Raw genomic sequence first — 144,179 nt, 5'->3', positions numbered from 1 at the left:
CTAAAATATACTAGTCTATGTAGAAGGGGTTTAGATTTTGTAAACATCATTGAAAAGTCACCTTAAATTATCATTTTCGATGATATCTAATCTAATTCAAGCGGGTATGTCAACAAAAAACAATAAATGCTCTATTAATGTTAATTCTATGTTTTTATCTGTTGTACATTTCCAAGGTTAAGTCAGCAGGTTTCAGTCAAACTTCGTGACAACAATCAAAACATTGCTGAGCTTAGTGACCCCTACAGACCCACGAAGCTGGCCGAGATGTTCAGTGAGCTATACGACAACGAGTGGACAGCCGCATTCATGGAACTTGAAATGGAGAATTTTGAGGACAGGCACATTATTGAAATTCTACTGAACGTTTTAATGGTTAGTCCTTTGCTATTAAGTGTGATTATCAATTATCTCTTTTTAAAACAATTGCTTTATTGTATTCATTTGCTTCTTTTCAGGTGAGCTATTCATTTTGTGCCAAAACTCTTGAAGACAACTGCGAAACTGTGTCACAATGGTATTTTGATAAGGTAAGCAAAAACTGTGTGTTGTATTGTATATGTCACACCTTATTATGTTATGACTCTCTGCAAAATGTAATGCACGTGTGTTCAAGTCGTACATATATATTGCTTTTTTAATTGCTTTAGAACTCTGAAACTGTCAAGAAAACGGCGAAGGCATTAAAAGATGAAAGGAAAGTGTTCATGCCTAATCACATTGCCAAGATACAAAAGGTAGGATGGATACATACTTTTGCCATAGCTGAGGTTACCTGTCAGTATCACTTTATAATTACAACAAGATCTTACTTCTTAAGAGAATGAAACTTTTAAATGCTAAACTGATGCATCAAAAAATATTTGCAATAATCCACATATATTTCAGGAATTTTGTGAGCATCTTATCAACATTTGCAACAGTGAAAAACTCAAGAAGCTTCTGCAGGGGGACTCTGTAAAGAGTTACATTGCCAAATGTGTTAAACTGAGTCTCCTTATGAACGCCACTGACCCGCCACTTGTCATGAAATGTGAGAGCGACACTGAAAAACGCACAGCAGGGCGCGATCTGTACAATAAAGACATGTTTAAAGAATATACAACGCGTGGGAAATATTTTGACTTCTGTACTTGGCCGGTATTATTCCTTCATGAAAACGGGCCAATTTTATCAAAAGGTGTAGCACAAGGTGTTAACGATCCAGATGTAAAGGATATGGGCAAAGCCGAAACCTGGTTCCGATTGAAATTTTAAGAAAACAACATGTAAAACATTTCAAATATATTGGTGTCAAACTTATGAAAAAGATCTGAGTGCATTTTGTAAATGTTATTTCATATTTCTGTGTGTTATAAAAAGGAATTAAAATTACCTTAGAGTGGTTTTAGTGAATGTAATTAGACATTTAAGGGACTAATATGTAATGATTCATTGTTATAATCATTTAACCCATTTAAAATCAATCATCAAACGTGTTAAGATCTGTTGCTGTCTTTGATTACAAAAGTGTGATTTTTTTTGGCAGGGCCTTTTTGGATTGGAACTTTCTGGTAACTGGGCCTCACGCATTGAGTTAATCACAATTGTGCATTCGTTTAAAGCTGTTAATGCAGTCACTTCTTATCATCAGAGATAGTTCTATGTTATGATATGATCGAATGTATCTAAATTACATAAGGAGCTACTTCTTTTAACATGTCAACTACTTAGAATTCAACTCATCTCTCTATATATATATATAAAAAGGAGTTGAATTCTAAGTAGTTGACATATTAAAATATATATATTAAAAATAACTTTTCACTTCGACACATACTTCCTGTCTGTATTGTTACTAGACTGAATATTTACACAAAGTTTTCATGTACAATGATTGTCTGTAGTATGCTACTTTAACAGCTTTAAACTAATCTTACCTGATTCAAATAAGACTATTACAAAAATGTAGTTTAAGTGATTTCCCAAAGGCTCGCTATAGTTTCGTTTTGTATAAGTTGTCCGATATAGGGAGTTACAGATATTTGCAAACATAACTCTCATCATAGAAAAAACTGTTGTATGTAATTATGTATATGTATACCCATTATTTCGACTTATCTGTGATTATACATATAAGGTTATTTACTTGTTAGTTTAATTAATAGATTATAAAATGTTTTGATTTACTGAACTTTTGAAGTTGATGTATTTACTAATTTGATATTTATTTTTGTTTTTGGTTGTTTAGTTTTGTAATTTGTATGCATGGAATCACCTGAAAACTCTATATTGTATATTTCTTTGTCCACATGGCCTTCTTTATAGTCTGTGAATAAATCTTGAATCTATATAATTTCGGTTTATTCAAAATGGTTTGAAAGTTTTAGAACTATATGAAAAAGCCGCGTAAATTTTGGCCGCCAGATAGGGTAAAAATCTTGATTCTAGAAAGGCCGGCCTTTATGTGGGGAACACTTGTATCCGGAATAGCATACTATTAGCAATATATTGCGCAGCTAAGCATCATATGAATATTAATGTTCTCAGAAAGCCTTAATATAAAACTGAAGACAAAAGAACGCAGGAAATACCCCAGAACTGCACCCAAATAACAGGAAGGCTCATCAGCCTAAGCGATACAAATATTAAAAGCTAAAGGATCAAATGTCAACATACATACAGAAAACCACCCAGAGTTATGGTACCGTTACACATCGTTAACCAAGAAATGTTAGACTTGTTAGACTTAATTACCCTTGTAAGAATTACATGTGTAACAAAATATGTGTTTTCAAAGACAAAAGTATGCAGGAAGTGATAACGAACATTATGCTGAGGTTTTCTATTGCAATTTTGAAAGTACTACAGATGTAATAAAAGTTATTTACTAAACTTTCGCTTTACTTTTAGATATTTTACTGTGAGAAATTTGTTTATATGGTGGCATCTTAATGGGAGTATCAGTATTTTCAGGTTTTGAGATATTAAATGTTTGATGAGTATTCAGTGAGACTGAAGGTGCTTAAGAACCTATACCAGTATACAAGTTAACACTTGAGTGACCCAATCTAGTATGTAAGTAACCTTAAAAAATGTTCGACATGTTGGAATTCTCTAGAACGTTTTGTCCACCCTATAAAAATTTATTGGGGGGGGGGGGGTCCGTCGAGTCAATAATGAAATGGCAGGTTTTGTCCATGGGTTGTTTTGTCCTTCGTTCGCCGTATTGTCACCTATTGCAGAGGGAGAAAATGGAGACATTTTCAGGTGGAAGTACTAAGATATTTTCCCTCGAGCTTTTATTCAGTGAAATACCAATGAAAATCTGATATTTAACACTTCAAAATCAAGAGTGAAAATGTCAATTTTAAGAACGACTTCTTAAATCCATTGTAGCAACTTCCTCTTGATCAAATTTAACAGGTCACTTTTATATCAGAAAATGTTGCCAAAAAAATAATATGAAATTTAAAAAGGTTGAGAAAGTCTATCAATAAATATATTTGGAAATAAACACCTTACCGTTTATTAAAAAAATGTTAATCCTGGTCTTCAAACGTTTTATTGAACATAAAGCTGAATGTTTGAACATTTGCTTTCATACCAAACATATAACATATGAAAGAAAACTGCTCGAACATAAACAGGATGTTAAGTCATCGTTTGAATATATTTTTGAACTGTTTGTCGTTATAATACGTAATTCGAACATCCGGAAAATCCACACAACACTAAACAAATTGCGTTTGTTCCAGTGTGTATTTAAAGGTCGTCAGAAAGATAACGAGATACTTTCCAGCGAAGTACAGAACTTTCCAGAACTACATTGACCCGTGTGTACAGATATGTCTGTTAATGATAACGTCCGACCCATCTGTCGTGATTGAGAGTATTAAAAGAGGAAACTGAAGTAATACACACATATATTGTTTACTTCGTTTAGCCTGTAATTAATCTGTACAAGGACGGTACGGTGTATTATACCTCCTGATTATTTTTAAAATACTATGAAAACTAAGGGGACAAACCTAATGACTGACGATTTAATTATGATCTTGCTTTAAGCCACACTGTCAAGGTTTAGCAAACAGTGAAGGAAACAAAAACAACGTTACAAGACCAGCTAAACATTTATAAACAAAAACATAACTTTATCAATAAATGTTGGGCAATCCGCATGAGAAATCATTGACTCAGCTTTCTTTTGTTTATCTTTATATATCTATCAAACGTGAATCTAGATAGTGTATTATTAAGCATATATTTTTTAGTCTTAGTTTTATTATATTTAAGATGTAATTCATTAAAATAGATCTGTTTGGGCGTCCTAACATATTTTTTATTTCCGTCTTTATGTTCATACAGTAAAATCTAGGGTGCGATCTTGCAAATCTATGAAACTTTCTAGGTGTATTCGTGAATTTCTAGTTTGATCTTGAAACAAGCAATAAACAGCAAAAGTGTTCCAAGCTCAGAGTTTAAAACAAACAGACTTTGACGATGGCATTAGAAAACTTTGTAAAAAAAGCTATACAAAAAAATAAACATGAAGTGCACTTCTACAAAGTACATGCGAACCCAATGCTGAATGCAATTTTCTTCCGAATGTAAATTATATATATATATATATATATATATATATATATATATATATATATATATATATATATATATATACACCGCTCCCCCTACCCCCTCAACCATTGAGTTTTCTTTTTCTTTTAATATAGGAGAGATAAAAATAGTAATCAAATAAGCCTAAATTGCACCATCTTGGACTATAAATTGTAAAATATTTCAAGGGAGAGGGGTTGTAAAGGTGCTACCATACTTCCCTGCAGCACTTTCAAAGAAATAAATTTCAGTTTTGAGAGAGCGCAAGTTACGCCCCTTCGTTACGTTCCCTTTCTGTGCAAAACCTGTATGCGCCATTGGTAAGTGCTTTCATAATATGTAAAACCAATAACAACAATGACATATATAATTATTTTGAATGTATAATCGTAGAGTATTCTTTTCTGCTTATAGAATTATATTTGTTTTTCACCATTTGATTGATTTTACCGTAAAATTTGTTTCAAAGCTATGATTATCAAAAAGTGGTGTCCTAATTATAATGCACCCATACCATTCCGTTGTTTCATAATTGTTCGACATATATTTTAAATAACCAACATTGATAATATAAAGTGGACATATCAAAATTCCATAGATGCTTGATTTGAAAAAAAACGCCCAGCGGCTTTCTTATCCGATTACATTTAAAGTCCCATATTTAGGCTCGCTCCACAGAGCTAGCCTTTTTTAGTGATTGGTTTATGAGATCGTACTGGAGACGGAAATGATTTATTTGAATCCTTTCGATTTTTAAGTTTATGCACAGAAAAGTGTTATTAAAAATTAAGAATTAGAGAATGATTCTGTTTTGACTACTGTAAGAGTGATTTCGATTTAAATTTTGCAAAAATATTTTTCTTTTACCTTATTGGCAAAAGTTGTAAAGAAATAATATAATTTGTCGATTTCAAGGCGTAATATTAAAGGCCCGGAGGTCAATTACTCCTTTCAATTTTTGAGCATGCGCAAAGAACGGTTGGGTATAAAAGACTGGCCTGACCGGTCCAAATCCAGACCAATGGAAATCTCAGAACTGTTACGGAAATCGTTCGGAATTTTCCTAATTTTGTGTTGGTATAAAAAGACTGGCCGGACCGGACCATATTAAAATACACATTGCTATGTTTTAAAGATATTATATCTATTATAAAATATATTTTATTATGTCTGTTTGTGCGTCTGTTTGTGGGTCATGTGTGTGTCTACATGTGCGTCTGTACGTACATCTGTCTGTGCGGCTGTCTGTATGTGCTTCCGTATGTATGTATGTCGTATGTTTGATTGTCTGTGAAACTGTCTGTGCGTCTGAATGAATGTCTGTCTGTATGTATGTACGTATGTCTGTCTGTTTGTGCGTCTCTCTGTTTGTATTATAATTATTATTATTATTATTATTATTATTATTATTATAATTATTATTATTATTATTATTATTATTATTATTATTATTATTATTATTATCATTGCTATTATTATTATTATTATTATTATTATTATTATTATTATTATTATTATTATTATAATTATTATCATAATTATTATTATTATAACCTAACACAATAAAATATATTAATCAATAAATAAAAAATAAAAAATTTGGTCAGGAAATCAGGTAAACTTCCAAACGATTTTCATAACAGTTCGGATATTTCAGTTGGTTCCGATTTTACATTCTGATTGGAAAAGCTGAAACAAAGACGGGTCAGGGCTCGACATTAACCACTGCCCGATTGCCCGGGGCAGTAGTTTTTAGAATCTATCTGCCCGATCGGACAGTAACAAAAAAAACTCGTCATATTGGCGACTTTTCTGGTAAAAGTATAGTAGTCCGTACTCTCCTTCTTGGAGAGTATTTATCAAACCGAAACTAATGCACTCATTGGTTGTTGACTCGAAAAATCGGGTCAAACGGAGCTCCTCTGACATTTTCATTCGAAACTACGATGGCGAAAACTGCCGAATATTTTCTGATAGAGCTCGAGTAATTCCGTCTAGATCCGTTGGCCAATCGCGAGAGCTGCACTAAATCCATAGCTAGCATTCCAGTTAATGCCCTCACAATGTACACAAATGGCGTTTTGACAGTCGACACTGTCAAGTTTTTTTACTGTTTCAAACGATAAAAGGCTAAATCATCCGAAAAAAGACCAGCTATGAAAAGAAACGAAAACGACACAGGGTCGAATCTTGGGGAAACAAATTTCCTGGACTCAAACACAGCGAGAATGGTAATTTTGTCTATTTTTCGGACTGCTCGAATTTTCGGATGCTCGGTTTTTGGAACTTTACGATTTCACTTTATTAAACCGGGGTATGCAATTAATGCTTTCTTTTACGGATTGAGTTATTGCGTTGTTTCGTCTATTTGCTGTAAACTGACGGCATGTGAGTTCTAAACGTTCACCAGGTCTATTTAAGACTGATAAGTTTGCTTTTTTCTCAGTTTTTTTTATACGTACCTGTATACGTTATAAAACTGTGTATAACATATGTTGCATATTTGAAGCCGTTGAAGGACACATCTGTGTTTCAATATCTTATATTGTTGATTGCATTCTGAATATCATGCCACACTCATTTCTTGCACTTCTTTTTTAACTTGCATTTATATTGTTGCAATTTCAAATTTTGAATAAAACTGCCACCTTTTTTTTATTTCGCCCAATTTCACATTGTGTCCTGACTAACATGACTAGAACAAATTAGCCTTATAGTCATTTACAGTGCCTATTCGTTCTAATTTCAGGACTTTTTTAAACAAAGTTCTCATTACAAAACGTTTCAATGTATATTACTCAAGATCTGTCTTAAAGTAAAATAAACTTGAAAGATGTTCTGCATTATTTGAATACTCTTCCATGTTTGCATTATATATATATATGTAATAAAACAAACCAAGGCCGATTAAAATTTCCATGTGTCAGTACTGAAACTGCCCATTTTGCCCCCTCACAAAACACTAACTGTTCATTGCTATGGATCGATTTAGAGCGAGCCTTTTTTGCTGTCTCTGACAGCAATTTGTTACTTGTATGATTTATTAGCGTAAACTTACTTTTCGAATGCATAACCATAATGACTTTTCTTAATCTTTTTTTATCCTTTTCAACACCTAACTTCTCTTTATCTTTTTGACCCCTTTCCAACACCCAAAATGATGAAAACTGCATTTATCGCAATCAAAACTGCAAGAAACCCGAAACCATAATCGAAAGTAAGCCCGCCAAACGTCATTACGAAATTTGCTTATTCCATGACATTCTGAATACGTAAAGATCTGTGTTGCTTTATATATTAATGATTTTCATTTTTTAACTTACAATATTAAGTTTAAATAGTTTTCCCAGCTGTGCATTTGAAAACATTTATTTTAACATTATTTCACTCCATAACATCGAAATTGCAGATTAAAATACAGCTGTGGTAAAAACAAATAATTATAAGGTTTTAGTGGGGTGCCGTTAAGTCAAGAAAAAAGAGAAAAAAAACACCCGAACCAAAAGACAACGAAGACGGTCATAAAACAGGATTTCTATTTTGACATATTCATAATACTTTGATAACATCACGTAATAATGTCAATCAACCAACCAACCACGCAACAACAAAGTTGTTGACGCTAATATTAAAAGTGTTGTCTTCGAAACGATATTTCGGCAAATATAAACATAACTTGAAGGTTTCCAGCTTTCAATATCTTAGTAAACCCCCTAAGGTTTGCCACACTTCTTTTCATCATACACAAAAAGGACCATTAAACAAAAAAAATGAGAGAGTACCTATCTGCAATTTTTCAATTTTATTCTTTTGCAGAAAGAGCATGGACTTTTGTGGATGTTTTCGGCCTTTTCTGTAACATATTGCTCTTCTGGAGAATTTGGACGTTTTGTCAAGACTCGTACGTACATGTTTACATAGTTTTGCTCAAAACACGTTTTCTTTATTTACATTCAGGCGTGTTCATATGTTTGGAGCGTCTCATGCCTGAGTATGTCAAGAATATTAATACAACTTTTAAAAGGACTAGACACCAGATGATATAAATTCAAGAAAAAAAAGAAAATTAATATCGTTGTAGACAACGCATTGAATCTTACTTACTGATATATCACATCGCATACGACACATGTTAATTACACAGCTATTGCGTATTGTTTTCTATTTCGAAATTTACTGAGTCTTTCTACCACGTAAATCCAAGTTAATTTAAATATGGCGTCGGTATATATGTACATGACTTTCACATGCTAAATATACACACAATACACTGGGAAACCATTATACTCTATTTTCAAACGGATAAAACTCAGCTGAGACAGCTACATAATATTATTTTCATCATGTAAAATGATGTATTGTCAGCCTCATACCAGCTCGTATTGACAGTTCTATGTTTGTTTTGTGGAAATTATGTATTTGCCGATTTTGGGACCATCTGGTGTATAGCCCCTTTAAAACCTGTGATTACTCCTATCGTGCCAGGATGAGTTGTCTTACCTCAGCCAGTCAATAAAGAAATTTGGACAGTATCAATAAGGAATAAACCGCAAATAGTTGCTCATAGAAAGTAAGCTTAATATATTTGCTGATAATTATATATACATGTACATGAATAGGTCATTTGACCAAGCTTACGGACACATTTGCACGTGTATTTAACTATTCATACGAACCATTTCAGACGAGATGGTTGCAGATACAAACGACCAGGACAGGAATATGAACAGGTCAACGGCGAACCTGATAGCGAAACGAAGTTAAGGGAAAAAATCAACGAACAATTACGGATACAGATAGATGAAAATACTCTGCTCAATAACAGGATAGATGAGTATGAAAACACCACCATTTATTTATGTTTGGACTATTACAGGACAATGCCATTATTTTCTCAGTTAGAAGGATATCATATTCACTCCTTTCTGAAATCCTTACCTCATAAGGGCTACCTAGTACCCTTATCGCTTATGTCCTACAACCATCCCATTCACGGCGGGATCCTCGCCTTATTAGGGCTACCTAATACCCTTACCGCATATGTCCTACAACCTTTCCATTCACAGCGAAATCCTTACCTAGTTGGGGCTACCTAGTACCCTTTTCGCATATGTCCTACAACCATTACATTTACAGCGAAATCCTTACCTCATAAGGGATACTTAATACCTTTATCGCTTATGTCATACAACCATTTCATTCACAGCGAAATCCTTACCTCATAAGAGCTACCTAATACCCGTATCGCATATGTCATACAACCATTACATTCACAGCAACACTTTAATTTCAATTTCTTTTACATACTTTATTGCGTTAAAAATACAATATCTATAGCAAAATAACTCAATACATACAGCCAAATTGATACGGCATTGTATATATACGGTCATACGATGGATTAATGGCTGTTAAATGGGTTTTTGGAAGTTTATAAAATTGCTTAATATATAAATATTTAAACGTTATAAAAAAAACAATTCTTTGAAAATGAACTCATAAAAGTGTTTATTGATGGACAATGGTAAATCACGGTTGAAAACTATTGTTTCTCAAATCTTTAATACGTCGTCCAAATATTTGCCATTGTTTATGAGATAAACAACTTCAAAATTAGATTACTTTTTTATAACTCTATTAGTGCATAAGAGTTCTGTCGATAAAGGCTTGAGCAATATGTTTAAAAAGATGTTTCGAGTCAAAAAGCGAAGTTTAACATTTTGATAGCATAAGTTTAACTTGCATACGGAGTTTCACAAAATTCACAAAGTTCAGGCCAATTCTTCTTTTAATTGCGAAACTAGTGTTCATATGTTTCAGACTTTCGGCGGCAAAAATCGGAGAAAAAGATAACGAAATTAGCAATGTATGTTGATTTGTGCTTTATAGGAGTTTTGCGACCATATTACGGCGAAATGCAGTGTTGAGCAACTACAGCCATATGCTTCATGATGGCTGTGAACGACCCTCCGGTTATCATTGAATGCCCAGAGGGCAACGTGGCATAAAGTTTAACAGAGAAGAATTCAAGGAATATACTAAACACGGAATCTTCCTGGCTTACTATGTATGGCCCCTTATAAGATTACACGCCGATGGCCCTCTTTTGGGCAAGGGGATTGCACAAGGGGCAGACGAGCCAGACAGTCCAGCTGTGTGGAAATGTAGAAAATAAACACATAACACCAGGATGATAATAACCATACAGTGTTGGAATGATTAATTTGTTAATTCATCCTAATCGATTTATTCATTATATATATGCAGTACTGTTTGATGGCTAGTTTTAATTGTAAAATATAGAACATGCCTTTATTGTTCTGTCAATTGAACATAATAAATGTATTACTAAAATTCGATCACTACTTAGATCACGTATATATTAAAAAATGAACGGTGAAAGGAATTTAGTTCTTGCTCATTCATATTTTAATGTAATTGTAAAATAATTAAACTAAACTTTATGTGTACGATCTTTAGGATAATAAGTTTTCGAGAAACTGCTTAAGCAAAAATAATTCATATTAATTCGTTTTACCAGCAATCTATATAATTTTATACGAGATAATATTATAAACAAGGGTACAGTGTACCGGTTTATACTATTTTTAAACCCGTGAAGCATTGTTTTAAGAAGGAAATTAAGCCCTGTTCATTTCCATGAAATGTTTCTATTTCTAACTCTTATTGAATAATTTACAATGTGTTTTTACTTATATCGTTGCATTTAAATAGATCAGTTAAACAAATATGTATCCATCTGTTTTCTTCCCTCTCAGAACGCGTTGCACTCCTCTGTATTTCAATTTTATTCTTTTTTCAAATTTTGATTTATAAAAAATCGTCACATAGTTACAAACGTTTCCGGTTTGACAAGTTGAAACAATGGCAAAAATCATATTGCCTGTGACATTAAAGCAGGGCGTTCAATTGGCCGAGCTACCGGGTTTTGAGGCACACGAAATTGACAACTCATAAATTTAAATGTACACAGAATAAATCATATAATATGATGTTAATAAATGAACTGTTTAATAGGCGAAACGTGCAATTACCTGTGTTTTCTATTCAATATACATTGGGAGGTATAACTTAACCCAGTATTTTACAATTAAGAGAAAAATAAAATATATTCGCCAGTTATTAATCAGCGCAGCTTTTTATTGTCCTTGCAGTTACCGGTGAACAAAACTATTATCCATCGATGCCAATTATCAGCTTTGTCATTGGTCATTTTGAGGGGTTTGAACGAACTGAACCAATGTACTGGTCTTAGAAGAAATATGTAAGTATAGATTTATATCAAACATATCGATCCTGTCTAATTTCATAGTTAACGTTGTATTACCCTAAAAGAAAGAAATTAATCTTAGGACAAACGACTGCGGTGACACAGAGGTGACATCCGCAACACTTAACTTATAGTGTGGCCATTTTAAAGTGGAAGTTCCTTGTATCATCATCGAAAATATCTTCAGTTTTATCACTGCTTGAAACGTCATTGCATTCATTCGTCAGTATAGTTGGCGTTTCTTGCCCAAAGCATGCGCAAAAAACATGTTCCCAATAATTTAACACGGTTTCTTGTAAGTCAGCTGACAACAGCAAAATCTAAAAAGATTGTCATCATTAGCAGTTTAATAGTAAATCAGATGTCTTTAGTCTGGCAATACATTAGCTTTCTCATCAGGGTGTACTTTTATATGATGCACAGTGGTTCAGGTATTATACCTTACCATGTATTTGCGAAGAATATCATGTAAAAGTGTGCAGAAGGGATGTTATTTAATACCGGTAATGCAAACCAACCCATTCCCAGAGTAAACTACAAAATACCAAACTTAGAATTTCCTCATAATTCATATTTCGGATGATTTGAGTGAAAAGGCTTTTAGAAATAGATGTATTTGTTCCCAACTTTCTTTGTAAGATGAATAGGCTCTATTTGGGTTTTTTTAAAGAGATATGAAAAATATATAGTTAATATGATTGACACAGAAATAAAATCAACATTAACAATTTAACTTTCAAATTGATGAAGAGACACTTCTTATATTGACATTTTGACCTGAACAAACTGCTAACCCTGTAAGCGTTTTCTCAGTAATAACTAGCTTTGTATGACTCTTATTATTTCTCAGTTCATCGTGCTTCCAAGAGAACTTTTATGTCAATGAGACAAAGAGCTGTAATCGAAACATTTGCATAATGTAGCATGTTTAAATACCGTGCCATGTAATGATAGCAGACTTCCAGATACTGTCTGAATGGTGGTAATGAAACAACAATATCGTACATTGATTGTAGAAGAGAATGTTGAAAACACGTTATCTGACTGTATATTAACTGATTCTGTTTAAGTTGTTATTATTTTCGGTTGCATGCTTTCCTGTGGAACAACAACAAAAAACACACTCTCAGTTTTACTGTTGGAATATGTAAAATCATTTTTTTTGTATTTTGAAATAAGTGGTTACTTTTGCGATTGTCTTGTTCTAAAAATTCTTAGACAATGGAACTAAAGAGAAAACACCAATTGCATAATCAATTGTATTAAAGTGTTTAGATGTATAGATTACATTGTAATTGATGCATACTGGGTGCATAACTTATAGATTGATGCTTGAAATCGCTCATTGTGCAAAGCCCTTACTAATACAAAATTATATTGTGTATCAAGGTGGCACATATTAAACGGAGCAGCCCGAATTCGTGCTGACCATTAATGGGAAAATGATGGTAATATTGTACAATTAAGAACAAAAATAACGCGTTCAAAACTCGGATCATATAAATTAGAAGTGCGAACCGGTTGCTGTCGTCAAACTTATTCTATACCAGTTAATTAAGGAAAATGTCAGACATGCCATTTTTTTTTAAGATAAATTCCATTTCTTGTTAGAATGTGTATAATATAGTTATATAAGAAAACAAACCATACAGCAATACTTATCAAATGTACCAAATGCACCGATGTTAGTACAACAACAAAACTCTTTGTAGGAAATACTCAACGAATGCTTAAATGGCTCTTGAATTCAGAACCACAGTACTTTCTTTGCTTTAATATTACAAAGACGTGTAAAACAATCACAATTAGTTGTTGTTGTTTTTAAATTACTTAATCTTATTTTTGTCCATAATATGACGAAATCCCTCTATTAAACTCACAAGGAATATTCTAGTGCCTTAGTATGAAGACACGGATAGATTCACTGGTTTTGGAATCCAGGTGTTTTAATTTAATTGGTGCAATTGGAATCTTTGTTAATTGATGTAAAATAATCATGAATAAAGAGCAAAAAAACTGTATTCTGCCTAGCACAGACTACATTGAAAGACTAATACATAATACTGCGGTCAGGTTTGCTGTTTAAGTACAAATAAAGCATTGACATCTGATGTCAATCACATTCTTGTAGATGGAAAGTCGATAAAAAGTCATTCATGAGTTATTAATGCCTGCAGCATTTGATGGGATTTCTTTTACAATTAATGGTGAGCATAACAACTTGCGGTCGCAAATGAGTTAAGAAGACATTTTATTGATAATCTTTTAGGAAAGGGACCAACTGAACCGAATATGTAGAGCAAAAAAAGATGAATAATGAATTTTCGAATGGAACATAGGGATGTTTACTACAGTCTTACCTCGCGTTCTATTGGTCTCGTATCAATTAGGAAAAGTGTATTACGACCATTTATAGCATCAAGTGTGGATGCTTAAGCAATTTGAACGTCATGTACAAACCTTTCCCAAAAGATTTCACCCGGACCGGACCATAGAATATGTATAGGTGAAATCAGTACGAGATCATCACCAGATATAAAACTTATCGAATATAGAGCAGAACCGAACAGAATATTTATTTCCAAGAAGGTCATAGACCCAACTGTAAAAACATGTAAATATACAATGGCGACAAAAAGCAGCAACAACACAATAAACACAGTTTATGCAAAAAATCAAATAAAAATGTATATGATAATAAATACATAATGATGCAGACAAAGAGAGGAGCACAACTAGTTTATATGTATACACGTTTTCGTAAGAGTGCTTGATTCATATAAAGATGTCGTGTAATTGTTAACAAACAAATAAATGACAATTACAGCAAACCTATACAAATTGCATGGAGCATAACGTAGTGTTTCTTAATTCAAATGCTTAAAAAATATCCACACTTACATTTTTAAATATATGGCTTCATTTTCGATGTTAAAGAGTTCCACTTACTTATGCGAATTGGATGTTTTCTAAAATACTTAATAAAAGTAAATAATTAACTTTTTTTAGTTCATTATACAATGCACTCTAACACAGAGATATTTTTGTTTTCTAATAAATGAAAACTGGTACATATACGTCCGTTTAAGGGTTTTTATAGCGGTCTAATCCATCTACTTGTTTCAATATTTTATCTGTGTGAGGATAGCTGCAATTGAGCATAGACTTACGAAACTTGGTAACATTCAATATATAGAGGTATGGATTAAGTCCAAATCTTGCCACATTCATATAAATCTATGTGAACAATAGAAATTGTGTTAAACCTGTGCTCAGTGTTGGCGTGCCAAGACATATGGCAATAAAGATTATTTTTTACTGAATTAGTCGCCGCTTGGTCACTTGCAGACCCTTTTTCTTAGACTTACCAGACTACATTTGCAAGGAACAAGCATGTATCCGTTTACAGAGAACATATTTGGATCTCATATTCACCTAAATAAAATTATGGGTCACTCAATGGAATGTTCAAGACACATGATGGTAGACATATTACGCATACAATCTCTAGATGGAAATACTGAAGCAATTTCGAGCGTCTTTTGCATAATTTGACAAATGCCATCACAGTCCACTAGCGGCAGACGCGGCCCTAAGACTACCATTATGAGTTTTTCCTGAAAGAGAATTAATATGCCTGTGTGATATTTGTTCCGTTGGAGAGAAGTTCAAACACACGTCACAAGTATGAAATCACCAGCCTCGATTTAATTCAGAATATAAATTGCCAGTAACAAAACCTGAAACATTGTAACCGTACCTTGTTGCGGCTTCAACGGTTTTCTATTGTATATTGAAATATCATGACAAAACGGGTGATCCCAATTGACCATAATATAAAGTCAAAACATTGTGAACGAAATACGGGGTGATCCTGTACAGCCGCCCATAACACTTCAGGAATTCGACCAACAAACGATCTATTTCTCTGATAGCACCATTAACGGTAATTTTAGCTTTTGATGTGTTGTGACCCCATGTAATTTTGTTATCATTTAAATGCGTATTGCTTGCTGTTCCCTTATTTTTCAAATAAGTACCAAAACTTAAATTTAGTGCAGTTATTGTATTGTGACTTGTGATTTCAACTGAAATCGGGCGTGAAATGCCCTTGTTTACACACAAACCCCTTTCAAATGATATCAAACTAGTCAGCAGGCATTCAAAATGTACATGTTATCGCACGCGATTGTCAACAGGAGCAGCAGCCAATCTGGAAGAGGGGTCCTTCGGCAACAGAACGTGCATGTTTATATTTTGTGCCTTTATTATCCATGTATATTAAGCTTTTAAGTATATATCCATCAAATAGACGATGTATTAATACAGGGGAGTTAATCATTTTATACTATCTTTTCGAAGCGTCAATGAATTGCTTCCCGTTGCCGTAGACTGTAAAACATAAACAAAGTACCCAAATATGCCGAAGACAATCAAAGCATATTTATAAACATATAGTTTCTTTGTTATTCAGGGTCTATTCTTTATTAGTTTAATGTATGTATCGAGTAGTTTTCTGGTACATTGATTGCTATATTTTAGGATTTTATTTAGTAATTAAAAGTGAGCCCATGTCATTCATATCGAAAAGGAAAATAAACCAAATCATAAAAGAGTACAGCAGCCCATTTATGTATCGACGGTATGTTTGCACTCGTAAGTTTATTGAGTACGTCAACTGCACTAGCGGCTCCGTGGGAGGGCCCACCCGGCGCCTCCCACCCCATAAAATCGTCTAAGTTTACATTTTATTTCAATGTGGGATAAAGGAATATTAGAATACGCCCAATTTTTGTTTAAAATGTTCTTGAGAGAGTACCCCTAAAACCCCACTGACAACCCTTCAAAAAAAGACAAAAGGGTACGTCCCCTGAGTTACGCCCCCTCTAACGTCAAATCCTTGTACCGCCCTGAACAGACTAAGTAATAATTGGACTAATATAGACCAAATCAAGTAGTTTACCAACTTTAGACAATTGGTTTTGGTATATTGCATATGTTATTCAATAAAATGCAAATGCCAAGATTCTCAGCTAGTACAATAAGGGGCTATGGACGGGCTGTTCCTACTTGGGTTGCACGACGTTACTTGCAGAGATTGTTCGGTTCGTAACGCATACGATTTCTCACGAAAGTTGTTATTTATAAACCAGCTCAACGACATGTTTATGTAAAAGTAATTGTTGAGCATTGTTTTTATAAACATTTTACAGATATTTGAAATCGAAAAACAATCATTTAATATATATATATATAAATGACTTTTTATATTGCGTATTTCTAAAATGGTGTTATTTCGCCAGACCATTTAGCGTCGATTATTCAATCGAAAATTAAGTACAATTTTCCCTTTTTGTCGACAAAGTCGCCATATGATATGATTTAATACATATAAAATTTTACAAAATGATTACTTTAGAGAACTTGTTTTACAGAGCCGGTCCTCTATTGTTAGGCGGTGATGAATTCTAAAATGAATAAAATCTGTGCGAACCGAGGAAAATAGATTTCATGCTCTAATAACATATATGAACCGCGCTTATAAAATACGAGTCAACCTGAGCAGACGGCTTCAGTGTTATACCCTACCGGTTAATTAACTTCCTCTTTCGATTTTGTTCTTGGTAGATAAGGACGTTCCTTCAAGGAAATAGGAGTTTATACTTCATGAATAGCTTTTGTACCGTTTAATTTACTTCCTCTTCCACTCCTGAGTCGACATGGGCGCTCGTTTGAGAACTCAATCACAAATTAACGAACAGACACAACAACACACTATGCTGATCCAGAACGATGATCATAGTATTAGAAATGGTAAGTACGTCTAGAAATTCTAGCAATAATTAAATATTTACTTTAAACTATAAACCTCGATTTTTTTTCTTTTTCATAAACGTGTAACAAGGTTAAGTATCATATTTCAGTCAGCCAATAACTAGCCTAAGCTTGTTTTTATAAGCCAAAACATATTTTTCATCTCGAAAATAATTTAATTTCGAAGTCTTACAACTATTGAAAAGGAGAAAATTACAAAAAAATCCGAAACAAAAGTCGTGAGTATACCTTTAACCATTGTTTAAGGGACATAGGAAATTTTGAAATTGTGGCCTATTAGTACTCACACTGTAATTGAACGCATCTATGTATAATTGTAGACAAAGGATGGTGGAAGTACATCCGATATTTGAATCCAATTAAATGGGCGCGTTGTATATGCAGGTAAGAACATGTTAAGAATTGGGAATTTGCAAAACTACGTGTAGGACTGCGTGTACGCGTTGCTATACTTACATACGTACACCTAGCAGTGTTACGCAATCACTGTTTAATACTCGCTTGTATTGTATACACGGTGGAGAACCCACGTGACTCATTTGGTAAAGTGCACGGCGACAAATGTCAACAAGTCTCGATTCAGGTAAGGTTTTTAAAGATAACTTTCTTAATATTTGGAGAATTTTTGTGAAATAAAGACCATAAACCCCGCATTTAAGAGCTCTATCCACGGTAATAAAGAACTTTCTCTAATATTCTAAAGTTTTCCTGAAAATCTTGACCAACTGATTTCTCAGAGTTGAAATCTAAGGCAAAGTACACGGCTTTTGACAAATCTATCGCTTTACTTCATGTTAGCCGTAAATAATTCATAAACAAATCTTATTTTAAGCAAATTTTATGCATTTTATAGTTTTCAGCGTGTATTGTTTAACTTCTAGTTATTTCAAAGGTAAAAATGAACTAAAACCAAATTGATAAAGTACACGGACATTTTAGGATGATAAAGTACACGGTCATTTTAGTTTATGTTTGAAAGTAGAGTGCGGTTTACAAACTAATCGTTATATAAGCATTTTCTATTCGTGAAGTCAGAGTGTATAGTGTTTAGTTTTTATTTAAGTTCTATCAATAAATTTTGCATTATATAACGCACACCTAAATAACTAAATATTTAGCAATCATATTTAATGAGGAGTTGAAAGATAGTCTATGTGATAATTTAAGAGAAATTCTGCCATTATAAGTTCGATTACTTTATTCAAATATGCAGATCAATACAGAATCATACATACATTTCTTCAAAAATCAGATAGTTTTACTTATAAATTATAAGCTGGACAGACGGCGAATAAAACATCTCTGTAGTTAGCGGCCCGTTTGTGGTGATTATAAATTTCATGAATGTTCCTATTTTGCTGTGATATAAAACAATAATATAGGCACATCACAATTAGTTTATACATATTTCCACATTTAAAGCATATTGTTCATACCTTTCAGGTAACGCTGAATCTTTTATTTGGTTTAGTCTGAACACATATTATCTGATCTACATCAGTAAAACTGCGGTCGTTCGAACAATACAGACAGGAACTCATTGTAAAGATGGCGGCTCGGAGTTAGATGTGAAACAGCAAGGAGGAATGAGAGCACACTATATACCAACTTACAGGCTAGGACTAAGACTTGAACATCTAGATAAGAGCTGAGCATGGAACATTAGAATGTTCTAGACTAAAGGTTGAAATGTGATTACAAAATAATTGTGTTTCAAAGCTTGCTGAATTATATAAGATACGTGCAGTTAAGAGTTTATAGGACATCAATGGGAAAATGACAACAATGCATCTCTAAACCTTGTGAAAATGTTTTATGCTCAATCCGTTTTCATACTAATTTTACACAGCAATTTTTTCAGTACTGTAAGACAAACGAACATTTTGAAAGAGCACCATTTCGTAACAGTACGTTTTGCTATTTATCTTAATAAAATGTTAAACTCATAAAAACGTTATTTTAACTCGGCAACATACTGGAATGCACTTCTAACTAGACCATTGTGATCTTTCAATGTGTCCTGATTTGTGTTTCGCCTTAACGTGCCTGCTGAGTCCAGATTTGAACTTGAATGCTGAGCGACACTGTAGACATTTGTGACGTGTCATTCCCCTGTGTCTAGTAGAAATCTGGTCACTGAGATTGGTCGTGTCACCCAATTTGAACCCAGACACATCACAGGTTAGCTTCAATTGGCCGCTTTCGCGTCTTTCGTGTATCTTCAAGTCTTGCAAGAGCAGTTTTGCCACAATATTTGCAAACGTGCAACTTTGTCTCGCCGTGATTGCTGCACCTATAAAAAAGACATGTACTGTCACAAGTTAGCGAGAAATGATGGCAATGTCAGTAATTGAATATAATTTATAAAAAAAAACCACTATATTACTGCCACGCAATGAGTGTTTGATCGTGTAGTCAGCATCATAAAACTAAACGACCCTGTCCACTGAAACACGGACCACAATATTATGTGAATAACGCAACTCCTAAAAAACGTTGAAAACACAGTCAGACGACGGCAAATTTTAAGCTCTACACGAGGGGAGTCATAATTAAAGTATAGCATTAGTATATTCTTATTTCTCTGCGAAAAAATAATGCCAAAAACTAACCTGTGTCTTTGTAAACACTTTCCCACAAAAACGATGGCAATTGACCAGAATGCCTTCTATCGTGGTCTACTATGTGTTTTTTTTATTTTATTTTGAAATGCCATTCCGCATTCTTTGCATAAAGTCGGAGTCTTCATATTCTGAAATGAAACAAATGTCACAAAATCCTAAGTCTATCAAATCAGCTAGCAATCGAAGACATTAAAAGTACAAGAACACTTTTCTTTCTCAAAATTGACAAAAATGAAAAGTTATTAAGCAGTAAATGTGTTACTGTTTACCATGTATAATGAATACAAACACGTTTTACATATACGATAAAAAAAGAAGTGGAACACCCTTTACAAAAACTTCAAGCCTTTTATATGTCAATTGCGAATATATTGTTAAAATACGGGACTGAATTTTAGTGTGAAAACACATGTTTCCATGATTCATGAAAATGAGCCCATCATTTAGACGACTCCGTCGGTCTAACTGTTAAAACGCGTTCATTCTTCCATTGTCACTCCATTACAATGCGTCTTTTCAAACATGGAGCAATGTTCAATAATGAATTTGAAGAATAGAAATAATAAATAAATATATAATAACTCGTTTTAGCACCAGTCAGTGAAATAATGAGTATATACACTGAAGGTTGTAAATGACCGTGTACTTTTATCAAACCTAAAATGTCCGTGTACTTTATCAATTTGGTTTTAGTTCATTTTCGCCTTTGAAATAACTATAAGAAGTTCAACAATACACGCTGAAAACTTTAAAATACATAAAATTGCTTAAGATAAGATTTGTGTATGAATTATTTACGGATAACATGAAGTAAAGCCATAGATTTGTCAAAAGCCGTGTACTTTGCCTTAGATTTCAACTCTGAGAAATCAGTTGGTCAAGATGTTCAGGAAAACTTTAGGATATTAGAGAAAGTTCTTTATTACCGTGGATAGAGCTCTTAAATGCGGGGTTTATGGTCTTTATTTCACAAAAATTCTCCAAATATTAAGAAAGTTATCTTTAAAAACCTTACCTGAATCGAGACTTGTTGACATTTGTCGCCGTGCACTTTACCAAATAAGTCACGTGGGTTCTCCACCGTGGTATAACTGTTTTGACTATTTGACATGACTGTATAATGGTAACACTATTAAAATCCAATGATATGAATGGAATTTATTTATATTAAAGAATCATCTATTATTTTCAAGGAACTTACAGCATACAAATTATGTTACAATAAGTAAAGATACCGGGCTGACAAGAAGAACGTCAAGAAGCCCTTTTTGCTCATAACTTGCAAATAAATCAGCATTATAAGTTACTTATTACTTATTTATTTATCAGTTATTCATATCTAATAGGGTTTTCTCTGGCCTCTGGAGAAGACTCACAATCAAAGAAAAGGAAAACGAAGAACTGCCCTTCCTCTTGAATGTCTATGGGACACGAAGAAGACTCCAAATCAAAGAGAAGGAAAACGAAGAACTGAGGGCAGAAAATATTAAATTAAGATACGAGAAAAATGAAGCAATCACACGGTATGTTGTAAGGCAAGATGGTATCATAAACGCATTTACACTGTTCCTAGTAACATAACGAAAAGTCCAATCGGCCATAAGAGTTCATTGTGTAAACCCCTATATGAGGTCATGTCTAAATTAATTACAACAACAAAAACTCTAATCTTATACACAATATGTTAGCAATAAATATTAGGGTAAGGGTTAGGGTAAGGGTTACATCTACAAGGTAGGTTTCAAGGCATCATTGTATCATATAGGTATGCACACTGCAACTTGTATCTTAACGAAACATCCAATCATCTTTGAGAGTACAATGTGAAAACCTCCTTGAGGTCTTGTCGAACACAATAATACCAACAACAAGTCTTATTTTGGAAACTTATAGTTTAGCATTTAAATTTGAGTGATTAAACTTATTTATATTTTTGTACACAAAGTAAGTTTTTCATCTCAAAGCAATATTTTACCACAATATGTCTTATCTCGGAATAAATAGGTACATGTATTTACATTTAAGTGATTAAACTTAAGTGCAAAACGCAAGAATATTCTAAATTAAGTATTTGAGACGAGAAAAGAGTAAATCTAAACATAGTATAATCATCTTAGAGGTTAAAGGGTTCTTAGATGTTTTACGCTGCATCCTTAAAAAGTAAGGGAAATACGTTATAACCTTTGCATATTACTTTAGGACATCTAAATTACTTGAATACAACTTCTTTGGTTGAAACGTTGTCAAGACCTTAATATTCACCGATTGACAATCTGCAATTTCATTGATTGAAAATATTGGTTAAATTCTAAAAAATACAATACTTGTCTATGTAGAAGGGATTGAGATTTTGTAAACATCAGTGAAAAGACATCTCAAATATCCAATTTCGATTACATTTAATCATATTCAAGAGGATATATCAAATAAAAGAAATACAGCGCTACTAATGTTCATTCTATGCTTTATCTGTTGTACATTTCGCAGGTTAAGTCAGCTGGTTTCAGTCCAACTTCGTGACAACAACCCGAACGTAGTTGACCTGGGTGACCCCTACAGACCCACGAAGCTGGCCGAGATGTTCAGTGAGCTATACGACAACGAGTGGACAGCCGCATTCATGGAACTTGAAAAGGAGGCATTTGAAGACAGGCACATCATTGAAATTCTACTGAACGTTTTAATGGTAAGTCTTTCGTTATTAAGTGTAATAAACAATAATCTCGTTTAAAACCACTTGTTTAATTGGATGCATTTGCTTCTTTTCAGGTGAGCTATGCCTTTTGTGCCAAAACGCTTGAAGACAACTGGGAAACTGTGTCACAGTGGTATTTTGATAAGGTATTTAAGCATGAAATGTGTGTTGTATTTAATATGTCACACCTTAAAGTGTTATGACTTTCTAAAACATATACATTAATATTGCTTTTTTGTTTGTTTTAGAACGCTATAACTGCCAAGCAAACGGCGAAGGCATTAAAAGATGGCAGGAAAGTGCTCATTCCAAATCACTTTGCCAAAGTACAAAAGGTAGGATGGATACATACTTTTGCCATAGCTGAAATTGACTGTCAGTATAACTTAATACTTACAGCATGATCTTATTTCGTCCAAGAATAGAACAGTTAAATGCTAAACCGATGGATTAAAAAATAATTGTAATAAAATAATCATGTGTTTCAGGAATTTTGTGAACATCTTTTCAACATTTGCCGCAATGAAAAACTCAAGCAACTTCTGCAAAGGGACGCTGTAAAGAGTTACATCGCCAAATGTGTTCAACTGAGTCTCCTTATGAACGCCACTGACCCTCCACTTGTCATGAAATGTGAGAGCGACACTGAAAAACGCACAGGGCGCGATCTGTACAATAAAGACATGTTTAAAGAATATACAAAGCGTGGTAAATATTTTGACTTCTGTACTTGGCCGGTATTATTCCTTCATGAAGACGGGCCAATTTTATCAAAAGGTGTAGCACAAGGTGTAAGCGATCCAGATGGAAAGGATATGGGCAAGGCCAAGACGTGGTTCAGATTGAAGTTTTAAAAAAAAACATGTAAATTCTTTCAAATATATTGGTGTCAAATTTATGAAAATGATCTGAGTGTATTTTGTAAATGTTATTTCATATTTCTGTATGTGTCCGTGTGAAAGTCCAAAAGGAATTAAAATGTATCTTAAAGTGGTTTTAGTGAATGTAATTACTAATTAGACATTTAAGGGATTACTATGTAATGATTCATTATTATCTCAATTAAACCAACTAAAGTCAACCATCAAACGTGTTAAGAACTGTCACTGTCTTTGATTACGAAAGAGTGATTGTTTTGGCAGGGCCTTTTTGGATTGGAACTTTCTGGTAACTGGGCCTCACGCATACAGTTAATCACTACTATTTTATGATATGATTGAATGTATCTGAATAACATAAGGAACTACTTAAAATTCAACTCATCTTTATATATATGTATGTATGTATGTATGTATGTATGTATGTATGTATGTATGTATGTATGTGTGTGTGTGTGTGTGCGTGTGTGCGTGTGTGCGTGTGTGTGTGTATATGTATGTATGTATGTATGTATGTATGTATGTATGCATGTTTTCATTAAAAATAACTTTTCATTTCGACACAAACAACTTTCTGTCTGTATTGCTACTAGACTGTATTTACACAAAGTTTTCATGTACAAAGAATGCCTGTAGTATGTTACCTTAACAGCTTTAAACTAATCTTATCTGATTCAGATAAGACTATTACAAAAAAATAAGTTGAAGTGATTTCCCTAAGGCTCCCTATAGTTTCGTTTTGTATAGGTTGTCCGATATAGGGAGTTATAGATATTTACAAACATAACCCTCATCTAAAGAAAACTATTGTGAATACTTATGAATATGTATACCCATTATCACCACTTATCTGTGATTATACATATAAGGTTATTCACATGTTAGTTTAATTAATAGATTGCATATAAAATGTTTTGATTTACTAAACTTATGAAGTTGATGTATTTGCTTATTAGATATTTATTGTTGGTTGTTTAGTTTTGTAATTTGTAAGCATGGAACCACCTGAAAACAATATAGTATATATTTCTTTTTCCACATGGCCTTCTGGATAGTCTGTCAATAAATCTTGAATCTATATAACTGCGATTTAGTCAAAATGGATTGAAAGCTTTAGAACTATAGGAAAGTGCCGCGTAAATTTTGGCCGCCAGGTAGGGTAAAAATCTTGATTCAGGAAAGGCCGGCCTTTAGGTGGGGAACACTTGTATCCGGAATAGCATACTTTTTGCAATATATTGCGCAGCTAAGCATCATATGAATATTAATGTTCTCAGAAAGCCTTAATTTGAAACTGAAGACAAAAGAACGATGGAAAAATCCCAATACTGTACCCCAAATAACAAGAAGGCTCATCGGCCTAAGGCATACAAATATTAAAGGCTAAACGGTAAAATGTCAACATACATACAGAAAACCAACCAGAGTTAAATATGATAGCACACCGTTACACACCGTTAACCAAGAAATGTTAGGCTTACCCTGGTAAGAAATACATGTGTAACAAAATATGTGTATGCAGAAAGTGATAACGAACATTATGCTGATGTTTTTTCTATGGCAATTTTGAAAGTACTACACATGTAATAAAAGTTATTTACTAAACTTTAACTTTACTTATAGATATTTTACTGTGAGAAATTTGCCCATGTGGTGTCATTTTAATGGGAGTATCAGTGTTTTCAGGTTTGAGTTATTAAATGTTTGATGAGTATTCAGTGAGACTGAAGGTGCTCAAGAACCCGTACCAGTAATGCAGTATACAAGTTAACACTCCTAAAATGTTTTGTCCGACATGTTGAAATGATCTAGAACGTTTTGCCCACCTTGTAAAAATTTAGGGGGGGGGGGGGGGGAGGGTCCACCGAGTCAATAATGAAATGGCAGGTTTTGTCCATCGGTTGTTTTGTCCTTCGTTCGCCGTATTGTCACCTATTGCAGAGGGAGAAAATGGAGATATTTTCAGGTGGAAGTACTAAGATATTTTCCCTCGCATTTTCGTTCATGCTTTTCGATGATAATATGGAGTTTTTATTCAGTGAAATAACAACAGTGAAAATCTGATATTTAACACTGCAAAATCAAGAGTGAAAATATCAACTTTAAGAACGACTTTTTAAATCCATTGTAGCAACTTCCTCTTGATCAAAACCAACAGGTCACTTTTAAATCAGAAAATGTTGCCAAAAAAATAATATGAAATTTAAAAAGGTTGATGAAGTTAATAAAAAAGATATATTTGGAAATAAACAACTTACCTTTTATTAGAAAAATGCAAATCTCGTTATTTAAACGTTTGCTTGAACTTGAAGCTGAATGTTCGAACATATGCTTGCATACAAAACCAATAACTGATAAAAAAAAATTGCTCGAACATAAATGGGATGTTAAATCATCGTTTGAATATCTTTTTTAACTGTTTGTCGTTTTAATACGTTATGTGAACTTCCGGAAAATCCACACAACACTAAACAAATTGCGTTTGTTCCAGTGTGTATTTAAAGGTCGTCAGAAAGATAACGATATACTTTCCAGCGAAGTACAGAACTTTGACATTGACCCGTGTGTACAGATATGTCTATTAATGATAACGTCCGACCCTTCTGTCGTGATCGAGGGTATTAACAGAGGAAAACAGAAATTATTTTTGATAAATATACTGAAGTAATACACACATATTTTGATTACTTCGTTTGGCCTATAGTTGAACTGCACAAGGACGGTACCGGTGCTTGCAAGAGGCATTGCCCAGGAAGAAACAGTCCAAGACATCTGGCGAAATACGTGTTTAAGAGCAGATGTATGTTTGAACAGTATTTTTTCTGTTGTTGTTGTATAATACCTCCTGATTTTTTTTTAAAATACTATGAAAAATACGGGGACAAACCCAATGACTGACGATTTAACTATGATCTTGCTTTAAGCTACACGATCAAGGTTTAACAGACAGTGAAGGAGACACACACAACGTTACAAGACCAGCTAAACGATAATAAACAAAAACATAACTTTATCAATAAATGTTGGGCAATCCGCCTGAGAAATCATTCACTCAGTTTTGTTTTGTTTATCTTTATATGTCTTTCAAACGTGAAGAGTACTTTTATTAATCTTATTTTTATTATATTAAAGATGTGATCGATGCTATAAAAGTCAGTTTAATAATCTAATCTAATTCATTGAAATATATCTGTTTGGGCGTCCTTATATGTTGTTTTTTTGTATTTCCGTCTTCCTGTGTTCATGCAGTAAAATACAGGGTGCGATCTTGCAAATCTATGAAACTTTCTAGCTGTATTCGTGAATTTCATGTTTGATCTTTAAACTAGCAATACATAGCATAAGTGTTCCAGGCTCAGGGTTTAAAACAAACAAACTTTGTCGATGGCATTAGAAAATATCGAGCAAAAACACTTACTTTGTGAATAAGCTATCAAAGCTATATAACAGTGCGAGCCCCCCCCCCCCCCCCCCCTCCCCCTCAACCATTGAGTTTTCTATTTCTTTTGATATAGGAGAGAAAAAAGTAATCAAATAAGCCTTAATTGCACAATCTTGGACTATAAATTGTAAAATATTTCAAGGGAGGGTGGGGGTAAAGGTACAACCATACCTCCCTGCAGCACTTTCAAGGAAATAAATTTCAGTTTTGAGAGAGCGCAAGTTACGTTCCCTTAACGTGGAAATCCTGGATCCGCGATTGGTAAGTGCTTTCATGATATGTTAAACCAATAGCAACAATGCCTTAGGTAATTAGTTTGAATGAATAATCGTTGAATGATTATTTTCTGCTTATAGTATTGGAATTGGTTTTGACCATTCGATTGCTTTTACCATAAAATTTGTCTCAAAGCTATAATTATCAAAAAGTGTTGTCTTACTTATAATGCACCTATACCATTGCGTTATTTCATAATTGTTCGACATTTATGTTTAATAGCCAACAAGGAATTTCCATAGATGCTTAAATTGAAAAATAAACACGCTCAGTGTCTTCTTATCCGATTACATATCCCGCGACTTTCTGAAAACCAAAATTCTGTGTTGCTTTATATACAAATGATTTGCATTTTTTAACTTACAATTTTAGGTTTAAATAATGTTCCCAGTTGTTCATTTGAAAACATTTATTTTAACATTATTTTACTCCATAACATCGAAATTGCAGAATAAAATACAGCTGTGGTCAAAAAAATAATAAGGTTTTAGTGGGGTGCGGTTAAGTCAAGAAAAAATAGAAGAAAAAAACCCTGAACCAAAAGACAATGAGGACTTCCATAAATCAGAATTACTATTTTGGCATATTCATTATACTTTGATAACATCACGTGATAATGTCAACCAACCAACCAACCAACCACGCAACAGGAAGTTGTTGACGCTAATATTAAAAGTGTGGTCTTCGAAACGATATTTCAGCAAATATAAACAAAGGATTCCAGCTTGCAATATCTTAGTAATCCCCCTAAGGTTTGACAAACGTTATTTCATCAAACACAAACAGGACCATTTAACAAAAACATAAGAGAGTACCTATCTTCATTTTTTCAATGAACGCCTAATCCGGTACTGTTTGCAATGCGCTATGCTCCGCCCACTTATCTACCTCATTAGCATATACTGATCCTGGAGTTCGCTGGTATTTCCAATTCATATCTTTTTGATAAAGCATCGTGTAGATCTCGGGATTTTATCAGACATATGCGGCTCTATCAAAGTTATATATACTCACTTTTTTCTCTTATTATTTAATCCAAAGTGGCACTGGGACTTTAACATCAATATAGCGTGTGTAAAACTGTGTAAAACCAACCAGTTGGAGGAGTTTTAACATAATTCAGGTATATAATACTGGGTGACAACAAAAGACCTGACGGTAATTTATCGGATAAGTAACATTTAATAAGTGATACATACAATATAAATCATGTGGTGTAGTATTGTGATAGTTGTATAGGGATGATATCTACATTATTCAACTATTAATGCATATACCTGATCTTGTTTCATGTTTTTCATCGATTTAAGCCTTCGCATCCGGAAGTGATTTACAGACGGCAATATACTTCCTGGTCTGGTAGGCAAAACACTGCAGGAATGAGGGAAGATCAAAGTATCCTTAATCGTGATGAAGAAAGCCACAGAACAAACACAAGTACGGTTGATTCTGATTTAATTAGTTGATAAGTTTCTTTATAGAAAAACTACCTCTGTATACCTTAATAATACGTCAAAAATGCTGAAAACGTAGTTTGCATTTTTTGTTCTTTTGCAGAACGAGCATGGACTTTTGTGGAAGTTTTAGGCCTTTTATGTCCCATATTGCTCTTCTGGAGAATTTGGACGTTTTGTCAAAACTCGTACGTACGCTATGTTCCATATACTATACATTTGTTATTTGTCAAAATTTCTGTGAGTTTTTTGTATGTATATAGCACCAACATAGTATTATTGTGAAACAGTGTTTTTCTGTTTTTCTTTCAAAAGATTTGTTTGAAAATACCGACGTCCACGAACTTTACGGATGACCCTCGTACATGTTTACATGTTTACAAACATGTATTTTGCACAAAACACGTTTTATTTATTTCCATTAATGAGTGTTCATATGTTTGGAATGCCTCATGCCTGAGTAAGCCAAGAACATTAATATAACTTTTAAAGGGACTAGACACCAGATGATACAAATCCAAGAAAAACAGAAAATTGTCAAAAACTAACATAAAATTGATATCGTTGTGTACAACGCATTGAATGTTTCTTACTGGTGTATCACATCGCTTACGACACATGTATCTTACGCAGTTTATGCGTAACTTTTTTATTTTAAAATTAACTGCGTTTGTCTACCACGTAAATCCAAGTTGATTGAAATATGGCGTCGGTATATGTATCTGTATTCATAACATGACTTTCACATGCTAAATATACACACTATAAACTGAGAACCCGTCATGCGCTAGTTTTAAACGGGTAAACTCAGCTGAGATAGCGACAAAATATTCTTTTAATCATGTAAAATGTATTGTCGACCTCATACTAGCTCGTATTGACATCTCTATGGTTGTTTTGTAGAAATAATGTTTTTGCCGATTTTGTAACCATCTGGTGTACAGTCCCTTTAAACCCTATGATAACACCTGGGGTACTATCGTACCAGGATGAGCTGACTTAACTCAGCCATTCAATGGAGAAATTTGGACAGTACCATTAATGAATAAACCGCAAATAATTGCATATAAAAAGTAAAGTTAATATATTTGCTGATAATTATATATATACATGAATAGGTCATTTTACCAAGCTTACGGACACATTTTGACATGTATTTAGCTATATATACGAAACATTTCAGAAGAAAGGGTTGCAGATACAAACGACCAGGACAGGAATATGAACCGGTCAACGACGACCTTGATACTCAAACCAAGCTACAGGAGGCAAACAAACGGTTAAACACACAGACAGATGAAAATGCTGTGCTCCAAAACAGGATAGATGAGTATGAAAACAAGAGAAATAACCAGACTGGTTGAACAAATATTAATGAATTGTATATACTAGATAAGTACTGAATAGCATTCAATGGATGTACATAACATGTTTTATTTGTCAATCAGTTTAACCCTTTAACCGTTTTAGAGTATTCGTGCGAGGGTCCTTCAAAGCATAGTTATATGGTATATGGTAAATATCATGCAAACCAAAACAGATACACAAACTGGCTTTGTTGTAGCTCAACGGTATATGTTCCCAGTGCACAGAAGTATACAAAACAATCTTGTTCTAGTGGGAAGCAAACCTACAAAGTTGCATTCAAGAAAAAAAAAACATTTATCAACATGTGTTGAAGGGTTCCAACAAACAGTATCTCAGTTTTTACAATATAAATAATTTGCCACACTTTATTTCGTAATAACAAGTGCATTTTACAAACCATGAACGAGTGTCTTTCAATGTAATTTCTAGCAAAAAATTCCTGCCCACCAAAACACAATTTTGAGACTATGACCTTTGAAAGAGATTGTACAAACTAATTCTAGTGACAATACTTGACGTTTTAGCACAATTTCAGTTGATTTTTAACAAGAAATAACACCACCAATTTATTTATGTTTGGACTAAAACAGGACAATGCCATTTCCCAGTTACATTTCTTAGAAAGAATTACATATTCACTCATTTCAGAAATTCTAATCTCAAAGGGCTACCTAATACCCCTTATCGCGTATGCTTTTCCATTCACTGAGAAATCCCTACCTCATAAGGGATACCTGATACCCCTATCGCTTATGTCCTACAGCCATTCCATTCACTGAGAAATCCCTTATAGGTATAAGGGATACCTAATACCCCTATCGCTTATGTCCTACAGCCATTCCATTCACTGAGAAATCCCTACCTATAAGGGATACCTGATACCCCTATCGCTTATGTCCTACAGCCATTCCATTTACTGAGAAATCCCTACCTATAAGGGATACCTGATACCCCTACCGCGTATCTCCTACAGCCATTCCATTCACTAAGAAATCCCTACCTCATAAGGGATACCGAATACCCTTATCGCTTATGTCCTACAGCCATTCCATTTACTGAGAAATCCTTACCTATAAGGGATACCTGATACCCCTACCGCGTATCTCCTACAGCCATTCCATTCACTAAGAAATCCCTACCTCATAAGGGATACCTGATACCCCTATCGCTTATGTCCTACAGCCATTCCATTCACTGAGAAATCCCTACCTATAAGGGATACCTGATACCCCTATCGCTTATGTCCTACAGCCATTCCCTTTACTGAGAAATCCCTACCTATAAGGGATATCTGATACCCCTACCGCGTATCTCCTACAGCCATTCCATTCACTAAGAAATCCCTACCTCATAAGGGATACCCAATACCCTTATCGCTTATGTCCTACAGTCATTCCATTCACTGAGAAATCTCTACATCATAAGGGCTACCTACTACCCTTATCGCTTAACCACTACAACTTTTCCATTCACTGAGAAATCCCTACCTCATAAGGGATACCTAATACCCGTATCGGATATGTCCTACAACCATTCCATTCACGGCGGGATCCTCACCTCATAAGGGCTACCTACTACCCTTATCGGATATGTCCTACAACCATTCCATTCACGGCGGGATCCTCACCTCTTAAGGGCTACCTAATACCCTAATCGGATATGTCCTGCAACCATTACATTCATAGAGAAATCCTTACCTCATAAGGGCTACCTAATACCCTTATCGGATATGTCCTCCAACCATTCCATTCATAGAGAAATCCTTACCTCCTTAGGGCTACCTAATACCCTTATCGCTTATGTCCTACAACCACTCCATTCACAGCGAAATCCTTACCTCATAAACGCTACCTAATCCCCTTATCGCTTATGTCCTACAACCATTCCATTCATAGAGAAATCCTTACCTCATAAGGGCTACCTAATACCCTTATCGCGTATGTCCTACAACCACTCCATTCATAGAGAAATCCCTACCTCATAAGGGCTATCTAATACCCTTATCGCGTATGTCCTACAACCATTCCATTCATAGAGAAATCCCTACCTCATAAGGGCTACCTAATACCCTTATCGGATATGTCCTGCAACCATTCCATTGATAGAGAAATCCCTACCTCCTTAGAGCTTCCTAATACCCTTATCGCGTATGTCCTACAACCATTCCATTCATAGAGAAATCCCTACCTCATAAGGGCTACCTAATACCCTTATCGCTTATGTCCTACACCCATTCCATTCATAGAGAAATCCCTACCTCATAAGGGCTACCTAATACCCTTATCGCGTATGTCCTACAACCATTCAATTCATAGAGAAATCCCTTTCCATAAGGGCTACCTAATACCCTTATCGCGTATGTCCTACAACCACTCCATTCATAGAGAAATCCCTACCTCATAAGGGCTACCTAATACCCTTATCGCTTATGTCCTACACCCATTCCATTCATAGAGAAATCCCTACCTCATAAGGGCTACCTAATACCCTTATCGCTTATGTCCTACACCCATTCCATTCATAGAGAAATCCCTACCTCATAAGGGCTACCTAATACCCTTATCGCGTATGTCCTACAACCACTCCATTAATAGAGAAATCCCTACCTCATCAGGGCTACCTAATACCCTTATCGCGTATGTCCTACAACCACTCCATTCATAGAGAAATCCTTACCTCATAAGGGCTACCTAATACCCTTATCGCGTTCACCGCAACACTATAATATTTATTTTAATTCCATACTTTTTAAACAACGCTATACCAAAACACACAACAATATATACAATCAAATCGATAAGACATTGACTAAACATGGGCATACGATAGATAAATGGCTTTTAGAATCGGTTTTTAGGAATTAATGTTTATGAGATTGCTTAATATATAAAACATTTAAACGTTTTGAATATATTTCTTTGAAGTTGAACTTCATGAAAATCTCAACATTGTGTATTGACTGTCAATGATAAACTGGTTTAAAAATATTGATTCTTAGTTCTTTGTACAGTTAGATGTGTTTTTGCCGTTCATAAATTTCCTTTATATTTTTTTATCATCTTTGTATATCCTACTTATTACTTTTTTAACATCGTCATGAATTAAGCTCGATTTATATCTATGAAACAATACTTCGTAGACGTGGTTTGATTGAATTGACGATGACAATTGATTTCTTCATAAAATATCATCAGTTTCAAAATGATATGTAGATACTAGCTTGAGCAATATGTTTTAATAGAGGTTTCGTGTCAAATAGCGAAGTTTAACATTTTGATGTCATTAATTTATAACTAACATATTGAGTTTTACAAATTTCACAAAGTTAAACTACATTTTCAATTTCAAAATTCTACTAAACATGTTTCAGACTTCAGTCGGAAAATCGTGAAATGAAGCATGCACTAGAAGAAAGGGACAACAAAATCGTCAAACTAGAGCAAGAAAAAGAAATACTCGAAAAGGAGAAGGAAGATGCTTTGAATAGGTATGTGCGTGTAATTTACTTAGATGTACACCTGGACCTGCACATCATTTTCAGAAAATATATATTATGTTGTTTTTTTTGATATGGCAGAAAACATTTACAATGACACTAAAAACATGTACCTGTACCCATATTTACCGAGCATAAAGGGACTGCATTATGTCTGTTATCGCCTGTTGACAGAACTATAAAGAATAAGCAGTATTAAAGCTTTTAAACAAATTTTCGAAGGAAGTAACAGCTGTTGCATTACATTAAATGGTGGATTGGTGGCCACTGGCAAAAATATGGTTATTTTTTGTTTCTTAGTTCTTTGTACAGTCAGATGTATTTTTGCCGATCATTACGTTCCTTTATACTTTATTGGTCACCTTTAAATATCTGAATTGTTAATTCATTTTTATCATCGTCATGAACAAAGCACGATTTATGTCGATTATATCTATGAGACAATACTTTGTAGACGTATTTTGATTAATTGACGATGACATTTGATTTCGTTATAAAATATTTTATAAAATATAAGTACTTTCTTTATTACGCCGTCCAAAATTTGGCCATTGTTTATGCGATAAACAACTTCAAAGTTTCTTTGTAATTACTCCATCAGTTTCCAAACCTTCTGTAGATAAAGGCTTGAGCAATATGTTTCAATTGAGGTTTCGGGTCAAATAGCGAAGTATAACATTTTGATATCATACGTTTATAACTTATATATGGAGTTTCACAAAGCTCGCAAAGTTCAGGCAAACGTTTTTGTTTTTTTTTTTTCAAAACAACTATTGTACATATGTTTCAGACTTGTGGAAGAAAAAGACAACGAAATTGGCAAACTACAGAATGAAAAAGCAATACTCGAAAAGGAGAAGGAAGATGCTTTGAATAGGTATGTAAGTGTTATTAACTCAGCTGTACACCCGGATCGGCACATATTTTTTAGAAAATATGTCATGTTGTTTAGCTATATGGCAGAAAAACATTTCCAAGGGCACTATAAATATGTGCCTGTGGGGCATGCACATGACTACCGCATATGCACCGAGAATGATCGAACTGCACTCGTCTTAATTTCGTCTAGCTTTACCTCTATAAAAACGTACACGTCTAAAGTCATTGCAGTTGAGTTTGAAATTTGCGTGTGCAACATTCCTTTGGGGTGTTCTATTAGACCCTCGAAAGAAACGCTTTCAGTGTCTGTTTTGCAATCATGTTAGTAGTATTACTTTGTAACATAACATAGTACGTTGTATATTTTACAAATTCCCTGATGACATTGCAATTAAAATTTCGGTTTTATCGTCGTTCATTTACACGTACAATGAATACCACTGATTCACAGTAGCAATGACTGTGCATATGTCATTGAATACATCAATATGCGGACTAAATACTTCTGTTATAATGTAAGACAAAATGTATAGCTGTGTTATATGAATGGAAGAAGGATATTATAATATTTCAATATACCAATATTCTGAAGTTTTTGTTGTTCTTATTGAATCAATATAAATTAAGTATTATAACAGTTGTATGTTTGTTAAACTATGGTGGCATATTAATGCCGGAAGATAACCTGTTAACGTTTAAGAATTGTTTCGTGTTAACCACTTAATTTTCGCGATAATTATCTAGCTCACTAGTTAATATTCGCGAAACTTTTTCGGTAAGATAAATATCATGAGACTTAAAAAAGGCTTGAAAGTGCCCAAAACTGCCACCTGTGACCTTTTTTAGCTGAACAACATTAACAGTTTAACTAGTATTGATTTGTGAATTCCACTAAGTAAGTAACATACTAACTGGTTAACTAGATAAGATTCGTGTTTATATTGCTTATAATGTTTATACATTTAATTTGTTGTAGAGTAAGTCAACTGGTGTCCGTCAAACTTCGAGACAACAACCCAAACATTGTTGACCTGAGTGACCACTACAGACCCACGAAGCTGGCCGAGATATTCAGTGAGTTGTACGACAACGAGTGGACTGCTGCTTACACATTTTTGGAGGACAAATTTGAACCAGAACAAATCGATTCCTTCCTTCTAGACATTGTAATGGTAATGTAATCAATGTTAGCATGTAGTGATGAAACGATTATCGAGTACTATCGATAAATTGTCGCTGACAATGCTATGTCGGCGACAATCGATAATGGTTGTCCAAAATCGATGTCGCTAATGTAACTTCCGGTAACTACGTATTTTTGTTATGCGGAAAAAGAAGAGTGCGGTGAATGTAAATACTTTTGCCTAAAAACTGACAAACTCCCTATATTACAAATTGTTTTTAATTTAATTGTTTGTATATTTCATAAAACCTCAATAATCTATCGCTATGGTGTAGTGGGTTCGGTCTTACCTGCAAATACCGGGGATCCCGTTTCGATGCATTCTGTTTTTGAAACCTTTTTTGTATCGTTTGTTATTAACAAATTTACTTTTTTTGTAAAAGTTTTATGAAATTAGAATATTTTGATAAAACCTTCAATATTACCGGTTATTGGATGATAAGCTGGTTAACAAATAATTAATATGCTTTTACATGGATAAAATACTTAGATAACGTACAAGATGCGGTGTGCATCATTTTGCAATTGATGTACAATTATAAAGTACACGTAAGTGTTTTGTTGTTATGTTTTTTCGTTACGTTATTAAAGACAGAAAAAGGTTATGTATATTTGCTTACTGTTGCAAAAAGCATGATTATAGCATCACACGTGCTGATTTCAGGTTAAACCATTCAAATGATCATGATTATACTATAAAGAATGTATTCCTTAATGATATTATAAGTTTTCGATTATTTTCCGATAGTAAATCAAAATACTTGGTCCGATTCGATTCGATTATCGATAGCAAATTGAGTCCGATTTTCAAACACTATTAGCATGTAATCAATGTTAGCATTACACATTATTTTATTCCTCCAATAATGGAAAGTAAAACCTATAATTACAACGTATAATACAATATTATACAAGTAATATATAATCATCAAACAAAAAGAAATAAGAAGGTCATATGCAAGACATCAACTTCATGGAACTCAACAATACAAAGCAAGAGTGGTAAATTTATATACATCTGGACAAGAAAAAAATGCATAGCATCAAGTCGGCGCGTTTAAAATAAAAGACGAAACATGCATGTAGACCACTTAAAAATGATATTTACATCAATAATTATGTACACGTATGTTAGAAATACATTATTGTTGATAATACTGTAACAATTGTATTTGTTGTTTTTTAACATACTATATAATGGTATGAATAAAATGAACTGGGATTGAACTATGCTTTATTAGAGAATAATCTGGAATGTATTCTATTAGAAAGACATTTGCAAAACATAAAAAATAAGCTTATAGTTTAGTTTTCTAAAACTCCCTTGTTGCTCTTCGCCAAGGGAGATAACTGCGTAGGAGATTGAGAAACATATAGTAAACTGTTAAAGTACCGTGTAACCTTCATCTATTGGGGGAAAGTTAGTAGCAATAGCATAAACACCAAGCAGTCAAACATGTGCCGGGATATAATAATCATCATTTCGATTTTGCAGGAATCCTACACCTTCTGCAATGAAAAGGCAGAGTCGTCTTGGTCCTATGTAACACAATGGTTTTTGCCTAAGGTAAGTACCAAAAACTCATTTTAATATATAGGGGTATGCATTCTGTATGAATTACACAACGAATGGACTATCTGTGTTTTAATGCGAGCTAATTTTACTGTTTCTGTCATTTTCTGCAGGGTGCACATAACGCACAAACAGTAAGAAAGTCTCTGAAAGAAGGCCAAAAACTGCAAGCACCGACTCTGGTTTCTCAGTTAGGAGAGGTTGGTTATGTTTGTCAATTGACTTATTTTCGTATTTGCACCGCTTGCGGCATAAAGGTCAGTTCAATTTATTAATGTGTATGTTTATTTGTGCTTTATAGGAGTTTTGCGACCATATTAAGACGAAATGTAGTGTTGAGCAACTACGCAGTGTCTTGGATAACAAAGAACTGGCAGAGTACGTACACCTCTGCGTCAAAGTATGCTTCTTGATGGCTGTGAACGACCCTCCAGTTATCATTGAATGTCCAAACAGAGGGAAACCTGACATAAAGTTTAACAGAGAAGAATTCAAGGAGTATACAACACGAGGACCCTTCCTTGCTTTCTATGTATGGCCCCTAATCAGACTACACGCTGGTGGCCCTCTTTTGAGCAAGGGGGTTGCACAAGGGGCAAATGATCCAGCCACTCGAGTTGCCTGGACATGGAGCACATAAATACATACCATCTTTCTTGTCCTGTATTTCTCGAACAATCTCAATTTCTTACGGAGTTCTTAAACCTTAAATTATGTGTATATTGCAAAAGAAAACAAAACTACTATTTAAATATTTCTTTTTTTATTTCTATTTGGATTTACTTTGGTTTTCAATATGTATTACGAATCTGTATGTGTACTGTCTTATTGTCAATTTCATACCAAAAAAACTTGTCTACAACTTAACGTCTTCAAGTAATTACTTAAGCAAAAATAATAAATGTTCAGTTCTTTTACCAACAATCTATTTCAACATAATATCTGAGATAATACGATCATAACAGCATTAAAATACTTTAATCAAACCAAGTAACGTTAGAAAGGTGAACTGAGTTAGTAAATGGGTAGGCACTAAAGTAGTTGAGGAGAAACTAAGGGCTGAAAATGCCTGTATAGAATTGGAATTACTCTCTGTCCTTAAAGTATTTACAGTGTGTCTTTGATTACATTTTCACAATCTATAGATCAACTATATAAATATATTTTATTTATTTATTATGCCCCCCTTTGAAGAAGAGGGGTATATTGCTTTGCACATGTCGGTCGATCGGTCGGTCCGTCGGTAGACCAAAGCTTGTCCAAGTGATAACTCAACAATTCCTTGACCTATGGTCATCAAACTTGATATGGAAGTTGGGAATTAGATGGGGGTCAAAGGTCAAGGTCACAGTGACCTTTAATGGTAAAATAATTTTAAAGCTTGTCTAAGTGATAACTCAACAATGCCTAGACCTATGGTCATCAAACTTGATATGGAAGTTGGGCCTGACCAGTAGATATACTGTAGTACCCATATTGTTTTGGGGTTAGCTTTGGGTTGTCCGGGTGATAACTCGACAATGCATGCAACTATGGCCCTCATACTTGACTTGTAGGTTGGGCCTGACCAGTAGATGACCCCTATTGGAGGTTATCGGGCCAAAGGTCAAGATCACAGTGACCTGGAATGGTGAGAGGTTGTCCGAGTGATAACGCGAAAATGCCTGCACTCATGGCCCTCAAACTTGACTTTGATGTTGGGCCTGGCCAGTAGATGGCCCCTATTGATTTAAGGAGTCATTGGACCAAAAGTCAAGGTCACAGTGACCTTAAATGATAAAAGATTGTCCTGGTGATAACTCAACAATGCCCGCACCCATGGCCCTCAAACTTGACTTGGAGGTTGGGCCTGACCAGTAGATGACACCTATTGATTTTAGGGGTCAAGAGTCAGAGTCACAGTGACCTTGAAAACAAACTCGACTATTCATCGACCTTTGGTCATCAAACTTGACATGAAGGTTGGGCCTGACCAGTAGATGACCCCTATTGACTTTGGGGATCATCGGGCCAAGGTCAAGATCACAGTAACCTTTAACACAAAATAGTTAACAAATCTTCTCCCATTGATATATCAACAAAGCCTGAACCTATGATCATCAAACTTGACAAGGATGTTGGGCCTGACCAGTAGATGACCCCTATTGATTTTAGGGCTCATCGGGTCAAAGGCCAAGGTCACATTGACCTTTAATGGTAAAATAATTTTAAAGGTTGTCCGAGTGATAACTCGACAATTCCTGCACCCATTGCCCTCAAACTTGATTTTGGAGTTGCATCTGACCTGTAGATGACCCCTTATGATTTTAGGGGTCATCGGGTCAAAGGTCAAGGTCACAGTGACCTTGAACGAAAAAGGTTTGTCTGTGTGATAACTAGACAATGCCAGCACCCATGGCCCTCAAACTTGACATTTAGGTTATTTGTGACCAGCTGATGACTCCTATGGATTTTGAGGTCTGAGGTCATGGTCATTACACACTATCCTCACACTTGAATGGTCATTCTCTTAAAACTGCATTAACGGCACCCAATGTCAGTGACAAATCAGCTGTCATTTCGGTCTATGCATATTTCATTCAATTGTCCGTATAATCCTGACAACATGGCGCTCAGGGGGGCATAATGTTTGACCACGATCTCTTGTTTATTTTTTAATTACTTTAACAATACGATTTTTAGTTTCATCAGTGATTAAGCATGTGGAAGTTTAATAGAATATTTTCTGTTTACTATAACAGCCAGGGTAGCATTAAATTTTGACCCCGTTGAATATTGACCCTAGTGGTCATTTTTAATGGATTACTGTCAATTTTCAAGTTGAATACTGACTCGTCCGTTAAATACTGACCCTTCGTCTAGTGAAAAGGTGACTCTCGTTGTAAACTGAATAAGGATAGAATTCACTATCAAACTTTGTCCATCCTATGGCCATCCTTCATTGAATGTATTGATACTGTATGTTGGCTATTTATATCACGCAATCCGATTAGCTGCATCCAATTAAGACCAGTATTGAATATCACCAAAACTACAGAAGGGTCGTTGTTCAACGTTGAAAACTGGGCCATATAGCCCCATGCAAGTAATGCAGTTGTTGGAAAATGTTTTTGCATAATTCAAAGGCCATATCACTGCTAGTGCTAGTCAGAAAAAAATGTTGATACTGCTTAACTAATTATAACATGTTGATTTCTGTATAGTTTAATTAAATATAGTGATAGCGCTGTTGTTGTTGTTGTTGTTGTTGTTGTTGTTGTTGTTGTTTACTGAAGCTTATTGTGAAAAGGAAAATGCAACGTAAACGTTACTCTGTTAAAGGACTCGCTCATGGTTTGGAACCATTTTACCCGTTGATACCGAAAATGAAGAAAAAAATACATTTAAAATATATAGTGAATATTTTGCATTAAGGAGGGTGCGGACACGAGCCGAGACAGTCAAGGGTTTCAGCTTTTAAGTTGCCTTATGATTTGCCACACTTTATTTCGTCATACAAAAAGGTGCATTTCACAAAAAAACATGGGCTAGTCCCTTTAAATTGAACAATCACTATACATGTATTTCCATTGTTTGATTGCTCGAATACATGGAAAATAACTTGTACACAGAAGTAAGCATACCCGGTGACTCAATGTTTTCGGATAAAATAACAAAGATACATAACGAAGCAGAAATGGAAGGGGGAATCTAGTACAATCTATAAGGCTCAAGACCACAGTTATCTGTCCCCCGTTGACCAAGATCTGGATGTGAATACAGAAAAAAGAGTGCTTGTGTTCAAGTATCAATATTTTATTAAAATTGAATGAAAATTGAAGCAAAAAAATGTTCTTTTTGCAGAGAACTTCACTGAATTTGACACTCCATTGCAGAAATTGATAGTTTTCAGTGTTAATATTGGAAAAATCATAGCTTGTGGAAGTCTGAAAATTAGTTGTTTGTAGCCGATTGACTCCCTGGCGGAAGGGTTCTGTATTTGAACTCAATTTTGACAGTCAGGTCAATGGTCAACATGGTGTTTTCTTCTGATTATATTTTGTGTCTTGAATTGTTCTAGAGATGCCATGTCCTTGTTTTTCAATTGGGATGCGTATAAAGTCAAAAGCCAGGTTAGTTTCTATATGAAACATATAGTAAAAATAACTGTGGCCATGCCATAAAACAAGCCAATTAAGACTAAGTGTCCCTGTTTATCATAATTACGTGCAAGATATTTTCGGAAAGATGAATTTCGAACTCTTATTAAAATACTCATGGCCTATTACAGGCATACAGATTTAATAAACAAAATGCAATAATAAAATGGAATGGCGAACAATGGATACACATCACATACAAAGAATGAAAAATTTCTCTCTACAAAATTACAACAAGATATATGTACAATGAACAATGACAAAATAGTTTACATGAGAAGAAAAAAAGAAAAGAAAAAAGGAAGGTGGAGTTGGAAATAAATAAACTTTATCTTTTAAATTTGAACAAAATATTTTTTATGAATAGTTTTGGAACACACACGCACTACTCTCCCCACATAGGTGTACAGAGCCAATCTCCTACGCATTTTGGGAACACCCCTCACAGGTGTGAACAGAGCGACTAAACACCACGCTTTCGTCAATGTAGAAAAAGAGGGTTTTTTTAATTCTTTATATAATCGTATTTGCAAGAAAGCATATGTCGTGAATAGCTAGCGTTTCTTTGCAAGGATATCTTTAAAGACAGACCGTGGTGGCTTGGTAACGCGCAAGAATCATGAGAATTGTAATTCATACCATGCTGGTCCATAACCCTCGCTCTACAAATAGCATACAAATGGTCTCAAACCAAGGTCACATTGCAATTACACGTAAAAAAAAACAATGATGTCTATGAAACCTGGCCCCAATTTCTATTTAAGTCCCTTATAACAGGATTAAGTACAGCTCACAATTTCAGTTTTTCAATATTTGCGTTATGTTAACACCACTAAGAGTTTCTATACTTAAGATCTTAATTATCATTATGATAATCACAATAAACCATTTTCGTGGATCAAAATTCGACTTAAGCAGGTATTTTGGCATATTGAAATAAGCTACTTAAGCCTGTTAAGCTTAAGAAGTTTCGAGAAACTGGGGCCTGGATACATTCTGTAAATCCTAGGTCAGTGGATTTCTACGTATCTAAAATCAGTGATTGGTTGTAGGTAGTATAGGTTCAAGCTCGGGCTTGACATTGTGTCTACACAAGCTATATATAGCCAATAATTTAGAATGCGGAAGTCGCTTGTTGTTTTTAGTGACACTTATTTTATTCTTCTTCAACGGAAGGTAGATCTCTGTCAAAATCTGTTTTTATCAAAATTTAATGTTAAAATGTTGCAAGGATAAATTTTTCAGCGTTGAAATTAAACGTATGGGTCAATAAAGGCCTAGCGTCAATTTTCAACTGGGTTAACATTTAATGTTACACCGGCCTGGTCAATGGTAAACCAGCATGTTTTGTTTTGTCCAGTATAATGTAATTTACGTAAACACGCAACACACCTGAGGAATCACTATTTCCAAGAATAAAGCTGATCTTTTTCTGAAATGTTGTACGTGTAACAGGATTGCTTGACTGTATTCAGTAAATTAATTCACATTTAAGTGACATATAAGGTGAATTGAGATTCGAAATATGAAATGCACTAATTACCAAGTCGTTGATATGCTGTCATACTTCATATACCTGAAAGCCGCGTCTAAAGGGACACATGCTTACAATTTCCAATGGACAAGTGTCTAACTTCTTAGATTATAAGAAAAGTGCATATTCATCAATAACACATTTCTTTCAAGTTTTCTTAAACTATATTGTAAGGAACTATTTTTATGTCCTTGAAGAGATAAAACACTGATATAAAATATGTTGTATTTAGGAACGTTTGGCAGACGGCTATAACGAAAACCAACAAGAGTATTCGCTTCTTTGTTATGTACCAGTCAATTGTAACCCCCCCCCCCCCCCAGGTCCGGGGGTATACCGGGGATAGCCGGGGAAATGGGCCGTGTTTTTACCTTCCAGGTGACCCTGCAGTGCCGGGTGAATACGGTGGTTTTGTCTTCCCGCAAAACATAGCGGGGAATGGGCCTTACCTAGAGTCCCTTGGGTGCGGGGGAATTTGGCGGGGGTTTTACGAGCAGTTCGTTCTCGCAGGGCGGGGACTTTGCCCGAGCTTGGCTGGACCGAAAGTCAAAGTCGCCGCTATTCCCCGGACCTAGGGGGGGGGGGGGGGGGGGGGGTGTTACAAATGACTGGTGCATTACTGTGACTGGTCGCCGGCCATACGCATTAGTAATTTCCTTTTGTCTAATTAAAAATCGCGACATAGTCACGCGCATAACTGTCGTAAGTTTTAACGATAAGAACCATGGTGTACAAGTAGTGTAATGCTCAGATTACTGATTTAGGTAGACATTAGGCGAGTACGCACCTGTTATCAACCTTATGTGCATGGAAAACTTTCCACATATCTCTTTAAGTGTCGCTTATTTCGATCACATTGAAGCACGTTTAAACTTCTTCTTGTTTACATTCATTTGAGTGACGATAAGAAAATATGTTCATATTTAAACATATTCAGCAGCGTTAAATATTGATGTATTGCATCGAAATTCGTCACGTTTGAGGTGTAATCTGTTTAAAGGGACCCGCGCATGTTTTTGTAAAATGCACTTTTTTGTATGACGAAGTAAATTGTGGTAAACCGTTGGGATACTAAATGCTGGAACCCGTCAGCAAATGTTGATATTGACTCAAATATCGTTTTTAGGGATCACAATTTTCATAAGCGTTAATATCGCTAATAATCACTTATTACAGCTTAGGTGTTGTATGGTTGCATGATTGGTTGATTGAAATTACTTTACCGGTCATCAAATGCGCTTAAAATGTACCATTTCCGACTTGAATTGTTAAAAATGAGTTGGGGTAGAACCAAATAACCCATCTGCTTACGTTTTAAACCATATAAATTTCGGTTTTGAGGAAGAGGCGAATGTGAAAAGTTTGCGCCCCTAAATTACGCGCCCTCTAAAGTCAATTCCTGGATCCGCAACTGAGGAGTGTAATATCAAAACACTCGTTTGAAAATGCTATAATTTGCATTTACCAGCAGAATCAGTTATACGTTATTTATATTTGACTTTATTTTTCCTGAGGAGTTATAACAAAATCAAATACGATTTTTGAAAAATGCGGTCGTATCGATACGTAAATACAGGCGCATATTGACCAGGAAGTAGAATTACTGGGAAGACCGCTGGAAGTAGGAAGTAAATTAACAACGGCAATCTTTTCACTGGCTTTTATAAAGGTAGATATATAGATTTCAATTAAAATTCTTAGTGTCCTATTGACCATTTAATAGTTAGAACACGTTATGTAAATGGTGTATTCATTTCTAAACTCAAAGTATGTTTTATTTAATAATCTATTTTCGAAAATTTCGGTTTCTACTTTCTGTTTAGACAAAGTGTAATTGTATCATTAGTTTGCATATTTTCAATGTACTAATAAACGATGTATCCCATAATGAATCGTACATCATTCTTTACGGTAAAGCCCATTTATCTAGTGGTATTGGTGTGCGCTTCTTACTTAAGCAGTCGTTGGTTTGGGTCCCGACCACGGACACTTTCTCATGACCTCTCAAGGTCACTTATCATTTATCGTAAAATTGTTTAACCATAGCAATAAAGAGCCATAACAAAGACACCAACAAGATGTCACAATCGCGGATCCCTGTGTTGGCGGCGGTGGTTAGGGAGCGCCTCCAGGTGGCGGCCATCGACTTCGGGACGACATACAGCGGCTACGCGTTCTCCTTTCGGTCAGATTTCCTGGATGATCCCCTCAAGGTCAATACCAACCAGTGGCAGGCTGGCGGGGGAAGGGCCACGTCGCTTAAGGTTTGTGTGGAAACAGGGCGATTTGTCTAAATTTCGAAAAAGGACAAATATGTTACTGTGTATAATACATACATATATATTTATAGATTGGATAAAAAATTGTTAGTTCAGTTATAAATGAAGTTCTGAAGAGTCATGACTCCTTATTTTGACAAGTTGTAAGATAATTATGTATTTTCATAGTTAAATGAATTTATAAAGACCTTAATAAAGACCATAAGAGTACATCAATGATAAACATGTAAATATATACACACAAACCACAATCAATCAATTAATCAATCAATCAATAAATCAATCGTACGTCATATATTTATATACATAAATACAAGACTTATAGTTAATAATAAATACATAGATAATATATTGAGAACAAACTCAACATAAATTAAAGATGCACTCTAACTCCCAAATTAATAAGATTTACCATGATTAACACAATTGTTTTAATAAACCAAAATAAATGTAAAAAACTATGGTTCTCATGAAGGTTGAAAGAAAAGTGCAGAAAACCCTGTATTTCTACCTTATGAGGCGATAGTAGATTGCACTAAATCTTTTAGCACCCACCAATTATTTGATAGTTTTGTGTTTTCAGCTATTAAATACACAGTTTCAATTTTGTTATCAGTCATTCATATTTTCCATAAATTCATTATTTAGTAAGAAGTTTTATCACTCAAAATTTATGATTGTAATAAAAGTGTATGTATTGATTTTAAATAAGAGTGTCGCTTTAATAGTATACCGCGATGAGAAAAGATATGGGGCCTGTTTAAGAGTTGTTTTAATCGAATTTTCTTTTCATCGAACTCATGTGTCATAAACCCATTTCTGTTTGTATCAACTCATACATTGGCACTCAGACTTCTTCATGCATCCTGTTCAACCCGCGGGGCGAGTTTGACAGTTTTGGTTTCGAGGCAGAGGACCGGTACGCAGAACTCGCCCTAGAAGATGACCACAAGGACTGGTTCTACTTCAAACGATTCAAAATGCTCCTCTATGAAAACAAGGTACAGCCCCTCCCTGAACATTTCAGGAATTTTAGGATTCTGCCTCTCACCCTAAGGGTTGTGGGTTCGGTCTTCTAAAGTGATAGTTTCTGGTTTCTACCAAGGAATGGCCTCGAGATCAGCTTTCAGTTGTCTCACATATTTCACTGAAATAAATTACCGGTACTATAAACGAAATAATTTTATATCTTCTGCATTAAAGCTGCACTCTCATAGATTTACCATTTTGACAACTTTTTTTTTCTTTTTTTGTCTTTGAATGAGCCAATGTTTGCCTAAATATCTGCAAACTAGCGATATGAGTGCTGACAAAGATCAGATCGCAGATTTTCATCCATCTGTTCGAAAATTAATTTTAATGGCCTTACTAACGGTTTAAGAAAAATGCATAAAACATCAATTTTTGAACTTAAATATGAAGATCTGCGATCTGATTTTTGTCAGCAGTCTTGTATAACTGGTTTCCATGCATTTTCGCATAAATTGGCTCGTTCCAAGACAAAAAAAGAAGAAAAAAAGTTGTCAAAACGTTCAATCAGTGAGAGTGAAGCTTAAAAAGATGAGTCAATAATTAGTGTAAAAGGTTTGTTTGACGAGCGTCTCCATATCGACGCCATAGGTACACTTAAAGTGACGTCATATATACACTTTGTAGAATCACAAGGCTTCAAATGTATTTTGAAAAAAAATATCCCTAACTGGCGGATGTTGTATGGTGGGTCCACCGCACTTCAAACATTAATTCGAAAAGAAGGTTTCTTAAAGATTCAGTCTTTTAAATACAAATCCACAAACTCTCATTTTCAAGGACCTGAGCCGACATACCGAACTGACGGACGACAAGGGGAAGCGAATGCCGGCAATGAAGGTGTTCGCAGAGGGCATCCGGTATCTGAAGGAGCACCTGCTGACGGCATGCGGAGAGCGAACGCACGGACTGGACGAGCGAGAGATGCACTGGGTGCTCACCGTCCCCGCCATCTGGGACGACAGTGCAAAGGCGTTCATGCGGGAGGCCGCCACCAATGTATGTATCTCTGGCTTTAGAAATTGTGATTTTGATCAAGCTTTCACCAGCGGATCTGGGAGGGGGGGGGGCACCCCCTTAAACCGTCCAACATCGTTAACATTTTATTTCAATATAGGAGAAAAAGGTTAAAATAATAATAGACCATTTGTTACTATAAATTGTTAAAATTGTCATGAGGGAGTACCCCCTCCCCCCCCCAACCCCTGCCAACACTTTAAAACAAATTTATAAATTTCGGGAGGGGCTCAAGTCAAACGGTTACGCCCCTAAGTTATGCCCTCCTAGCGTCGAATCCTGAATACGCCCATGGCCTTTATATACGACTTACATCTTGGTATGAGCATAGCAATTTAAATTCAAAAGGCTATGCCTTCATGGAAAAGTCGTCATCTATGTATAAAATGATTCATACATGTAAATCATACCTGTTCTTGATATAGCCTAGGTGTTGAAATACTCCCATGTAAACATTCATCACTCATCCAGAAGTTTGCTCAAAGTTTCAATGCTTTGACATTTGTTTCGCCATTAACTCATGAATAACATAACCTAACGCTCCAACAAATTGATGTATTGTTCGATGGATTTAATGTACATTATGTTTCACGAAGTTCGAAAGGAAATCAGTCCAAATTAAATATATATTTAAACATAATTAGCTATAAAGAATTATGTTGTATCAAATCACTTTAAAATGATTTTGGACGAGTACATGTATGTGTTAGTAAACTTTAATCAACCATTCTTAATGTGGAAATTGCACTCAGAGTGGACAATTGTTGAACATTTCTGAGTCTTGAAATTATACGGGGAAAAGTCAATCGCAGCGACGCGGCCATCTCCGGCAAGCTTCGAGATAGTCATTTCCGGCAATCGGAACACCTCGGCCAGTATCCAACAGGAATTGACTATCTCGAAGTTTGCCGGAGATGGCCGAGTTGTTACGAATGAGTCAATTCTTGTTGGATTCTGGCCGAGGTGTTCCGATTGAGGAAAATTATGTTTGCTTTCGCATAGTCCTTTTTTAAAACTAGATTAGACAATTGTATTTTTAGTTTTACTTCGCCCGCTCGCACCAATTTCCTTCGGTCAAAATCCAGCGTACAGTAAAACACTAGTTGGTGTGGCCTAAGCGGTCAATAGCTAATATCCTATTTTCACTCTCGTATTTCTGTGGCCCTTTATACGAAAATCTATAATTATTGCTTAAAGGCCGGTATCGCAACCGATCAGCTGTCTCTGGCGCTGGAACCGGAAGCAGCTTCGCTGTTTTGCAAGTACCTGCCCGTTGAGAAGATAGAGGGGGCCACCGGAAAAGGAATCTCTGCCTTCGCCCCCGGAAGGAAGTACTTGGTCCTTGACGCCGGCGGTTAGTTTGACGTGATTGTAAAAAACATAAACTCGAAATTAGGCAAAGTATTATATCATACAGTTGCATGTCATGATATTTTGTGGATGAATTACGTTCATAACGTGTATGTAAAATTAGAATTACGAAATGTTTTCTCCTTATTAAGAGATACTATCTCATAATTACAAGATGTTTAAGTCCTAATACGGAGCTACAAATTGCCAGTTGTGTAGCTGTTTCTTATTCATTCTAGTTTTTCACTACAACAGCTAAAGGTGAAAATACAAAGAGTATAATCCTTTTAATCCTAAAAATTCGGTTTAGGAAAGTTAAGTTGCCGTCTTAGTCTTAAAGACGAGTAATTATGCCCTAATTAGAATATGCTAATTTGATTAAACTCCTAATTAGGAAATACTATTCCGTAGTAAATATGCGCCCTATACAAGCATCTCGTAAATACGCCTTACTTAAAATCTAGGGCTTAGGTTCTCCAAAAAATGACTAAGTATCTCGTAATTACGACTTTGTATCTTCTAATCGGGAGATAATTCATTAAAAAACATTATAGATGGTGACTGGCAAAAGGACCCTCTCATAATTTATTGATAATCCTAAGTTCGTTCGTTTTTCCCTAAGGCGGGACCATTGACATCACTGTACACGAGACACAGCGGGATCACACGGTGCGTGAGCTGTACAAGGCGAATGGTGGACCCTGGGGTGGTACGCGTATCGATGAGGCTTTCATCACCTTCCTTACCGACATCACCGGTACTGAGGTCATGGAGAAGTTCAAGAGGTTAGCCAAGTAGTTTGTAGGGATTCGTTGATCTCTGATCTTTGAAATTGTATCGTTATTAACATTTATGAGGGCACAAGTACATTTACCAACGTGAACTTATGTCATAAATTCTTAATTCTTTTATTGATTTGTAAGTATGAGGAAGGCCATCGAAATTCCAATAGTCAAAATTCGAAAAACAAAATCTGTGCGATATTTCACATTTCTTTACCACACTTGCCTGATGTCCAGTTAGCGAATTGGTTTCGATTGTCCGCCTGGGCGTATATGAGTTTGGTGGGTTGTCTCCGTGGAATCTGCCGCTAATGAGCCAGTCAATTGTAACCACTCCCCCCCCCCGGTTCCGGGGAATACCGGGGGCTTTGACTTTCGGTCCAGGCAACCCCGACTAAAATCCCCATCCTGCGGGGACGAGATTATGGTAAAATCTCCGCCAGATGTCCCCGCACTCCTGGGACCCTAGGTAAGGCCCATTCCCCGCTATATTTTGCGCGAAGACAAAACCACCGCATTCACCCGGCACTGCGGGGCCTCCTGGAAGGTAAAGATACGGCCCATTTCCACGGCTATCTACGGTATATCCCGGACCTGGGGGAGGAAGCGTTGTTACAATTGACTGGTACATAAACACGAGACCAAACATCCATGTAACCGACAAACGAAAGTGATTGCCATAGCGGTGTTAATACTTGTTTCACAATCGCTTCAGCGATCACCGAGACGATTACCTGGACCTGTTACGGGACTTCGAGGTGAAGAAGACGGGCTTCGTGCCAGACATGGACCAGAAGGTCACGTTCAAAATGCCCATCTCCATCCACGAGACGTTTAGTTCTGTTCGAGGCGAAGACTTCCGGTGGGTGTCATGTATCTGTTCGAATAAGTATTAAAATGTGTACTGGTTCTAAGGTGCATGCACAAAATTAGCTCGGAAGATTTCCGGAAAGTGGCCGAGCGTTACCCGATTACGAATTTTGTCCTTGTATATACATGATCTTGGCAACATACATGTATATAAAGAGTACTTTACAGTCGCTGCCGCATTACATTTTTGATACTGCACCTCTATATTTTAACTTTCCATGGTCTACTGTTAAAAGTGTCGTTAGATCGCTGTACATGTATAAACTAAAGTGTCAAGAGGTGTATCTGATATATGACAAGCGTTGTTACAGCATTTCACTTTAATTTTTCTTTCCAGTCGAAGTCTCATAATGAAACATGATCTGAAGGACCAGGTGACGTTCGCCGGCGACAAGCTACGCATCCAGGCCGCGCAGGTTAAGAACTTCTTCACGGAGACATGCGACACCATCATAGGTCACCTCCGGAATGTCCTCGGGCAGCCTACAGTCCGCGGCACCGACACAATCCTAATGGTTGGTGGCTTCTCGGAGTCGCCAATGCTGCAACGGGCCGTCAAGGAGGCTTTCTCTGAGATGAAGATCATTATCCCTGCGGAAGCTGGGCTTGCAGTGCTGAAAGGAGCAGTCATCTTTGGCCACAACCCCACGGCCATTGCCTCTCGGGTGTCTAGGTTCACGTATGGGATATCGGTAAACAAAACATTCATACCAGGGGTACATCCGGAATCAAAGAAGGTCATAAATGACGGTAGAGCTGATTGTCAGGATTGCTTTGACAAGCACGTACAAATTGACCAAGAAGTTGAAGTCGGACAAAGCTTCGATGAGAAAGGCTATATTCCCTCAAGAAGAAACCAGAGGACTGTGGCAGTCAGAGTCTTTACATCTACCGAAAGAAACCCGAAATATGTTGACGATCCTGGATGCACTGAGCTTGGAAATATCAATGTTGATATGTCCAACATCGATTCATACGAGGAAAGGAACTTCGTTGTAAAGATGATTTACGGAGACACGGAACTTCACGTTGAGGCTAAGGTGTTGAAAACAGGTGAAGTCCTTAACGCATCATTCGACTTTCTTGCTTGATCAAGAATCAACTTTTGACTAGTTTTATGTTTGCCTATTTATAAAGTGTTCCCAAGAAACTGCACAGCGATGTTTTATGAACATGATTTACTTCGTAATCGTCTAAAAATAGCTTATAAACTACGTGACATGCTCCTGGATCATCGTATTAATCCACATTACCTATTCATTTAGTATCAATTTTGTCGTGGGAGTGTTATTGCTTTATGTTTTTTGTAATTGTTCTCATTGCACCGAAAATAATGTTCTGTGATTTGTACAGCTGTGATCAATTTTTGTTTCAAAATGTTTCGTCTTATCAACGTATAATTATCGTACAACCGCTTTTGTCATTAAATCATTTTAAAGCAGTTACATGTACGGAAGACTATATGACTGCATGGTCATTAGCCGGATTTTTCATCGAAAAATTACGGGTTATAGAATGGCGAAAACCGGGCGGGCGGGCGGTCTGGTGGGCTTTAACAATTTTGCGTTAAAGTTTGCATTTTATGTAATAAAATCAAGAGTTTTTATCCAATGGTAATCAAACTTCATACGATGGTAAAGTATAATGAGAGGAAGTGCGGTGTACAATAACCATAACTCTATTTTTGCTAATTATTGAGCTATTGCCCCTTGTTACTTTTTTTGTCCGGAGTATAACTTGAAAAGTACTGGATGGAATTCATTGGAACTTCATACAATGTCAAAGCACAGTGAGAGGAAGTGCAGTGTACAATAACCATAACTCTATTCTTGCTTATTACTGAGTTATTGCCCCTTTTTACTTTTTTGTCCGGAGTATAATTTGTTTAAAAGTACTGGATGGAATTCATTGGAACTTCATACAATGGTAAAGCACAGTGAGAGAAAGTGCAATGATCAAGAACCATAACTCTACCTAAACTAATTACTGAGTTATTGCCCTTTATTTGTTTTTTTTTGCTGTCAATTTTTTTCAAGACATTAACTTGCAAACTACGAGATGGAATTTATTAAAACTTCATTTAATGGTAAAGCACAATGAGAGGAAGTGAAGTGCACAAGAACCATATCTCTATTTCAGCTTATTACAGAGTTACTGCCCTTTGTTACCTTTTTCTTGTCTGGAGCATAACTTAAAAACTGTTGGATGGGATTTAATAAAACTTCATACAGTTATAGATCATAATGAGAGGGAGTGTAGTGTACAAGAACTGCAATTCTATTCCAGCTTATTACATAGTTAGTGCCCTTTGTTGCTTTTTCTTATCCGGAGCATAACTTGAAAACTATTGGGTGGAATTTAATAAAAATTCATACAGTGATAGATCATAATGAGAGGAAGTGAAGTGCACAAGAACCATAACTCTATTTCAGCTTATTACAGAGTTACTGCCCTTTATTACATTTTTCTTGTCCGTAGCATAACTTAAAAACTATTGGATGGAATTTAATAAAACTTCATACAGGGATAGATCATAATGAGAGGGAGTGCAGTGTACAGGAACAGCAATTCTTTTTCAGCTTTTAATAGAGTTACTGCCCTTTGTTTCTTTTTTCTTGTCCGGAGCATAACTTGAAAACTATTGGATGGAATTTAATAAAACTTCATACAGTGATAGATCATAACGAGAAGTAGTGTAATGTACAGGGACCGCAATTCTTTTTCAGCCAATTACAGAGTTATTGCCCTTTGTTACCTTTTTCTTGTCCGGAGCATAACTTGAAAACTATTGGATGGAATCTAATAAAACTTCATACAGTGATAGATCATAATGAAAGGGAGTGTAATGTACAGGAACCGCAATTCTTTTTCAGCCAATTACAGAGTTATTGCCCTTTGTTACTTTTTTCTTGTCCGGAGCATAACTTGAAAACTATTGGATGGAATCTAATAAAACTTCATACAGTGATAGATCATAATGAGATGGAGTGCAGTGTACAGGAATTGCAATTCTATTTCAGCTAATTACAGAGTTACTGCCTTAGGAGAAAGAATTCCATGGCCATAAAAATTCATTAATTTTAGTCAAATCTTTATGAAACTTGCTCAGAATCTTTGTCTACTTGTTGTCTTAAACATTTGTGAATATGGGTCACCTCAGATCAAAAACTAGGTCAAATCTTAGGAAATATTTTCCTGATGTCATAAAAAAAAATTAAAAATCATAAAACTTTTCATGAAACTTTTACATTTTTTTTCTTCAGGATATCTTAGTCACGTTTAAGTATAATAGATTTTCAAGAAACTTTTGCATTTTTTTCTCCAGGATATCATAGTCACATTAAAGTATAATAGAATTTAAGCATAAATTACAGTTTTTTACTGCAGGATATTGATTTTTTTTCAATTTTCATTTTAAGTGTTTGAATTTGTAAATAGCACTTTTTTGTCTCACTTTTTAGAAACACATTGTTTTTTGCCCATGTATTTGTTGCTTTAAGTTATACAAAATTATGTTTATTCTTAAATTGGAAATTGGAGTTCAAATTAAGAAAACAATAAAAACAGAAGTTAATGTAATTAAAGAACACGGTCGATCGTGGTTTTAAACCAACTCCTTGCATGTTTTCATTCTATTTGTTGTTAATGGTATGTCGAACTGCCATTCTTATTATTATCAAAATGAATAAAGGTTATTCAATGTATATATGTGTTCAATGTTATAATTGCATTGTGTCAAACGATTGTGAGAGCTCCGACCATTTTGATGCCTTTGGGTTTAATTTGGGGTGTTACAAAATGACTTAAGCAAAGGTGATGGCTAAGCTAGCTCGTTCTTTGACTGAAATTGAATTACATGGGTGCACTTATATTGAGAGGAGTGTAGTTTTATTTGACGACGCCACCGGACTATCAATGGGCGTCTGACCCGGGGATAGATTAAGACTTAATCGTGTTAGATTGTTTGGTATAGTGCATAGACAGAATGTAGCCCTGGACGGAGCTACCAAGTGTTAACGTCCGCCAGCGTATAACGCTGTTTATCGGAACTCCCGGAAAACGGTTTGCAAATGCAATGATGCGGCGGAGGATCGAACCTGTGACTCCTTGATTTATAGTCAAGTTTCGAACCACTAAACCACGAATCAGCCATTTAATTCCAATATTTCAATGTACATACGAATACATATCACATGTAATCATAATCATATTTGCGAATTAATATGCAGACTTGGCTATTGTATAAATTGCTAAGACGAGTGTTTAGGTGTGGAATTCATGAAATTGTGTTGTGCTATGTACCGAAAATTTCTCAACATTTGAGATTTCAAACTCGATTCAATGGAACTCGACAAACTATCTTGCTCATTGGGTGGAATTTAGACAAACTCGATTCAATGGAACTCGACAAACTATCTTGCTCATTGGGTGGAATTTAGATAAACTCGACCCAATGGAATTCGACAAACTATCTTGCTCATTGGGTGGAATTTAGACAAACACGATTTAATGGAATTCGACAAACTATCTTGCTCATTGGGTGGAATTTAGACAAACTCGATTCAATGGAATTCGACAAACTATCTTGCTCATTGGGTGGAATTTAGACAAACACGATTCAATGGAATTTGACAAACTATCTTGCTCATTGGGTGGAATTTGGACAAACTCGATTCAATGGAATTCGACAAACTATCTTGCTCATTGGGTGGAATTTAGACAAACTCGATTCAATGGAATTTGACAAACTATCTTGCTCATTGGGTGGTATTTAGATAAACTCGACCCAATTGAATTCGACAAACTATCTTGCTCATTGGGTGGTATTTAGACAAACTCGACCCAATGGAATTCGACAAACTATCTTGCTCATTGGGTCGAATTTAGACAAACTCGACCCAATGGAATTCGACAAACTATCTTGCTTATTGGGTGTAATTTAAACAAAAGTGCACAACATGTATCAGGGGATGTGTAGTTAATAGAAGTCCTCAACGTGCTGATCCTGGATTCCCGGGACCCTCTTTAATTGCATTTAGAAAATGTTGATAAACATCTGTGCATTAAGATATTCTTGCAATTACTTTTGATAACCGTTGAATGCCTTATTAAGTTGAAAATAAGACAGTATTGTTTTTTCTTGAGCGACGCTTTCTTGTCGAAGTCAGACCACGCGCTGCACGATTCGCCGCCAATAACGAAAATTACTGTTGACTGCCCCTTACAATAATTCCTTTAGATTTTACTTCGGTTCAATAATTTGTATACACGCGAAAACGTTTGCATAAAATTCCTCAAAGAAAACAATGTCTGAGGTTTGTATTTATTTTCATTTAACTTGTTAATAAGTTTAAGTTACATGCCACCATCTACTTATTCAAAAATATAATAAAAGTATGTTGATGGTTACATATTTTCCGGTAGTGTTACTGTTCGTAAAGTTCGGACACACTTTCGGACAGTCATGTTCATTTCTTTATATTTTACATTGTACTGGACCTCTGTAATGATAAAACCTGACGTTTTTATTGGATAAGCACGCTGTATGGAATTTGCATGAGTGCCAGGTACTGCGTTTATACAGCCTTGACGTAAGAAAATGTGTAGTCAATCCTTAATCAAAAGACATGTTCAGTGTTCTGCCAAGGATTGAAAAAAATGGGGCCGAATGGCCCAGCAGTCATGAAAATTAGGGGCCATTTCCAAAAGTAAAGGGCCATGACCTTTGCCAGGGGGAAAATGAAAACTTGTAAATGAAAGTGTTTTATTTACCCATTATATACATGGTGTAACATCCACATGCATGTCTTGTTAATGTACTGTTTTTAAAGTTTTTAGCTTCAGAAGTAGTGAGTGCATTACTTTTCTTATGTTTTAAACAAATAGTGCATTTCATAGATTGAGTTTGTTCATCAAACAACAACCAGGAAAAGTCGGAGAGCCATCTTCTCTGGAATGACCTTGTTTCACTTTTTTTCTTGTCAGATGGACTTGCAGACGTTTTAGCATCACAGTTATCTACCGGCAATGTATTAGAATTTTCTGCTAATATGCAGTCACTTTCGCTTATTGAACTGTTTGGGGGAGTAATGTCTTTCGCGGTATTATTATTGCCGTCCAATATATTTGCTTTGTGTTTCTTTGCTTCAGGAACCGTGAAGAAATCAAACATAGTTCGAGTTGTTTTCTTTTTCTCAGCCATGATGATGACATTGAATTTAGTTAAAAAAATATACTACCGCTCGCGATTGGATATTTACACGTATCCGGATCAATGAAAATCGTTGTTTTATCGAATGAATGCTGTGCTGTAAAACTTCTGAAAAAGAAATCGATTAAGTCAAAACGGCTCTTCGAAAATTTGATGAAGTCAAAACGACTTTTCGAAAAACGGGCGCGCTGAACGGCCCGTCTACAGGTATTTCATTGCGCCATCCTGATTTTTTCTGCGCCGGATGGCGCAAGGGCGCGTCCTTGGCAGAACACTGCATGTTTATCAATTAATAAGACTTGAATGTATGGAAATGGTGTAAAAATAATTTGGATTGTATCAGTTTAAGAGAATAACTATTCTTATACAATTAAAAACAACAACAATTTTAACTCCATTAACTTCTAGTCAAAATAATGCGCGTTAAGGGAACTTTTTAACATTTGGATATTCATTTTGTTCCATTAACGCCACAAGTCAACTGATTCATACCAATATTCTTCACCTGAAACTTCACCATAAACTCTGCATTGTTAAATAAGAACACAACAGTTACACATGAATTATTTTCAGCCAATCCATTTCTCTTATTACACTAGTGTTTCATGAAACACTTATTCCGATTTTCCTTTGTCAACAAAGCACTGCCATTATTGAACTATCTAGCTTGTGGGCGTTATCTTGCCGCTTAATATACTTAGCCCTTGGTTCTGTCATTTTTGGTTTGGAAAACAACAAGTGGGATATGGACGCGTTATGTCGCCAAAACAAAAGACTCTGAAGCGGCTGTTAATATGGACTACATGAACTTTTCAGACACATAACTATAAAGAAACTAGCTTTCTGTCAAAAAGGCAACACTTCAGAAGCTACTTGAATAATACGTAACTATTTCTTATAGCCTAAGGCTGTGGGCTAATACTCAACACTTGCTAATTATATATGTCACGGTATCGTTACCTATTTAGGTAATGAAAAGGTGTGGAAACGGTCCGTTAGCTCAGTCCGCGAAGGGTTCCGGTTCGAGCCCCAGTCTGGCTGTATATTTTTCTCACCCGGTGGCATATATAATTTACAGTGTAATTTACGTAAAACTGTTAACACTATACAATTTCATCTTTTCAGGATGTGCAAAAACATTCTGTTCACACTCTTGTGTTTCGATCGTTGAAGAGGACACATGACATGTTTTTGTCAGACCAAGGCACCATGCCTGTAAGAGATGAGAGAAGGTAATGAGATATGTTTTGCAATATGTTTGAGTTTGCCAACAATGTTGACTGACATTTTTATTTTTTTGCCCTCTAATAAAGATAAGATAATTAATGAAAATATTGATTCTGAGTCGGCAAGATAGCAACAAGTACAACATAAGCTCATGTGAGCTTTTTAACTGACTAGTGAGCTTTTTAACTAACTTACAGATTATTATGTCTCCCTTCGAAGAAGAGGGATATATTGCTTTGCACATGTCGGTCGGTAGGTCGGTCGGTCTGTCGGTAGACCAAAGCTTGTCCGAGAGATAACTCATCAATTCCTTGACGTATGGTCATCAAACTTGACATGAAGGTTGGGCCTGACTAGTAGATGACCCCTATTGATTTTAGGGCTCATCGGGTCAAGGTCACAGTGACTTTTAATGGTAACATAATTTTAAAGCTTGTCCGAGTGATAACTCAACAATGCCCAGACCTATGGTCATAAAACTTGATATGGAAGTTGGGCCGGATCAATTAATGACCCCTATTGTTTTTGGGGATCATCGGGCCAAAGGTCAAGGTCACAGTGACCTTGAATGGTAAAAGGTTGTCCGAGTGATAACTGAGAATGCCTGCACCCATGGCCCTCATACTTGACTTGGAGGTTGGGCTGGACCTGTAGATGACCCCTATTGTTTTTGTGGGTCATCCGGCCAAAGGTCAAGGTCACAGTGACCTTAAATGGTAAAATGTTGTCCGAGTGATAACTCAACAACACCTGCACCCATGGCCCTCAATCTTGACTTGGAGGTTGGGCCTGACCAGTAGATGACCCCTATTGATTTTAGGGGGCAAAGGTCAAGGTCACAGTGATCTTGAAAGCAAACTCGACAATTCCTGGACATGTGGTCATCAAACTTGACATGAAGGTAGGGCCTGACCATTAGATGACCCCTCTTGACTTTGGGGTCATCAGGCCAAGGTCAAGGTCACAGTAACCTTGAACGCTAAAAAGTTAACAAATCTTCTCCCAGTGATATCTCAACAATGCCTGAACCTATGATCATCAAACTTGACATGGAAGTTGGGCCTGACCTGTAGATGACCCTTATTGATTTAAGGAGTAATCGGGTCAAAGGTCAAGGTCACAGTGACCTTGAATGCGAAAATGTTTCGAGTGATAACTTGACAATGCCTGCTCCCATGGCCCTTAAAAAAATTTTGGAGTTGCGTCTGACCTGTAGATGAGATGACCCCTTATGATTTTAAGGGTCATCAAGTCAAAGGTCAAGGTCATATTTCCATTCATTTCAAGTCTCTATACTATTAAGAAAAAGGAAATAATACTTCAGATATTAATAGACATGTACACTAATTGGCTGCAGAATGTAAGAATGTCAAAAGGCAAAGAATGACGATAGCGTCACATTAAATATCATGTCTGTGTTCACAAAAATTTGCGGAGTATGATGAAAAGTTAGAGTTAGTCATTGACTGGTATTGAATGATGTTGTATATCTGGTATGTATATTTCTGTAAACGTTTTTCTAACTTCTTTTGTATTTCAGTGAATGGTTTCGTCGTCAATGCAAGCTGAATGATGAGTATGGCCTGGTGAAGAACCTTCCTAAGGAGCCGACCAGGAAACCACAGCCACACAACGATCCAAACAACCCTTACAATCAGTGGCAAGGTAAACATAGTCACTTAGCTAAGGAATTTTTCTTTCAATTAGTATATGAATTCTAATAAGATTGGTCCCTTATCAGAATTGTTTTCATGACAGTACACAATGATTGTATGAATGAAGACTGACGATTTATCCTGTATTATAAGACCACTGTATTTCCAAAAGTATTACAAAATATATTTTTAGTATGGTAATTATTAATAAAATCAATAGATTGTTAACCAAAATCTTCTTTTTTTACATATTTTACTGAAATATTACCATAATGCTTGCGCAAATGCAGCCTATGAAAAAACTACATACTCTTATTTTGACTGTAGATGCAAGAGGATCAGCAGACAACCCGGCTGGCAGCCAAGCAATGGACATGATTGGTTATGACAAGAACAGGTAAGGGTGATATTTTTTGTTTTTATTTTATAACGCCACTGGGCCATCTAGTGAGAGTATGAGTCTTGTTAGGTGACTGGCATGGTGCACAGATAGAACAGTCATTGAAATTAGACTTTTTGATGAACAAGCCCGAATTCTTATACTATTGCTTGGCATCAAATTTTTTAACTAGCCCTGCTATATAAAATTCAGAATTTGAGCAAGCCCAAAAGATGTTTTACCAGTGCATGGCTTGCAGGCTTGTGTTAATTTCGACCACTGATATAATATAAGTTAAACCTTTTTTAGAGCTACATGTACCCTAATTCTTTAAAGTGTGCTATTGACAGCCCGCTAGTGTATGGCACTGTCGCATGACACTCCTAGTGGTGAGGCAAAGGTTTAAACCTGTGCTCCCAGACTGAAGTGTCCTATAACTAGATCAGGTATCCACCACTAACAGCTAGATTTTGCGACTGCAAATTAACTGCTAGATTTTCATCCCCGCACGCCCCCTCAATTTTCCGCTGCCCGTTAAATTTTATTGACTCGAAACAAAATGTTCAACAATCGTTCATTCATACTTACAGTGTTAATATATAACATTCACATAAGAAAAAGGAGAATTGTAACGATCGTGTTCATGGTTCATCTAGAAACACGCGTATATTGTTTACTTATGCAATAAGAAAAAGCAATGAACACATAGAATTATTCAAAGGTGAAACAGTGAGAATGATAGTTATACATTATTTCAGGGTTGAGACTTGAATATATTGTACATATCATATGGATTACAATATGTCTCTTAATCATTATCAGTGATATTATATTTTCTAGCGTTGAACAAGGTACATGTTATGTAAGTAGATGTTAATAGTCAAATTTATCATTTCACCAAGTTACCATTGAAAAACACAGTCTAAAAGTTGAAAATTAGTGATTTTCAAAGTCGATCTTTTTTAAACCTCATTATTAGTAATAAAAAATTAAGTTTGTAGTACTTATATCATAATTTGGTTTTGAAATATATGTCAATGTTACATTACATGTATACACTACAATACAACAATGTTAAGTTGGAAATGTCTTTCAAATGTATTAATTATATGCATTTTTTTCTTTTTTACAGACCTGACCAGCTTGCAGCCGACTCAAATAAGGTAATTACATTTGTACTCAATTAAGTTTTACAATATTAACATAATAATTATCCAAATTATCATAATAAAATATTTGACCAGAAGTATGCACATAAAAATAGTTGAAAAATATGTTAGAGTTATTTATATGAAAACACACATGTTCTTTAAAAAGTATACTAAAAAAACCATGAATGAGAAAAAATGAATGATAATCTTTTCATATATCATTTTTTAGGAAAGAGAAGATGTAATTATCAATGCTACAGTGTATGTCTAATTACAGTTATTAAAGTTAAAATCACATTGAAATATTAGGCTTACTCTTGTAAGCCTTGGCATACAAATCAATTTTTGTATCCCGGATATGTCAAGTGGTTAAATTTCAAAATTAGGGATAAAACTTTAGGTATTAGCAACAATTTACTGGTTAAAGATTGTTGTAATTAAAATGAAAATTGGCGTTCAGAATGGTTCAAAATGGTTCATAGCTTTACAACGCATATATATATGTTGGGGAAAGAAAACATTCTCAGGCACAAAATGTAACTATAAGAATTCTTAAGTATATACTATGTTTGGATACAAACAGAGACTTTTGGGGCCTTGCCTTGTGCCCCTTAATAGGGTTTATTTTTATGCCCCCCAAGGTGGGCATATTAAAATCGCACCATCCGTCCGGCCGGTTCTGTAACTTCCCTTGTATGGACAGATTTTAAAATAACTTGCCACATGTGTTCCACATACCAAGACGACGTGTGGCGTGCAAGACTCGTGTCCCTACCTCAAAGGTCAAGGTCACACTTAGTGTTTATTCACAATGGAGTGCTGCATATAAGGACATAGAGTATAGGTTGTCGTGTCCGGGCTGTAACTTTCTCTTGTATGGACAGATTTTAAAATAACTTGCCACATGTGTTCCACATACCTAGACGACGTGTCGCTTGCAAGACCCGTGTCCCTGCCTCAAAGGTCAAGGTCACACGTAGTGTTTATTCACAATGGAGTGCTGCATATAAGGACATAGAGTATAGGTTGTCGTGTCCGGGCTGTAACTTTCCCTTGTATGGACAGATTTTAAAATAACTTGCCAAATGTGTTCCACATACCAAGACGACGTGTCGAGTGCAAGACCCGTGTCCCTACCTCAAAGGTCAAGGTCACACTTAGAGTTTATTCACAATGGAGTGCTGCATATAAGGACATAGAGTATAGGTTGTCGTGTCCAGGCTGTAACTTTCTCTTGTATGGACAGATTTTAAAATAACTTGCCACATGTGTTCCACATACCAAGACAACGTGTCGCTTGCAAGGCCCGTGTCCCTGCCTCAAAGGTCAAGGTCACACATAGTGTTTATTGACAATGGAGTGCTGCATATAAGGACATAGAGTATAGGTTGTTGTGTCCGGGCTGTAACTTTCCCTTGTATGGACAGATTTTATAATAACTTGCCAAATGTGTTCCACATTCAAGATGACGTGTCGAGTGCAAGACCCGTGTCCCTACCTCAAAGGTCAAGGTCACACTTAGTGTTTATTTATAATGGAGTGCTGCATATAAGGACATAGAGTATAGGTTGTCGCGTCCAGGCTGTAACTTTCCCTTGTATGGACAGATTTTAAAATAACTTGCCACATGTGTTCCACATACTAAGACGACATGTCGCGTGCAAGACCCGTGTCCCTGCCTCAAAGGTCAAGGTCACACATAGTGTTTATTCACAATGGAGTGCTGCATATAAGGACATAAAGTATAGGTTGTCGTGTCCGGGCTGTAACTTTCCCTTGTATGGACAGATTTCCACATGTGTTCCACATACCAAGACGACGTGTTGCATGCAAGACCCGTGTCCCTACCTCAAAGGTCAAGGTCACACATAGTGTTTATTCACAATGGAGTGCTGCATATAAGGACATAAAGTATAGGTTGTCGTGTCCGGGCTGTAACTTTCCCTTGTATGGACAGATTTCCACATGTGTTCCACATACCAAGACGATGTGTTGCATGCAAGACCCGTGTCCCTACCTCAAAGGTCAAGGTCACACTTAGTGTTTATTTACAATGGAGTGCTGCATATAAGGACATAGAGTATAGGTTGTCGTGTCCGGGCTGTAACTTTCCCTTGTATGGACAGATTTTAAAATAACTTGCCACATGTGTTCCACATACCAAGCCGACGTGTCGCGTGCAAGACCCGTGTCCCTACCTCAAAGGTCAAGGTCACTCTTAGTGTTTATTCACAATGGAGTGCTGCATATAAGGACATAGAGTATAGGTTGTCGTGTCCGGGCTGTAACTTTCTCTTGTATGGACAGATTTTAAAAGAACTTGCCACATGTGTTCCACATACCAAGACGACAAGTCGCGTGCAAGACTTGTGTCCCTGCCTCAAAGGTCAAGGTCACACTTAGTGTTTATTCACAATGGAGTGCAGCATATAAGGACATAGATTATAGGTTGTCGTGTCAGAGCTGTTACTTTCCCTTGTATGGATATATTTTAAAATCACTTGCTACATGTAGCATACGAAGACGACGTGTCATGTACAAGACCCGTGTCCCTACCTCAAAGGTCAAGGTCACACTTAGTGTTTATTCACAATGGAGTGCTGCATATAAGGACATAGAGTATAGGTTGTCGTGTCCAGACTGTAACTTTCTCTTGTATGGACAGATTTTAAAATAACTTGCCACATGTGTTCCACATACCAAGACGACGTGTCGCTTGCAAGACCCGTGTCCCTACCTCAAAGGTCAAGGTCACACATAGTGTTTATTCACAATGGAGTGCTGCATATAAGGACATAGAGTATAGGTTGTCGTGTCCAGGCTGTAACTTTCCCTTGTATGGACAGATTTTAAAATCACTTGCTACATGTAGCATACGAAGACGACGTGTCATGTACAAGACCCGTGTCCCTACCTCAAAGGTCAAGGTCACACTTAGTGTTTATTCACAATGGAGTGCTGCATATAAGGACATAGAGTATAGGTTGTCGTGTCCAGACTGTAACTTTCTCTTGTATGGACAGATTTTAAAATAACTTGCCAAATGTGTTCCACATACCAAGACGACGTGTCGCTTGCAAGACCCGTGTCCCTGCCTCAAAGGTCAAGGTCACACATAGTGTTTATTCACAATGGAGTGCTGCATATAAGGACATAGAGTATAGGTTGTCGTGTCCGGGCTGTAACTTTCCCTTGTATGGACAGATTTTAAAATAACTTGCCACATGTGTTCCACATACCAAGACGACGTGTCGCGTGCAAGACCTGTGTCCCTGCCTCAAAGGTCAAGGTCACACTTAGTGTTTATTCACAATGGAGTGCAGCATATAAGGACATAGAGTATAGGTTGTCGTGTCAGAGCTGTTACTTTCCCTTGTATGGACAGATTTTAAAATCACTTGCTACATGTAGCATAGGAAGACGACGTGTCGTGTGCAAGACCCATGTCCCTACCTCTAAGGTGAAAGATACACTAAGTGTTTATTCACAAGGGAATTCTGAATATAAGGACATAACAGTGTAGGTTGTCAAGTATGGGTGGTATTTTTTTATGTTCAGAGGCAATTTAAAATAACTTGCCATATGTATTTGACACGTAAAGGCAAGATCAACTTTTCATGTACTGACCTTGTTCGTAAGTCAATGTCATATTCGGGGGCATTCGTCATATACTGTGACAGCTCTTGTTTATTTTTTGACTACTGGGCCTGTCTTTGTAGTTATCTTTGTTTTATTGACTGATTTGTTACTATAATAATATGTTGGTATGTTATTTTCTCCAGGCCCTGGTTGCAGTGGGAGCCCAGCAGGCACTGGTCCCTAAGAAAGCCCCAACAATGCCCAAACCAGAGTGGCATCCTCCATGGAAACTCTACAGGGTATACAGATTAAACTTTTTTATAGCATTGTTCTTATTCTGGTGCTGAAAGCTTTATTTGTATGTTGGCAAATCAGATGATAACCCGTCATTAAAGTTCACATAGTATGTGCATGTTTGCAGGACGTACCATATCTGTATTCCTTTAATATTACTTACACAGACTTTAATAAATGGTCATATTTAATTTCATAAAAAAAACATTATATTTTGATACTTTTTTATTGCATATCATTCTGTAGCATAACTAGATGAAAAGATCACACTCATGAATCTTACTTATTCTGTTTAAGAAGTGCACAGTTTGGTTAAGGGTTTTAGCTGTCCTTTGTTAGTAGCACCTTTCTGTCTTAATGGAGACCATCATGACCAGTCTTCTGACTTCAAAGAATTAATTGCTTAACACTGTCAAATATTACTTTTGATTTAATTAAATCTTCTTATACGATTATAAATACATGCAAACATATTGGGCAGTTGAAACCATATATTACTTTAATTATACACAATTCCTAGCATTTTCTGTCAAAATTCATGATGTGTTTCACAGGCATTTACAATGTGCTATATTCTCCCTAAGCACCCTGTCCCTATTTTGCAGCACCCTGTCCTTTTTAAAGCTTGGATTAAACCCTGGGGTTATTACTATATTTTCTTATTCCATGTAATATGTGTATTCAGGTAATCAGTGGTCATCTGGGCTGGGTGCGGTGTGTGGCGGTTGAGCCGGGGAATGAGTGGTTTGTAACTGGAGCTGCTGACAGAGTCATCAAGGTAAGTGGACAGTTGTGACCCATAGTAGTAAATGTTATCATATGTCACAGGTTCAGTGCTTTTATGTGAATTTCATGTGGAAAAAACATGAATGTTTCCTGTCTGCATATGAGGCCATGTACTGGGCTGAAATATTTTACCTCAACATAGGTTAAAAGTTTGAAATACATGTACTTTGTCATTGCCATTCTTTTGATTATAAACCTTACTAGATTTCTAATTCTTATGTATATGATATTCATGACCTGTATACTGCTTGATTTAGAAGAGTTTAACATTCACATTTTTTGCAAAATAAATAGGGGCAAGAATTTAAAACATTAAAATATAAATTTGCAGATGTTTTTTATTCATTCAATAATGGCATCATAAATATTAAATCTTTCCAAATGTGTCCATACCTTACAATGGCGAACAATGGATGATCAAAATTTTAGCAATCTTTTGTTTAGTTAATTGTATCTTATCCCTCTCTCCTTCCTCTAGATCTGGGACCTTGCCACGGGCACATTAAAGCTTTCTCTGACGGGCCATATCAGCGCTGTGCGGGGAGTGTGTGTCAGTCCCAGGCAGCCATATTTGTTCTCATGTGGGGAGGATAAGAAAGTCATGTGCTGGGACCTTGAACAAAATAAGGTGATTTAGACCTAAATCACTGGCACTTTGTTTCTGTGGCTTTTTGAAAGTTTGGTGTTTTGACATTCATTGTATTTAGAAGTTTATTTAGAAACAAATGTCTTTAACAGACTATGCTAGAAATTAGACTTTTGAATGAATAAGCCAGAATTCTAATGCTAGTGTTTTCAAATAAAAGCAATGCTATTTAAATTTTTGAAATCCTGGAAAGCATTTTACCGGTGCAGGGCTTGGGTTAACTCAAACCACTAGAGATTTACCCAATGGAAATTATTAAAGTATCATATACAATTGCCAGGTGATACATATGCAAAATTGAACTATTGCCTAATCCCTTGCAAATATGATATTTCTTGCCTCGATCATAATTTTTTCAGTTACATAAATTTATTATGCTAAAGAAAACCACTATTCCCTAGCTAATTTTAGGTTCTGGTAAATGCTGATGTTAATCATTGAATTTGTCTGTGTTTGTGCTCAAACATACTATATACTATAGAATATTGTATGCTCCACACCACAATGTTCATGTTGATTGTTTCCAGGTTATCCGTAGCTACCATGGTCACCTGAGCGCAGTATATTCCATAGACGTTCATCCCACAATAGACATCATTGCCACCTGCGGTCGAGACAGCACTTGTAGGGTAAGATCATCTTCTTTCAACCACAATGGATAAAGAAGTTATTCATGGTTTTTTCCTACCAACATTTTCAGATGTGGGTTTGAAATTAGTTTTTTCTGGACTTCTTACCCATTTGATAACTTAAAATGAAATAATCATTCTTGAGGCTCAAAAACTTTTTTTTGTGAGTCCAGTGTTTTTTTTCCACTAATTAAGTAATGGTGGCGGTGCCCTTTGCTGGGGAAAATTAGTGTTGTTTTGGCAAAAAGTTTAATTCATATAATGTCCCTCTTGTTTCCAAATATTTTTATAACAAATCTATCGACATATAATTGGCAATGACTATAATTATAATGCTACATTTTCTAAATCTTTAGAGGTCAATGCTCCTCTAGAAAAATAATATTTTTATTAAAAGAAAAAATAAAGTGAATTTTTTTATCTCTGTAGGGGAGAAATAAGGGGGTAATGGGGCCATATTTCGGCCACAGAAAAGGCCGAAAAAAATCCCACTACAGTCAGTAAAGAAACACCAAGCAATCTATAAATTCATTCTAGCTTTGTTATGGAATTTTTTATATATTCATTGTATATATGCATTTTTCCATACTTCAATTTAATGAAGATACTGCGTTCATGCTTGAGAACAAAGTGGTGCTTTTACAGCACAGAATTGCAGTCTTGAGGAGAAGTTTTAACTTATATGTCAAAAGTGAATTTATTAAAAGTTCTTCCACAGTTTACAGTGTGTTGCTCTATGTTTGCTAAATGCATTGAATAACAGTGGTAACATACTGAATGTAGTGTTTATTTGGTCACAGATCTGGGACATGAGGACGAAGGCGTGTGTACATACATTGGCAGGTCATACAAACACCGTGGCTGAGGTCAGGTGCCAGGCAGCAGAACCACAGGTAATGTACAGTGCTGTTAGAATGGCTTTATGATGTATTTAAAGATACACTCTTACTCCCAAACGTATCATTACCACAATTAAAACAATTGATTTTATATACATGTATCAAAAGAGCAGAATAAATGTCGAAAACAATGGTTCTTATGAAGAGTACCGAGTTTAATTTGAAAGAAAAGTGTAGAAAACACAGTATTTCTACCTTATGAAACGATAGGTGATCACAGTAAATCTTTTAGCATTCACCAATCATTTAATATTTTTTCGCTTTCATCTATTGAATACACGGTTACAATCTTGTTAACAGTAATTGATATTTTCCATAAATGCATTATTTAGTGAGTTGTTAAAGGTTTGTCACTCAAAATTGATGTTTGTTATACATGTGTAAGTATTCATTTTGAATAAGAGTGTCACTTTAGTTATGAATGATTGTTTTCAAATGTCAAAGAATACTTGTTTTCATTTTCATTGTGCATTAAACAATATTTGGCAAATTGAAAGAAATTTCATTGCTTTTATCACTTTTGACATACATATGTTTATTATATTCTTGAATTTAATCAATAACTTTATCTTCTATTAATAATTTGTATGATTTAACTAATGAAATAAACATAAAAAGAAGCATGAAAATCACTCCAATTTTGTTTTATTTTGTTATTTACTGTCTGTTCCATAGTCTTTTATCGTCCTGACTTTTCCAGATCATCACAGGAAGCCATGACTGCACGATAAGGCTGTGGGACCTGGCTGCGGGCAAATCTCGGGCCACCCTCACCAATCACAAGAAGAGTGTTCGTGCTCTTGCCATTCATCCTACACAGTAAGAACATTTTAATATACGATTCTAGGCCCCCAGTACTTTTAAGGACCTTAGTATTACTTGAAGAAATTGAATTTGTAGGAATGTCATATCACTACCGGTAGTTGATTTTTTTTTCAATTGATTTTTTTCATTGACCAAACTTTGATTATATTTTAACTATACTCCTAAGTTCCTAACTGAAGCGCAATTCACATAGATGTAATAGAAAAAAAAATGAATTATGACCCTAAGATACATCAATTATTTGCGACCAATATCTTGAATGGCCCAAGTTTCTGTATGATATGTACTGGTACATTGCAAGGGAATGAACTCTTGTTTCATTATTATGTAGATTTGAAGGAGTTGTTTCAATCTGTGAATCTTTAATCTGTAGTCATGATGCAGATGCTAGTAACTTTTATATCTTTGGGGAAAGGATATAAGACCTTCGAAGGGGAAATTTCAAACAAATGGGGAACTTTAAACTTTATCAATGGGAGACTGACCCCACGTTGAACCTAAAAAGAGTTTATTGATGGCACTGATGTACATGTATATCCCCATGATGTGTCTGTTTCAGGTACACATTTGCCTCAGGCTCTCCGGACAACATCAAGCAGTGGAAATTCCCTGATGGCAACTTCCTCCAGAACATGTCAGGCCATAATGCCATCATTAACTCACTGGCTCTCAATTTAGACAATGTCCTGGTGTCTGCAGGTTTGTGATAGCTAAGACAATCAGACTTACTGTTGTCAATTTGCTCTGTTAAACATCTAACGTTTGTTTCACGATGCAGAAGTCCTTTTTTGACTGCCTGGAACGAGAAAATATTTTGTCCTTATGGGGTTGCAGGTTTGAACTGAATTCCAGGTTCTTTTATTAGAATGAGTTTTTCAGTATATTTTTTCTCAAAAAAGAAATGAAAGAAACTTCTTGTAAATTTGTACAGTACACATAAGGGAAACTATTATTACACTGAAGAGACCAAATACGCAGTTATCTAAATAAAGATTTCTTATTGCAATTGATTGTCTCCTTTTGTAGCTGACAATGGTTCCATGCATTTCTGGGACTGGAAGACGGGGTACAACTTCCAGCGGATGCAGGTGGCCGCCCAGCCTGGATCCATCGACTCTGAGGCCGGGATCTTCGCAATGACCTTCGACCACAGCAGCACCAGACTCATCACAGCCGAGGCCGACAAGACCATCAAAATATACAAGGAGGATGACACTGCTGTAAGGATCTTTATTTCTAGTCTTCTTGTTCATAAAAACATGTGTAGTGAGGTTTTAGTTAAAGAGTTGGATTATATTACAGTTGAAACTCGTGGCTCGATAAAGCTTGGCTCAATTTCCTTGTTGCCTCAAACTTGATTAAGGACCGATTTTAGCTCGAAAGCTGATATGAATCACTTTCTAGTCCATTTTCTGGGCTGAAAATAAAGGTCGTATTCCAAAAAGTGTTATCTTAAATGATTTTGTAACATGTTCTTTTACAGACTGAGGAATCCCATCCACTGAACTGGCGCCCCGACATTATCAGGAAAAAGCGGTACTAGGACAACTGAATCGACGGAAGTGGTTCTAAAACAAGAGAATCGACCAGATTGGTACAAGGATAACTGAATCGACCTGAGTGGTCAATTGGAAGTGAAATGTGTTGTCTTGTGAACTGATATAACATATATTATCATCATTTGCCAGTCATTCATCAAATAAATGACGTACTGTGTCCTTAGTGGAAGATATGATTGCCTATTGTTTTATATGTAAATCATAGAATAAATTCTTAAATATGATTTCAAACCTCATACATTTTTTTGTCCCTAACAGTCAACTTTACCTGAAATTTAAAGTAAAACTTCTCTGTGATTGGGTTTTTTACCGTAAGAGACACAAGTTCAATTTTCATAAATACGGCACACTCTTACACCAGAGCGACGACACTGTGAACAACAGATTTATTATTAATGAACCTCCGATGAAAAAGAATGGCTCGTGAGGCCCTGTTAAAATCTATTTGTTTATTAATTTGCTTTTAATAAGCTGTGACTTTTGAGTAATAAAAAAACATCTGGATAAATCAACTACAAGGGCCACAAGCAGTTATTTGAATCAGTGATGCATGGAATATAGCTCAACCATGAGACTGTCCTCGTTCCTTGTTACAGCAGGGATCTTTGCCATGAAGTCATAGGGTCTCTACTTTAAAGGCAACTTTGCTAAAGTGAATGAATCTGTGTTTTCAAATGTTGTGGTCCATTTAAAAGTGTAATTACATGAGTTCCTTCTGTGCAGAAAGCCGAGTATGCAACACCGAAATTGTTGTGGGTTTTTATTTTCTGTACAATAATACAACATTAAGCATATACAAATTAAGGATACATGTCGTAATAACTTTCGATGCACAATATTAAAAATGGTGCAGTTGCAAAAACGCAAATCATCAAAAATATTTAGCGTCGAAATGGCGATAAATATTACTTTTTTTCATTTCAATATCAACTGAGGACGGGGTTACGATATATTTTTCCATCCGTGTGTAAATGCCCTCGTCTGTGGGTATTTATCACATTTAGAATTTAAATTAGTACTATCATGTGTATCTTAATAAAACAATGACGCATTTATGACGCATTGAGCTTTGATATGTAACGTTTTAACAAATTTTAAAATATAAGTCTGAAAACGTCCAATGGAAAATGGCAGACACCGTTATGAAACAAACCGTGACTGACTGTATTCCATCTTTGCAATGTATGAGTAACAGGGGACAGAGTTTCCGCAAAAAAATGCATTCCAAATATAAGCGCAGGGAGCATGAAGACGTTATTGAAAATAACAATACACTAGCGGATTAAGAGGCGGCGCATCCGGCGTGCACCCATCTAAAATCATCCAAGTATACTTGTTATGTCAAAATCGGAAAATAAAAGTAATGAAATACGCTAAAAATGCCTCATTTTAGACTCGTCACTGGAAAATTGTTAACGTTTTCTTTTGGGAGTAACCACAAACTTTTATGCAAACATTTTATGCCATTTACATTTCGGTGCTGAGGGAGGGGTGTATGTTTAAAGGTTGTTCCCCTAAGGTACGCCCCTCCTAACATCAATCCCTTGAGCCGTACCTGCAATACATTGTATGTTATTATTCCAACCCCCACTAAATAACCATCCGTGTGTCCATGCTGCGTCTATTTGTCTTCCTCGCATTTAGTGATAGCTGAAGTGTTCACATTTTTAAGTTTTAAGTAAAAAGTATTCACTTTGTATGTAAAACGGTTCAACAAATTTAACGACAAAATGTTTCCTGCACAAATTGTTCACATCGCAGTTGAAAGACCTTTACAAGTGTCAAAGTGGAGCTATTTAATCTTTTCCGGTTGCCGTATGTGCTGTTTTTGTGGGCGGAGCTCCCGCACAAAGTAAAGCGTAAACACCCATGACGGGCCTCCGATCAGCAGCACTAGCCCTATGAACATAAGCACGTAGTTGGACGGGCCCCACTGATGAGGAGTCACAAGGAACACCGCTGGGAAACAAACATGCTAGGTAAAATTCACCATTTTGAGTAATTTCAGACAATTATGTACTGCACTTAAAAAAAATATATATCGCGTATATACAGTGAAAACTCGCTATGTCGAACTATTTTATCACGATTTTTCTGCTTATGTCGAAACAAATAGAATGAGTAAATGTTTGTATTTCGGTTATATCGAATGTTCGTTATCTCGAAGAAGTCGTAGCGACTCCGACATAGCGAGTTTTGACTGTAACACAATTTTAATGTTACTTAAAATATATTTCGATAGTTGTTATCTAGATCAAGGTTTCCATCAGTTTTGCAGGCGCATAATAGTACTCTTAGCTTTGAAATAAAAAACAAAACATTTACGTTTCTTGACAACCCAGTACGCTAGGATGAATCCCGCGTAGTTGTTCTTTACGTAATTGGTGGAGAAAGAGACAAAGGCGCTGTCGCCTGTCGTCGTGATGGTAGCCTTTGGCCACGTGGTACCACACCATGTGCTCAGAGGGCGATGGAAGTCCTGATTGCCTGGAATAAGGCGACAATATAGCGGATTAAGGCGCACACATTTTTTCATAAACATATACAGTCGAACCCCGTTGGCTCGTACTCGTTTGGCTCGAATTCCTCGTTCGCTCGAACTGGATGTTAAGGACCCCTTTTTTATACTAAAGGTAAAAATTCCAGAATGGCTCGAATTTTCCGAGGCTCGAGGTACTTTCGCCGGTCCCTAGGCCGAGTTCGAGCCAACGCGGTTCGACTGTAAGCGATGTTTGTCTAGAATAAACCAGAAGCGTTATTTCCGACTTACGACTAAAGCTTACAAATGGTTTCGATGGAGATCCAACCTTTGAAACGCATATATCAAATAATATATGAAGTCACTTTTAAAAGGTGACTGATAGAAACCCATCTGTAAAACCGCGAACCTATAGGCTTATAAGAACATTAAAACGTCCGAATTCAAGCAGAGCCGTTTTGTTCACAATTTTTAAATGTATTCTCTCAAATCCCACTTTGATCATACGTTCTGCATTTTTGACGCAAGAAAACCGCCCTCTATATACGTACCATCGAGGACGCTAACGCAATCCCGAACACATGCGTATGAGTACTCCAGCGATGAGTTGAGTACCTGCAACTCGATCACAACATCCGTGTACTCTGTGGAAGCCTGCAGCACCCACGAACACGCCAGGCGCCTAGAACGGAGGAAACATGTATGTACGTTAACGAGGAAACGAGTACCTTCAGTTGGATAACAATATTAGTTCTGAAACTAGTACCTTCACTTAGATAGCAAGATCTGAGTACTCTGTCAGGCCTGAAGCACCCATATACACGCCAGTCGCCTGCAAGAAGGGACCCATTGCGATTGTAGATCTAAAGTACATATATACGGTCCATTAACGCATGTATTTAAACATCAATTCACATGATAAGCCATGGCATGTCAGCGTCAAGTGTGTTTTTTGTAATATAAACTGTACATGTTACATGCCACTATACATACAGATGTGATGACGCTCACAGCCGTCATAAACTACCCGTACATGTACATACACGTACAGTCGAACGTACCTCTGCAGAAGGCCATAGTGGGCGGGGTAGTTCGGGGATGTGAGGTATTGGGGCGTCCGGAGGGCCGTCAACACCAGCTTGGTCGGACAGGCCGCCGCCTCACTTCCGCTTTTCGACTGGACTGAGATTGGAAAGAACCCATTATATATTTATGTTTTTCATCGAATTTTATCGGGCTGTGGTTACAATAAATGTTAGCTTGTTACGATGCAGACACAAATGAGGCGTTACATTTTATTCTGTGATTATTTCAACTTGCGAAGAATATACCCATTCTCCTTCGTGGAAAGATTAAAATTTAATTTCAATCTAAAACTATAGAATTCATTCGTTTTACATACAACATGTAAATACATTGACTCGGATTTTAAAAAGAGTAAAATCAACATTGTAACTGTATCATACTATAATAATAGTTTTATTATGTTTGAGCGCTGTTTCTATATTAATTATATCGTATCACTTACCTTTACCGAATTCTTTTATGAAATATATCAACATCCAGCATAGCAACATTATTTCTGATTCTTCATTTTGTTTGTATTTACAGTCATATAAAATATGTCATAGTTATTATTATTTATAAAACAATGTTTTGTAATACTTGACGCTAACGGCTAACAACTATACTGATCACTCTCACTGTAATGGAGTAAATCTAAATAATGTTGCGACGCGAATAAAAGAACACATCAGAGCACAATTTCGTGACGCTCCCGTGGCTGACAAAGCTGTTTTCACTCTGTAAACGATTCTAGACCCACTTCAGATCACTTTCATCTTCAAGACACGATTTACTTTATTTCTTAGCCGAGAAAACAATAGTAATTTGTAACCACATGCGTGAACAATTTCCATTGATTTTCAATGATCTATCCAAATACAAGAGTATCATGATTTGTGCTACACACGCATTAGAATTTTATTAAAGTGACTCTCTTATTCAAAACCAATACAAACACATGTATGACAAACACAATTTTTGAAAGATAAACATCTAACTACTTACTAAATAATTCATTTATGGAAAATACTATAATTACTGATTACAAGATTGTAGCCGTGTTTTAATAACTGAAGACGTAAAAATGTTAAATGATTGGTGAGTGCTAAAAGATTTACTGTGATTTGGTATCGTATAAGAAGGAAATACCGTGTTTTCTGCACCTTTCTTTCAAATTAAACTCGCCGGTATCCTTCATAAGATCTATTGGTTTTGAAAATTGTTCATCCTTTTTGGTATATTTTAACAATTGTATTAATTGTGATAAATCTTATTTGGGAGTACATGTAAAAGTGCATCTTTAAATAAATCGTTTCAACCGTATATTCTAAAAAAGGTACTCTTATCAAAGAACAAATGTCGTACTAAATAAAAAACAGTAATCTCTCCATGAAAATAAACATGAGTACCCTTGGTAAATGCAAACGCTGGTCCGTTTTTTCCCTCAGTCACATTATTCGGAACACTTTTGGTGGTGTGAAAGCTTATTCATACTCGCACAAACAAAGCCCATTCGGCGAGTGCTCCAATAAGATTGTTAGTCATATAAGGTTTTTGCAGCATAGTACACAGACAGAATGTTACCGAGAGTAGAGCTACCCTGGTTTTTTAATGTATACCAGCGTATAGCACTGTCACACGGGATCCCCAATAAACGTCCCTCCCGTTGGTGGTGGTGTTAGTAGTTTATACTCCGGGTCCCGGCGTGAGCACATTGAAGGGTCCCAGAGTGACAGTTCAACCACCGCATACCTATCCTGGACGGTGAACCAGTACTAGGTGCCTTCACTTCTGCAAGGAACTGACAACTTCTGTACATGCCAGGGGCAGTGGTACAGTGCGAATGGTCGTAGAAAGAATTTCATAACCAATCACAACAGAAGTAACCTGGTCCGCCCGGGAATCGAACCCGGGTTGTCCGATTAACAGTCCAACGCTCTACCGACTGAGCTAACCGGGCGGACCGTTGTTGTTGTTGTTGAGTTTATAAAGGTCTGCCCGCGCCCTATAATGGCTGCATTATGGCTTGACCCCGTCACATCCCCAAGTGTGACTAAAACAGATGGGATATTCGCCAAAGGAGTCATTTTGTATCCAAAGTGCCGCGAAACCGGCGATGAATAACATCTAGAGTGGTCCCACAGCTCTACACTACTGAATGTTGTTATTGTTGGGGTTATAAAGGTTTGCCTGCGCACTATGGCTGCATTATGGCTTGAGCCCGTTACATCCCCTAGTGTGACTGAAACATATTTTTGAGGCCAAAGGAGGAGTTTTATTCCAACCAGTTTGTGGGGTATTCGCCAAACGAGTAATTTTTATCCCAAAATACCGCGGGCCCTTCAATGAATGACACCTAACGTCCCTCCCGTAAGACGATAAGTATTTTTATAGTGGTGCGGCGGGGAATTGAAATCGAATCTGCGACTCCTGGACTGACAGTCAAGGGTGTTACCACTAGATCACGGATCCACTACTTTTAGCAAGAACTTGATCACATTTATATGAATGTGAAACTATGGTCATTGTCATTCCTTACAACCCGATGATGTGTATCAAGTTATGTGAACTAGACATCAACGTTATGGCAAATATTTACCTGTTCCCATGACGCCAACGACGACAACACCAAGGCGTCTTGTCACGTGAAGCAATACATGCGACTTCTTCGAAATTTAGAAGAGAGCTAAATACCTTAAATTTAAGTTGGTTCTGGTGAATTTTTGTATGTTGTCATGTATGAAAGCTGGTTACTAATTCATGCTTTTATGAATATCTAGAGATGTTGTTTGAATTATTATAATGATAATTAAAAAAATGTTCGATGCAAAATAAACACTTTTCAAAACAGCACATAAATAATTACACAAGGCTGTGGGTAATGGCTTAATAATTAACCTGATACAAATCGCAATTACCCGAAGTACCAATAATGACGCTGAGGCTTGCAGACTCCGGATCAAAGTGAATTTAAATCATGATGGGAATGTGCTAATGTGAACAGGTATCGGCACGAACTCGATTTATGTGCGGATCGATACTATACCTACTGAAGTTTCAACGTTGTCAATGTTTCTCGGTATTTTATTCAAGAAACTTTATTGTGACAATGAAACTCTTGGAAGGTCTGATTTTGCCCGCTTTTGGTTTAAATTAAAGCCGTAAACACAATCATTAAAAAAGGTTCAAACAATTAAACCATCTGAAATATCATCAGACAAGTGAGGAAGAAATTATGTACTTGGGAAAATCTGGTATGAAATTTAGAAACAAACATGTTAATTATGTCAAAAGCGGTTGGAAAATAATGCGTCAAAATACACAGCAATGCACAATTTAAAACTACTGTATATTACATGGACGATTGTTTTTCATCGAGGAAAGGGGTTGGGGGCGAACCCCTACTTCCATCCCACCCCTGCGCCCTCACACACCTCCCTCAACTTGTTTAAAAGTGAAGTATTATGTGAATATCGAAAAATGGTTATGAAGAGAATACTGTATAGGCCAGAGATTGCACCATTTAAGACTAAAATTTAGCCAAAATTTCATCGGGGGAGAATACTTGTACATCCCTTACCACAATCAAACACGTAACCCATATCCCTTCTTACGCTAATTCCTGGGTCCACCTCTTTCTTCAATGTTTTGGTATGTTTGTTTTTTTACAATAACGTACCAACACAAGACAAAGTTGTCTTTCTTTTGGTTTTATTTTCTTTCGGTTCATTACTGTCAACAGGAAGTTAATGTCGGCCATTTTAACCAGGAAGCATAATTTTGTTGTTTTAAGTGCGAAACAGCTAATTTCAAGGCATGTGACATTATTTATGTACACTTTTACCACTTTATGTACGTCTATAACTGTTGTATTTCACCACAATATATCCTTATCGCAGACGTTCTTCCACTACGCTCACTGTTCCAATGACTTGGCTTGTCACTGGTTTTTCTGATATTAAAAATTGAATAATGGACTGTTATATAGTGCGTGGGTAAGAATCAATGGTAAAGAGCTGGAGTGCTTTTGTAGGACTCTTAAATGTATGGTTCGAGGAGTGTAGTGTGCGAGGTTTAGAACCAGCCGCCCAGTTCGCACCATTGACTAGAGCGCCTAGCTAGTGTTCAATGTACCAGTCATTTGTAACCAAGGGCCCCCCAAGGTCTGGGGAATGGTGGGGACTTTCATTCTTGGTCCAGCCAAGCCTGGGTTAAATCCAAAACTGTTGGTAAAATCCCTGCAAGATGTCCCCGAACCCCAGGGACCCTAGGTAAGGGCCATTCCGCACTATTTTTGGCATGAACACAAAACCACCGCATTTACCCGGCACTGCGGGGCCACCTGGTAGGTAAAAACATGGCCCATTTCCCCGGCTATGCCCGGACCTGGGTGGGGGTGTGTGATTACACTTGACTGGTGCATAAGCAACCTATGCAATTTTCATATCAATGTTTACTGTCTAAAGAGCTGCTGTATTATGAGGTATACGCTCTTTTCAATAATATGGCAAGTTAAGACAAGAAATATAATCTTTCAAATTACATGAATACATTCTCTCTTCAGGTATTAGGCCAGTATGGCCACTGGAGAGAAGATCAGTTTGACAGATGCTCTCCAGAATGTTGATGTCCTGGATGAGTTGCCCCTGCCAGACCAGCAGCCGTGCATTGAAGCCCTTTCCCTGTCCATTCACTACCAAACCAACTTTGACACCAATTTTGAAGACCGGTCAGCCTATGTTACTGGGGTAGCTAGGTACATCGAGGAGGCCACTGTCCATGCAGACCTGGTATTGCACTTACCATAATAATTCTTTACTTTCTATAGTTCACTACTTTATTTTATATGTTGTTAGTATGCTGAAACAGTGATATGAGGGTTTGGTAGGCACTTTCACCCATTAAAACTTAAAATGGCTTATTCAAATCATGTCCAAAAAGCACTAAAAACATGACAGTGCATTAAAAAATATACTTTGACATGTAGCTGCATATCCTTGATAGTTTATGTCTTCCTGTGTTTGTTTCCGGCCCCATTCCCTTACTCAGGTACAAAATCACCCTTTTTTGAGGAGCATTGACCTCATAAAATTTAACAAGTGTAGCAATAAAGTGCCATTCATGAATGTCAAAAGTTTTTTTGAATCCTTTAAATATGAAAAAAAACACTCCTCTGTCAAAATTCATATGTTATGTTTGTGAAGTAAGTAAAAAAACATGAAAATTATCAAAGGTTTGGATTTGACTGGCAAAGTTGAATTTTAAGTATTTAGTTATTGTAAGGCAGTAAAAATTGTAAGAAAGATACTTGTAGTACTTTTTACGGTGACATAATGTTTAGCTGAACCAACTGCTCGAAATGTCTCACAAGTACTCATCTCATTTGCTTTAATACAAAAGTGTTTGGTTCCCGTAATACAAAAGTGTTTGGTTCCCGGCCTACAATGTATGCGCTGCGGTGCAACAGGGAAACAAAACAGAACTGTTTCTGAGTGATTCTTAGCCTAAATTGAACTCATGGCTGGCTATGTTGTGTTTTACAGAACAAGTTGCTGGAGGAAGGGAAGGAGTATGCTGTGATGATCTATACCTGGCGTTGCTGCTCACGAGCCCTACCACAGGTATAACGTCTCATACCCATATGTTAAAACAGTTAATGGTTGTGTTCTCACATGGAATTTGTAGATTGTGAGTAGAAAATATCAGAAAAAAGAACTAGTTCAGACTTCTTTAGGCTGGTTTTATGATGAAATCAGTTGGAATGTTATTAAAGGACTTATCAATGAAACAACTAAATTATAAAGTCTGACTGTTGTTGTTTTATACATGTAATAGCAGCATGGAAAAGGAAAGTTGATGTCATTTAAAGTTTACATTCCAAGGTTTTTTTGCACATGGGTCTTAAATATCTGTATAGTTTATTCAACAGGTAGCCTAGAGTCTGTGTATTCCACATGTGTGTTCATTGGGCATAAAAATAGGAACAGATAAGCAGTTTTATTGTGATACTAATGGTTATACAAAAATAATTGCCTAAAATGTGTAAACTTATGTTTAAAAAAGCAGTATTTGAAGTTAAAGCTGCATGGTGACAGATCAGCATATAATTTTGAAAAAAATCCAAAATGTCCGTTCCTGGCAATTATGTTCAATATTTGGTTGGCTTCCAACTTTCTAAAATTGCCTTTTCTGACATAAATTGATATGAGAGTCAAAAAGTCACATGACTAGTTTGCCACAATGGCAGATTGGCATGTTACTCCAATCAAAAAGTCACATGACTAGTTTGCCACAATGGCAGATTGGCATGTTACTCCAATCAAACCTTTGATTTGAATATTGGTTTTTAAGATATCGCAAATACATAACTGATTTTAAACCAATTATGGTTTCAACTGTTGTCCTACAAACTTGTTGGTCCTCAATGAATGATAATTCATTTTGAACCAAAGTTTTACAGTTCTGTTTAGTGAGCCTTTATTCACACTATCTCTTGGAGCTACAATGTAGCTATAGATAGTAATATGTGATGCGATGTGATTTTTACCAATCTGACGGTTAAATAACAAAAACTTGGAATGATAAGGAATACATTTTTTTATCAGTAGAGTTAAATTTAAGCCTACAACAGAACTAAACTGAAAACATTTTCTTGAAAAGCATTTGTTTTCATTTTTGTGAAAATTTCTTCTATAACCAGGCAGCCTTAAAGAAACACACTCATGTTTTTGTAAAATGCATTTTTTTGTGTATGAGTCATTTTGGTGTGAGGTTTTATTGTTAGTTTGTTTGTTTTTTCCTTGACCATACTGGCATGGGTTCACATCCCACTAAAACCAAAATAATATTTTTCACTTTATGTGATTTTTTTCTGCAATTTTAGTATCAAAGAGTAAAATAAATATAATTTACGGTAGGTGTTTTCAGATACATGTATTAAAGTTAAAAAAAAAGTTTTTGCTAAAATATGAGCGACCTTCAATTATATTAAATTGTTTATCTGTAGGTGAAGAGCAATGAGCAGGAGAACCGGGTTGAGATTTACCAGAAGATTGTGGAAGTTCTCGAACCTCCCGTCTCAAAACTGAGAGACTTCATGTACTTTCAGGTATAATAACAGGTCATGTACTGATTGATTTCATGTGCAATTCATGATTACAATGTATTAACAAAATTAATTAATTACACATGTATGCAATCTGTGTTCAGATATATGGTGGTCTTGTGGTTAGGTCGTCTGTCTAGTGAGCAGTAGGTAGAAGGTTCGGGCCCAACTAAGGGCTTCTTCCGATATGGTTAGTTGCTGCTAGTTATTAATCGGTACTGACTGCCTTTTAGTCAGATGCGCGGCATATAGGATAAGAATCAGGAGTCGAGTTGTCCAACAATCAAGGCATCCCATACGTACAGTGCACTGGCCCTTAATACATATAGCCCAGAATTAACATAACTGGGTTTTCCCATGCCGGTACAAATAAAAGGTGAATTTCGAGTGATTGAAATTCATGTAACAGTCCAATGATTCTATTGTTTCCGAAGTAACGTGTGTATATTACAGCAGTTTAATTTTGTTTGTACCGGAGGATTAGGTTGGGAAAACCAGAATAGCTATAATTCCGGGCTACAACTATTGATAAGGGTAACACTATAAAACACACTTTACTTTTGTTTTCTTTTCAATACTTCAATCTATTTGTAAAATGTTGTTTTCATTAACATTTTTAAAAACATTATTCTACTACTTGCTCATTCGTTCTAAAACATATCCTACATACATGTAGTTGTGTAAATATTCAAATGTCAAGTGTACATCATACATGTATGCCTTTTATCTTGTTGGCCTTTAACAAAGGGGAATTTAGTTTATACATTTCACTGTTGCTGAACTTACATAAAATAAACATGCATCTTAAACAGAATGGCAATAGAAGTTGAACAATGATTTACCATGAAAAAACAATGATAAACTATCTGAACATGGCTAATAGAATTCAAACTAATGAACTCTTAACTGCTTTTGAGAGAAACTTCATTAAATATATAGTGTTTTTTGTTGATTGTACTGCATGGGCCATTGTACCAATGCATATATTGTATACGCTAATCATTTTATTGAATCCATATTTCTAAGTAGTTCGAATATTGATTTTAACTTATTCATGTTATTGGTCCATTTTGTTTATTCAATTTTGCAAGTGAAATGTTCAATTTGATTTTTGAAATTTGATTTCAACATATTTGATTTAACATTTATATGCAATAATGTACGGTATATAATATTTATTAATCATCGAGGTTCACATTAAATGCTTTTTAATCATTTACATATAATATATTGAATCAGATTGAAACAAAGGGAAGCTTATAAAGTTTTGCTCCGTTTTTGGAATTTTCTTATATTTAATTTTAAATCATAATCTTTTCTTCCTACGCTCATTAATGAGATGACAACTTGATGTATTTTTTTCTTGAAAAATTGATATAGGGTAATCCTGCAATTAATCTACATGTAGCGTTTCATTTCAGCTGTGTTAATTGCCTTTGGACGTTAGGTTCAGTTGTTTAGTCTGATATGTTTTAGAAAAAGGCAATAGAACGCTTCAGTGGAGAAGTAAAGAGGTTATGTCACAAAGAGAAGAAAAATGATTTTGTGTCCGAGGCTTACTTGCTTACCCTCGGCAAGTTCATCAACATGTTTGCTGTGTTGGATGAACTTAAGAACATGAAGGCGAGCGTTCGTAACGACTACTCGGCGTACCGGAGGTATCTAGCCTGGCGTGGATCGGAGTGCATGTTGTACAGCACTGATAGCATTATTCTGTAGTAGCTAGAAGTGGAAAGAAACTGATTGTGCATTTTCTAACTGTGTTGTCCAAGTTTTTCTTTCACAGGGTCTGGTGGACAATGTTCTAGCATGCTTTGGATGCTGAAAAACTTGAAAAATAAAGCATTCTATCAATCACAGCTGATTTTGTGCATATATTGGAGCTCAAAATAGTATAAAAAACAAGGCAGTACAAGGCTTTGTAGTATTTTTAAATCAGTGAATCTGAAGTGACTTTAGTTGCAAATTTTACAAAGTGAAAAAAACTCAACCTCTGTCCAAAAATAAAATAAAAATTGATGCATGACTTTGCCAAAAATATATTTTATACGAAATTACCATTAAGGTCATGAATTAGTTGTTTTTTCTAAGACAGTGAAATTGAGTGAATCACAATCATTTTCTTTCCTGTATAGACTATAGAGAGACTTTTCGCAAGCTGGTGTGTTGTGTTCATGTTTACTAATTAATATAGTGTTGTTGCATCTTGTAGAAAAGAATGAAAGAGCGATTCTGCGGGGAAGTGAAGCGACTTTCACATAAAGAAAAAAGGAAAGACTTTGTGTCCGAAGCTTACTTGCTTACACTTGGAAAGTTCTTAAACATGTTCGCAGTTCTTAACGACCTGAAAAACATGAAGGCAGCTTTAAGTAATGACTACTCTGCCTACAATAGGTACATTTAACCATTGAAAAATGCATTGATAGGGTTTTCTTTATGTGTACAGTTGTCGAAATTTACTTTTGGATGAACAAGCCCGAATTCTTCACTGGTTATCAATTTATCAAATGCCCTGCTATAAGAATTCCCAAAATTTGAGCAAGCCCAAAAAGCATTTAACCAGTGCAGGGCTTGCCCAAATTCTTAAACTAGTGCCTGGCCAATAAAATATTCGAAATGCCCTGCTATAAAAAAAAATGATTTTATTTAGTACGCCCGAAAAGTATTTTACTAGTGCAGGGCTTGTGTTAATTTCGACTTCTGAGATGTATGGCATTAATTCTGTGGAAATGGCTACTGACTCTGCGATATAAAGCATTACTATCATTACTTTAATACTAGTACTATCTAATTCTAACTTTGGTCATGTATGCATTGTTTTAGGTTATGCGAATAATTTCATTGTGTGTGTGTATACTTGATAAATATGTAATCTTTCATTCTTTTCAGCATTTGCTTGTGACTTGCTAATTTTCTGTTACTACTTTTATTTAGCTAACCGTTTGCTTTGTTTCTCATGTTGCATGCTGTTTAACAACATTTAAAACTTTAAAGGGAAACATTATAGGTTGATGATTTTTTTTTTAATTTTAAAGTTTTTTTTTTTTTTAAACTTTTATGAACCAAACAAAAACGTTTGATACCGGTAAGTGTACAGTTATAAATGGGGTTTTCAACTTATATTCCCCAGTTAAAAAAATGCCAAAATATGAGTAACATTCTTTCATCTGTACAAGCATTTTTTGTATCCATCATTAAAACCAAATGAGTTAAATATAGTATGCATGAAAATAAAAACAACAACACATTTTTTCATCTATCAAGTGTAACCTATATTGTGTCCCTTTAATATTATTTAACATAGTTTTGGCATGGGTTATGTCTGCATTCATTGTATGAATTAATATGCACATATTAGCAGAACAAAAAAGAATGTTTGACACTGTCATTACATATCCAGATTCTTAAGTAAATCAACATCCACGTAAACAGTGAGTCATAGTAAGTGACAGCCATGTCATCAGCGAATCAAAGTAAATTGTTCACATCAAGTTTATTTGTAACTGCCAAGTTTTGTATATTTTTAACAGAAGTCAAGAGACAGAATTTTTTACAAGTATTTTAAGTAGTCTTTCTTAAGAATTAGTTCACTTCCTCATTATCATTATGTTCGTTTAACTGTCTATAGAATCCAGTGTATCTGCATTTCAATGGCAAGGGTGCATTGCTAAGCTGTAAACCCCCTTAAGAGAAAATCCTAGGCAAAGTATAATACACTAGAAAATATGCTTCTAAATTGTTAAAAGCAGGAGGCCATTTTAGAGGCGGGCTTAACGCTTTTTTCTATTGGTTAACTTATTGCATTTTTAACCAATAGCTTTTTAAAAAAAAGTTTGTTTAGGTGAAGAGGGCTCTTATTTGGTTCTCTCGAATAGCCCTCTGCCTACATACATGTACATTGCCCAAAATGTGTTGTATAAACGAAAAATTATACATTTTATGGAGGTTAACTGTTGTATCTTCAATTTCTTTTTAATTACTTGAATATTTCAATAGTTTTTGAGTACATAATTAACAAGATATATATGGCCCATAAAAAGCAAATATGATAAAATGCCTTTCCATCTTCTCATTAGAAAAAGGCAGTAAAAATGATTCAACGTCAGTTCCATCTTCTGTGCCACAAGAAAAAGAAGTCTGACTTTCACTCGACAACTTACATGGTCACCATTGCGGGCTGCCTCAATATGCTCTTTGAGTTGAATGAAATGTTGACAATTCGCTCCTCCTTGAGAAATGACTATTCTGCTTATAAGAGGTATTTGGACCTTCAAAGTCCAAACCACTGCCCTGCCAATGTTCACGAAGAACTCACTGTGTTATCTGTACCAAGCACATTCATTCCTGAGGAATTGTAATTCCAGTACCAAGCACATTCTTTCATGATGAAGTGTAATCCTGGTACCAAGCACATTTATTTATGAGGAACTATAATTCCACTACCAAGCACATTCTATCACGAACTGTAATTTCAGTACCAAGCAAATTCTTTAATGATGAATTGTAAATTGAGTACCAAGCACCTTTTTTCATGATGAACGATAAACTGTAATTCTGGTACCTTGCACATTTTTCAAGAGGAATTGAAATTCCAGTACCAAGCACATTCTTTTATGAAAAACTGTAATTCCAGAACCAATCATACATGTATGTAAAGTGTGTACCCCTACATGCATTATAAATGGCAAAAATGATCCCATTGTATACATGTATGTACTCCTTCTTCCCTTTGTGTTAACAAATGCATGCATTATAATCCATGTTACCCAAATTGGTATTATGGTTTAAAATAATTTCATGGTAATATGTAATTATATAGCACAGTGCATTGACAATTTTGTATTTTAATTTATGTTTGATTTAAAACTTGAGTCTTTTAAAGTAATGCTAATAAAAATAGTATCCCTATAATGAAGTTATAATTCTTGATCCAGTAAGTTTTTAAACTGATATCTAAAAATACAATGTAAGGCAATCAAGATCTGGTCTTCGAATTTATATTATGATAATAACTTTTTATTCTATGATAAGAGTTGCTGTAAGTATACATAAGTAGACTGTTCTAAAGAAATGCACATTTTAACTTAATTTAAACAACCTTTTAAAGAAACTATTGACTGTCCCCCAGGGCAGCCCAATTTCTGAAGGTGATGGCGGACCCGGCAACATTGGAGGAGTCACAGAACCTGTCCATGTTTCTGGCGACCCAGAACAAGATAAGAGACGAACTCCAGAAGACGCTTCTCACCATCGATGGCTACGAGGAGCTGCTCGCGGACATCATCACCATTTGCGTACACATGTACGAGAACAAGATGTACATTGAGCCCAGCGAGAAATACATGCTCGTCAAGGTACGGGGCTTCGTCTTTCAAGTTTTTTTGGGCATAGTGAAATATCATTGAAATTCAGTTTTTTATACCTTTCAATTAACGTCTAAAATATTGCATGATTTAAACATGAAATATGAAAGGCTTTAGATGTTCTTATTTGTTATCACACTGTAGCAAAGTGTGCATGCGTAAATCTACTCCCTCACTGTTAAGCAAAAGATAAAGGAATTGTATTGTCCAATTTAAATGCTTTTTTAAAAGAAAAAATACAATTTTTATTTGAAAAGGTGCTTGCAAGTTATGAAATAACAGAAATACTATGATAGTATGTTGATGTGTTATATTTGTATCTCTCCTAGCTGCATGTGTAATGATACATCGCACGTGCGATGTTGACGTAACGCCATCAACTCGAAATGTTACAACCCCATTGATGAACTGATTAACATACCGTTGCATTAAAAAAGGTATAATTCATCACCTTAATGCAAGAAGTCATTAAATGCTTCAATTTCTGTATGCAGTATGGAGTTTTTGCAATAGGGTGATATGTTATCATTCGGACAGAGAAGAAGTGAAATCTATGAAAACGCTCCTTTAAAATGGTTGAATAAATAATGCATGCTTTTGTTATTTCCAGGTGATGGCTTTTGGACTGTTTATGATGGACAATTCCAACAACAGCATCTACAAGATGGACCAGAAGAAAAGGATCAGTATCTCCAAGATTGACAAAATATTAAAGGTAACAACCATCTAAATGACATGTTCTCCATGTTTTTAGTTTTAAATCAAACTGCTCTTGGAAAGCAACATTTACGAATGATGGCAACTTTCCTGCTTATAATAATACTTTACCCTTACTTAATATGGGCATTGTAGGGTTAACGCTATGGTATTAGAAGGACAGGGGGATGAAGAAGAGGCTTAGGGTGCTAAGAGTTAAAAGGGCACATTGTATCAGGCTGTGAAGAACTTCAATATGATGAAATGGACCATAAAATGTTAGAAATGTGTTTTATTGTTGTAATTTAATATTTTAACTGCCAGATATAATCAGTATCAATATGTAAGAATCTTTTAATGGTATAATAAGCTTTTAAACAAAGGATAGGGACTATTTGGTTATAGACAGCATACAATTCTAAGAAGGCTAAAAGGTACACATGCTGGTCTGATTGAGGGCATAGGTGTGCTACCAAAAAGAACAGGGTGCAGCACCCTCCTTTAACTCTAGCTAAAACCCCACTATTGGTATCTCTTTTTGAACATACGCTTAGATGGTTAAGACCAGTAGTGACAGGTAAAGCATATTAAGGACATTAAGGGCCGATAAATAAGAACCTTGGTTTAAGATAACAGTGTGATTAATGTCATAGTTTTTAACTATTAAGGATGAAATATTTAACGATGTGCTCATATATTTTAACAAAACAAGTACAGCTGGAAGAGGTATCTCAAATCTTGTTAGGAATACCATGAATCATAAGTGTCCATGAAACTTCCAGAGAAATACAGATTTGAAAGTAAACAATGATGACATTAATAACAATATTAACATTAACAAGTTCTGAACAATAAGCCTAATAAGTTATAAAAGGGCATAGGATTGTAAATATTATCCAACAAACTTTATCTTGATATTTTTTACAGCAACTAGAGATCGTGCCCTTGTATGGCGATATGCAGGTAGCCCCGTTCCAGTACATTAAGAAGAGCGCGAACTTTGACCCATCAAAATGGCCGGCTTGTGAGTCAAGCGCCCTTAGCCCACAGTCAAACATCCTCGCAAATCTGGAGCCCATACGTGAGGACCACATGTCCTACATCAGTCAGCTCTCACGACACAGCAATGAGGTGGGCGTCTTGTTTATCATAATTTAAACATGTTTATTTTAATTATAAGGGACTTCATGGCTTTAACACTAAAGATTTAGATGCGTAGAAGTATTACTACTTTTAAGTTTTTTTTCAGTTTTTTAGTCATACAGACATTTTCAGTAGTTTCTTTGTTTAATACTGGAGTTCTTAAGTTTAGAATTAGTCCTGAAATCAAGATTAAGAGCATTTAAAGTAACACTCTTATTCAAATTCAATACATACACATGGATAACAAACATTAATTTTGAGTGATGAAACCCTCAACTTTATGGCAAATATTAATTACTGATAACAATGTAATAACCGTGTATTTAATAGCTTAAAACGCAAAAATATTAATGATTGGTGAATGCTAAAAGATTAACTGCGACCTACTATCGTCTCATAAGGTGGCAATACCGTGTTTTCTGCACATTTCTTTCAAATTAAACTTGGTATCCTTCATAAGCACCATTGTTTTCGACATTTGTTCATCCTTTTTGGTATATTAAAACAATTGTATAAAATGTGTTAAATTTTATTTGGAAGTAATAGTGCATCTTTAACTCCAAACAATTCTCAAGTTGTTCTACTTCACTGGTTGGAAAGTTTAGATTTAGTCATGAAATCAAGATTGAGAGCTTTTAACTTCAGACTGTTTTGCAGTTGTCCAACAGACATTATCAGTATCTAGTTTTAGTTTATTTGATACAGGTTTACAATTAAGTCTGAAATCAGGATCGAGAGCTCTTAACTTCAGACATTGTAAAGTTGTAAAGATTGTTTTTTGCTTGGACATTTGTATAAGAATAGTATGAAGTACCTTGAAATGAATATAAATGACTTTGGATTTTTTTTAAAAAGGTGTCTAAGCCCCTTTACCCTGCTTTGGGCAAGAATCCTTCATAATCTAATAGGCCCATGGCTGTTTTTCATGGATAACCTTTATTGACTGTAAGAATCCTTGTCATTACGATATCATGTAATTTCTACATAGATGATAGGCACGTACCTTCTTCATAAGAGCCTGTAATCCTATCACAAAATATATTTAATATGTTTTTATGCCTTTCTTTCAGTTTGTGATAGGCAAAAATATTAATATTAAACAGGTTAGAAACATGCACGTGTCTTGTCTATGGTAAATGGCGGTTTTCTGTGTGAATTATTGGTAAATTATTGGTTAGTTCTCGATAAAAATGTACCCAAGATTTTCATGTATATAAAGTTATCTTGATTGCAGTGTGTTACGATAATTGTATCATTGATAAAGGTGGCAGTTTCAGTCAGAGACCATGAATATTTCTTTTTCATTATCCTTAAAATATATGTTGGCATCCCTGACTGATTTTGCCACCTATGTTTCAAACATTAAAGTTGAGAATTGCATCGTCACTTCCACAATCTACAATGTATTCAAAATTGTAATCATTAGTTATGCCTTCTACATAAAAAGTATCTTCATATTTTATATATAAATAATATATCAAGTCGAGTGAACTCTCAATCTGTTTAATATGCTGTATTTTACATGTACCGGTATACATCTGATTATGAATGCTACAATGATATCCCAAAATAAATTATATACTTCATGTGTGTATGTTAAAGGGGCTGTACTCTGTATGATGAAATAGCGAAAAAAGAAAAAGAAAATTGTCGAAATCTGACATAAACTTGGTATCGATGTGTACAATGCATTGATACTTACTAACTGAAGTACCACATAGTTTACAATTAATTTATTTTTCGCAGTTTTTTCATATTTTTCCATTAAAAAAGATTACTAGGTATGTCTACCTAAAAGAATTCATTCCTTATGCGTGATTGGCTGGTCGATGTTATCACGTGATATTACCAAGTTAGGTATATAGCTTAAATATTCCAACCGTTTAGAGTGAGCCTTCGTAGCACAGTGGATACAACACTGGACTGCAATTTTGGCGACACCGGTTCGAACCCGGTCTCCGACTCGAATTTTTTTTGTACATTTTGGTATTTTTTTTACAATTATGATATCAGAGAGTAATTCATTTCAAGAAATACTTGTCCTGAGATTCGTTACAAAAAAAAACTTTTTTTGGTGCCAATCTGGTGTACAGTCCCTTTAAAAAGTGTTGTACTGTTCATCGTTTTAATTATTCACAGTCTTTTTCATGGTTTTTTGATGTTGGCCAATTTGTTTGGCGAATTTAAAGATTCTAGAATATTTATTGAAGTAATGGATAACATCTGTGCATTATTAGTTTGCTAGGTTTTAAATTTGTGCTTGATCCATTGATCGGCAGAAAAATCATGATTATTAAATCTTTGCAACATTTCAGCGATCTACAGTATACATCATAGAAAGGATTAATTTAACCATTTACAATGACAGGCAATCACAACAACTCGCGAGAGTCCACGTACAGACGCAGAAAACAAAGACCTGTACGAGCTGGCATTGAGGGGCCTACAGCTTCTTTCTGCATGGACCCAGCAGGTCATGGAACTGGTAAGCGTGATCACAGTGGTTTTCTACATCTAAAGGGTTAATGCTGGATAATGAAATACCTTGTTTTAAGATTTTCGGCTAAAAATATATGGCGTTTGTTCAGTTATGTGTTGAAATCATTGGAGTAGTTATATCATATCTCTTAAATATTTTCATCATAGAATATCTTAAACCAACAATAAACATTATCTACAATTTGTATTCATTGTGTACACAAGTAATGAAATAATCATTACTTTCAGTACACATGGAAACTGCTGAACCCAACAGATCCCCACCAGAACCCGAGTTGTCCTGTAGAGGCGGAGGAATATGAGAGGGTATGAATCAATGTATATTAATAGTCATGGGTGAATAGCCTATTTGTTTGTATTGGATTGAAAAATGTAGATGACCCTGATTTGGTTTGGGGTTTAAAGGTCAAAGGTTAAGGTCATGGTGATACTTTAACAATTTTACGTTCTTGCCTTTGGATGTCATACATGTGTCCTACATCAAAGATGATATACTGGAAATCTTCCCTTTTCACAGTCCACACGCTACAACTACAGCAGTGCCGAGAAGTTTGCTATCATAGAAGTCATTGCCATGATCAAGGGGCTGCAACTCCTCATGTTGAGGATGGAGTCAGTGTTTATGGATGCCATACGTCGACACATCTACGCCGAGCTGCAGGATTTTGTTCAGCTTGTTCTCCGAGACCCTGTCAGAAAGGCTATCAAGAAGAAAAATGATGTTATTAAAGTGTAAGTAGATTTTAATATTAAATTATTATATATTTCATTTTGTTAAGTGGTAATTGATTTGAAGTTTCCAAAAAATTCTGAAGCTATCCCATATACTAACAATGATTATTTTGAATATGGATCATTTTTATATTTTTTGCGAGGAAAAAATGTCATGTGACTTCCTGCTTCCGTTCTAAGGACACAGTTGTAGGCACACATTCAGAACACTTCGGAAAACATAAATCATGTGCATCACTTTATTGTCCTTTCTTGCAAAATTATTAAAACCATAAGGCAGCAATATGTAACAAAAATAATAATGCAACCTTCAAACTTAAACCATCAATCTAAAATGAAAACATATGTATGTAGTTTTCGAGACCTTGTGGAGTAGGGCTTTAAAAAAAGTTGTTCCAAAATCAAAATTTGGAATAAAGAATAATATTACTCAGTAAAATTGCATGATTTGAATTTTGGTATAAAGAAATGGTACTTGTTCCTGATTGTAAAACTTAAAGACATTTTCAGCTTAGTCTGATATTTTTAGGAAGTCAGCGTCGGCATACAAAATCTTAAACCTTGTATATACTTGAACAGGATAGTAATGTCTGTGCGGAACACATGCGTGGACTGGCTGCGGGGGGTGGAGCCCAATGAGGACCCGGCCATGAAGGGCAAGAAAGACCCAGAGGAGGGCTTCCAGATCAAGGTGCCCCGCAGGAATGTTGGCCCCTCAACTACTCAGGTACAGCATTGTGACAATATATGGATCAAAGTTTTCAGAATGGCCATGTGGCAACGTTTTCTGTGTCTCAATGCAGAGGTTGTTCAGGCCCTACTTGGGTACTTCCTCATGGCCTCTTAAAAAGGACACAGTACTGGTTTCTTGCCAGGGAATGTACCCAAGAGTAATTTATCTAAGCTGTCTTCACAATCAAGCGATTATTTTTTTTTATTTTAAACCAATTTCAAATCAGACTTTGTCAATGATCATTACTGGTTTTATATTACCCAGGAATGTTAGATATGGTTCTAAATCATATGAATATTACAGATTTTAAACTAAATAAATGTACACCACTTTAAAAGCTCTTTTAGAGCTTATTTTTTGTTGATCATATTGATATAAATATAACCTTTTTCTGTATGGAGTTTACAAGCAATTAAATGTATATATAGTTTATGTTATATTATCTTGTCCATGTGGGTAGAATGCAAAATTAGAACTCATCTGTGATGGTCATTAAAGCTACGTAAATCATTATATTGTAACAAGGAAGTATTTGTCAAAGGTCGTGAACAATTTCAGGCTTCAACATACGTATTTGGTGAAAAAAGTTAAAAGTTAAAAAGGAAAAAAATTGACTGAATATCCTTTAAAGTGTATTTATGTTCATATTTAAATGTTTAAAGGAGGAAATTTATATAAATGACTGTTTTCTCAAACATTTCTCATTATTGTATCTGTTCATCTTTCCTTTGTGTGCAAAAAATTCATTTAAAAGGTGACATGGATGGAAGTCAAGGCTAGGTGCAGTGTTAAAAATTCTGGTCATCTAAATGTAGCTTTCAATGTTAATTATTTGCTGCCCTGCTTCAGCTGTACATGGTGAGGACCATGCTGGAATCTCTCATAGCAGAGAAGAACACCGGCGGGAAGAAGACGCTGCGGAAAGACATCGACTACCAGCACTTTCTGGCCATTGATAACTTTCACAAAAACTCATTCTTCTGGTCCTATTGCATCAACTTTAATGGTAACCCTTGACTTATAGGGCCCCCCTGTTTTCCAACACCTGATTATAAAGTTCTGTTAGCTATGCTTTGTACTAGCAGCTTTTTAAAGTTGTCTGCGAAGTTTTGCTGGATTACTTTGTCGAGAGCCATCATTTCCTTTAACATCGGTGTTACACATTCATTTCAAATCAAACATGGTTTGTACATGGTCATGGTTGAAAGATGAACCCTATCGATTTTGGTGTCAAAGGTCAAGGTCATGGTGACCTTTACCAGAAAAATGATGGGTGCTTATTATAGGTGACACGTCCAATTCATGGGAGTTATACTGCTAAAATGCTATTCTGTCATTATATTGCGTTTTCTCTTAATATTTCAGCTCTCGTAAAGTTCTTTAAGTCTAATGTACTTATAATTATAATTGTATGTGTCGTGTCTGCTAAGTACTACATACTAACAGAACTTTCAACCGTGTGTTGGAAGATTTATCTCCCTTTCCTGGTATATTTGTTTTTGATTCTAGTAATGCCTGCTTTGAACTAGTGCTTTCAGATGTTCTTCTTTGTAACCCTGTAGACTGGCCCTCTTGGCTTGCATGACAGCATGATATATATCCTTTGATTACAGGTACTTGGTCCTGTTTCAATGGAGATCGAAAGGCTTAAGATTGTAAATTTCCAGGCATAAGCTCGTTTCTAGCCTTAGATGTTTCTGGCCTAAACAGCATTTCAATAAGGAAAATTTTAAGGGATTTCATTGCATCCAATGATCGATTTTGCCTGTAACTTTACAAGTGTACATAGGCACTCGCAAGTAAGGTTTATGGCTAAGATTTATTTTTGAAACAGGGCCCTGTAGAATGCTTTATTTTCACGAGGGTTTAAATTTCCTGATTTTTTTCAGTTATCAGTCACTTTGCTGATATAAAATATACTGGAATATTAAATCACAATTGATTTCTAATGAAAATAAAACTTCCAAATTCGAAATTGGCAAAAAAAAATAAATAACAAAACATCACGAAATTTAAACAATGTACATAAATAATTATGCATTTGTATGGCAGGTGCATGTGGGGAACTGATTTTGCGAGGTCTTTAATGGCTCCTCTTCAACTAACATGAACTTAAGTTCTGCGTCTCTAAACCCCCCTTTATATGGTAGCAAGTACATAAAGAAAGATATCAAACGTAGGAAAAAAATCCCCCCCTCACTCCCTGCAACCCCTTGGAAAGACAGACCCCCCTTGCCCATGCTTTTGAACTAAATTTGTTGTGTCTGAGTAGAAATGTTGTAAAATATAATTAAGTGAAATATTATATACTTTGTATGATTAAAAAAAGGGGAAAAGCCTTCTAAAATAGCAAGACAAAGTTGCTAAATTTGGTGGGGGGAATTTTGTCCGCCTTGCATGTGTATCTGATTTTTGCAATTAACACTGACCTACATGTGTATATTACAGCTATACATTAATTGTACCATGCTTGAGTCCCTGGTTGGGGAGAAGGAAGTCTGAATGGCAGCATGTTAATGTACCTTGGCAATTAACCTTGACCTACTGTGTATATTACAGCTATACATGATCAGAACCATGCTTCAGTCTCTATAAATTGGGGAGAAGCATGTCGGGGACAGCAGCATGTTAATGTATCTTGGCAATTAACCCTGATATACTTGTGTATATTACAGCTATACTTGATCAGAACAATGCTTGAGTCTCTGGTTGGGGAGAAGCATTTGGAAATAGTAGCATGTTAATGTATCTTGGTAACTAACCATGACCAACGTGTGTATATTACAGCTATACATGATCAGAACCATGCTTGAGTCCCTGGTTGGGGACAAGCATGTGGGGAAGAGGCAGTTAAGGAAAGAACTACAGGCTAAAGATGCTCACACTATTGAGCACTTCCACAAATTCTCATTTTATTGGACCTACATACTTAACTTCAATGGTAACGTGCAAAGCTTCACAAATAATTAAGCGCTTAAATGGGTTGGTCACTGTAACTTAGGCCATGATGCTTTATTTGTTTATCATTTGTAGGCAATATGGTTTCGGAGTATTTTCAAACTAAAACAGACATGTATATTTATGTACACTCTTTACCCATGGCTCGATATCCCTTGGCTCACTTTCCTTGTTGGCTCAAACTTGATGTGAAGGAAAAATTGTACTTTACTCTATGTGAGCATTTCTGCTTGGCTCTATATTTGTGAGGCTCAAAGTATTTTTTTTAGAGAGGGGGATATCGAGCCAATGGGTTTTGACTGTATAATAGAGTAATTCATTTTTTTAATAGCTAAAAATATTACTTATGTAATTAATTTTCGTACTAAAATGCAATAGTATCAGTGTGCTTTCAGTTTTTATTTGAAAAGGTACCATGTATCTATGTACTGAAAAATTTGAATTCATGAAAAATATATAATAAAACAGTGTGGCCTTTTTAGCTTTCATGGAGGGCAGGGTGTTAATAGCTTTAAACAGAAGAAATAACAATAACTTTGTCGTCTTGTACCTCTATTACCTAATGACACTTCTCCATTTCTTTGTTATGTTTTGAGTGGATTGGCTTCTATATGTCATCTTACTGTGCATTTACGTTAGCTTTTCAATGTCAGCATTAGGTGTTCCATCCATTGTGAGTTTTTTGTTCTCTTTGACAAGGGATATTTTTTATCATTCAGTGTTCAATATTTGGCCATGCACGTTCTAAACTTTGAATTTTCCATTGTTGATGTAAATGAAATTTCCCAAAACTTAGTAATCTTTTTTTGAATATTTAAGGAAACTTTTGGATGGAAGACCTTAATACCTGTAATATTGTACTTGTTATAAAGCACACTTGTTGATCTTGTAAATACACTATGTTTTATTCCAAAGCTTATCATTGATCAAACTTAAAATGGATGCAATGATGTAATGTTTTGTCATATATATAGAGTTGAATTATTGGATTATGTGTATTGATAAATACAGTTTAATATAAAGTCATACATATATATATACTCTACATTTTTGTACAAATTATGATAAAACATAAGAATAAAATATTAAATAATTACAGTGTTTTTTAATAGCAATTTGTCACTATTTCAAAGCAAATAAATTTGAAAATGTTTTTTTCTGATTTAATTTTCAAATGTATTTTAGGCAAACATTAGCATTGATTTCTACATGTATAAAAAAGATTTCTGTTTATTTCAGAATCTCTACACAACAGCTGTAACCTATCCCAGCTCTGGTTCCGGGAGTTCTTCCTTGAGATGACCATGGGCAAGAGGATACAGGTAAGAAAAGAGAGGATGAGTCAGCCCTTGTTGGCAAATATTAACAATATCAGAACTTTGTTAAAGATAACAATATTTTTAACATCATCATCATCTTTAGCTCTCTGAAAGTCTAATGGATACAATTGTAATTAGCAGTGTTTCTAACCATAATTGAGAGAACTGTTTCAGCTGTTCTCGTTCTATTCATATATATGAGGAAATCATGACATATTTCACCTTTTGAAGCTGCACTCTCACAGATTTGCCATTTTTACATTTTTTTTTATTTTTTGTCTTGGAAAGAGCAAATTTTTCGTAAATATCTGCAAACCAAAGATATAAGATTTCTGACAAAAGATCAGATCGCAGATTTTGATATTTCCGTTTGAAAAGTAGTGTTTGATGGCTTAAACAGTTACTAACGGTTTAAGAAAATGCATAAAACATCAATTTTTTAACTTAAATTTAAAAATCTGTGATCTAAATTTTTTGTTAGCAGTCTTATATATCTGGTTTCCATGGATTTTCGCAAATATTGACTCGTTCCAAGAAAAATTAAAAGTTGTCAAAACGCTCAATCTGTGAGAGTGCAGCTTTAAATTTAACAACAATGCAGTGAACATCTTGAACAAAGTTCTGAACAACCATTGCATACAATATTTCATGCAAAATACACAGGAATTGAAATATAGATAAGACCCAAAGCCACCTCTCTTATCAAGCCCGGACTTTTTAACCATTTCGGGTTTTTTGTGTTTCTGTATTTAAGCTTGTGGATTATAATCTTAAAATAATATGAACATACCCAGTATAGTTTTCGGGCTTGTTTAAGAAAATCTTAATTTCAATGACTGATCACTCAAGCCCACTTTGTGTTATGCATGACTACCCAGTTTAAAATGATTTACTCCGGATTAATCAGGCACCAATGTTTAGAGCAACAAAGACTCACGGCTGATCTTAAGTACCTATCGTCTCATGAGTTTTTAAAAAAGCACAATGTAGGTTGATGAAAGAAAAAGAGTAGTTTTTAATAAATTATCATGTTTAAATCATATAACCAAAAAGCATGATTTATGTAGATATGCAAATATAAGTGATATTTTGGCGCTTTTTTGACTGGGGATTTTGTGGCCCTGTAGCTATTTTTTAAATAAATATTAATAAAGACTAAAAAAAATTTGCATCAACCGATAGTATGTGCCTTTAAGATGAAAAACTGAAAATCAATCTGTGATGTTATTTCCAGTTCCCCATAGAGATGTCCATGCCCTGGATCCTGACAGACCATATCCTGGAGACGAAGGAATCCTCTATGATGGAGTAAGGATTTCTTCACATATAAGTCGTTAGCTTGTCTGTTTTTCATATTAAAGATTTGAGGTATTTTCATAGTCTAGGGCCCTATCCATAAAGCGATTTAGTATAACCTTTTTCAACTTAGTTCGGTGTTAATTATTCAAAGAATTAAGATGAAAATTTTCACATACATGTTTTATGAATGGCTGTGTCAGCTTTATTCTTATTGTGCAAACTCTTCAACATTGGCCATATCTGATACATTTTCAAGCAAATCTTGGTACATACGTTGCCAAAGGCAATATATACATGTATAACAAGGCCCATAACTCTTTAATAATTGTTGAATAAAGCCCCTGTCCCAATAAAAAAAACTACAACAGATGAGAGAGTTTGTGTTCGCTCTGTAGTGCTCTTGTTCATCCTTTGTCACTTTGTCACATACTAAATATTTCTCCTCCTTAGGTACATTCTGTATCCCCTGGACCTGTACAATGACAGCGCCCACTACGCCCTGACCCTCTTCCACCAGCAGTTCCTCTATGATGAAATTGAGGCAGAGGTAAAGACCTTTAATTATTTTCCCCTGATTTTTCAAGCAATCTTCAGTCTGTTATAACGGGATACTTTGGTATGAATATTGAAACTTTTTCTTTCGTCTGCAACACAATTTCGAGGACAGAATCTAGATGGTTACTATGAGTATGATAATTTTGATGAATTTCCTCAAGAAGTGCGGGACGCTAAGTAAAACCTAGAAGTAGGTGTCAAAAAAAGTAAAAAAAAAATGGGATAAAACCTTATTAATCAGTTTATCTGCTATAACGGGCTAAAGATTTTCATGAGAAATTAGCACCAGATATTCTTTAATACACACTTAAGAATGTTTGTGAAATAATCCTTAAATATTAATACCGGTATGTGTATATGGCCCTTTAGTTTTAAAACAATACTAATTCAAATTATTTTGACTTGAATCAGGTTGATTGTTCTGAAAGTAAATAGCTATAAAATTATGTTGGAGTCTGTTCCTTAGGTAGAAATCAGTACCTGTGTCCATTATCAGAACTATAAAATAATTTGCCAACTCAGAATTGGGATGTAGCAGTCACCTACAACGTTAAACAAACTCATCCCTTGAATATTTTTTATACCATTATTGAGTTTGATACAAAAAGAACTAAAATGAGGCAATTTAGTGTTTATGGAAGACATAAAATCAGTAAAATAAAACTTTTTTTGCAGGTGAATTTGTGTTTTGACCAGTTTGTGTACAAGTTGAGTGACCAGATATTTGCATACTACAAGCAGCTTGCTGCAAGGTTAGTTATGTTTTCATCACTGATAAACAAATTGATCTCGGATCTGGAAGATATAAGGCAAAAAATAGCTGTAAGATTCATAGATACATAGATATTCAAGTGATGGCCAACATTTATTAATACATATTCAAATAATGGCTAACGTTTATTAATAGATATTCAAATAAAGGCCAACGTTTATGAATAAATATTCAAATAACAGCCATTAACTGATCAATTATTACAGTATGATGCTGGACAAGCGGTTTAGAGCAGAATGTGCCAATGCTGGGATCGTCATCGATTTTCCACGTGCAAATCGATACGAAACCCTCCTGAAACAACGACATGTACAGCTGCTTGGCCGATCAATTGACCTCAATCGATTGGTTGGGCAGAGAATAAATGCAGCTTTACAGAAATCCTTGGAAGTTGCAATCTCTAGATTTGAAGGCGGTGACATCACGGGCATTATGGTAAATATCTTTATGGAATGTTTATATGTATAATATTTTGCTTTTAATGTAGGAGTTTCGATATGTTCAGACATGTATGCTTATGTAAACTACATGGCTTCGATTCATTGTTTTGTTGCAAAACTATTGGTTAGCCATTTTTGTTTATTATAAATCTGTACCCTAATATATAAGTCTGAGATAACACTCCACTTATCTTAACTGACAATGTTTTTGTGCTTGAGGGTAAAAAAATGACATGCTTATGATTAATATTAAGACGAATACAGTAACTAATAGCTTATACTACGACCTTTAAGTTTGACCCAACCTTTTTACTCCTTTACGACATGCTTGATTCCATCTACAGGAACTCGACGGTCTCATAGATTGTAACAAGCTCACACATAAGCTGTTGAAGCAGTTTCTCACCCTGAATGACTTTGACGCAATGCTGCGGGAGGCCAACCACAACGTGTCTGCTCCGTACGGACGCACAACTCTCCATGTGTTCTGGGAACTCAACTATGACTTCCTGCCAAACTACTGCTACAATGCTGCCACGAACAGGTATATTGACTCATTGTAGTTCAAGGCTTTTGAAATTTCATCTTACTCTGCTCAGCTTACATTGACTAACGTCACTGACATCTTTTGTCATTTAAGCATCCATATTTGATTCATGTACGTCTTCTTTACTTTGTTGAATTTAGGTATCTTATGTAGGTTTTGGGTAACTCGTAAGTCCATATTATATTTGGTATCATTTAAAGGGGAGAGAAATTGAAAAGGCTATACCAAACAAATATAACAAACACGTTTTTTGGCCATGAAATATTGTAAATTTGGTCAAAATGTGATATTTAATAAGACCCCTGGTTTGAAAGTATTTCTTGTTTTTTTCTCCAGATTTGTAAAGACCAACTACACCTTTGTAGAGGCCAGTCAGAGAGAGAAACCACCAAATGCCTCTCACCCATACATTTGGGGGACAAAGGTATGGTCTTCTGCTGTTAGCAATACTTGAGTTCTGTTCCCAAAAAGTGGGTTTTAATATAACATCAACAACGCAATGTCTTGATACTTTGAACTACTATGTTGTTCCTTTGGGAGTTTTATCTGACGTATTTAGTTTAAATGAATAAATAAAGATTTAAATATTAGTTTTGAAAAGGTAAAGAAACAGCTGTTTTCATCCAAAATATTTCACAAATATTACTGAGATTTTATGTTTATGTACAAATAAGAAACTCGATTTGCCATATTATGTGGTATGGTAACTTTCATGGTAGACCCCAAAGTAAACCGGGGCCAATCTTCAATTATACAGTTCTTATTCTTAGACACGCCTCAATGATTCTGTTCAGTTGATTGGTCAATCAATTCTACAGTCCAATGGTCAATCAATTCTATAGTCCAATCAAAACACACACAGATTCTACTTTTGAATCTAAGTTAAAACCCGGCACCCTGAGTTAATGCGATATCCATGGTACCGGCCTTAGTACTTCGAACCTCATTAATATCGAGCCAAGAGTGAATCCTTACATAGAGTAAAAAAAATCAGTCCCATACATCAAGTTCGAGCCAATGAGAAAATTGAGCTAAGCATTATCGAGTCAACGACTTTCGACTGTAACTTTGTAATTGAATACGGCCCCAGTCTAGTTTCACAACAACTACGGGTAGTATCATTAACCAACATTCAGAATGTTACATGTTGTTTCCTTGCAGACGCTGACCTCGTCATTCAGCTCCATCTACAGTCAGTACGCAGGGTTTGTTGGTCCCCCACATTTCCGCGTCTGCTGTCGTCTCCTTGGTTACCAGGGTATCGCTGTCGTTGTGGAGGAACTGCTCAAAATTGTCTCTGAACAGGTATGGTGTCTGCTTTTTAAATACAAGGGATGTTCCGGAAGTTCACCTAATTTTAACATCAACAGAAAATATGTCTTTGATAATGTTTGTACATTGGTACAAATAAAATGAACTCCGGTATATGAGTTGTCATGGATACCATAAATCTAGATGAAGGGTTTTATAAGATACACCATTTTTCCACATCAACATGGCTTGCATTGAGCTTCATTTATACCGATTTCCAATGACATTTGTTATTTTTTATGTTTAAAAATTTTCCAACTTCTCTAACAACCCTGATACATGCATTTTTTATAAATGATTTGTCTGCAATTAAGTTTGATGTCATTGTCATTAAAGCTGCACTCTCACAGATATACTATTTTTACAACTTTTTTATTTTTTGTCTTGGAAAGAGCAAACTTTTGCTTTAATATCTGCAAACCAATGATAACTTATTGCTGACAAAAGATCAGATTGAAGATTTTCATATTTCCATTCAAAAATTAATGTTTTATGGCATAACATCAATTTTTGAACTTAGATATAAAAATCTGCGATCTAATTTTTTGTCAGCAGTCTTACATAACTGGTTTCCATGGATTTTTCGCAAATATTGGCTCATTACAAGACAAAAAAAAACGTTGTCAAAACGATCAATCTGTGAGAGTGCAGCTTTAAAGGCCCGCAATATAGGATGAGGCAAACAATTTTTTTTAATCTTCATGCTTTATCATGTTTATCTCATTTGACTTTATTGATCAAAACAAAACAACATATATTTTTGTGTATGCTTTTATGCCCATAACTCTGACCCTAACAATTGTTGAGTTATGCCCCTTTTTCGACATAAAAAAAAAGACAATGTTGCCATTCACTTTGCCGTGCTAATGGAATAAACTGCAGAAGTGTCCACACATATTGTACCTACACTTACTTGTCCATGTTTTACATTTCTCAGCTCACTGGTCCCCTGATGAGGTACACGAAAATCCTGATGAGCAGCATGCCACAGAACTGCCGTCTGCTCAGATACGACTACGGATCCCCGGGTAAGTCCAAGGAGGAAGAATATGAAATTATTTCAACAGATTTAATCAAGAAATGGGATTGGTGGGCATATTTTTCATGTAAATGCCCTAGACACACTCAGAGATGAGATAACTTACAACAGTTTATATCCAGCTATGACTGGAAATCACAAGGAATTGTGGAAAAATCCTGTCACAAGTCCTGGGTCGTCATTGATGGTCTTGGGTAGTATTTATGCAAGTAGTATGTCTGGGGAGGTTTTCGATTCCAAAACCTGTTCAAAGTGTTAACTTTTGCCTGTTTTTTTACCTTTAGTAAGGTTATTGTGCTAACATAATGTTTTAAATCTTAATGATTAAGAGAATAAGCGAATGAGTGAGCCCTTGTAAGTGATTAAACTTAAACGCTATCAGAATGATGTTTTAACTGATTTACATTACAGTGTTTTCTAAAGGCAGGAACCAAAACACGACATATTGTCTGTCATATTGTGAAACTGCAAGTCTTATCAATTAACCTTGGAACTAATTGGAGGCCAAGAGTAGATTTCCATTGACTGCATACATAAATTATAATATAATAATGGTTTGTCGTTTGATTGACCAGGTGTGATGGGTTACTACCAGGCCCAGCTTGCCGAGCTGATCCAGTATCCAGACATGCGCACAGAGGTGTTCCAACTGTTCAGGGAGGTTGGCAATGCAATCCTCTTCTGCCTCCTCATAGAACAATCAATGGTATGTTTAATTTATAATAATACCTTTTTAAGTTCATGTATGAAGACAGCTTTGAATCACTCTTGAGTCGTTTTTTCTGGGAGTTTTTTTAGAGGCCGAGACAGTGTTCTCCTTACGGGGTTCCTAATTTCGACCTATTTGGAAGATAGATGCCAATATGGCTGGACCACTTTTAACTTCCCTTTTAAAGACACTGGTATCTCAACATAATATCCTATACTGTGAGGGTTAAATATGCGTTTAGTAATAGTTAGATGACAGGAAGTAATATTTTAATGATTAAGAATGGGCAGAGTGAGCGTAGACATTCACATTTTATGTACAGTGTTATCTATATGTGGCTAGATCTTGCTGGAACAGTCACAAACTGATATGGAACTCGAATGCCGTATATGTACTACCGTGTAAATGGTTTTAAAAATAATAGGGTACTTTATCATGAATTTTTTGGGACAACTTAGCTTGGTTTAAGTAAAATTTGTGTTGGCAAACATTGGTAAATTAATATTTTGCTGGGTTTTAATTTCATATGCCTTTAATTATATGGTATCTTTTTTTGCCTATGTTCATACCTTTGGTGTAAAATTCAGATTTAAAAAAACAACATCATTTTGTCACCAAGTTTAAATTCTTCACTAAGATACTTTATGAATATGGCCCCTGGTTGTAATTGAACAAAAAATTGTGTTCTGATTTCAGACCCAGGAGGAAGTGTGTGACTTGAAGCATGCAGCTCCCTTCCAGAACATCATACCTAAACCATTCATACCAGCAAAAGGTAGGGTCCCAGTGTTCGAAACTAGCACAAGCCTGCAAGCTGGGGACGTTTTCATTTATAGTTCTTATCCTTATTTTTATACAATGCCTCAGTGATTCCATTCATTCTATTGGTCATTTAATTATACTGTCCAATCAAATAGAATTAATAAAATTATGATAAATCAAAGGTGGTTATTGAATATTGCACCAGGGGGCAGTTTCATCATTGATCCAAGGAGCTGGTTTGTTCTTAGAAACTTTTTCAACAGTAGTGCACTGTTTTAAATCATTCTCAGGTACAACATAGCTGGTAAGACTTGATAAAATGGCGCCCTGAACTAATAATCAATTTTCCTAGGTACAACAGTTCTCCTAGGATAATTGAGAAAATGCGCCATGCACTGTTGTGTCTTTTACAATATAGCTCCTAGGGATCTGATTAAAATCAATCAATCAACATTATACTTTAACAATATGATAAGATATTTAAGATACTGGATCCGACGTTTCATTGCCTAAACTTCTGATGATTTCACCACTCTTCTTGTAATTACATATGTGTACATCTATATTTTTCTGTAGATGGCCAATCTCGCAAGGATAAAGAAGAGGAACTCAAGACTGTGATGAAGCGACTGGAGGGCAAGTACCAGGCCTTGCAAGTGGTACCCATCATTGGCAAGTTTGGGAACCAGAAGGTACGGCTATAATGCATCAGGATCAATCTGCTTAATAATATTTGGCACGTCCGTTTCTTGAAGGGTTGATGGACTTCTTCCAGATCAAGCTTTTTTAATTGGCTGATGTGTTAGACAGCATCCATGACAAATGATATTTTTATATGAATGTACCATCCATGCTATCAAGATAAAATTTTAATAATTGTTTGGTTTGCGATTTTTCATTTCTTACCATGGGCAATTTGGTGATGAAAATGTTGTAATCATTATTAATTTATGAGGCAGTTTCATTGACTAAGCAAGTTACTAATTCAAAATTATGAACTGAAATATAAACACTCATACTTATGTTTTTGGTAGAAAAGTATTCTGGCAAAAGCTTGAATTGAACTCAGGCTCCTTGTCACTTAAAATTTTAAAACCATTACTAAGACCACTCACCTGTGCAGACAACTGACAATACAGGGTTATTTCATTGGAAGGAGAGTTGTCTCCCCTGCCTAATGCATATTCATTAAAACAAGATTTTGTCAGTCAATTTTCCCAAGGTATGTATAAAGTGGTTTCTCAATTTAGCAACAGAACATGTCTCTAATCCAGTGTTTTTTATAACAGCAATCCAATAAAGCTAATAAGTGTGAAGTTGATGTGTTTTACATTTTAACAACAACACATATCTCTAACCAAGTGTGTCTTTCATTGCAGCAATCAAACATAGCCCAAGAGGGAGACCTGCTCACACGTGAGCGCCTGTGTTGTGGGCTGTCCATGTTTGAGGTGATACTGAAACGTATCCAGTCATTCTTGGATGACCCAGTCTGGCATGGGCCGCCGCCCGCTAACGGGGTCATGAATGTCGACGAGTGTACGGAGTTCCACAGGCTCTGGAGTGCCATACAGTTTGTTTACTGTGTGCCCGTTGGCGAGAATGAATACACCGTAGAGTAAGTTCCATACATGTGGGGAGATCTTCTCTGCTTTTATCTGTTCAAACATACTGTCTATACAGAAATGAAAGAAATTAAATCAATCATAGAACATGCCAACAGATTGCCTAAACATGAGACGTTGCTTAGTTTTGGCCAATGAACTAATTGCTAGATTTTTTTGTTTGATTATTATTATTTTTTTATCTTTCTTTTTTTGTCATAGATGACTGTTTCACCATTGAATATTTGTTCATGCTCTTACTTATTGCATAAGGGATCATGTACATGTGTTTCTAGACGAACCACGAACATGATTGTAAAAATTGAATATTATACATCGCCACTGTAGGGTTGTACAAATAACATGCCGGGACAGTACTGGTATGCGAATACAGACTATAGATAACATTTTTATTTGAGTCAATAAGATTTAAGGGGAGGCAGAAAGAAGAGGGGGTGGCAGGGATGAACATCTAGCAATTAATTTATAGTCGCCTGACTTGCCTCCTTTCAAAGAAAAGAGTCCAGTTAATATTGTTATAGCCTAGGTGTTGATATCAGCTTAGTCATGGAATCTTTTTAAAAAAATAATATTTTTTAATTTAATTAAAGTTAAAAAGGTTGCATTTAATTGATTTACTGCAGAGACTGAATCGATTATCATGCAGGCTGCTTAGTACTCAGCGAACACCATTTTAAGAAAATACAACGAAGAAAAAAAAAAAATTCTTTTAAAAATGGCGATTGCCAGCGTGAACCTTGGTTGGTAGAGGCAATGTACACACACATAGCAAGGCTAGTAGATCTGACTTTTAAAAAGGTTAGCTATGACCCTTTTCTATTAAAAAACAACAGAGAAGCGAAAAGCTTATGATTTAAGTCTTTGTTGTGAAAAATGCATTACAATTTATTATTTACTTGTAGACAACTGTTTGGAGAGGGACTTAACTGGGCAGGCTGTGCAATTATTGTGTTGCTAGGGCAACAACGGAGATTTGAGGCTCTAGATTTCTGCTACCACATCCTGAAAGTGAACCGGGTGGACCAGAAAGATGAAAACGTGAAGGGCATTGTGAGTATAATTGTGGCCTTGAAATATTTTTGTAGATCTTAGCCTATAGATAATTACTTTAATGCATGTTTAAATTTATCAATTGATATAAATAAATGCAACAACATGTGCAAATACGTGTAATGTGGGGATATTCATATATACATGTAGATGGAATTTAAAAAAAGTGATCTTATGTGTCCAGAAAATTGATATAGAGATCTGTTTCTGAATCTGGCTATTTTTTGCTAAGGAATGCACTATTTAAAATATACTTATTTACTTGCAAGTTTACACTTGTATCATCTTGTGTTTTCTCTGAAATTTTGTTTTTCATTCATTGTTAATAGCAACTGAAGAAAATGGTGGACCGAATCCGCAAGTTTCAGATCCTGAACAGCCAGATATTTGCGACTCTGAACAAATACCTGAAGACCGGTGATTCTGACGGCATGCCCGTGGAACATGTGCGATGTTTTCAACCGCCCATCCACCAGTCACTTGCTACCACAATATAGGTGGATACAGACCTTTAATGCTTGATAAGACATGTTTATGACTTGACAGTATAAAAACCATTGTGTTGATTATAACCATTGTGTTGATTATCTTGTATTCATCAGAAATTAATAGCCACTTGCCACCACCTTCTACGTGGATACAGACCTTTAAAGCTCTTCTGAGACATGCTTACTAATTAACAGTATAATAATCATTGTGTTAATTTGGAGTAAGATTTTGCATTCATCAGTATCCTTACAACCACCACCATATAGCGAGGGGCCATGAAAAAATGTTTATGACTAATCACTGTAATAGTGATGATCCACCAGTCACACGCCACCTCCATATTGAGTGATACAAACCTCAATCACGTTAAGGAATGATTTGTTAACAATTTCAAGTCTTAAATTGAGTCTGATCTGATTTATAGTAGAATTTTTCTGATATTCTGCTTTATATCTCCAAATGGAGAGTGTCATGCTTTTTAAGCAAACTTGCCAAATTATTCATAATGGTATTAACCTTTTTTCTGTGAAAAGGGTTGAAATGAGATTTTTCAGTTAAATTGTTTAAAGGTTAATGATTTGACAGTATAAAATGATATTTTAGGAAGATCTGTATTTGTGACAATTATAATTAGGTACCTCATTTTAATTGCATTTTTTTCATTGATTACTACTATTCCATATAAATCTTACATTAGCAGAAGTTGAATGTATGCACATATATTTCTTTTTATATAATTACTCCTCGATATAAATCTTACATAATTAGAAATTGAATGTATGTACCTGTATTTTACTATATTATTCCAACACTTGACAATGATATATATGTGAAATAGCTCAAAAACAGTCTTTAATGTATGCACAATTGCATAGATTGCTGCTAACGGTAAATGGCTTGTTTTTTAAGCGACCCATATTCTGTGATTTTTGGGTTTGGTAAAGCAAAGTTCCTCAAAATTCCTTAGGCCTCTATTATTTAATCATAGATAAATATTTGTAAAATCATTAATTTGCTAGATTTTGAATTTATGATCTGATTAATTAGTGAAAAATTGCAAAGATAAAACCTTCTCAAAATTGATCTAGTTTTACATTTTTTATTTGTCATGTTGATTGTCCTTGTAAATGGTTTTTGGCAGTTGATTTTTCGTGCTTCCAACATTAACATAAACCCATTTAGAATATCATAGACCCATTTAGGACATTGTTAACGCATTTAATATATTGTGAACCCATTTTAAATATTGTGAACCCATTTACAATATTGTGAACCCATTTAAAATATCTTGAACCCATTTATGGTATGATGAAAGCATTTGAGATAGCATGAACCCATTTACAATATAGTGTACCCATTTACAATATCATGAACCCATTTATGGTATCATTAACCTAATCATGTCATCATGAACAGGGGTACAATATTGTGAACCCATTCACCGTTCCATGAACCCATTTGGGATATTGTGAACCAATTTACAATATCATGAACTCATTTACGATATCATGGACCCATTCACATCATCATTAACCCATTTATAATATCATTAACCAATTACAATATCATTAACCCATAAACACTGTGGCATTTTACTAATTACAATTATGATTTTCCAGGATTTTAATTGTTGAATTCTTTATTATTGAGAAGTGTATCTATTGAAATTCGCTATATTATTATTATATTAGTATTAGTATTATATTAACAAATGTCTTTACTTAAGTGTTGTAAGCATGACTTTTTGTCAGTATATTGATAGTTTTATTCACCAATTAGAAGCTTAGATATAATCAACTCCTACTTGCATAAGGATCTTTTTATCATGTACACAATTATGTTGTATAAAATTAGATTTACTTCCTAAAGCAGTGCAATATTGTAGATACTTGTACATGAATGAATTAACTTCTTATATAATTATTCTGGTATCTGACACAAAAAGGTGGTTAGACCCATTTACATTTGAAGTGTGTACCTCAATTATTTATGCTATGCATACATATGTAGCTGAGTGTGTGAAAAACTGGAAGTGCTGGCTTTTTTTGCCGATTTAATGACAGCTTTGGCTTCAATAAATTAATTATTTGTATGCTGTTTCCCGACCAACTCAAAAATTCCCAAGACCTGAAAGTTTTTTAGCCTCTCTGGTGATTGTAGGTTTTTTATTTTTCAGTAAGGAATTAAAGTGTTAAGGAAGTTAAGAAATAAAATAACCTACCTACCCACACCTAAATCATTGTTGAATACCTCAAATTCACTACTGCGCTATGATTCGTTGTGTACTGTGGGCTAGGAAGATCTCGTAACCATGCATAGGTAATTAGGCAGTTTCATTGGCTCTGCAATGAAACCTCTGGGGAAATCTGACACTCACATATGGACAGACACTTGTTCTTATGTTTTCCAATGGCAAAAGCTCAAAATGAACTTATTCAGCCTGATTACTACAACATTTTATTTTAGTTTGTTTAAACTTATTTAATTTTACAATGATTGTGAAACAAGCTATTGCGATTTACATTAATCACTCTTGTTTGCACGATGTTGCACGAGAGTGTGGTCTTGTGTTGTGGTGGAGACCACCGGAGTACCCGAAGGAAACCGATTTGTCCGAAAAATTTCTAACCTGCCACTTAGACCACTCGCCAGCGTTGACAGCTGACATTACATGGTTACTTAAGAGTATATAATTGTAACATGCGATTCCATTGAAAGAAGAGTTGTCTCCCCTGCCTCAAGCATATTTATATAAACCAAATATTGCCAGTCAATTTTCTCATGGTTTGTATGTATTGTAACTGAATAAGTACCTGGTTGATGGCAATGCAGCTAAATATATTTATAGGAAAACAGCTAACAAATTTTGATTAATGGCGGCCTTTATATTTCATTATTATATTATTCTTTTCCTTCCATAATATAGATTTTTAGCCTTAAATGTAATTACCAATAATCTTGTAAGATTTCATGTTGCAAACACATGTTTGATTGAATAACATATATTTTTTAAGACTTAATTATTATTACCAACACTTATCTGGTAAGACTTGTCTATTGTACAACTTGTATTTTACAATGTCATGTAAAATTGCTAAAATCTATAGTTATAATCTGGAATTCAATTTTATCTTGGAATTCTATGCTATCTGTGTAATTGAAACAGTGTGGGTTTTTGAGTGAATCATGAATGCCTGGTTCAAATAAACTGTCATAATGAAGATATTTGAAAACCCATAAAATAATAATTTCAAGTGTTATGATTGTTTTATTGTCTTGTGTTATGTTAGTTTATTTTGATCTGCATGCAGCTTGTATTAAATGAAATAAAACTAGAATTATGATAATGCTATATGAGTTGTTCAGAGTTCTTGATAACAATAATATTACAGCAGGTTCCAGTAGGGTGAGAAAGTTTCATTGGTTTTATTAAACGTTAATTCTAATCAAAGCTTAAAATCAATTAGTGCTGGTATAATATGGCCTATACTATCATTCAAATATTTCTCAACAAGAGCGTCAGTTGTCGCAAAATGCGCCCATCCCTTTTTAGGACACCAAGTTTGGTAATAAATGGCTGCACTGAAGCCAAATTTAGACAGCGGACACTGTCAATACAGTTTTTGCCAATACAAGGACCATAACTCTGGAATGACTTAGGCGTGGCTGATTATCGAAAACGACCGAGATAATCTGCATGTACACATTCTGACTTAATTTGGTGATGATTGGACAATAGCTTCTTAAGTAATTGATAGGACAAGACCGATTTCAGGTATTTTCTATAATTAAAGGGCGATGAATCTCGAGTTATATGAACAATAAGGCTGGTTAAATAACCTGTCAAAACAGGTATGCACGAACACATACTGACCAATTTGGTAATGATTGAAACACAATTTAATAAGTTATTGATAGGTCAAACCGATTTTAAGTAGTGCCTGTACTTAAAGGGTGAAAACTATCGAATGACCCGAGCAATATGGCGGGTAAACGAACTTATCCGAAATATTATGCCCATATGAAGTCGGACCAAATTTGGTAGTTAATGATCAGACAGCATATTGGACGCCGCGAGAGAGCCCTCCCGCTCGTACGCCACAGGTGAAGCTATAATACGTCCCGTTCTATGACACATTTTCCTCCACAAGGCTCATTTTCTCTGATGACGTCACAAATGTACGTATAACCAAATACTAGGTATACAACAATGGTGAAAGTCTAGACTCAGCCACAGAAAAGCACTTTTATTAAATAACAAAGACTCATCTATTATATATTTCAGTCGTTGTACAAAAATATCAGTTTCAAATAGAAATAACATTAGCCTTATCATTAATACTCAACCAGACGGAAAGTTACAATGAAATAATGATTTGCAATTTTGCCATTTGAGTCTCATCTCAAACTTGAGACTGTTCGTAATCATGGCTGGCGAAACTGGTTCGTAATCATGGCTGGCAAGACTGTTCGTAATCATGGCTGGCGAGACTGTTCGTAATCATGGCTGGCGAGACTGTTCGTAATCATGGCTGGCGAGACTGTTCGTAATCATGGCTGGCAAGACTGTTCGCAATCATGGCTGGCGAGACTGTTCGTAATAATGGCTGGCGAGACTGTTCGTAATCATGGCTGGCGAGACTGTTCGTAATAATGGCTGGCAAGACTGTTCGTAATCATAGCTGGCCCCAATTTCTCGAAAGTTCATAAGCTGAATAGGATTAAGTAGCTTATTTCAATTAGCAAAAATACATGGTTAAATTGAATGTTGATAAATGAAAAAAAGGTTTATGTGATTATCATAAAGATTATTTCTATATAAAGTTTGTAAACTCTGAAAGAAGTAAATATTACGCAAAATATTGAAAAAAAAATAGTGAGTTTAGCTTAATCCTGTTATAAGGGACTTAAGAAGTTACGAAAAATTGGGGCCTGCAGGAGATAAAACCAGGAGATAAAATCAGATGTTGTTTCCAATCATGTTTACTCTCAGTGTGAATTGAGCGTATAACAGGATGCGGCACCCTTCTAAAATTACCTGTCTATACACTAGAGTATATAAAACTTGTTTTAACTGTAGGTATACCGTGGATAACTTTACACCGCCAGATCATAAATCAAATTGTTTTCAAATTGAAGCATTGATAATAAACTGCTGAATGTTTATTATTCTACACGATAAATACAACACATCTGAAAGCACATAAGCTACGAATGAAGACAACATGGTCAATATAAGTATTTATATTTATTAATTTAGCTCATTTTATTGTTTACTATTCAATGACATAATGGTGAGTAAATATGGCACCAGTCTTTGGTGTATAAATCAAGGTACATATTCAGCAGTTTTTGTCCGTCCGTATTCAATAAGAGACTGTCCGCCTACCATTAAATCTACTATATCAATTAAATATCTCGTTAAAGGGATATGAATACTGGCATATTCAAACTAAACTCACACTTCAGCTGATTTAATGTCCCATTCGGAACTCCTCGGTCATTTTTATCGAAAACAACCTCGGATGTATGCCAGTACATAAGTTGAAGTAGTTCGTATTTTTTTGAATTATATCATTTATTAACTGTAGTGTTTTAGAGTTGTATTTATTGATGTAAGTTTAAATTGATTGCCAGTGAAGTGTAATATTGCAAACATAATTAAGATTCCCAAGAGTTTAGTCATAAAGTTTAACTGCTAAATAAAATTACTACGCGATCTTCTTGCAGCGGACTTAAAACGTACCACTTTTTGAGTATGTAAACCGTCCAAATACATCTGAGGTTGTTTTCGATAAAATGGTCGAGGACCTCCGAATGTCAATGTCCAATGCAATGTCCAGTAACCTACGACAACCAGCTGCCGGCTTCACTTTAAGCGCAATTTCTCTATCTACATGTGCAAGGAACATGTTTTATTTAAAGATGCACTCTTATTCCCAAATAAGCAGTACCGCAATTAATACAATTGTTTTAATGTACCAAAAATGATGAATAAATGTCGCAGGCAAGGGTTCCTGTGAAGGATACCGTGTTTAGTTTGAAAGAAAGGTGCGTAAAACACGATATTTCTACCTTGTGAGACGATCGTTGAACTCTGTAAATCTTTTAGGACTCACCAGTCATTTAATATATGTGCGTTTTAAGTTGTTTAATGCACGGTTACAATCTTGTTATAAGTAATTGATGATATTTTCCATCGATGCATCATTTAGTAAGTAGTTAAACGTGTACCACTCAGAATTTATGTTTGTTATATTGCTTATAAATACGAGTATCACGTTAAGCGTTATTAAACTGCACTCCTTTCATTCAAACATATCACTATCTAAGTTCGTATTGCACTGAATTTACACACCCCTAAATTCAAGCGTCTGTGCGCGTCAATTCTGTGCTGTCTAGAAGGCCACTTCACGCAGACGAGCAACCAGGTCAAGGCCGGCATACTCCCTCAGTCCCGTGTTTACAATCCCGGCAACGCCAACAACCACCAATCCCTTCAAAGCCCAGATACTCTGCCAAAACGGCGTCACCCTGAAGTACATTGACAACACGTGAGTGGAGAAAAATCGAATTAAGTACATTCATTTGTTTGTAATGAGGAAAACAACTAGAATTCCGCGAATTGTGTGTGTCTCTTGTTGGAGGTGCCCACCTTTTTAATGTGAATCTGGTAAAATTTGACAATTCAAGGCCCATAACTCTAGTGTCAATAGTGCGATCGTTCTATAGATCGAGCTCAATTGTGATAATTTACATATAAAACATTGTAAACAAGCTCGGTAAAGTTTGGTTTACAGTTAGAGAGCGAAAACGTCAAGTCGCGGACGCAGACCTCGCCGGACAACATGCTATCTCTATGTCTGCCATGTTACGCAGGCGACATGAAAACAAATTACTGGTTGAATCGGGCCTGTTGATCAATTCGTAACTGTTTGCAAATACAACAAGCTCAAATGACTCGTCAACCAGTACAACAAGCTCAAATGACTCGTCAACCAGTACAACAAGCTAAAAGTACTCGTCAACCAGTACAACAAGCTAAAATGACCCGTCAACCAGTACAACAAGCTAAAAGGACTCGTCAACCAGTACAACAAGCTAAAAGGACTCGTCAACCAGTACAACAAGCTAAAAGGACTCGTCAACCAGTACAACAAGCTAAAAGTACTCGTCAACCAGTACAACAAGCTAAAAGTACTCGTCAACCAGTACAACAAGCTCAAATGACTCGTCAACCAGTACAACAAGCTCAAATGACTCGTCAACCAGTACAACAAGCTAAAATGACTCGTCAACCAGTACAACAAGCTAAAATGACTCGTCAACCAGTACAACAAGCTAAAATGACTCGTCAACCAGTACAACAAGCTAAAAGTACTCGTCAACCAGTACAACAAGCTAAAGTACTCGTCAACCAGTACAACAAATTGCGGTCGCAAAAGACGACTGATTTGAAAAGACCTTACAGCAGCTTCAAATAGGTAAGTTTTAGCAATTCAAAGAGTTTCGTTTGTCTACGTACCGTTTCTGCAAGCGTTATTTAAAGCTGCGAGTTAATTGGGATGCTTTGTGGGGTATCAGCCAGTCTCCATAGTAGTTATTGTCTGAGAATACGTCAAAGTATATATGCCAACTCGCTAATGGTTTTAGCCGGTTTCATTGATGAAGGAAGTTGATCGACAGGTAATATAATTTGCATTTGATTTGAAATTCGCTTGAAGGATATGGGCAAACTGAACCCCACGATCATTCAATGCTTTTAAAACTTGAACTGCTGAACAGTTCATTTGAAATCAGTAGTATTACCCAACTTTCTGATAACAAAGATTTTCGGTCAACATGATAGCTTTCTTCCAAAGTATGTTGAATTCACCTAAAGCATATTCCGCCACAGTTAAGGGAATGTGTGATTACAGGGGCGGATCCAGGATTCGACGTTAGAGGGGGCGTAACTTAGGGGCGTACCCTTTTTACCTACGCCCCTCCCTCAGAAACGAAATTTATCTGGTTTAAAGTGCTGGCAGGGTGGTTTGGGGCTCTGATTTTAGCCAAGCGTTGGATTGTTACCCACTAATAGGGAATGTGAGGTGGGTTTAGACCGTCGTGAGACAGGTTAGTTTTACTGAAAATCAAAAACAAGTGGGCATTTGCCCTTTTGCTCTTCGCTGGGCCCACCTTAGGACACCTGCGTTACCGTTTGACAGATGTACCGCCCCAGTCAAACTTCCCGCCTGACAAGGTCTTCAGACCGGGAATCCGCTAGTGGATTACATGCATATGATATTTAAATGCCTATTGAGTTTACGTCCGATAAATTACCTGATAACACCCATGTTCGAATCCATTTGCCGACAACAACTTGTTTTTGTCATCTATACTTCAAAGTCATATCTTTATAACTGATTTCATTTTGATTCGTGTTACCTATAGATACTTGTAAACATATTAAGAAATATCTTACATTAATCATCACCAAAATGAAGCTTATCAAACAGTGAAGATAATATATATAGGTGGGCTCATGTATATAATAAGGAATATTATCTTCGGTACCAGGTCTATTTCCATATCTTTTAACTCCACTGAGTACTCTGTTCTGTGGCACATCGTACTCGTGAATAATTAATGCATTCGGAATTCCTCGTCTATTTTCCATCGAAAACAACCTCGGATGTATAAGGACAGTTAACAATGTCAGAAGTCTTACCATTTAACTATGCTGCAAGTAGATCGCGTAGTAATTTCAATTTAGCAGTTAAACCTAATGACATAACTCTTGGGAATCTTAATCCTTTATGTTATAATAGACTTCACTGGAAATCAATTTAAACTTAGTAATACAAAATACACGTTAAACACTACAATAAATTAAAATTATTATTCAAGATTTTACAATCTATTTCTACTGATGCACTGGCATATATCCAAGGTTGTTTTTAATATGACATGGCCGAGGAGTTCTGAATGTAGTTAATGACGTGATTTCCGGACGTTTGACTGGACGCTTGAGACACACCTTAGGGAATACGGAAATAACCGAGAAGCACCAGTTGATTATAAATAGTCATACCTTACGCATGAACACCGGTTTGGATTCTAAATTTTAAACAAGAAAATTATGCGTACCTTTTATCCGCGGCTTCAATGTATCCTTTACTGTAATTCCGTCTTGCATACAAATATATGGTTCCAAGAATCGCCGCTGGAACTGAAATGAAATGCGTCCATACGTTTTGTCTCGGACCTATAATGATTTATAGGTCCGTGGTTTTGTTGACAAAGTGTACATATGTGATCTACCAACGTGCATTTCTAATAATTTATGAGACGCATCTATTTTAAGTCAACTACATAGTTCTAAAGTTTAATTGGGGAGCCGTATTGGCCATGAACTCCAAATTAGTGACGACTACACGACTTTTAATAAATACAGACTTGAAAACAATCTAAAACTTAAATGTTACTATGTGTATAGTTTATAGGCCCTTGATTACGGTTTAGTCATTCCCGTTAGAGGTTTATTATGATAGATCTAACGCTTAGCATCATCACTATACATTATTGAACAAGCCTCGGCAATCGGAACTCCTCGGCTAGTATCAAGATATGGCTATCTCGAAGCTTGCCGGAGATGGCCGAGTTGTTACGATTGAAGCCTCGGGTTTAGTAAATATCCGAATTTATTTCGTTCATGCTCTTTAATTGAGACAACTTCATTATGCGTCCTATACCATTTGGAATTCAGAACAACAATACAAATGACAATAGTTATCTTTTGACTGGTGTGCATATTTACTTGATTTGATATGTTAAATAGTAAATATTGGATAAATATTGGCCAATGAATAACTATTTTGGCTTACTTACTTTCTTTTTACTTTTTTATAAATTGGACCCTGATATTTCAAAGGGGCACACTGATGGTTATATCGCAGTAAAAACTATAGTATAATATACAAGAATAAACAAATTGTATGCCTTTTTGTTCGGGTCATTAAACATGATAATGCATTTAAATTTAAAAAAAAAGTTTTGCATCTATCAAATGTAAAAACCTATCATTTTGCCCCCCCCCCCCCCCCCCCCCCTTAAAGCTGCACTCTAACAGATTGACCATTTTGGCAACTATTTTGTCTTGGAATGAGACAATTATTGCGTCCATGTCTGAAAACCTGCGATACAAGACTGCTGACAAAATATCATATCACAGTGTTTCATATTACAGTTGAACACCGTTAATCCGATATCGTATGAATGTTAAAAAAATTGGTGTTTTATGGCTCTAGGTTTTGCATGATGTGAAAAATTAAATTTTCGGCAGTTTACCAAATAATCAAGAGCTGTTCTATTGTGAGTTATTTTATATGACTGCATTGAAGGCATAGATGCCAAAATCAGCTGATTCCGAGACGAAAAACTAAAACAATGTCAAACTCTAAGTGTGCAGCTTTAAAGTTATTTGAAATTTAACAAAGTCATATAGCCTAATAGTGAAAAATGCATGACCAGACCTTGGTTGGCAAATATCGCGGCTGTCCACAACGTTATCTGGAAAGGTATGCCAAACTCGATATTGTTTTGTCTGGAAATAAAAGTGTAGATCCTAGTGAATGTATTGATTATTATTATGAAAAAATACAGCATAAGGCATAATTAATACAGTAACTGCTGTTTCGTTAGAGCATCATTATAGTTAAACAATACTGATTGGAGAAAAAAATAACTAAAAGAGAATTCTACGACCAAAAACAAAACCTATATCATTAAACGATATCAAAAATCAGAACAAAAACCCCAGAACTGTACATGGACATAAGACTGAATAAAGTTGTGTTTTAAATTAAAGGTAGTGATATATACCTTACTTAGATAAGAAAAAAAACTAGTAGGTTACATTTCAGTATCATTCAATTTCAAAAGAATCTAACAATACTGGTAAAACTAAATTAAACTATTCATAGGGTCTGAAAATTATACTAAATCGCATTCATGGCATTACTTCAAACATTTAAAACAATCTTTTCCTTAACGAGTCATTGAGGTTATTATACTCACTGTGCTCGCAAAGCTCGAAGAAAGTCCGGTGGTCCGTCCATGATGGGTGGGGAAATCTTGTATTTACGCCGATACTTTCCGACTTCTGAGGCATCCCGTACTTTGATGGGAAGTCACAAATATATTTATATTTAAATCGTATTTTCATCACAGGAGCTACATAGGCAGTACATCAATTAAATTGTACGGATTAGTTTTCTCTAATTATTTTTTTTGTGATCAGGAGTGGTATTCAATATACAACTTAAGTACATCTTATGGTCATACATCATTGTCTTCATTCACACTATTGGTCAGTTACTTTAAACAAGTAATCCGATTAGCTAAATCGTTCTTAGATCTAATTAGGACCAATATTGAATACCAGCCAAGAACTAAAAGTATTCATAATTATTGACTTCATTCACACTATTGGTCAGTTATTTTTAACAAGTAATCCGATTAGCTACATCTTTCTTAAATCCAACTAAGATTAATATTGAATACCAGCCCAGAAATAAAAGTATTCTATAGCATCAATGGTCCTTTTTCTCTTCCGTATTTATGCTCTCTTACGCTACACTAAATTTTAAACCCGTCTGAACTACACGGTTATCTGAACTTATCGGGTACCTGATATACATGAACTCTTTAGAAAAAAAATGTTTTAAACTTAGTTTTATTTTAAATAGACAACTATATGAAATATAATCTTAAAGGTCATAATTGATTTAAAAAATCATAACTATTCTTGGATTAATTACATGTAATAAACAGTACATGAACAATTCCAATACAATGAAGTTATTAATTAGTGAGTAAATATAGTTATGAACTGAGATTTCAACATAATTTCATTACCTAACTGTATGCCATGTCCTATTGCAACAACTCCGACCCAAATAAAATCTTTTGTTTCAATTCCTGGCATTTTAATCCAACTAGCTATTCATAAGCACTGAACTAAATTTAACCAAACTAAACAGGTAAACATTTATACTCAAACGTGTAAATACTCAATGTATGGTACTCAATCAGTGTCAAAATTCTTAAACCGACATAAACATGCATGTAACAAAATACTCAATAGTAGAGCTTTTGGGTTTCGACACAGACTCTGGGCCGGCTTTTAAATGGGAAATAGTTTGGTATGTGCTAATATATTAAGATAAAACAAGAGTAGCTGAATCAGTTGTCTCAATATCTGTGCAAGTACGGCATATCATGGACATCCATGAAACTTTAATGGCATTTAAAAGATTTGAATGTTAACAACTATCCCTTTTACAACGTTGTTAACTTTAACAATGTTCTAAAAAAACGACCAAATGTATGAATTTAATTACATTACAGCAAATTATGCATTGGTCTTAGACCAATAAAGGAAATAGTCGTGTACACAATTGAATTAATTTGTAGTCAACTTTGCAGACAAAATATTGAAAATGTATAATACTTCATGAACGTATGTAATGCACCAGTCAATTGTTACCACGCCCCCCCCCCCCCAGGTCCGGAGGTAAACCGGGTTTAGCCGTGGAACTTGATGGGCCGTGTTTTTACCTTCGAGGTGGCCCCGCAGTGCCGGGTGAATGCGGCGATTTTGTCTTTCCGCCAAATATAGCGAGGAATGGGCCTTACCTAGAGTCCCTTGGGCGCGGGGGCATTTAGCGGGGGTTTCACGAGCTTTGCCGGGCTTGGCTGGACCGAAAGTCAAAGTCCCCGCTATTCCCCGGACCTGGGGGGGGGGGGGGGCATGGTAACAATTGACTGGTGCATAATGTGTTTATAGTCCGTAGTACGGTACCATGGTTAATCAGTGTGTGATTATATGGCGGACATATAAAGCATTTACTTATCAATATCTTTTATTCATAGTCATATATATTAACATTCGCACTTGTTTTTCTGTACGATAAAATTGGCGTTCATTTTGAGTGAACTGTTCGACCTTTCGTGACCTCTAAAGACCTGGGTAATGCATATATGTAAAACACGAATAAAAAATCTCGAAAACTTTCCTGATAAACGCGAAAATTATTACAACTAAAATCATTTTACCAAAAAAAAAATGAAGTAATGAAAAGGGAGAAATGTAAATATAAGATTTTTTTTTGATTTTTTTCGTGCGATCATGCAGTATGGACGCTCTGTAGAGCTTTTGCAAATCTAACCGAGCGTCCATACTGCATGAACGCACGGAAATAAATTACAACTATTCTAGCGGGAAAATGAAACCGTGCTTAATAAGTACTTTGTCTAAAATTTCTTGAAGTCGTTCGATGTTGTGAGAGCAAGGGCACCCTCCACGCATATGGCTTCATCATCCAGGGGCACAGCGAGAAAGCGTAATCCCACAGCAGGAATAATGGGATATTGTGGTCATCATAAGGAAGGGGTTCTGGCCAACGGAAGCCAAGTTGGTTTACAGGTCGCCCCGCGGCGGGCCGATGTTGAAATTACTGGCGTCCGATGTGGACTCCTCTGCCCAACGCTCGCTTACAGGAACGTGTAGTTGTTGTCAGCAGGACTATGGAGAAGTAGCCTTTGTTACTGTAATGTCTGCTGCCGGTTTTCTTAGGTGCCTTGACGGCAAACATGGGCTACATGTTTGCCATTGATGGCCTCACAGCAATGGTGATAATTCCACCGGACACGGAATCGGCCTTCCACTAGGCACCATCCATCAGGTACAATTGCAGCATGGGGTTTTCATCGTCTCACCAACGTACAGAATAGGCGTGCATGTACTCACCAACGATGGTCATGGTAAACTTCCACTTAGCAACAGTGTCGGTAAGTATGCTATATTCTTCAATTGTTTAGTTTAAAGCTGCACTCTCACAGATTAACCATTTTAACATTTTTTTTTTTTATTTTTTGTCTTGAATCGAGCCAATTCTTGCGAGAATCCATGGAAACCAGTTATATAAGACTGCTGACCAAAAATTTGATCGCAGATTTTTATATTTAAGTACTGAAAAAGATGGTTTATGCATTTTTCTTAAACCGTTTAGGCCATTAAACATTAATTTTCGAACGGAAATATGAAAAAAAATTATCTGATTTTTGTCAGTAACCTGAAATCATTGGTTTGCAGATATTTTTGCAAAAATTTGCTCTTTCAAAGACAAAAATAAAAAAGTTGTAAAAATGGTATATCTGTGATCGAGAGTGCAACTTTAAGAAACAGTGTTGTATTTATTTAACAGTTATATGAACTGTCACTTTCAAAGATTGAGAATATTTTTTGTATGAAAATAATATCAAGAATTGATCAGCCTTTTGATGGGTTAATAGTAAATTTTGGATACCTATCGACCAATCAATGACTATTTTTTTGCTAACCCTTTCCTTACTGAAGTATGAACCATTTTCATACAATTGGCTTCAGAAAGATAACTTATTATCTATTTACGGACTTTTGGATCTTGATTATTTCAATGATGAAACGACTATCGACAAAATGAAAAAGCTGTGATCTTGAAAAAAAAAGTTTAGCTGACCAAAAAAAAATTAACCTCCGGCGGGACTCGAACCCGCAATCCCCGGCTTAGGAGGCCGATGCCTTATCCATTGGGCCACGGAGGCGTTAAACCTAATGCTATAACATGTATTAAATAATAAAAATATTATTGCTTAATTAAAGTTGTAAATGTATTAAGCCAATATTGCAAGTAACCTTCATTATTTGATCATTAAATAAAATTAGTATAAAGGGATGTACTTCCTTAAAGCATATGACAATTTTCAGAATTAATTCCTCTTTAGAAAATGTTATCTAAAATTGTTTACTTTCGGTTTCACGGTTTCTTTATTCAGCTAGTGTAGTTCAGGTACAAAATCATACTTGTAAGTACTATTTCTATTTAATCTTAAGTGTTTACAATGGCGGTTACTATTTCTATTTAATCTTAAGTGTTTACAGTGGCGGGTCCAGGACTTTCTAAAAGCGTGGGGGCACATACCAATTTTTTAATGCATTATTTTAATTATATAATGACGTGGAATTAACATTTGTCTTCACTGTCAATGATGTTTGGCAGATCAATTGAATTAAAAAGATAGCATTTACTGATCTAAGATAAACTTTTCAAAAAACAACAACGGTATCTTGCCGGTTTGGGGAATCGAACCAAGGTCGACGGCTTAACAGACGAACTCGTTAACCACTCGTCCACCTGAGACACACTATATCATTTTGAATATAAACTTTCGCTAAATGCACGTCAGGCGCCCGCATATCTTGTTGACACACATTGACATTATTAAAAGCAATGACGAACATATAACGTGCAAACAGTAAACTTACGCGTATAACTGCAGCCATATTTGTCTACTTTTGATCAGCTGTCTGTGTCAAATGCGGCGCCGATTTTTTATTATCGAATGTTCGGGCCCCGATGTCATTTTCAAGAGACTTTTTCGTGTCGTATACTATATTAAACTCGATAATCAGGTTCAATTGTTTATTTGCTCAAATGCTTATATAAATTTTAATTTGTGACAAAACAACTTATTTGTACAGTTAAATCAATAAAGATGTGCCCCCAAAAAACATTGCTTGCCGGTCCGCTGGGGAGGGGTACGGGCCCTCTGTCCCCCCCACCTCCCTCCGATAGACTCGCCTCTGGTTAACACTCATTAAAACACATAAATTTCAAGCGTTTTCCCGCTGTGTTGTCTAGGAGGCCATTTGACGAAGGCGGGCTACAAGATCAATGCCGGCATACTCCCGCAGTCCCGTGTTCACAATTCCGGCAACACCAACAATCACCAATCCCTGTAGAGCCCGGATACTCTGCCAAAACGGCTTTATCCTGAATTAAAATGGCAAACAGTAAGTGATACATATAATAAATACTACGTTTATTGTCTTCTAAAACTGCAAGATAGTCAGCATTCGGAACTTCTCGGCATTTTTCCATCGAAAACAACCTTGGATGTATGCCGGTGTATCAGTGAAAGCAGTTCGTGAATTTTTGAATACGACAACTCGTATTAATTGATTCTAGTGTTTTAACATGTATATTGTATATCTAAGTTTAAACTCATTACCAATGAAGTTAATAATTGCATAAACAAAATGCCCCCCCCCCCCCTTAATGGCAGCTAATTTGTCATTGACATTGGATGCCTTTGAGGCATTTGTAAGATTGTGACCATTCAAGGCGGATGGATAGTAGGTTAAGGTTTTAATTATGTTCTAATGATGACTGATATTTGCAGATCAACATTATCCTCTTAGGAGCAGCATAGTATCACCATGACCATGCGTTTAATGGCCATAGGCATTTGTATGCCGATTTCTGCCGATAAACTTTGAAGTTGAAATTGCTAATCGTGTGCGTCGGATTCACATGTAAATACTTGTTCCTAAAGATGTTGGTGGTTACTCTTTAGAAATAACTTTACTATAGCCCTCGCAAGTTGTTGAAATCATCGAATTTGATTGGTCTTTTAGCTATCCGATAGTCTCAGTATTTGTTTATGGAATTTCAATCGATTACAAATGCTATAAAAACATTGTTTGTACTAAATGTACCTTTAATGTAACGATTTACTTCATATACCATCTACGATATATTAGTTTCTTTGTGTTGTCCCTTACTTATTTTTAGGAGTATATATAAGTTTATATATAATTGTGATACTAAAGTCACGAATAATCCAACAGTACTCTTTCATGGATGGACAAAAGATAAGTAATGTAATGGTACCTTTTATCCGCGGCCTCTATGTAGCCTTTGATGTAGTTCCGCCTTGCATAAAGATATATGGTTCCAAGAATAGCAGCAGGGACTGAAATGAATAACACAAGCTAATGATGTGAACTCGAAAGGTCCAATCATGATCTTACAACTACAAAGATACATGTTTGAAATAACATCGCAAATAAGATATAAAAAACCTTTTTCAATTTTCCAAAATAAAGACATATTACACGCAAGGCCAGCACACCTTCACTTGTGAGCGTATAACCTTATTGTTTATTACTGTTTGCAACTGCACTTAGCATTTCGTGTTTTTAAGCCTTTCATATGATCGTAGCGTTTTATTTTACTCCGCTTTAATCCATCAAGATAATTTAAAAACAGACCTGTCGATCGACGTCGCACATCAAAGAGGCCGACTGCGAACATATACGTTTTCGCGTCTGCCAAACCACAGAAAAGCGGGCCATGTATGGAAGCTTTGTGGGCTAAAGGGCCCGCTTTTTCTGTGGTTAGGTATACACAAATCGTTGATGTTCGCTGTAGGTCTCTCTGATGTGCGAAGTCGATTGATAGGTCTGACCAATTGAATCGTCTCATTTAATTGCGCGCGGAATTCTCATTAGTGTCGGAGTCTGCTGTAGCGGTGTCTCATCGATGCAAAATTGCATTACGATTGTGCTTTGGTACTAATTGGTGGGCACGATTTGTTGTTTGTCAATTAGTTAAACATCTCACATTCAAACGACAATTTAACACTGATGGCAAGGTCATGTCATACCACCCAAACTAGACCAGACACACCAAACATAAATTCCAAACAAGTTTTAGGTTCCGTTCGAAGTCACTGCGACGCGTTGGCTGGGAAGTGTTGCCTGTTGTTGGTTGTGAATCATAAAAGTGGCTCAACCCGTTGTTTCAGCGTAGTAATACATCGATTGGGGTCTCTTGATGTTCCCGAAACTTAATTAGTTCAGAAGGCAATCGTGATTTTCGGCCGAAGTAAACATCGTCACTATCCAATGCTTCAAAACCTCCCAATGTAATTTCATTTGCGAACAGTAATCGCGTCTTTGCTTCAGTCTGATAGATTTATGTTTTATCTACAAACGATACACTAGTTAATTTGAAGCCTTTAACCGTTTGATATGAAGTTAAGACATGTATAAATAAAACTGTCGTTAAGAGCAACTTACCTTGGTTAGCAAATACTCCGGCTGTCCATAAAACCACTTGGAAAGGTATGGCGAATTCTACACAGTTTTGTCTGAAGAAAAACAAAGTTTCATAGTATGTTTTTTAATGCATAAACGCCACATTCACTTTTTAATTGATCATACATATTATATTGAAACTTGACGAAACATGCTTTTTCTATTATAATTACTCTTTATAAGCAAATATTGACAGAGTGAGGAATCACGTGACCTAAATGGGTTCTCACATGGGTCACCACGGGTCACAGCTGATGTAAACGATTTAATAAACAAGTAAGTGAAGTTCATTTCTAAATAACTTTTTTGAAAAAAAAATGATATGAACATATTTCTTAGCCTATAAAATATTATGCTTTTTTCTGCTTCTACAAGTGTGGACTATTTTAGATTTGCTTGTATTTTAATGATGCAATCCTCGGCCAAAAAATCAACTTGACAGAATTTTGTAGAACGATGCAACGCTGAAAGTTTGGCAAAGGATTGCATCATTAAAATACAAACTAATCTTAGACTGAAATATTTAAAATCAGTGGTACTTACTGTGCCCTCAATGCTCGGATAAAATCTGGAGGCCCGTCTGTGGTGGGTGGGGAAATCTTGTGCTTACGTCGAAGATTGGCAACCTCTGTAGCTGCTTGTCCTATGATTGGAGGAAAATGCTTTACAGTTCCCGGATAATTTAATTTATATGTATAAGGGTTGTAAATCGTTTTATGCTAAGTTGTGGTGCGCGTCTATGTGTAACTTTTATAGAAAGTGATATTAATTTTATTTCACAAAATTCAAAATGAATATAATGTTTTTCATATTAATTGCGTTCAAGGTAAATGCATAGAGCAATTTGTTTTGTGCGGTTAGGGTCACGTCTTATCCAAAAACAGGCAAGGTGGATAGCCATTTTTATTATTCTCTAAGAAAGTTATTGTCACCAATGTAGGGTGTCGTTCAAGTAATCTTCAATACACAGCTTTAAAAGTTTTTTAAACTACATATCAAACCCCGCACTACTATACAATTCCTATTTCGTAAGTAGGTCGGGTAAGTCGAAGCAAAAGTATTTGTAGGCTTAGTTAAGGGATTAATCAATGCCATTATTTTCATGACATAAATTTCGCATAAAAGAGATGCCTTAAAATGGTATACTCCCTAGAACAGCCAAAGTATTTGTTATTTTTTGTTCGCGCGTAATAAAAAAGACATTTTCCTGCCTGTTTATAAGGTCCGAGAAAGAAAGACATGTACAAAGCATTAAGAAGTTATTTAAAAAAAAGTATACGAAGGTTTTTAACAACTTTCGTACTTATATTCATTGCCAGTTTTTGTAGCCACTTTTCCCTGAAATATAAAGGTAAAACACCGTCGACAGCTCGGACTTCGATTTCAAACAGTGAAAATAGAGAGGTTGCGAAACTTATCTTGTACTTTCGTACATGTTCGTGTACGGATACGGTACGGGCTAATTGTACGTGTAGATACACGGAACGGGTACGGAAACGGAATACTTGTTCGTGTAGATACACGATATCTGCTACTTGTTCGTGTAGCTACACGGTATGGGTACGGTTGCGGTACGGGCTACTTGTTCGTGGTGCTACACGGTACGGGTATGGGAGCGGTACGGGCCACCTGTTCGTGTAGTTAAACGGCACGGGTACGGGTTCGGTACGGGCTAATAAATCATGAAGCTATATATACACGGTACGGGTACGGGTGCGGTACGAACTACTTGTTCGTGAAGCTACACGGTACATTCTACTTGATCGTGTAGCTTCACGGTACGGACTACTTGTTAAAGTAGCTTCACGGTAAAGGTTACATGTTCGTGTAGCTACACGGTACGGGCTACGTATTCTAGTAGCTTCACGGTACGGATGCGGTACGGGCTTCTTGTTCGTGTAGCTACACGGTACGGGCTACGTGTTCTAGTAGCTTCACGGTACGGATGCGGTACGGGCTACTTGTTCGTGTACCTTAACGGTACGGGTAAGGGTGCGGTACGGGCTACTTGTTCGTACACGGTACGGGCTACTTGTGTATGTGTAGCATCACATACAAGTTAAAGTTGCAGTCAAATTTCTTTATTTATGCTTTAACGTATACATGTATGATCGCCAATGCTGCACAATACACTTTGCTCATACTATCGTACATGCAATCCTTAATAAGTACAAAGTATGCACATGGATGACGTGTTGCACAAAAAATGTACACGTACACGGTCTGTTTCGCAATTTTTATCATTATCGAATGGGTTGTTATTGTGTTACTATAATAAAATCAGAAACAAAAACAACAGTTTAGTCCTGAGGATCTTCAAATCTCATTTTAATCAAATCTAATCATTTTTCGCTTCAAAGACCCTTTCTATCTTCCGTAGTTTATAAATGCGTCATGCATTGTCCTCAATTTTGACCTCTCATTTACAAGTCTATTGTGACGTTAAGTAAACATGTATGTTAACATGCAATGTCGGATCATCGATAAACAGTTACGTTCTTTAAACTTTAAATAAATTAAATACATACAACTTTTAAAATAAATGAAACCTTAAGTATCCGACTGTTTACGACATTAATATAAACATTGAATTTAACATGAATCTGTATTTAACTATTTATCATTTTATGGATTTCAAATTTGCCTGCCATTTGATTTCCTTATTTAAAAATGTAAGTTAGTATTAGTTAATTATTCGTATGTAATAATCTTTATAAATTACCTAATTGTAAGCTATGTCCAAGTGCAACAACACCAACCCAAATTAGGTCCTTCGTTTCAATCCCTGTCATTTTTGTTGATCAGTTTAACTCCTATACATTTACAATGTACATGTAGATGCGGATATAACAGTGGGTGTCTACGAAAGACGCGTGGTGACATTTCTACTTCATAAACAAGATTTTCATTTTTTTAAACTAGTATTGGATATATCTTTCAAGCTGTAGTCGGGTATTTTTCAAACGTTGAAAATGGCCCCATTAGTCGTCTGAAATGAATTCCTTGATAACCATGCGGTAAAAATTTCAGTCAATGAACACATTTCTATTATTGTAAGTTATATTTTTGTATGGTGAATCATATGTCAAACGCAAATGCACCAGTCAATTGTAATCACACCCCCACCAGGTCCGGGGAATAGCGGGGACTTTGACTTTTGGTCCAACCAAGCCCGGGCGAACTGCTCGTGAAACCCCCGCCAAATGCCCCGCACCCAAGGGATAAGGCCCATTCTCCGCTATATTTGGTGGGAAGACAAAACCACCTCATTCACCCGGCACTGCGGGGCCACCTGGATGGTAAAAACACGACCCATTTCCCCGGACGTTGTTAAAATTGACTGGTGCATAAAAAGACTATTGATACAAATCCGAACAGTTTGGTATAACCTGTAGATAACGATTTCGAACAGACCTTAAGATAAAGTAACGTTAGTTTGTGTGTCTTCAATTTGCTGTATTTGCTGAAAGTAATTTTTTGTGAAATTAAATAATTAGTATAGTCCCATGACCTGTTTATGAAGTGTTAGATTAACCTACCAAATAAAGAGACTTTACTTGAATTTGTGTCTTACAAAAAGTAATCATGATTGTTTATGAATTTGTATAAATGAGCGCAATTTATTGATGGCTTAATGTTACCATATAAAATAACAAAGAGATATAACTAAACATGAAGCGAAGAAGAAATGGGGAAACGAGCCAATTTAGACTTTTTGTAATAACTTCAAAACGATCCATTTTAGACTTACTGTAAAATATTCAAACATGCCAATTTAGACTGTCTTTTAAAACAAACTTTCGGAACACAAACACACTCGGGCGTGCAGCGCAAATTAACTCTAAAATGTTCGCCAATATTGAAAGAGGGGTTCTGTATATGATTTGAAAAACAAACAATTTTGAATTTGTTTAAGAGGCATACGTCATGAATAGCTAGCATTTCAATTTTTCAATTATTTACATAAAAGCGAATCTTCGTATATAAAGAAAATCCATGGTTGAATGGTAACGCGCTAGAATTCGCCGGTTCCTTCTCCCGTTCAAATCAATGATCTCAAGCCGAGGCCACATTGGTATTTTACGAACGAAAGAAGCATTGGTCTATGAAATCGGGATGCATTCTGTTAATCCCAGGTCAGTGGATTTTATGCATTCAAAACCGGTCTTGAAAGTTGTAGATCTGAGCTAGGCATCGCTTGTAAAGAAACTAGCCTGTACAGTGCGGAAGTCGCAAGTTCTTCAGAGAGACACCTTGGTGTTTTTCTTCTACAAAGTCGATAAATGTTTTTTGTTTGGTTTTAAACTATTACCCATTAAAATAAATACCGCATTTATCATCAAAATTTAACACTGATCAGTTTCCAACGACCGACTTGATTAACATTAATGTTGAATTGTTGTCATTTCAATTTTCAAAGGGGTCAAAATTGTATGTTACACCGGCGCTGTCAAACGCCATTTTGAATATCTATTTATAAGTTAAGCCATTGTTAATGTTGTCATTTATGAATGCTTGTTTTCTTATTGAATCTGAATCCAGTTTTCTGTATTAGATGAATCTGGCGTACCGGAACACCGTCCAAAATGGCCCGGAATCCGGCGTACAGAAAGAGGAGTGACACTCTCAGGCACCAATCCCTGCTATCAAATCTTGTGAAATAGTTTTTTTGCCTCTCAGCATATCGGTAAAATTATTTCAAACCAGTGTACTGGCATGAAACAAGCGTTTTATTTTTGTATTTTAAGGATTTGAAATTTCGGAGAAGAATATCAAATAAGGCATACATAAATCTAAACATTACATAATAGAAACTGTATATAGAAATGCAGTGGGAGCAAGAAAAAGGTTATGAAACATAACAAGCAAATACCATATTGATGGCTACTTTGCATATTCCTCCACAAAAAGCAGCTCTGCACATGGTATAGCAATATATTCCAGATCAGAATTGAACCATTTTTCTGTCCATACATTCTCAAACATAGAATGTGCTGTTGTTCAAACTGAAACGAACATTGTGGTGTGTTTCTTATATTGTCCACCTGCTCAAGCAGTTGTTATGAACTATGCAGCTTTCATGAGAAATTTGATAGAGATACTACCTAATGTAGGGACATATTTCTTAATTGGTGATTTCAATGTAGACTTTGCTGAAAGTATTCCTGTGGCCAAACTTTTGAATCAGACTTATAACCTGAAGCAACTCATTCAGTCTGTGACAACAGATTATGGATCTTGTTTGGATCACATTTACCTTCCTTGTTCTGATGAAGATACTCTTGCTTCTGGTACTTTAGAGTCTTACTACTCAGATCACAAACCTGTCTACATAGTTCGCAAGAAATGATTACCAACAAATGATTTCAAACAACCAAAGCGAGAAAATAAATTTCAGTCAATGCTTTCTTAATTTGAAGTTGCATATTTAATTTCAATTTTTTATTATAAAAACTTCATTTTTCTTTATGTGCTTTAATACAATATTTATAATCTATTCACTCAATTCACACATACATGCAAATACTACTTATATAATTATGCTCATTTGAATGCAACTTGTGAACACTAATAACCTTGCTTTTTTCATGACATGAAGTTTAGTTGAGCAAACATTTTTAAATTACATAAAAGAAAATGGTAAATGGTTTCAATCATGCCTTACCCTTACAGATGACAACCCTAACAGAAGCAGTTAGTAGCAGAAAACCCTTACCCTATGACGCAGGCGTTAAGGCGAAGGTAGTTGCAAGGGGCAGTATCTTGCACTACACCAGTCAAGGGCAAGATAAGCAATCCTTGACTGTGGCGTTAGCGGATTTCTCTTCGGCAGTCAAGTGTATTGTGTATGATGCTGCTAAATTTCCACGATTTGCTGTTGGGCATACAGTTTCCCTCAGGAACATCATCATAAGGAACAATACTGTCATTATAACCAAAACATCAAAAGTGTTCCTGGTACCAGGAATGGATGTCCCCGAGGAGAGGGAGCGGGAGGGCGACCACTTGGTGCATCCTCCTCCAGCGCCGGAATTGCCATTGGACCAGGCGCTGAGGTCACCCGCAAAGTCAAAGGTGACCGTCAAGGGCCAGCTCATACAGGTATTGAAAGTCATTTTAACCTTATTCAAGTTTGTCTCTGTAAGAATTTTAAAATGTTATGAACCAGTTTCTGCAACTGAAATTTTCTTACTTATAAATTCTCCCTCCTCGAAGTTTATTTATATATCCAAGTGAAGAACATTTATTTCCACGATTATGATAGACAAAGCAAATAAATTCTTTGCTAATCAAAGCAATACACTTCAGGAGGACAGCGTCAGGGAGGTTACTGTCAATGGCTCGCCGGTGAAGTTGAAGGACCTCTTCCTTAAAGACTCGACAAGGGAGAAAGTCAAAGTCACTTTGTGGAGACCAGCTCCAACTGAGGCCAAGCCGGGTGACTTTGTTGTGATTAGTGACTGTGTGGTAAACAGTTACAAGAATGAGGTGTCGCTCTCCTCGACATCATCGACCACCATGAAGGTAGTTATCTGTCTGTTTGGTATTAGTTGTTAATAACAGTCATTTCTGAAGAAGTATCTTGCTTCATTCAAGAGTTCATGACACTATTATTTCAAAACAGTAAATACATACAAACAAGCAATTTTTAGTATCCTTTTTACCAAAGACTCTAACCTTGTTATAAATAGCTTCAAAGGCAAAAATATTAGACATTTGCTGAATGCTTGGAAAAATGTAATGTGTTCCACTATCGCTTCATAAGGTAGACATATCTGTTCTTTGCACATTTCTTTCAATTGGTATCCTACATATAAACTATAGTTTTCCCAAGTAATACATCTTTGGTAAGAAATGTATAAATTCTGGTTAGTCTAATACAATATTGACAGTGCATATGGTAGTTAAGGGAATTTACAAAGGACACTAATAGAGTCTCTCATGAATGAGTTCTTGAAAGTTATTTAGAACACATTTATATCTCCAGCATATTTGTTGCTTGTCCAATAATATCAATATGATTGCAGTAATGAATTATATTGATGTAATACATTTTATGGTTCCCTGAAATATATATTTCTCTTTTTGTTTTTATATAAATTTGAGTGAAACGTGTCATTGTACTGTATTGAAAAAACAACAATAGTCAGAGGTTGTCAGCATTCAAAGTCATGATTTTGGTAAGTTTGAATCTTGTCAAAAAATACATTGGGCTATGCCATCATTCAATTGATGAGTATGAATTACATAGGAAAGGGCAAACAATGTCAAAAAAATTATATATTATAACTGCAAAAAAACCTCCACAACCATATTTATTCCACTGGGAAGTGTTGGGGGTATTTTGCTTTGCACATGTCCGTCCTCAGTCGATAAAATATTTTCCAAGTGTTATCTTCTCAATTCCTGGACCTAAGGTCATCAAGTTTAACATAAAGATTGGACCTGACCAGTAGATGACAACCATAGATTTTAGTTATCATCAGATCAAGGGTGAATGTCACACAGCCCTTAAGCATAAAATCAACGATTCCTTGACCTATAGTCATTTAACATGACATAAACATTGGGCTAGACCAGCACATGACCCCTTTGATTTAATTGATATTCAGTTCAAAGGTTAAGAACACAGTCACTTTAAGCGAAATGGTTGAGAAAGCTTCACTTTATGATGAATTAAAAATCTATGACCTATGGTCATCATACTAATCAGGAAGGTAGGGACTGAACAAGTGATTAACCCTATAAATTAAATGAATCATTAGGTCAAAGGGGAATGTAACAGTTACAAAGAAGGAAAACTCAACAATAACTAACCTATGGCCATCAACCTTGTTGCGAAGGATGGGTTGACCAGTAGATGGCCTGTTTGATTGAAGGCTTATAAGGTCAAGGTCACAGTGCTCTTTAATACGCCAAGGTTGAAAAAGCATCTCTGGCTGATAACTTAACAATGCCTGAATCTGTGGTCATCAAATGTTACATGGGGGCTGGGGTGTACCATAGGATTACCCCTTTTGAGTTTAAGCTAATCAGGATAAGTCAATATACAGTGATCCTGAACACATAAAAGTTGTCTATGTGTTTACTAGCAAATGCATGTACCTCAAACTTGACATTATGGTTTAAGTAACAATGAAATTGCCTTATGAATTTTGAGGTCATACACCAAGGTCACAACTCATAAAGTTCATTTTATATACATCATATTAATCATTCACTTGTTTTTAGAGAATGCATGTATATCTGCAAATACTAGTCATTAGCTAAACATGGTTGACGGTACCTTCAATTCTCACACTTCGATTGGATATGATCTTATTTCTAACTCAAAGGCTTCAAATGTCAATCACAAATTAGCTCTTTTTTATGTCCATGAATCCTCACCATGTCCAAATATTTCTGACAACATGGAACTCAGAGCAGTATGTTTTACAAACACTTATTGGTTATATTTAATAACAGACATGACTTTAAATACCACATTCTTTCCAGATTGCTGAGGCACCGCTGGAAACCAGCCAACTCACTGTGGTGGGTGCTGCAGTGGAAGGGGAAACAACAGAATTGCTCTTAGAAGATGGGTCAACTCGAGTTGTACCGTCTGAAATGTTTCAGACGGCTTTGCCAGCGGGTTCATTCATTGAGGAGTATGTTGTTGACAATGCCCCGTTGGTTGTTGTTGTCACAAGCAAAGGTGCCAGCACAATTCAAGTGCAGCTATAAAGAGCAACATAAATTTCAACCTTACACTCCAGAAAAAACCCTCATTTAATTCAATATTCATTATTTCATCCACAAAGGCATAATATCTGTTAGTATTGCATATACTGGTGTCTCTTCTCTGAATATTTTTACACTGCCTTTCATTCATTTTCATTTTTATAGATACAGTTTTTTATATTCCTCTAGTCATTCCAACTGGTTTCCTTTTTCAAGATATGCTACACTTAAACCACAAGCTCTTAAAATTATCTTGTTAACAACAGTGCAAAATTGCAAAAAAATGATCTCATTTATATGTGAAAGGTATATTTGTTAAAAAATATTGCTGTTTTTTGCTTGTATTGTCTGCATGTATACACATTTTGAAATTCCACACTTGAATATATTTTTGTATTCATCATGATTCATAAGGAAGACAATTTGGTTGTAGCTTTAGAGTTATGCAGCAGGGCTTCCATTAAGAAGTTTAAACTGGAAGTATAGACGTCCTGTCCATCAATTTTGAAAGTTTTTCACTGAAATGTGGAAGTTTAAGTCTCCTGAACACAATATCTTTTTCCGCTATTTTTCAACAAGAATATTAAAAATCAAATTATTTGCAAATTTAACTTGCCAAATTCACTACTTATATTATAATAATTCATTTATTGATATTTGAAACTTACAGCATTGGAAGTTTTCTTCAAAGTTTTTGTACTTCTAAGCAATAAATTTTGTAAGCTTTAACCCATTTATAGGAAGAAATATACTTCCAAACTACCTTTAACAAAGCCCTCTATGCAGTAGTGTTTATTAACCTTCATGGAGACAAGCATTTGCATTGGTTTGCCTTTTTGGAAGACATTGTATATATTGTAAATAGAAAGTTTTATACCTTTTGATATTATTAAGTTTTATGATATATGTATTATTAAGTTTTATGATATGTGCAATTTCAGAAATACTGGTTTTCATGATTGTATTTCAGACTTAATCCAGAAGCCAAAATTATGTATCTTCCATTGTTTTTAAAATAAATGAAACAAATGCATTACACATCTGAAGATGTTAATTATCACTATTTCTTCTGCCATGGTTTATTTATATGACAAGAACTTTAAAAAAAAATGTATCATTTGTCCGTCACCCATATAGTATTGTGAACACCAAGAATATGCTCTCAAATTTCATAAGATGTTGAGGAGTCTCCTTTACAACTTCAAACAGGTTTTTCCGTTCTCCGTACAAAAGCTCATTATGTACAAAAGCTAAATAAATTTCCCAAAAAATACTATTATTGAAAGAAAAAGATGTATGGCAACTTTATGTTTAAATGCTTCCTTCTTGCACTATTTCTGATACTGGTCATGATATTTTATGATTTCTCATATTTGTTTCATCTTTCATTGAAGAACAAAACTAGTCAAAGCAAAACAAGTTTTTTTTATATCTAAGTGCTGTATAAAGGTGTTTCTCTGTGCATAATATTTAAAAGTAGCTATTCTTATTCTGATTCTTATTGACCACATGTCTCAATATGTTTATGTATAATATATTTATGTTTTGTTTACTTTTCATATATTTGTCATGTTCATATGTTAAGCACCATTCAACATTGTTATTTCTGTAATATGTTTGGGACACTCCATAATTAAGCTTAATGCTTTCAGATAATTTTAGAAAAACTGTTATTTAGTGCATTGCTTTACATCATTGCTTTATGTGTAGATTTAACAACATCAGAATGTTCTTTTATCATGATCTTGTACAAATGCTGTAATTCCTTCCTCATCTTCTCTTAACTTTTTAGTCTATATGCCGATATAGATTTTTGTTGTTATCTTGCCTTTATTATATTGTCAGTTTTCTTTTTTTTGCACAGGTCTATTTTTGTATAGACTTATGCATATATATAAAACAAGTTGTCTTTTAACTTGACTGCACAGTTCCACTCTACTGCTTTAATATTTAGATTGTTCAATAGTGCAGAAAGTTAATTTCCCCATTTCTAACTATAGTTTTACTTCTTTGCTTTCAAATGCAGACTTTTCAATACAGAAAGTAAATTTTCCTGTTCCAAGTATAGTTCTACTATTTTGGCATTCAAAAGTAGACCTATAAATAAAAAGAAAGTTAATTTATTTTCCTTTACCAGAATAGTTCTACTATTTTGCTATCAAATGTAGAATATTCAAAACAGAAATTTATCGTTTTCCTATACCAGTTTCACTCTTTCGCTTTCAAATGTAGACTACTCAATAAAAACAGTTACTTACTTTTCCTTTACCAGTATAGTTCTACTATTTCGCTTTCATATGTTTACTATTTAACAACAACAGTTACTTACTCTTCCTTTACCAGTATAGTTCTACTATTTCGCTTTCATATGTAGACTATTTAACAACAACAGTTACTTACTTTTCCTTTACCAGTATAGTTCTACTATTTCGCTTTCATATGTAGACTATTTAACAACAACAGTTACTTACTTTTCCTTTACCAGTATAGTTCTACTATTTCGCTTTCATATGTAGACTATTTAACAACAACAGTTACTTACTTTTCCTTTACCAGTATAGTTCTACTATTTCGCTTTCAAATGTAGACTATTTAACAACAACAGTTACTTACTTTTCCTTTACCAGTATAGTTCTACTATTTCGCTTTCAAATGTAGACTATTTAATAAAAAAATTTATTTGCTTTTCCTTTACCAGTATAGTTCTACTATTTCGCTTTCAAATGTAGACTACTCAATAAAAACAGTTACTTACTTTTCCTTTACCAGTATAGTTCTACTATTTCGCTTTCATATGTAGACTATTTAACAACAACAGTTACTTACTTTTCCTTTACCAGTATAGTTCTACTATTTCGCTTTCATATGTAGACTATTTAACAACAACAGTTACTTACTTTTCCTTTACCAGTATAGTTCTACTATTTCGCTTTCAAATGTAGACTATTTAATAAAAAAATTTATTTGCTTTTCCTTTACCAGTACAGTTCTACTATTTCACTTTAATATGTAGACTAATTGATATGGAACTTTTTTCATTTTTCCCTTTCCCAGAAGAGTTTTACCATTTCACTTTCAAATACATACTATTCAAAACAGTAAGTTATTTTTCTTTTTCAAGTTCTGTTCTATTATTTCACTTCCATAGACATACATGTACTATTCATAAGCAGAATGTAAATTTTCCTTCTTAACTTCTGTTCTACTGTTTCAAAAGTAAATTTTCCATTCTCATACATACCTCCACTATTTGGTTTGCAAATGTAGACTATTACTCTGAAAAATGTCAATTTTCCAACTTATTCAGTATAGTACTTGTTTGCATCATATGTAGATTATTTAATGGCAGATTTTATCTTTTAAATGTTTTCTTTATTTTTCTGTAGGTATCTACTATTTTGCAAGAACATAGTTTTTCATCTTTCTGTATATATTCTTTCTATATTTTTTGTGTTCATTATTCAACAGTTTAATGTTATTTTTTACTGTCTATTAGAATACTACATTACTAACATATGTGAAATATTCAAAAGTTCTTTTGGTTTCCTAATTCTTTTCTGAAAATTTCATATAAATATCTGATTTAAGGAAGAAAAAGTGACAATCACGATGAAAAATGGCAAACATTTGTTTATAGTTTCCTGTAGCCATACATATCTCACATACATACTCTATTCAATTCAATTCCCTTTTGTTTTTTTCCATTCAAAACAGCTATGCAAACATGCCTAATCATGCTATTTACATCTCTTTCATTTTTGTCATTGACATGTTACATATAAAAGCAGCAACCTGATGTTAAGAATTACCTTTCTTGCATTCATTATGCTATGTTCAAAATTATGTTAATAAAGTTCAATAGTTCCACACCACTGTAAATTGTCAATATATCCAAAACAACCCTGTAACATCATTGAAAATAAAAAATCTGCCTTTCAGACAAAATGGTCATTATGATATTTAAGGGACTGTGCACCAGATTGGCACCTTCAAAAGTAATTTCCTGTTAATCTCCAGACAATCATATAATAAAATTTTATACCCTTTGATATCATATTTGTAAAAGAAATACAAGTCATATTAGAACCAGTGTCGCCAAAATTGATGGCCAGTGTTGTATCCACTGTGCAACGAAGGACACTCTAAACAGTTTGAATAATTTAGCTCTATACCTAACTTGGTAATATCAGTGATAACATTGACTAGCCAATCACGCATAAGTAATGAATTCTATTAGCTTTACAAAAGAAGAGCAAATACATATGTTAACACTTACTTATATAAAGATATCAAATGTGTTCATGCGTTCCAAAGATACTAAGGTCGTAATCCCACTAAGATTCATGTTGATCCATGCGCATGGATTTGTGATTGTTACATCTGACACACCGACAGTCTTTCAGCGCTTTCAGCGCTTTGATTTTTTGTTGTTGTCGTTTTTTCTTTAAAAGTTGCTAATGCATTTGTTGATGTCTTAAGTGTTAACATTTCACTAATATTAAGATACTTTTGGTTTTAACATTACATATTTTACAACGATTGTAAAGAAAGATGTGATAACTTATACAAAGTCACTTTCGGTGGCGCGAGCGTGTGGTCTTGTGTTGTGGGGGAAACCTGAGTGTCCGGAGAAAACCCACTTGTCCGGCTTGGTGACCACTAACCAAACTCGCATACGCCCAGGCAGATACTTTTCTGTCCATGTAAACAGTAGCTTACACAGTCGCTGGGATCCTTCAAAATGACCTTTCTCGCGTTCGCGTTGGCACTGAAGGCATCTTGGACGAGGAATTCCTTGGGCAGAGCAGCTCAATGCGTCTATAATAGACCGTCTTAAACCAATCAATCGTAATACAGCGATTTTCCTTATCCCGGATATGGATCTTTTGGCCTTTCGCTGCTTCATTATGAATTAAGACCATTTGAAGATATGTCCGATTATTAATATATTATAGAATCGTCTGCGTAAAGTAGAACATATTTGTACAAGAATATGTCCTCATCATTACGTACTGGTATACCATCGGCTTCTTTATTACCTAGGTAGATATGTAGATCACTTGCAATTGTACTGAATAAGAAGGGCAAAAACGTTCTACCATTGCCTTTCTCCAACCATACAGTTATAAATGCAGACGTTCGTTCAGAAGTGACTATATTTGACGCGTATTTTGCTACATTTTCATTGGAGCATCTTTCCGATTCATGTTTTCATTAGCCATTTTAACCATAATACTAGCTGGTAAACAGAGTCAAAGGATTGCATTCAGTCTTCATAACAGCACACAATTTAATGCTACAGACTTAAGTTACGCAAATCGATGTTTACGTTACTTTAATAAAAAGAGTTGAGTTGATTATGTATATGTACTCTCTCAGAGTTCAATTTCACTAGGTTCCTAAAGGCGTTCAATAACCCTTTCCCAGTGATTTCCTGTGAGTCCAAGGAAAAAAACCTCTTAACTTTTATATTGATAGCAGGCTAGCTTTATTTAGTGACAATGTACATGCAAGAAGAAGAAGTTTATTTAGAAACGAGATCATTCCCATATTTGTTAAAAAAATAGGCCAACATGACCCACGATTTAAACATTTCAATACAAACAAAACATATATTTAAAGCAACAAAATAGACAGACTGAATAACAGGAAAAGGTAGCACCTCATAAAAGCATCAATAAAAACTTTAAAAAGATGAGTGAATACGTGATGGAACATAGTTTTAAAGTGGTTAATGTATAAATCTTTAGTTAGTTAGTAAGATAGATGAGTGATGTAATATTATTATTTAGTCCGGTGATGAACTCCTTTATAAATGAAAATACAAACACAAATAAACAGTGTGGTTTGTATTCAAATGTCAAACATCGCTGACCACCGGTAATCGTCATCAAAACATATTACACGAAAAAACGACGTAAAGAATGGTAAACAACACACACAAACAGGAGTAACTGTGACTGTGAGCTTTGCTTATCTTGGTAGTCGTCTGCTCCAATGTAATACATTGTGACGGCGAAAATCTCTGTCTAAATATGTTGTTGAGAAAGTTGCTATGATTCTGTTGACAATCACCGCTCGGTTCAACAAAAAGGCATGTCCTTAATTTCTGGAACACTCTGAAAGTAAATGAAGCAATATAAATTATATCATAATTAAATCTGATACGTTTTGTTAAGACAATGAAGCTTCGATTAGTATATGAAGTCCTGAAAAGTCCTGAAAGCGTTTTAAACTATACTTTTTTGGCCACGTAGCTATTGATTTAATTTCAATAAGGTAAACATTTTTCATATGTACACAAGTCATATGCTTTTTTGATTTTAGCATTAAAGTAACATGTGCGCCTTTTAAATGTACCTTATATGTACAAATAAAATACAAAATCGTAGAACAATGATATGTATTACGTGCAAAGGTCATCGTCAGGGATATCATACGAGTTGTGATATACGTGTTCAGTCTTCACATTTACTCTGTAATCTTTCAGGCATTGGTTCATCTGTGCACCGAAATCACATAGCCAAGGTGAATCAAACATTTCAGCAGTTTCTGTTACAACAAAAAAGATGTATTTTAAGAATCTGACAAACAAAACGATGAACTTTGGATGCATTGTGACCACAATATATCATTTAGAATTTGTTAACATTATACAGAAACACATTTATCACATGCTACACCTTGTTTCCGGTTTAATATAACCATCACGTATTTTTTTTATATTACACATGTGTAATATAACATTGGTCTTCATCTATTGGTCAGAAAATATATCGCTCCGCATTTATATAAAAAAAATTGGCAAAAAGGAACTGCTAATTGGTAATATTCCTGTATACCAAACCTTCAATTCTTATTTTATTTCTATAATAAATATTTGTTTTGTTAGAGTAGTTGAATTTCTTTCTAAATATTAAGAGGATAACAAAGTATGTCGTCTTGATATCTTGAAAAAGCAAATTTAAAAGCGTCCAAAATTTAGTTTATTTTAACCGAAAATGAACATAAACATTATGACGTCACATCTACTAGATGACGTTATGATGTTTATGTTCACTTCCGGTATAACAGAAAGAAAGATTTCGTTAAAATTAAAGTGTTTACAGTGTGATTTTTACTGGATATCATCTGAGAATGCATTCTTAAATAAACAGAATTAAAACGATCGGGTATATATACTGTTTTAAATAAATCCTGGTACTACATTCCTGCAATGCATGTAGCGCGGGAAATGACAACACTTGGTGATATTCGGCTCATCAGCCTCGCAGGTGAAACAGGTAGGTTTTTTGCCATTTTATACCGGAAAAAGCATGTGATAAAAAGAATCTGACACTCGTTGTCATTTAATACCAATTTTTATTAAACTCGTCCAGGAAAACTGTTAGTAAGCTCGCCAAAGGCTCGCTAACTAACAGTTTTCCTGAACTCGTTTAATAAAAATTGGTATTAAATGACAACTCTTGTCAGATCCTCTATATAACAACATTTGTTTAATCTTTAAAAAAATAAAAATATGCCAGTTAACGTCTTATTTTATCAATAAAATCGCAAACTGCAAGACATTTTCTATAATTTTGTACTTTCGGATATTGTTTTTTTCATAATTATTATTATAAGCACTTTCCAGTAAGTAATACCCTATGAAATGATGGCAAGATTGTTTCAGGTTACCAGACATAAAAAGTATGCTAGTGAACGGAGATATCAGAACAAGATTATTTGTGGGAGGGATTTGTTAATACATAGCATAGTATACGTATAGCATAGAATATAATGACAGGACGATTTTCTGGTGACCTGCATCACGCCGAGTTCGGTGTTTAAACGCGTAACTCACCGCACGAGACAGAGTGCAGGTCACCTGAAAAGCGTCCTATCGTAATACTCCATTTATTTTATACCTTACTATTTATTCCTTTTTATTATTCGGTTTCAACTTGATTCAAATTTACCGATATTTGTCAAATACCAAATATAGAATGACTTGCCCGTATGAATGTTACGTACTTTGGTGTATTGAAGTCAAGGGAGGCTACCCCAGTTAAACAAGTCAGAAGTTACAGAATTCACTTTTTTGAGCAAATTAAGAAGAAAATGTTTTGTATCTCAGCTAAGTAAACAGTCTGCATTAAGTGTCAAAGCACAAAATATATCAAACATAAACGGTACTTATTTCACGAGTATAATCAAATCGTCATTTCCTGAAGTTGTAACGCGGCCATTTTAACAAAAGTGAATGTTGTAGGATTTTTTTGACGATCGTTTTATGCAGATCTGAGGGAAGTTCGTGAGTCAATCGCTATTACTATCGATGTCGGAATTCGCCTTCTTTTTGTATCGGCGAACTGCTCATGTTAATGTTTGTGATTAAGTTACAATTTATAATCTTCGAATTGGCAAACAACAAGATGTTTAGATAGATCGGAAATGTTCTCTGCTTCGTGCTTATCCTCATGTTTTTTTGAATATCATGTTCCTGAATAATTACTTGCTACTGGTGTCGTGAGTAAAAATAGGTAATGTTATGTATCTAAAATTTGACCTGCTTTACCTGGGAGTAGGATTGTTATTGGTCTCAGGTTTAACCAATTATTTTTGTCACGCTATTTTGAGCGACGCGAAAGTAGTTCCTAGACTACACACCGTACCAGCATACGGAATCAGAAAACGGCAGAATGGTGACATTTTACAATACGACGTGCTGTATTCTAACTGATGGATTAATTTTAAGGCATATGATAAATATGTTTACTATATAATTCATTGCCTTGTATTTTAAACTAGTTTATGAGTTAACAATACACATACATTGACATGTATTTTAAACTAAATTATTCGTTTACAATAACCATTATTGCATATTAATTCTTTTAGATAAATGCACCCTTATATCTACAAGTAAATAATTATCATTTGAGACCACCAACGTTGTCATATTTGGCTTATATCGAGAGATTGGGATATTTTGCCCCATTTGTAATTAGTGTCATTAAAACTAATTAAACAAAAAACAATTACACACCACATTAGTGAACCATATATACAATGATAATTACATATTGTTATAAAGGAACGTATAAATACCGTTTTCATTGGTACATAGCGCTCTAAATGTGTTTGTATAGGCTTCGACATCGTAGAAAAGCGAAGAGCAGTTGAACATGGACTTATTTAAACACGCAGATAGTGAATCATTACGTCTGAAAGTTAACAAGTGAGAGACAAATCAATTTGTCCAGACAGTTGATGACAGAAAGCAAGTTTTTCAGTGTTTATGTCTTTTACACAGATGCTAAGAAAACACTTGATCACAAAGGTAAGGTTTTGTCTAATCGTTTAAGTGTTGCTCGTCGTGATACGGAAATTTTGATCAATACAGATGGCTCAAGAATACCATGCCAATGTCAAATACACGAGTCCCCATAATGAAAACAAAGATCTGATTGAATTCACAAGACTAAAGACATACTTAACAAGATAATACAACCTCACTAGACAAAAAAAACATATAACATAAATATCAAAATATCGTCATCCGTAATGTTGGGGTAAACGCCTCGGCCTTGGCAAGCTTAGTAAATATAAAATGCAACCCTGTATTCATGTACGCATTTGACAGTGACTGGCTTGTCTTGCTTCTGAAAGTGTACGTACAATGTAATATTTTGTAATGAAAATTGTTATTTATCATGTTTAGTGTGTGTATACCACGTGATAAATTGCGTCATGAATGCTACATCGGCCGGCAACATTTTGCTTCGAATGAAGACTTTACAATTTCCTATTTCTTCACCATTTTAAATGAAACAAAGCGATGTCAACGCCGCTTACATAGCCCCGCCGTGTATCTTTTACCATAGTTTGATTGAGAGTTTAGTTATTTAAAACACTTCGATAAAATGTTTGATGAAACTAATCACCTAATCAAACTCTGGTAATAAAACGAAGGCGGAGCTCTTTAAGCGGCATAGACTGCCATTTGTTTTATTTAAAATAGTGTAGTAACAATGCACATTATCAATAACTTTATTTTTCATGAAACATCTGGTTCGTTTTCACAATAATATATTTTGATCAAAGAAAAAAAAAATCCACCACTCTATTACCGACAAAGCGTATAAATGTGACGTATTTCGAAGAATGTTGGAATTCCGTTGATAAAACCTTCATCTAGCTTGCTCGCCTGAAAACATCCATTGTATCGACTCTTGATGCTGTTTTCAGAACAGAACTGGCCAGATCCCAGCAAAGACATTATCGGTAACATAAGAACTGAAATGATAAAATTTATGAAAATGATATTTGTTAGCTCGTCTTATTTTGGAAAAAAGAAGATGGATTTTCATAGTCTTGATGCCTTAAAA

At 35.4% G+C, this 144,179-nt stretch overlaps 10 protein-coding genes and 1 non-coding gene across 17 annotated transcripts in view; 7 read left to right on the top strand and 4 right to left on the bottom strand.

Annotated features, from left to right (window-relative positions):
* LOC128226517 (uncharacterized) overlaps positions 1 to 2,329 on the top strand; it is a 4,263-nt gene extending 1,934 nt beyond the window's left edge. For both annotated transcript variants that reach the window (XM_052936428.1, XM_052936427.1), the window contains 4 exons: positions 177 to 375; positions 459 to 530; positions 651 to 737; positions 889 to 2,329. In XM_052936428.1, the coding sequence (XP_052792388.1) occupies positions 177 to 375; positions 459 to 530; positions 651 to 737; positions 889 to 1,257 (727 nt within the window). In that variant the 3' untranslated portion in view covers positions 1,258 to 2,329. The remainder of the gene's footprint in view (positions 1 to 176; positions 376 to 458; positions 531 to 650; positions 738 to 888) is intronic.
* A 15,154-nt stretch (positions 2,330 to 17,483) lies between these two features.
* LOC128226516 (uncharacterized) lies at positions 17,484 to 24,859 on the top strand. The gene is made up of 7 exons (XM_052936426.1): positions 17,484 to 17,701; positions 18,043 to 18,106; positions 21,693 to 21,869; positions 22,834 to 23,032; positions 23,116 to 23,187; positions 23,290 to 23,376; positions 23,530 to 24,859. The coding sequence occupies exons 1-7, from the start codon at positions 17,608 to 17,610 to the stop codon at positions 23,893 to 23,895; spliced, it is 1,059 nt and encodes a 352-aa protein (XP_052792386.1). The 5' UTR covers positions 17,484 to 17,607; the 3' UTR covers positions 23,896 to 24,859.
* A 3,688-nt stretch (positions 24,860 to 28,547) lies between these two features.
* Positions 28,548 to 40,817, top strand: LOC128226515 (uncharacterized). Of its 2 annotated transcripts, none has more exons than XM_052936423.1 (10): positions 28,548 to 28,760; positions 28,948 to 29,074; positions 29,195 to 29,279; positions 30,275 to 30,421; positions 33,830 to 33,946; positions 34,746 to 34,832; positions 35,811 to 36,006; positions 37,513 to 37,584; positions 37,704 to 37,790; positions 37,892 to 40,817. In XM_052936423.1, exons 2-10 carry the CDS (start codon positions 29,017 to 29,019, stop codon positions 38,228 to 38,230), a joined length of 1,188 nt encoding a protein of 395 aa, XP_052792383.1. In that variant the 5' UTR covers positions 28,548 to 28,760; positions 28,948 to 29,016; the 3' UTR covers positions 38,231 to 40,817. The 2 variants fall into 2 exon arrangements, with proteins under 2 accessions (XP_052792383.1, XP_052792384.1); XM_052936424.1 differs by having other exon boundaries at positions 28,548 to 28,795.
* Positions 40,818 to 44,682: 3,865 nt separating this feature from the next.
* On the top strand, positions 44,683 to 54,294 carry LOC128226514 (heat shock 70 kDa protein 12B-like). The gene is made up of 8 exons (XM_052936422.1): positions 44,683 to 44,932; positions 45,310 to 45,527; positions 46,394 to 46,543; positions 47,352 to 47,570; positions 48,786 to 48,942; positions 49,561 to 49,723; positions 50,436 to 50,582; positions 50,928 to 54,294. Exons 2-8 carry the CDS (start codon positions 45,342 to 45,344, stop codon positions 51,679 to 51,681), a joined length of 1,776 nt encoding a protein of 591 aa, XP_052792382.1. The 5' UTR covers positions 44,683 to 44,932; positions 45,310 to 45,341; the 3' UTR covers positions 51,682 to 54,294.
* Positions 54,295 to 55,835: 1,541 nt separating this feature from the next.
* LOC128227932 (pleiotropic regulator 1-like) lies at positions 55,836 to 70,654 on the top strand. Its single transcript, XM_052938884.1, has 14 exons — positions 55,836 to 55,905; positions 57,927 to 58,033; positions 59,569 to 59,693; positions 60,011 to 60,080; positions 61,195 to 61,225; positions 64,996 to 65,091; positions 65,772 to 65,864; positions 66,351 to 66,500; positions 67,046 to 67,147; positions 67,948 to 68,040; positions 68,747 to 68,865; positions 69,431 to 69,570; positions 69,898 to 70,091; positions 70,355 to 70,654. The coding sequence occupies exons 1-14, from the start codon at positions 55,897 to 55,899 to the stop codon at positions 70,412 to 70,414; spliced, it is 1,389 nt and encodes a 462-aa protein (XP_052794844.1). The 5' UTR covers positions 55,836 to 55,896; the 3' UTR covers positions 70,415 to 70,654.
* A 554-nt stretch (positions 70,655 to 71,208) lies between these two features.
* Positions 71,209 to 74,966, bottom strand: LOC128227121 (neuropilin-1-like). The gene is made up of 5 exons (XM_052937344.1): positions 74,438 to 74,966; positions 73,971 to 74,091; positions 73,461 to 73,591; positions 72,756 to 72,917; positions 71,209 to 72,389 (listed from the first exon to the last, which is right to left on the bottom strand). The coding sequence occupies exons 1-5, from the start codon at positions 74,484 to 74,486 to the stop codon at positions 72,223 to 72,225; spliced, it is 630 nt and encodes a 209-aa protein (XP_052793304.1). The 5' UTR covers positions 74,487 to 74,966; the 3' UTR covers positions 71,209 to 72,222.
* A 2,743-nt stretch (positions 74,967 to 77,709) lies between these two features.
* LOC128227120 (cytoplasmic FMR1-interacting protein-like) lies at positions 77,710 to 110,472 on the top strand. Of its 4 annotated transcripts, none has more exons than XM_052937341.1 (29): positions 77,710 to 77,788; positions 78,539 to 78,764; positions 79,518 to 79,595; positions 80,981 to 81,082; positions 83,292 to 83,473; positions 86,208 to 86,433; positions 87,053 to 87,157; positions 88,066 to 88,269; positions 89,352 to 89,384; positions 90,650 to 90,766; positions 91,009 to 91,086; positions 91,298 to 91,512; positions 92,092 to 92,239; positions 95,033 to 95,186; positions 96,443 to 96,525; positions 97,757 to 97,830; positions 98,272 to 98,368; positions 99,052 to 99,128; positions 99,355 to 99,583; positions 99,933 to 100,132; positions 100,472 to 100,559; positions 101,297 to 101,440; positions 102,384 to 102,474; positions 103,061 to 103,191; positions 103,891 to 103,969; positions 104,533 to 104,648; positions 105,336 to 105,574; positions 106,484 to 106,631; positions 106,961 to 110,472. In XM_052937341.1, the coding sequence occupies exons 2-29, from the start codon at positions 78,552 to 78,554 to the stop codon at positions 107,126 to 107,128; spliced, it is 3,819 nt and encodes a 1,272-aa protein (XP_052793301.1). In that variant the 5' UTR covers positions 77,710 to 77,788; positions 78,539 to 78,551; the 3' UTR covers positions 107,129 to 110,472. The 4 variants fall into 4 exon arrangements, with proteins under 4 accessions (XP_052793301.1, XP_052793299.1, XP_052793300.1 ...); XM_052937339.1 differs by lacking the exon at positions 95,033 to 95,186 and adding an exon at positions 93,095 to 93,251; XM_052937340.1 differs by lacking the exons at positions 83,292 to 83,473; positions 95,033 to 95,186 and adding exons at positions 82,556 to 82,737; positions 93,095 to 93,251.
* Positions 110,473 to 111,350: 878 nt separating this feature from the next.
* LOC128226849 (microsomal glutathione S-transferase 2-like) lies at positions 111,351 to 119,447 on the bottom strand. 2 transcript variants are annotated; one of them, XM_052936928.1, is made up of 6 exons: positions 119,019 to 119,447; positions 118,179 to 118,278; positions 117,635 to 117,705; positions 116,250 to 116,331; positions 113,479 to 113,654; positions 111,351 to 111,831 (listed from the first exon to the last, which is right to left on the bottom strand). In XM_052936928.1, the coding sequence occupies exons 1-5, from the start codon at positions 119,086 to 119,088 to the stop codon at positions 113,519 to 113,521; spliced, it is 459 nt and encodes a 152-aa protein (XP_052792888.1). In that variant the 5' UTR covers positions 119,089 to 119,447; the 3' UTR covers positions 111,351 to 111,831; positions 113,479 to 113,518. The 2 variants fall into 2 exon arrangements, with proteins under 2 accessions (XP_052792888.1, XP_052792887.1); XM_052936927.1 differs by lacking the exon at positions 111,351 to 111,831 and having other exon boundaries at positions 112,350 to 113,654; positions 119,019 to 119,445.
* A 2,228-nt stretch (positions 119,448 to 121,675) lies between these two features.
* Trnar-ccu (transfer RNA arginine (anticodon CCU)) lies at positions 121,676 to 121,748 on the bottom strand. Its single transcript has one exon. It is a non-coding gene; the product is annotated as a tRNA-Arg (tRNA).
* A 232-nt stretch (positions 121,749 to 121,980) lies between these two features.
* On the bottom strand, positions 121,981 to 127,930 carry LOC128226899 (microsomal glutathione S-transferase 2-like). The gene is made up of 5 exons (XM_052937011.1): positions 127,808 to 127,930; positions 125,629 to 125,728; positions 125,068 to 125,138; positions 123,878 to 123,959; positions 121,981 to 122,977 (listed from the first exon to the last, which is right to left on the bottom strand). The coding sequence occupies exons 1-5, from the start codon at positions 127,875 to 127,877 to the stop codon at positions 122,842 to 122,844; spliced, it is 459 nt and encodes a 152-aa protein (XP_052792971.1). The 5' UTR covers positions 127,878 to 127,930; the 3' UTR covers positions 121,981 to 122,841.
* LOC128226898 (uncharacterized) lies at positions 122,869 to 137,685 on the top strand. Its single transcript, XM_052937010.1, has 5 exons — positions 122,869 to 122,997; positions 125,282 to 125,361; positions 130,759 to 131,187; positions 131,395 to 131,610; positions 133,582 to 137,685. The coding sequence occupies exons 3-5, from the start codon at positions 130,759 to 130,761 to the stop codon at positions 133,810 to 133,812; spliced, it is 876 nt and encodes a 291-aa protein (XP_052792970.1). The 5' UTR covers positions 122,869 to 122,997; positions 125,282 to 125,361; the 3' UTR covers positions 133,813 to 137,685.
* Positions 137,686 to 144,179: the final 6,494 nt, after the last annotated feature.

The sequence above is a fragment of the Mya arenaria genome, chromosome 3, assembly GCF_026914265.1.
Source record: "Mya arenaria isolate MELC-2E11 chromosome 3, ASM2691426v1".
Taxonomy (NCBI): domain Eukaryota; kingdom Metazoa; phylum Mollusca; class Bivalvia; order Myida; family Myidae; genus Mya; species Mya arenaria.
This window is presented reverse-complemented; position numbering and strand designations above follow the sequence as displayed.

Coding starts and splice junctions, on each gene's coding strand:
- LOC128227120 (XM_052937339.1), top strand. CDS start 78,552: ATGGCCACTGGAGAGAAGATCAGTTTGACAGATGCTCTCCAGAATGTT. Junction 96,526..97,756: donor CCATGGGCAAGAGGATACAG/GTAAGAAAAGAG, acceptor TGTTATTTCCAG/TTCCCCATAGAGATGTCCAT. Junction 100,133..100,471: donor TACAATGCTGCCACGAACAG/GTATATTGACTC, acceptor TTTTTTCTCCAG/ATTTGTAAAGACCAACTACA.
- LOC128226899 (XM_052937011.1), bottom strand. CDS start 127,877: ATGACAGGGATTGAAACGAAGGACCTAATTTGGGTTGGTGTTGTTGCA. Junction 125,729..127,807: donor TGGACATAGCTTACAATTAG/GTAATTTATAAA, acceptor CTCCAATCATAG/GACAAGCAGCTACAGAGGTT. Junction 125,139..125,628: donor ATCCGAGCATTGAGGGCACA/GTAAGTACCACT, acceptor GTTTTTCTTCAG/ACAAAACTGTGTAGAATTCG.
- LOC128227121 (XM_052937344.1), bottom strand. CDS start 74,486: ATGTTGCTATGCTGGATGTTGATATATTTCATAAAAGAATTCGGTAAA. Junction 73,592..73,970: donor CACTATGGCCTTCTGCAGAG/GTACGTTCGACT, acceptor CCTCCGTTCTAG/GCGCCTGGCGTGTTCGTGGG. Junction 72,390..72,755: donor GTACTGGGTTGTCAAGAAAC/GTAAATGTTTTG, acceptor TTTGTTTCCCAG/CGGTGTTCCTTGTGACTCCT.
- LOC128226898 (XM_052937010.1), top strand. CDS start 130,759: ATGACAACCCTAACAGAAGCAGTTAGTAGCAGAAAACCCTTACCCTAT. Junction 131,188..131,394: donor TCAAGGGCCAGCTCATACAG/GTATTGAAAGTC, acceptor AATACACTTCAG/GAGGACAGCGTCAGGGAGGT. Junction 131,611..133,581: donor CATCATCGACCACCATGAAG/GTAGTTATCTGT, acceptor CATTCTTTCCAG/ATTGCTGAGGCACCGCTGGA.
- LOC128226514 (XM_052936422.1), top strand. CDS start 45,342: ATGTCACAATCGCGGATCCCTGTGTTGGCGGCGGTGGTTAGGGAGCGC. Junction 45,528..46,393: donor GAAGGGCCACGTCGCTTAAG/GTTTGTGTGGAA, acceptor ATTGGCACTCAG/ACTTCTTCATGCATCCTGTT. Junction 46,544..47,351: donor TGCTCCTCTATGAAAACAAG/GTACAGCCCCTC, acceptor CTCATTTTCAAG/GACCTGAGCCGACATACCGA.
- LOC128227932 (XM_052938884.1), top strand. Junction 60,081..61,194: donor ATTGGTTATGACAAGAACAG/GTAAGGGTGATA, acceptor TCTTTTTTACAG/ACCTGACCAGCTTGCAGCCG. Junction 70,092..70,354: donor ACAAGGAGGATGACACTGCT/GTAAGGATCTTT, acceptor GTTCTTTTACAG/ACTGAGGAATCCCATCCACT.
- LOC128226516 (XM_052936426.1), top strand. CDS start 17,608: ATGGGCGCTCGTTTGAGAACTCAATCACAAATTAACGAACAGACACAA. Junction 23,033..23,115: donor TTCTACTGAACGTTTTAATG/GTAAGTCTTTCG, acceptor GCTTCTTTTCAG/GTGAGCTATGCCTTTTGTGC. Junction 23,377..23,529: donor ACTTTGCCAAAGTACAAAAG/GTAGGATGGATA, acceptor CATGTGTTTCAG/GAATTTTGTGAACATCTTTT.
- LOC128226515 (XM_052936423.1), top strand. CDS start 29,017: ATGAGGGAAGATCAAAGTATCCTTAATCGTGATGAAGAAAGCCACAGA. Junction 33,947..34,745: donor AAGGAAGATGCTTTGAATAG/GTATGTGCGTGT, acceptor CATATGTTTCAG/ACTTGTGGAAGAAAAAGACA. Junction 34,833..35,810: donor AAGGAAGATGCTTTGAATAG/GTATGTAAGTGT, acceptor AATTTGTTGTAG/AGTAAGTCAACTGGTGTCCG.
- LOC128226849 (XM_052936928.1), bottom strand. CDS start 119,088: ATGCCAGGAATTGAAACAAAAGATTTTATTTGGGTCGGAGTTGTTGCA. Junction 117,706..118,178: donor CTTCGAGCTTTGCGAGCACA/GTGAGTATAATA, acceptor TTTTATTTCCAG/ACAAAACAATATCGAGTTTG. Junction 113,655..116,249: donor ATTGAAGCCGCGGATAAAAG/GTACGCATAATT, acceptor AATGTACTTCAG/GGTGACGCCGTTTTGGCAGA.